The 121896-nt window shown below is 34.8% G+C and overlaps 4 protein-coding genes and 1 pseudogene across 6 annotated transcripts; 1 reads left to right on the plus strand and 4 right to left on the minus strand.

Annotated features, from left to right (window-relative positions):
- Positions 1-9970: 9970 nt before the first annotated feature.
- Positions 9971-28352, minus strand: LOC120331177 (nucleolar transcription factor 1-like). The gene is made up of 22 exons (XM_039398237.2): positions 27949-28352; positions 27113-27190; positions 26731-26789; positions 26422-26547; positions 25704-25760; positions 24399-24578; positions 23696-23866; positions 22788-22907; positions 22105-22235; positions 20105-20294; positions 19965-20026; positions 19422-19614; positions 18783-18860; positions 17307-17458; positions 16350-16461; positions 15564-15719; positions 15035-15085; positions 14601-14714; positions 13929-14039; positions 13205-13372; positions 12395-12466; positions 9971-11813 (listed from the first exon to the last, which is right to left on the minus strand). Exons 2-22 carry the CDS (start codon positions 27141-27143, stop codon positions 11649-11651), a joined length of 2499 nt encoding a protein of 832 aa, XP_039254171.2. The 5' UTR covers positions 27144-27190; positions 27949-28352; the 3' UTR covers positions 9971-11648.
- A 970-nt stretch (positions 28353-29322) lies between these two features.
- Positions 29323-41201, minus strand: LOC120331164 (uncharacterized; annotated as a pseudogene). The gene is made up of 14 exons (XR_013476654.1): positions 40790-41201; positions 40188-40385; positions 39549-39635; positions 39370-39472; positions 37918-38042; positions 36877-36971; positions 35812-36441; positions 35243-35319; positions 34296-34487; positions 33500-33629; positions 32962-33080; positions 31784-31971; positions 30969-31085; positions 29323-30877 (listed from the first exon to the last, which is right to left on the minus strand). The product of XR_013476654.1 is annotated as an uncharacterized LOC120331164 (transcript).
- An 8852-nt stretch (positions 41202-50053) lies between these two features.
- LOC120331275 (uncharacterized) lies at positions 50054-93811 on the plus strand. Its single transcript, XM_078114014.1, has 32 exons — positions 50054-50524; positions 51638-51775; positions 51950-52065; positions 53214-53345; positions 53705-53844; positions 54204-54313; positions 54550-54705; positions 64361-64454; positions 64814-65119; positions 65558-65718; positions 66338-66448; positions 67288-67429; positions 67944-68133; positions 68764-68938; positions 69179-69352; positions 69738-69878; positions 70002-70167; positions 70770-70946; positions 71395-71482; positions 73223-73565; positions 74240-74323; positions 74833-74885; positions 75735-75833; positions 76587-76729; positions 76909-77022; positions 77571-77918; positions 78499-78648; positions 79309-79415; positions 80723-80830; positions 91811-91969; positions 92245-92334; positions 93219-93811. The coding sequence occupies exons 1-32, from the start codon at positions 50075-50077 to the stop codon at positions 93333-93335; spliced, it is 5082 nt and encodes a 1693-aa protein (XP_077970140.1). The 5' UTR covers positions 50054-50074; the 3' UTR covers positions 93336-93811.
- Positions 93812-105606: 11795 nt separating this feature from the next.
- LOC120331218 (syndecan-like) lies at positions 105607-111069 on the minus strand. 2 transcript variants are annotated; one of them, XM_039398291.2, is made up of 7 exons: positions 110796-111069; positions 110609-110714; positions 109383-109571; positions 107725-107786; positions 107545-107589; positions 107265-107336; positions 105607-107173 (listed from the first exon to the last, which is right to left on the minus strand). In XM_039398291.2, exons 1-7 carry the CDS (start codon positions 110856-110858, stop codon positions 106889-106891), a joined length of 822 nt encoding a protein of 273 aa, XP_039254225.1. In that variant the 5' UTR covers positions 110859-111069; the 3' UTR covers positions 105607-106888. The 2 variants fall into 2 exon arrangements, with proteins under 2 accessions (XP_039254225.1, XP_039254226.1); XM_039398292.2 differs by lacking the exon at positions 109383-109571.
- A 2209-nt stretch (positions 111070-113278) lies between these two features.
- On the minus strand, positions 113279-119593 carry LOC120331203 (uncharacterized). Its single transcript, XM_039398271.2, has 6 exons — positions 119402-119593; positions 118988-119126; positions 118323-118441; positions 117913-118059; positions 114598-114928; positions 113279-114384 (listed from the first exon to the last, which is right to left on the minus strand). Exons 1-6 carry the CDS (start codon positions 119524-119526, stop codon positions 113905-113907), a joined length of 1341 nt encoding a protein of 446 aa, XP_039254205.2. The 5' UTR covers positions 119527-119593; the 3' UTR covers positions 113279-113904.
- Between the last annotated feature and the right edge of the window lie 2303 nt (positions 119594-121896).

Raw genomic sequence — 121896 nt, forward strand, 5'->3', positions numbered from 1 at the left:
GCCAAAAAATGATTTGACGCCCTCTTGTGGATTATTTTCGGAATTTCGAAAAATTATCGTTTTTGAAAAGGCGATTTCTCAAAAACCGCCAATAAAGGCATCACTACGACACATTCGGAGTAAAGCAGATACCTTATAGATTTTATTTTATTATGTCAGAACAGTAGCAGCACGTTTTGACTTGGCCATATATAATACCAAACATAGCGTGTATTTAAACTTTTATAAACAATGCAGACGTAACATATTTAAAAACGGTTTGGTATTTCAAATAAATTTCCTAGATAATTTATCAAACATATTTTTCTCTTGGACATACATATATACTATACGTTCATTAAACTTGGAATAAGTTGCGGAAAGTATAAAATACCAAAAAGCATTTTACGTCCTCTTGTGGATTTTTTTCAAAATTTCAAAAAATTATCGTAATTGAAATAGCGATTTCTCGGAAACCGCCAATAAAGGCAGCACTACGACACATTTGGAGAGAAGCAGATACCTTATAGATTCTATTTTAATATGTCAGAACAGTAGCAGCACGTTTTGACTTGGCCATATATAATTCCAAACATAGCGTATATTTTCAATTTTGTTAAAAAATGTAGATGTGACATATTTAAAAACTGTTTGGTATTTCAACTAAATTTACTGGAAAATTCATCAAATACTTTCTTCTCATGGGTATACAACAAAACTGTACGTTCATTAAACTTGGAATTAGTGTGCAAATCTTAAAATGTCAAAAAATGATTTGACGCTCCTTGTGGATCCTTTTCGGAATTTCGAAAAATTATCGTTTTTGAAAGGGCGATTTCTCAAAAACCGCCAATAAAGGCAGCACTACGACACATTCGGAGTAAAGCAGATACCTTATAGATTTGATTTCATTATGTCAGAACAGTAGCAGCACGTTTTGACTTGGCCATATATAATACCAAACATAGCGTATATTTTCAATTTTATTAAAAAAATGTAGATGTGACATATTTAAAAACGGTTTGGTATTTCAACTAAATTTACTGGAAAATTCATCAAATACTTTCTTCTCTTGGGTATACAACAAAACTGTACGTTCATTAAACTTGGAATTAGTGTGCAAATCTTAAAATGCCAAAAATGATTTGACGCCCTCTTGTGGATTCTTTTCGGAATTTCGAAAAATTATCGTTTTTGAAAGCGCGATTTCTCAAAAACCGCCAATAAAGGCAGCACTACGACACATTCGGAGTGAAGCAGATACCTTATAGATTTGATTTCATTATGTCAGAACAGTAGCAGCACGTTTTGACTTGGCCATATATAATTTTATCAACTATGTAGATGTAACATATTTAAAAACGGTTAGGTATTTCAACTTAATTTACTGGATAATTCACCAAACACTTTTCTCTCTTGGTCATACATCAAAACTGTATGTTCATTAAACTTGGAATAAGACGGCGAATCCTAAAATAACAAAAAATGATTTGACGCTCTCTTGTGGTGTTTTTTTGAAGTTTTGAAAAAATATCGTTTTTAAAAGGGCGATTTCTCAAAAACCGCCAATAAAGGCAGCACTACGACACATTCGGAGAAAAGAAAATACCATATAGATTTCATTTCATTATGTCAGAACAACAGCAGCACGTTTTTACTTGGCCATATATAATACCAAATATAACGTGTATTTACAATTTTATAAACAATGTACACGTAACATATTGTAAAAAGATTTTGTATTTTAACTAAATTTACTGGATAATTCATCAAACATCTTTTTTTTTTGGACGTACACCAATAATGAACGTTCATTAAACTTGGAATAAGTTGCAAATTGTATAAAACAACAAAAAAATGACTTACGCCCCATAGTAATTTTGTTTAATATCTCGAACATACCGTTTTTGGAGTGGCGATTTCCACAAAACCGCCAATAAAGGCAGCACTACGACACATTCGAAGAAAAGCAGATACTCCATAGATTTAGTTGAAATACCAAACCGATTTTAAATATGTCACATCTACATTTTTTAATAAAATTGAAAATATACGCTATGTTTGGAATTATATATGGCCTAGTCAAAACGTGCTGCTACTGTTCTGACATAATGAAATCAAATCTATAAGGTATCTGCTTTACTCCGAATGTGTCGTAGTGCTGCTTTTATTGGCGGTTTTTGAGAAATCGCTCTTTCAAAAACGATAATTTTTCGAAATTCTGAAAAGCATCCACAAGAGGGCGTCAAATCATTTTTGGCATTTTAAGATTTGCACACTAATTCCAAGTTTAATGAACGTACATTTTTGTTGTATACCCAAGTAAAGAAAGTATTTGATGAATTTTCCAGTAAAATTCAGTTGAAATACCAAACCCTTTTTAAATATGTCACATCTACATTTTTTAATAAAATTGAAAATATACGCTATGTTTGGAATTATATATGGCCTAGTCAAAACGTGCTGCTACTGTTCTGACTTATCAAAATCGAATCTATAAGGTATCTGCTTCTCTTCAAATGTGTCGTAATGCTGCCTTTATTGGCGGTTTCCGAGAAATCGCTATTTCAATAACGATAATTTTTTGAAATTTTGAAAATAATCCACAAAAGGACGTAAAATGCTTTTTGGTATTTTATACTTTCCGCAACTTATTCCAAGTTTAATGAACGAATAGTATATATGTATGTCAAAGAGAAAAAGATGTTTGATAAATTATCTAGAAAATTTAGTTGAAATACCAAACCGTTTTTAAATATCTTACGTCTGCATTCTTTATAAAAATTTAAATACACGCTACGTTTGGTATTATGTATGACCAAGTCAAAACGTGCTGCTACTGTTCTGACATAATGAAATCATATCTATAATGTATCTGCTTTACTCCGAATGTGTCGTAGTGATGCCTTTATTGGCGGTTTTTGAGAAATCACCCTTTCAAAAACGATAATTTTTCGAAATTCCGAAAATAATCCACAAGAGGGCGTCAAATCATTTTTTGGCATTTTAGGATTTGCACAATAATTCCAAGTTTAATGAACATACAGTTTTGATGTATGACCAAGAGAGAAAAGTGTTTGATGAATTATCCAGTAAATTAAGTTGAAACACCTAACCGTTTTTAAATATGTTACATCTAAATAGTTGATAAAATTGAAAATTATACGCTATGTTTGGTATTATATATGGCCAAGTCAAAACGTGCTGCTACTGTTCTGACATAATAAAATCGAATCTATAAGGTATCTGCTTTTCTCCGAATGTGTCGTAGTGCTGCCTTTATTGGCGGTTTTTGAGAAATCGCTATTTCAAAAACGATAATTTTTCGAAAATTTGAAAATAATCAACAAGAAGGCGAAACATGATTTTCCGTTATTTCATACTTTCCGCAACTCATTCCAAGTTCAATGGAGGTACAGTATATATGTATGTCCAAAAGAAAAAGATGTTTGATAAATTATCTAGGAAATTTAGTTGAAATACCAAACCGTTTTTAAATATGTTACGTCTGCATTGTTTATAAAAGTTTGAATACACGCTATGTTTGGTATTATATATGGCCAAGTCAAAACGTGCTGCTACTGTTCTGACACAATGAAATCAAATCTATAAGGTATCTGCTTTACTCCGACTGTGTCGTAGTGCTGCCTTTATTGGCGGTTTTTGAGAAATCGCTATTTCAATAACGATAATTTTTTGAAATTTTGAAAATAATTCACAAAAGGACGTTAAATGCTTTTTGGTATTTTATACTTTCCGCAACTTATTCCAAGTTTAATAAACGTATAGTATATATGTATGTTCAAGAGAAAAAGATGTTTGATAAATTATCTAGGAAATTTAGTTGAAATACCAATCGTTTTTTGAATATGTTACGTCTGCATTGTTTATAACTTTTTGAATACACACTATGTTTGGTATTATATATGGCCAAGTCAAAACGTGCTGCTACTGTTCTGACACAATGAAATCAAATCTATAAGGTATCTGCTTTACTCCGACTGTGTCGTAGTGCTGCCTTTATTGGCGGTTTTTGAGAAATCGCCCTTTCAAAAACGATAATTTTTCGAAAATTTGAAAATAATCAACAAGAAGGCGAAACATGATTTTCTGTTATTTCATACTTTCCGCAACTCATTCTAAGTTCAATGGAGGTACAGTATATATGTATGTCCAAAAGAAAAAGATGTTTGATAAATTATCTAGGAAATTTAGTTGAAATACCAAACCGTTTTTAAATATGTTACGTCTGCATTAATTATAAAAGTTTGAATACACGCTATGTTTGGTATTATATATGGCCAAGTCAAAACGTGCTGCTACTGTTCTGACACAATGAAATCAAATCTATAAGGTATCTGCTTTACTCCGACTGTGTCGTAGTGCTGCCTTTATTGGCGGTTTTTGAGAAATCGCTATTTCAATAACGATAATTTTTTGAAATTTTGAAAATAATTCACAAAAGGACGTTAAATGCTTTTTGGTATTTTATACTTTCCGCAACTTATTCCAAGTTTAATGAACGTATAGTATATATGTATGTTCAAGAGAAAAAGATGTTTGATGAATTATCTAGGAAATTTAGTTGAAATACCAATCGTTTTTTGAATATGTTACGTCTGCATTGTTTATAACTTTTTGAATACACACTATGTTTGGTATTATATATGGCCAAGTCAAACCGTGCTGCTACTGTTCTGACACAATGAAATCAAATCTATAAGGTATCTGCTTTACTCCGACTGTGTCGTAGTGCTGCCTTTATTGGCGGTTTTTGAGAAATCGCCCTTTCAAAAACGATAATTTTTCGAAATTCCGAAAAGGATCCACAAGAGCGCGTCAAATCATTTTTTGGCATTTTAAGATTTGCACACTAATTCCAAGTTTAATGAACGTACAGTTTTGTTGTATACCGAAGAGAAGAAAGTATTTGATGAATTTTCCAGTAAATTTAGTTGAAATACCAAACCGATTTTAAATATGTCACATCTACATTTTTTAATGAATTTGAAAATATACGCTATGTTTGGAATTATATATGGCCAAGTCAAAACGTGCTGCTACTGTTCTGACTTATTAAAATCGAATCTATAAGGTATCTGCTTCTCTCCAAATGTGTCGCAATGCTGCCTTTATTGGCGGTTTTCGAGAAATCGCTATTTCAATAACGATAATTTTTTGAAATTTTGAAAATAATTCACAAAAGGACGTAAAATGCTTTTTGGTATTTTATACTTTCCGCAACTTATTCCAAGTTCAATGAACGTATAGTATATATGTATGTCAAAGAGAAAAAGATGTTTGATAAATCATCTAGGAAATTTAGTTGAAATACCAAACGTTTTTTGAATATGTTACGTCTGCATTGTTTATAACATTTTGAATACACGCTATGTTTGGTATTATATATGGCCAAGTCAAAACTTGCTGCTACTGTTCTGACATAATGAAATCAAATATATAAGATATCTGCTTTTCTCCGAATGTGTCGTAGTGCTGCCTTTATTGGCAATTTTTGAGAAATCGCCCTTTCAAAAACGATATCATTTTGAAATTCCAAAAAAAAATCCACAAGAGGGCGTAAAATGATTTTTTCGGTATTTCCTTCTTTACGCAACTCCTTCCAAGTTTAATGGACGTACAGTATGTATGTATACCAAAAGAAAATGATGTTTGATAAATTATCTAGTAAATTTAGTTGAAATACCAAACGGTTTTTAAATATGTTACGTCTGCATTGTTTATAACATTTTGAATACACACTATGTTTGGTATCATATATGACCAAGTCAAAACGTGCTGCTACTGTTCTGACATAATAAAATCGAATCTATAAGGTATCTGCTTTACTCCGAATGTGTCGTAGTGCTGCCTTTATTGGCGGTTTTTGAGAAATCGCCCTTTCAAAAACGATAATTTTTCGAAATTCAGAAAAGGATCCACTAGAGGGCAAATCATTTTTTGGCATCTTAAGATTTGCACACTAATTTCAAGTTTAATGAACGTACAGTTTTGATGTATGACCAAGAGAGAAAAGTGTTTGATGAAATTTAGTTGAAATATTTAACCGTTTTTAAATATGTTACATATACATAGTTGATAAAATTGAAAATGATATGCTATGTTTAGTATTAAATATGGCCAGATCAAAACGTGCTGCCACTGTTCTGGTTTGGTGAAATCGAATCTTTAACGTATCTGCTATTCTCCAAAAGTGTCGTATTGCTGCCTTTATTGGCCATTGTCCGAGAAACCGTCACTCCAAAAACGGCATGCTTGGGAAATTGAAAAATTATATATAGGTTGTAAGACATTTTTCACTTTTTCATACAATTTGCATCTTATTCCAAGTTTAATTAACACACAGTATCGGTGTTTGAAAAAGTAAGAAAACGGAATATTACGATATTAGGTGAGTTTATTTGAAATACCAAACCTTTTCAAAATATGTGAACATATACGCTATTCAAATATTTGAGATATACGCTATGTTTGGTATTATAAATGGCCAAGTCAAAACGTGCTGCTACTGTTATGGTATAGTGAAGTCGAATCTAAAAGGTATTTGCTTTTTTCCGAATGTGTCGTAGTGCTGCCTTTATTGGCGGTTTTCGAGAAATCGCCCTTTCAAAAACGATTATTTTTCGGAATTCAGAAAAGAACCCATTATAGAGAGCGTAAAATGTTTTTTTTTTTATTTTAAACTTTCCCAATTAATTCTTAGTTTAATAAACGTACAGTATTCATTTGTGACAAAGAGAAAAATATATTTGATCAATTTTCCAGCAGCTTCAGTTGAAATACAAATCCCTATTAAATTTGTTACGTCGACAATGTTTATAAAACTGAGAATACACGCTATTTTGGTATTATATGTAGCCGAGTCAAAACATGCTGCCACTGTTTTGTTATAGTGAAATCAAATCTATAGGGTATATACTTTTTCCGAATGTGTCGTAGTGCTGCCTTTATTGGCGGTTTTCGAGAAATTCCCCTTCCAAAATCGATAATTTTTCAAAATTTTGAAAAGAATCCACGAGAGGGCGTAAAATATTTTTTTGGTATTTCATACTTTTCTTCTGCAACTCATTCTAAGTTTAATAGACGTACAGTATTAATGTGTGACAAAGAGAAAAATATATATTTTATCAATTGTTCAGCAAATTTAGTTGACATACAATTCCTTTTCAAATTTGTTTCGTCCACATTGTTCATAAAATTGAAGAGTATACGCTATGTTTGGTATTATATATGGCAAAGTCAAAACGTTCTGCTACCGTTCTGACATAATAAAATTGAATCTATAAGGTATGTGCTTTTCTCTGAATGTGTCGTGATGCTGCCTTTATTGGCGGTTTTTGAGAAATCACTAATCCAAAAACGACAATTTTCGAAATTCTCAAACTAATTCAAGGGGGTGCGCAAAATTTTTATTATTACTTTATACTTTCTGAAACTTATTCTAACTTTAATAGACGTACAGTATTGATGTGCGACAAAGAGAAAAAGATATTTGATCAATTATCCTGCAACTTTAGTTGAAATACAAACCCTTTTTTAATATGTTACGTACCTTTGTTTTAAAAATCGAGGAATATACGCTATTTCTGGTATTATATATGGCCAAGTCAAAACGTGCTGCTACTGTTCTGGCATAATAAAATCGAATCTATAATGTATGTGCTTTTATCCGAATATGTCGTAGTGCTGCCTTTATTGGCGGTTTTCGAGGAATCGAGGTTCCGAAAAGGATAATTTTCCGAAACTTTGTATTTGCGGAATACCTGAAAATTCATTTTTCGCTTAGTTAGTCTTTTTTTGAACACTATTTTCTTGTTAAATTTAATGTATTCATTCAGTTTAAAGATTTTTCATCTATTTTCGTGACAATATTATATTTTGATCAGCATTTTCAATTTTCATATTTACCTATAAGTGAACACTATATGCGCGTGGAACCTATATTCAATGTGTAAAAATATTCTGGCTGAAAGTGCTGCTAGCTTCACAGTGGTATGCTGGCCTCATCAAGTTTGACATCTTTATGATTCATTTTGGGTAATCCCCGTACTCTCTACCTCTCTCCTCCGTGAAAAATAGAGTGGCTTTCGGTAAAATCATATTCCGGTAAAGATTTGTTCGAAACGATTTTTTTAAAACAGTTGTTTATCGTTTTATATCAGGTTTTTTTGGCCTGTTTTGTTTGAAATGGCTGTTTTACTTTTATATTTTGTATTATATAATTGAATATTAAACAATAAAAAAGAACGTGAAACTTGCCCAAACGCCCAAAAAGACGCCTAAAATATATCTATCTATCAGCTATCTGAAATAAGAGAGGAATAAAATAAGAGAAATAAAAGTCTGATCGATTGTTGTAAAATTACATGGGAAGAAGCTCGGCGGTGTGGCGGTCGAATCCCATGCCGGATTGTAATGTGCGAGAGGGTCGCTGGACCAGCCCTATAACTTCTCACCGTCGTAGGGTGGTTCGCGTAACCGCTGGTCGGTTACGGCTGCCTCTACCATCAAATCCATGCTTCCGAAAAACAAATAACTCCTATACCTGACATGAACTGGTAACCGGGCGAGAGGCCGTGGTTCGCCATACGAGTAATCCTTAATGATGGTGGGTGCTGAGATGCCGAATGCAGTAATAATTGGACTGCTACAATTTATTTACGGTGACGTCGCTTCCCAACAAATCTTCCGAATTGAAGTATGCATGATATTTTTCGACCTATCAACCGTAATTACAGTCCTCTGAAGATTTATATATGAATTCATTGCATACCCAAAAACATTTATTATAAAGTTTAATGATTTATTTCGTTTTGAGTTATTCAAAATGTTTATTCACTCCTTTTGCTCGGAGCAAGACCCTGTACAGTCATCCACTAAAATTCGATGTTCATTACCTAAATCCACCACTAAATGTGAAGTATTTTATAGTAAACGATGAAATATTCGAGTATTGGGAAGTAAATATTTTTCACACCTTGAAGCATCCACAGAGAGCTACGATCTAGATAATTTGTGGAAAATTAGTTTATTTTTTCTATATTTTATTCCCGGTATTAATATCATTGCGAGGTGTTATAGCTCTCTAATAATCTGGTTTCAACAAATATTCGGTATCAGAGTTGGATCAATTACATTAATTCAGTTCAATTACAATTACTCCCTTAAATATTCCAATTACTCCGTGCAAAAAATACCAAATTACAACAGAGCAAAGCTCAAATATATGGACATGTTGCACAGAGCGAAGCAGTCCTTACCCTTGACGCTACCGCTACCCTCAAAAAAATTCCGAGTTTCGCGTAGCAAGAATTTACAGAATCAAACCAGACAGCCAGTGTTCCCATGGATTTATCCCACCCATTTGTAGACTAATTTTTGACTACTACTATTAATTAAACTACAACTCCTAGGAAGGCAATATGATGATTCACTTAATTGATTCGAACTTAAATTTCCGAAACACAACTAAAAACTAAGGAATAGTATTCAAAATCGCAAAATGAGGTATTGTTTACAACCACGACTGAAAATCTGTCTGAGTGTCTTAACGGATGTGAATATTGTTACGTCACTTTTCCCCATCTTGCTGATTGGCTAATGTTACAAAATGAAATATTAAGGCGTTTCTCGGAAAACGCCCTTGAAAAAATATGTCGCCCTTTTTCGTGTTATTGCGACGGGCCAGATGAAAGGACACCGCCGTAGTTTGGTGACCCCTGGTGTAATTGAGCCAAAAAATTACACAGACTGTAAATGCCTCAATTACATTACAATTACATGAAAAACTGTAATTAATTACATCAATTACAATTAATCCATTTATCTTCAGTGAATGGACTAGTTTAGATGAAGTTGATTGGAATAGCCAACCAAGCAGTCTTCGAAACATATTCGGCTTGAAACTTTTGATCCTTCAACCTGCCCACCATGTAACAAAGTTATACAAAATTTCAGACTTAAAAAAAAATTCCACTAAGAATAGGTAATAATATTATAAAATAGTAACCATGATAACCTTCATACACATATTAGACTAAAGTATATGCAGACAAAAATGATTGTAATATTTAACAAAGTAGGGCACACGCAACCTTAATTGATATTCACATACTCTTGCCCATAGTAATCATTCTTACCACACATACGATACAAATCTAAAATATTATTTATACAACATAAATTCCTAATGATACACATGCTGCAACATACATTGGATGCCAATATGGAAAATTTCAAGAATACAAGAATGCATTGGTCCCCAAACTGGGTAAGTAACTTCTGTAGGTACCCCCACAGCCCCCCCCCCCCCGTCTCAACAACTTCTTTCGTGAATACCCATTATTTTCGCTAGTCAACGAAAAAGCTCGACGTGCAGTGTGCGCATCAAGTCTGTCAGCATTGTTGCATCACAATGTAGTCAGTCGCATTGTCATTAGAGACATAATGGGCTAAAATTCGAGCTGGATTAGAAATAGTCGTCGTTGAAAATCAAGTTGTGGAGTTGGGCACTGGGAACTATAATTTTATGAAAAGGGTAACCGAGCTTCTGGTATAAGTACTGGGAACTATAATTTCGGAAAAGGGAAATCGAGATTCTGGTAACTCAATTATACTGGTGACCATGATAAAAAGTTTGGAAACCACTGAACTTATGGATGGTGATCAATATAAGTGAGAGAAAACTGAGATGTTGGCTTATGTTTTATCGTTCATGAAAAGACCATTGAGCCATTGTAGCACTACTGTTGTGTAATGTAGTATGTGGTAAACATAACCACATTATTTGGGCTAGTGCAGAGGTATTCAAACACATTAATATTCAAGATATTTATACTAATGTAAAAATTATTATCCTCAAATTATATATAAAAACGAATGTTCAGTTACTCATTTATATATAGTGAAAATATAAATCGATAAAAAGTTCCAGTTAATAATCAAATGAATAAAAAAACATGAAGTATAAAACCCAAAGGAAAGTTGGCAGTCAGGTGAAACACCATTAAATAGCGATTGTAACGAATAATCTTTATACAGTATTTTTTCAAAACAAGATTAAAGGATTCATAGCAAAGTGAATGATATACATTATAGTCTAAAAAAAGATTTAGAGTCGAGGATGAATTATAATACAAGTTCCATTGTTACATTGACATGATAATGTGAATAGCAAAGTAACAGATGTTTCAAGTTTCAGTTATCTGAAATTTTCCTGAAGAACCTATCTTCCTTGAGGCATGCATAATGGAAAATTTGTTAATTTATATGTTGTTTTTTGAATCCAATTTATTTTAATATTTTGTTTTGTATAACTTCACTACATAATGATCATGTATTGGAACAAAGTGACATAAAATATCTTCCCAACATAATGTAATGCTAAATATAACAACATTAAAAACTAAGTAACGTTTTCTCAAAAAAAATTCCATTTCTGCAATAAATCATCATTCGAACGTAAAAGGGCTCATTCAATAATCGCCATAAAAAATAAATTCTACATTTCTTCCCATAACTTCAGTCATTAGGCATATTCGGTATATCTTCAGAAAGTATATGGTCCCAGACCCTTTCACTTGTATCGATTTTTGTCTCGCAACCAGCTATTAAATAGCCTTCTCTAAAGTCTTGTTATAGCAAACATTTCAATCTGAATCGGATTCATCTTCTCCAGAAGAGGAAGATGAATCATCACTACTTCCACTCTGTGGTTGGCCAGTAATCTTGTACTTGGTTGCACCACCATTTGATGACGAGTCGCTATCCCCACTGGAATCATCACTGCTGGAAGAATCTGAATCACCATCACTCTGAAAACAAGAAAGCAATGCTTTGAATATACGTAACTCATGCCACCATTGCAGCAATTTATATTTTCACCAGGTTTGCCAAAAATATGGCTTATAGTAGTCTGATGGGAGTGTTATGTGGAGGTGTAATATGCATGAAAATAGCAAAATTATGGACGAAATAAGTCCCGGAATTTGGAAACGAAAATAAAAGTAGAAGAATGTTGGCGACTTTCTCCTTCAACGGCAAAAAAACTTTTTATGTCAAGAAATGGTATATCATATGATATCACATAACTTATGAAATAAAAGATAGCTATTAATTGGATTCTATATCATTCCGAAAACATTGTCTGCTAGGCATCTAACATGCTGGTAGATGGTATGATTATGAAATATAAGTTGATTGAAACTAAATTCTTAATAATCACTGGAACTTGTGTAGTGCAAATTGTCATATTTCTTTTTTTTTTTAACTAGATCCACACACATTGTTTCAAATTATTCCTCCCAGTATCTCCACTAGGATAAATTTGGTATTTTTTTATGAGCTCAACACACAGAGTATGCTTTTGTATAAAATAAAATTGTTTTATGCTTACATCCTCTGATGACGACGATGATGAATCACCATTTTCTTCATCACTGCTATCATCTGATGACTCATCGGATTCCTAAAAAGAATTCAAAATTTTGATTTAAATTGACATGTTTGAAAGAGGGTGAGGGTGACAATAAAATCAAAACCCATCAACCAAATATGACTGTTGGCCAGATCCGGCCTGCGGAGCAATATAATCCGGCCTGCGGAGCAATATAATCCGGCCCGCGATGCTTCACTGAAATATAGTAACAAATTATAGCTGTTTTGTCGATTATATTCTTTACGCCAAAGAATTTATTTGTAGACTAAATTATATTGTAACGTAACAAGTATATAATTCACAATTACTCGTTTAATGAGCTTATAATTTAATTATAATTTAGACAAATGGCAACAAATGCAGAAAAGTTGATGCTAAGTGCAAATGGTATATTGTCGCAAAAAATATTCAAATGGTCAGTCTTCGCGCGCTACTTAAAATTTAACTTCTGATCTGTGTGATGAAATGTGATTCATCGGTCATCCATTCGATTTTTAATATTCTAAAAATATGTGCGGCCCGCCAATGACTTGCGACCTTTAATTTTGACCCGCGAGCGACAAAAGGTTTATGTGCACAAAAACAAGCTCATGTATGGCATTGATTATATTTTCCTATATTGTGAAACTTCTTAAGTTCCCCTTCATATTTTATTGTTCGTCAATCGTCATAGTACTATCCATACTAGTACATCATGATTTGTATAGAAGAAGGTAATTGATTCACAACTTTTGGAACCTGGGATTTAGTACATTATATAAAAAATACCTCTGCTGGTGCTATTTTCGCTTTTTTAGAAGTTGGCCCAGTCTTTACGGCTGCTTTCTTTCTCTTCCCATTCGAGACTGCTGTTTTTTCATTCTTCTGTGTGACTGGTGCCTTTGTTTTCTTCGCTAGTTGAGCTTGGTAAGCATCATGAGCTTGTGGTGGTAGAGACTGAAATTAAAATAATATTGGATCATAAAAAGAATACAAGAGGGCAATGCTGGAACACAAGGTTCATGAAGGTAAAATGACTGACTGCAGTTGAGTAGTAATACTCTTACGCAGAAATCTTGTTTTCTGATTATTTAGCAGCTTCAAACCAAAAATACATTGGTACCGTGGCCTTAACTAAGAAAAAAGAGAGCGATGCTCAAATATATGGACATGTAGAGCAAAACGAAAATTTTTATCATCAATTCCCCAAACATCATATGCAGTACGGTAACTTGCCAATACCGTAGCTGTAGGCCTGAAATTAGATCACAGAACCGCTTGACACAAGTTAAAAACAGTGTTCCCATGAGTAAAAAATAATACAGCGAAATTTTGAATGAAATATCAGATCCCACAGGATTCATAGAAAATTGAAGAATAAATAAGTATTGGTCCAGTAATTAAAGAGAAAAGCCATTTTTATTTTATGTCAAAGAACAACAACGACATAATAACAAAACGATCCATAGGTCTACAACAATTTACGAAACGATCCCTAATGTGCCTATCGTACCTTAATCCATCGTTGTAATTTCTTGTTATATTCGACGAGTCCTGCTTTAGCTCTTTCTTTATACTTTCCTTTATCTTTAGTTGACATCTCGCTCCATATCCGAAGTAGTTCCTGAAATAGATTCAAGTTAAGAAATTGAGATGGCACGAAATGTACATATATGTCTAAAGAGTTAAATCCCGATAACAGCAACTTTATTTCACGAGTCTTGCTCACAATAAACAAACTGGCCCTTGGGACATACTTCATTATAATTGTTGCCATTAAATTAAATAATTTACACCAATAATCAATGCGAGTCCTACAAAGTGCTTACCCACTGCAGCCGTATTGGTTGCAGTTGAATCCAATTATTCTCAGCGGGTATATATTACTACACTCAGCACTGTCACATTTACAATTATTTAATGCGGTTTCATATTTTTTGTATCTCATTCAAAGTATATAATGCGAGTTCTAATTTAGCATATCAGTATTTAGGGATCACATGATCAAATGATGGTCAAAATTCTTAAATTTCAGTGTCCTGAGAAATGCCGGTTCGGTTTCAAATGAAATCGAAGACATTTCCAATTAAATGCAAAGATAGTAATACATTAACAATCTTGCTTAACTTCAATCCAGCAATGTGGTGGAGAATTTAACTGTTACACAAAATACACCATACGATACCTGATTTCTTGCATTAGGCATGAGATGATGCAACTTCGGTTTATGTTCTTGTCGAAATAGTAGTAGCCCATCTTTTGGAACCTTTTTCGGTTCCAATGCCAAATATGACTTAATCTAAATGAGGAATAAATAAATGTTTTAACACTAACTCGTATTTTAACCTGAATTCTTGTTAAATTCAACATGACTTTTAGTCAGTACTCAATAGCATGATTAGGTGACCAAAAAAAGTGCAACGACCGAAAGCAAAAATGGCCTTCAAGTTTAAAAAGGGGGCTGACAATGTTGCACGGAGGATGAAAACACATTAATATTATTTTAACAATCAATAGTTTAAATATTTTAAATAAAATAAATATATCTAAAATTTGGTATTTGCAGTTGTAAAAATGTTCATAATTTTTTCCAAAAGCAGGGGACCGACCGCTCTTTACCTCTTTTTGTGAAATGTTCTCTTCAACGGGGGCCGGCGAATCTTTAGATTTCTGAAAATATTTAAAAAAAAAAATTCAACGGAACGCAAAATATATATAATAAGAAAACAGTTTAATAAATAAAGGTACTATCTTCTGTTCTTTACAGTGTGTTGAGAATAAAACCAATATAATGAAGCAGTCTGGAAAAGCATCATCAGTCAAAATATTTGCAGCCTGTGGCAGGTTAGCGGGCATGTGTGACTTTAGTATGAGTGAACTTGTTTGATACGCAAAAAAAACTTGAACTTAAACTTAAAAAACTTGAATTAAACCCATGAATAATTTTATCTATAAAATTGAAGAAAATTTATTCAACACTTGAACTTATGTTTATGTATGATTGTACCCAAAAGTTTCAGTAATCTAGGACACTTTACACAAAGGATTTGTATTCTCCTCTAAAATATGTTCCAAATGACCCGGGTGCTGCTTTTTGGTCACCCTGTACCATATCACAAACAATCAACAAATAGAAAAAAAAACTCACATTTTTCCCTCCTTTTGTGGCAGCCACTGTCGCTTGATGTTCAGCTATATTTTTAGCATTTTGTTGATGGGCGATATTGATATATTTCTTTCTCCTTTCTTTGTTCATATGCGTCCAAGAACTTCTCATCAATTCTTGAGCTTTCTCTGCAGAACCCTAGAAATTGACCAGAACAGTTGGAATCAAGACAAAACCATATTCCAAATTTTCATATAACCATATTAATCCCTCCAACCCAATGCCGGCAATGATAAATAAATAATATTGCACTTTTTCGTATTAGGCGTTGTAACACTTTCGCTCTGCACAAGGCTCTGTAAAGAAACCACTGATATAAAAAAGTTAATTCTTGGAAGGTCCAAAATAGCCAACTCCAAATCATTGGCTAAATGGTGGGAATGCACTATTTGCTATAGTTAGGATAGGATATACATATTTATCCCGAAGTAAAGATAGCCTATAAGCGACTTATTCACATTGCGAACCACAACCTCCCATCCGGTTACCAGTCCATGTCGGGTATGGGATTAGTTAGTCAGTTATTTATTTTCAGATGCATGGACTTGATGGTGGAAGAAGCCGTAACCGACCAACAGTTACGTGAACCAGCAATCCTCTCGCACATAATTATCCCCCTATAGGATTCGAACCCCCGCAAGTTAATCTGAGGTGCAGTGTCGAGCGTATCACTAACGCTTAGCACGATGTGCCACACCGCCGATTTCTAACGAGAATATCGTTTTTTTTTTTCTGCCAAATTTTCCAAAGTCATACGAATATACTTACGCCAGCTTTCACCAGGAAATTTTCTTTAGTTTGTTCTTGATAAATTTGTTCACCGGTGACTGGCTTCAATTCAGGAGTAGATTCCTTGCTTGCCTTAGCTTGTTCGTTTAGTCTACAAAACAAAAAATGATTCTATGTCAGTAAATTGAAAGTTTAGCCTATTTCACAGAAGCGGTGACAATATTAGCAGGAACAGATCAAATTGTATGAATTCGCAATATACGAATCGAGACTAGATGTCACCAGGCTGTTAACCAAACATTTTTATGTTCGCAGATTGCTGTAATATTATAAAGTGGAAGTGCTTTTGTTTTGTCGAAATCAACGCAACGGCAAGTTACATTAAACATAATTATATTAACGTTTTATTGGCAAAACATTTCAAATGCTTGTATCGGTCATGGATTGAATATTTTTCAGAACAGAAAAATCATTATGAAGTGAGAAAAATCAGCTGTTTTAACGATTGACATAATCACAGATTCGCAGTGACTGTTTCAGTAACCTCATAGGCATTCTAGATTCTGATTTTAATAACCCCCTTTGAAAATGCATGCTGTGCCCCTGTATCCATGATTGTATGAAAGATGTAAAAAGACGTCCCGTCACAGTGACAAAGTCCTTCTTTCACCTATTTTGGAACTTTTTATTCATCCCCTAATATGCATGAAAACTGTTTCAGATATTCAATCAATCTTTAATTAATCCTTAGGTATTGTTACATGAAAGTTGCACTCGCACTTTGGCTTTTGAACAGATTGAATAGTGTATAATGTGTTAATGAATATGATGTATATTGCTAAATAAGAAAATAATATTAGTAAAGCTAGTAAAGCACAAAATACAAAGATATATCTCCTTGTAGGAATTCCTACACGATTGGAAGCTCAGTCCTATCATAAAATGAACAAGATGAAGCCTCAAGTCAAACCGAGTTAAAAAGGGAAAATGACTTACAAATGCTTTCTCATTTGTTCGTTATACAATGCTCTTTGCTCTTTTTCTTTCCTCATATATTTAGCCTTCTTTTGTTGAGGAAGGTTGTTGAATTGTCGTGCGAGCATGATCGTGATGTCACTTTTTGATGCTTTGGGATGTTTCTCAGTAAACTGAAACAATGAAAAATTAAAAAAAAAATTGTGGAAAAGCATCTACCGTATTTATTCGATTATAACGCGCAAAATTTTGAACTGAATTTTAGGCAAAAATCAATGCTGCGCGTTATACACGAGGTCTGAGAAATGCGGTATTGAAAATGTGGTTTTAAACATCTGAAACGTGCGTGCGCTCGCGCATGCACATTCCAATGCAGGACGATTTCGTGCAAGCACACGCACATGCGACAGCTCAGCGTGCGTTTGACGTTCGTGCAAGCGTTCGATTTCGTGCAAGCACACGCACATGCGACAGCTCAGCATGCGTTTGACATTCCCGCTGTGTTGAGAATATTTATTTGCCATTATCGTACTGTACTGTAGATACCCATTATATATTACCCATTATCTATTATGGCAAGACAAAAACGTTCTGCATATAGGGCTGCATTCAAACTGGAGGTTGTTGATTATGCGGAAACTCATGGAAATAGAAAAGCTTCTAGAGAATTCAATGTACCAGAGACAAATGTCAGAGATTGGAGAAAGCAGAAAGTTGTTCTAAAAGATATGAACAAAACAAAGAAAGCGCGGCGAGGGAGACAAGCTCGGTACCCAGAGTTGGAGAAGGAGCTTTATGATTGGATAGTTGATCAAAGATCTAGTGGGTACATCGTCACTTCGCTCCATATTAGACTCCGTGCACAAAAGATTTGCAAAGATTCAACCTTTAAAGCATCTAATGGTTGGGCACAAAAGTTTATGAGAAGGCATGGACTTGCACTACGCCAGAAAACAAAAATTGCACAAAAGTTGCCTCAAGATTTAGAAGAAACCCAAACAGAAATCGAACAGTTGTTTGGTGAATCAGAGACTGAATCCGATTTTGAAGAGTTTTGAATTACTGTGTGCTTTTAATAAATTTTTGTTCATGCTGTGAGTTGTTACTTTATGTGCTTACCAGTAGTTAGTAGAGAAAAAAAGAAAAAAAGAATTTTATACCAATTTTCATTCAAAATTTAAAGGTGCGCGTTATACACGAGTGCGCGTTATAATTGAATAAATACGGTAGGTTTCACCCAATTCTTAAGCACAGTTGTCTAAAAAAAATAAACCAAGCGACGATGACCTAGAGCAGTGGTCGTCAAACTTTGTTTACTACCAGGCCAAAAATACACCATTCCGGAAGCACGCGGGCCACACTCATTTTTTCTTATAAACAATCACCACATTAAACTTCAAATTATGATGCATTTGCAACTTCTATTTTCGTATTAATTACAATAGACGGAAGGCACGTTCGGCAAATACAATACAACGAAAATAAAAGCTTAGAAACCTTCTCTCGATGAGCTTTTTGATACAAAAACAAAGCTGAGATGGGTGTGGTTGGTCGAAGAGGAGCAGAACTTGTAACCTGAAGAAGTAAGAATAATAATTAATACCGCTACATGAAAGAGCAGGGATAACCTCACGTGGGTTTAAATGTACGGTCACCTTAGTTTAGTGATCCATAAATGGCCAATAACAGCTACAGGAACAATATGAAATTATGGTGGTGAATTGCTCACCAGTGAACACAGTTTGAGACGAAACCTGGGAATTTCCTCGGGTAGACCAGTGGTTCCCAAAACTCTGACAACAATATGATAAAACAGTGGTGGGATTCAGCTGGTTTAAACCAGTACTTGGAATATTGTCAGTCGTCACAACCAGCGTTTTAGACGTTAGACAACCTCAGCAAATGGGTAAAGTGCACTGCAGTCGACGACTAGCGATATATTTGGTGTTTCGAAAGTTATGTGAGGCGTGTCATAAAGATGTAGCTTGCATAGAGATATAAACGAATTTCAAAAAATGAGAAAACCTGCTGTAAATTGGTTTGATACAAAAGAGAATCTGTTCTTAAAATTTGCATCCTAGCACTGGATGAGAATCCAAATATGACAGCTGAAATAAGAAAAATAAAGAATGTTACCTTTGCATCGGATGAAGAAGCAGGTTGACTTGTATCTTCTTCTGCTTCTTCATCCGCTTCCTCCTCTTCATCTCCTTCGTCATCACTACTATCACTGCTCGTGGAATCCGATGTAGATTCCTCCTCTGAGGTGGAATCTTCTTCCGAAATTACTTCTTCTTTAATTTGAATGGGAACTTTCCTTTTTTGATTCCTGTGTGTCAACAAAAAAGAGTTCATTGCTATAAACTTGGGGAGAGTACAGTCAATGAGCCGGCCTAATCATATGACGAACTACAGCTTCTTGTCCTGTTACCTGTCCATGGCGGGTATTGGAAGTTGAATAGTTATTTAACAGTGATTCGACTGGAAGAATTCTATTTTTTTACAGTCAAAATATTAAAAGACCTTTTTGGTATTACAGACAGATTTGCCAAAATCAAGAATCTAAATCATTGAATATAATTATTTTCCATTGATTTGAATATTCTATTCAATTCATTTTCACATTCCTGGCATTCATGTATACTTGGATCATGACCATAAAACTATAGTTATATTTACTTTTTCGTTTCAGTCTCTTTTTTCCTTTCTAAATATTCTTCCCTTTGTCTTGGAGTCAGTGACTAAAACACAAAAATATTGAAAATAAGGTACAAAAGATGCTTAAACACTAATTTAAATTGAAAGTAGGCAAAAATTACTTTGAGAAAATTCTTCAAAGCGTATCTGTAATTTTCCCTCAGTGATAAAAACTCCGTTTGATATGTCTGTTTTTCAGCATCAGTTAGTAACTTCCATTTTTGTCCGCATTCCATGATTCTATCCCTACTTGACAAATGTTTCATTGCATCACTCACCATCATTCGAGTGCAAAAGAGATTATACCCATTCCTATAAATAGGAATGAATTATTATTAGACATGAAGTAGTCTTCATTCCTTAAATTGTGAATAATTTCCTTCCTTTACAACTCTGGCAGCATGATGGCCTAGTGGATAATAAAGTGTTAGACTTAACTGTGATGGTGTAGCAGAAGTGTTCGACTTAACTGTGATGGTGTAGCAGATTAATCACCTTATAAATCCTGTGCCCATGTATGAAAAAACGGTTATTTGTTTATGTGTATTTTTTTAACAGTGCTTCATTGAATATTTTGTAACAATATCAGTTTTAGTGATCTAGGACGCTCCGCAAAAAAGTTATGTTCTCTCTAGGATATGTTCTAAACCAGTGGTTCCCAACCGCCGGTCCGCGGACCGGTACCGGTCCGTGAAGCTTTTTTGCCGGTCCGGGGGAAATTTCGTTAAATTTCTTCGTTTTTATTTCGTCTCAATCCCTTTACCGAAGACGAGGTTGCGTTGGTTTATTACGCAATTTCTCTTCCATCGTCATATTGCGACGTATTTCGCGTCATCTTGGCGCCGAGTAATCACACTTTCCCTTTTTTGACCCCGATTCATCGCGAATGCGCTCCGATCGCTTTACCGAAGACGAGTTTGGGTTGGTTTATTAAGCATTTTCTCTCCCGCCGTCATATTGCGACATCTAGGCGCCGAGTAATCACACTTTTTACTTTTTCGGCTCCGATTCATCGCGAATGCACTCCATCAAATCTGGCAAATTTCAAAAATCTAAGAATCGGCACACGTGCTTTTTCTATTCTGCGTCATATTCCCTGATTATTATGACCATCTATATTCTATATAAAACGTTATGCATATTTCCTTTGTTGAAACCGGAAAACACTCAGGAGCAGTATAATATTCCAGTAAGATATGAACTTGTTGCGACCCTGCAGGTGGTCACGAGACGCGCAAAAAAACATGGGCAGCAGTGATCTTTTCCAATATTTTAAGCAGACAAAGTATGATTTTGATCCTAGTGCTAACTTGCCAAGTCACCGACGACTTTGTCATTGTAATGTAAATTCATTTCGTTTTGAGGCGTCGATCAACTGCAGAGGGACTAGTATGATGAACCCGATGAAAAAGAAAACCTTGATTAAAATTTGTGATTCTACTTTACAGTCCAGATTTAAGAAAGAATCACTGTCACAATTTTGGATATCTCTCGATGGCGAATACCCATCGCTAAGTAATCAAGCAATAAAACTGTTGTCCGCATTTTCAATCAGTTACTGCGTTATGCAAAAAACATTTCCATCACTAGCTTCAATTAAAACGAAGAAAAGAAATCTGATGCACGCCTCTGCAGAGCTATGTGTTGCAGAAACTTCTTTGAGGCCTCGTTTGCAACCCAATATTGGAAACGAAACAGCAGCAAAATTCTCACTAGAGTTAATTGTGTTTATACATTATTTGGCATGTACATGTTTTTTATGTGAGATGTTTTATGCGTGCTTTTCTTACGCAGAATCGGTGCCCAGTACTGCATTTTATTACGAAAATAGATGGTATTACATTATGTTTCGCCCATGTCAATTTTTGGCCGGCAAGTTATTTGATAGTTTTTCTTCGTGTGAAATGTTTTTAGGTGTGCCTCTTTTGTCTAAAAGCATATTGAGTGCCCGACATTGCATTATATTATCTGTTCCGGTCATTTAAATTTTTTGCCGGTCCGCGAGTACATTTTATTTAATTTTACCGGTCCGCCAGGATAGAAAGGTTGGGAACCACTGTTCTAAATGACCTGGGTTCTGGTTTTTTGAGAGTAACACTGTAACTTCACGAGCGATACTTACGCTGGTGGTCTGTCTGGTTTTCCCAGGCTTTTATCATGAATTCTCCAATCGCTGATCGTTAACACCGACTTGGTATGCATTGGCGTTGGTACAAAATTCGGATGAGATTTCTTGTACATTTCTAGTTCTTCCTGAGAAGTGAAATTTATCATCATTTCAAATGAAAGCAAATCATTGGTGAATATTCCATCATTATATATCGGCAGCTTTAAAATTAGAATCGTTGGATTTGATTGTAATATTTATGATCTTGAAGTGGAAGGATTGAAAATCAGTAACTTGACCAGAACTTCAATTGCTGTATAATTCAAATTTCTAAAATTTAGAAATTAAAGAAAGACTCCAAAGAAATTGAAAATTTTATAATGTTAATATTGTGATGACACCCGGGAAATTATTTGTTATTTAGATTGGTCCAATATTGATGCATTTTATTACTATGCCCCTTTCAAAATGCCCTTTCAGACCAGCAAAAAATTTAAATCATGGGATAATACATTAGGTAAGCAAAGCCGAAATGCAAAGATTTCGTTTTTTCCATAATAGTAGTAGCTATCAACATATCATAAGATATCAGTAGCTGCTTGTATACGGTCGGTCTTGTTCAAAGTGACAGAAATTTCAATATTCTACTAAAAGACAAACCTAAATACAAAATTGAAAAAAAAATTAAGTGGGACTACCTTGTATTTTTCCCATTCTTCAATAGATTTTAAAATATATGGTAATTTCTGATCATCTTCCAGATCGTGGTATTTGTTTTTCAAAGTCTCCTGAACGTGCTTCTTAGATTTCCATGCTTTCTAGATTTGTGAAAAAGGAAACATAAAATTGATCAAGATAGTATAATGGTTAACTCATTGTTCATCTTAGACAGCTGCATGAGGTATAAGGAATTTTCACAATTATCTCCGGGAGAAGAGGGGAGCACAAAATGCTTTGGCCGAGCGGTGTTTTCCCTCCTTGGCCTAGTCTGACAATGTCACTCCATGCTTCTGGAAATCATTAATTGTTCACAATTCCACATTTCCTAACCAGGGAGATATTTTGCCCTTTTTTGAGGAGCAATTTGGCTCTGTATTTGCTGTAGTACTACTATTATTCTTTACTCTTTTTTATTACTGTTACTATTATATTTATTCATAAACACATAATAGTCTACTTAAACTGTACAAAAACGGGAGTACGACCAGCGCATAACAATATCAAAGGATTAATCAGAGATTGCACAAAGAAAGTAGGGTACTCCTGAAGTATGCGCACCAAGATGTCGCACAACCTGAACCCTAACCTAGTACACAACCTGAGTTCAGGTTGTGCGCCATCTTGGTGCGCATACTTCAGGAGGTCCGAAAGTAGTTTATTGCATGGGGGTGGAGGAATGAGGAAAGAGTTCCAAAATAGGGGGAAATTTGACAGAAAGGGCTTGAAAATCATTTGTTTAGCTATTTCCATACCAGACTCTGCATGGTGACGTGGAAGAAGCAGAGGTTCTCTATATGAATGAGCAGTTGCCATAGCAACTTTCGTGTTTCGAGAATAAGGTGAATAACCATTATATTCTTTCCCCAATACTAAATTTTTAACTCACACTTTTTGTAGCTGGAACTGCAGTCATGTTTTCCTGATTGAAAATTTGCAAAGGTGTTCGTGATGTCCGTGGCGGACTTTTGTCATAATATTCAGGATGATTTTGTTTGAATTTTTCCAAATTCTTCCTATATTCAACCATTTCAGCTTTCCAATCATTCATAAATCTCTCCTGAAAAATGAAAAACATTTCCTGAAATATATTTTATTCCACCATTAGAGATTATTAGTTGGGTCTAAATATACTGGCATGGCATCACAGGCAAAGATCTTGGTATTAGGGACCAAGACCACCAACCTATTTTTTTATTTTCAAAATTTTTTCTTGAAGTGAGGTCACAATAATTCACTGGGAAATCAAAGAGAAATGTATCTGTGAATAGCTAAAGACACAGTTGACAATGAAATGTCAAGCTACAGACACCATAATAAAGTAGTGTCGAATTGCACTTTTGTTGTGATTACAGATTTATGTAAGACTTAAAGGAATTCGTATCAATATGAAGTAGCGATTTCGACATAACTTAGGATATTCGAAAAAATTTATTAATTCTTTGAACAGCCCTAAAAGCCATGAGGATCGAAATGACATGCAAATTCGATACATCTTTACGATTCTTTAGCTTGTAAGTTGTACAACTCATACACAGTTTTCCATTTCCATCAGCATTTGGATCAAACAATGAATCACTATATTTTCCTACCTTTTCTTCAATGGTTATTTCCCTATATTTCTTGCTCAATATACTGGTGATTTCAAGATTGGTTAAATCTTTGTGGTTTGCAGCATATTTTTCTCTTTCACCAAGGAAGAATCGAAAGTAAGGCGTCAAAGGTCGTTTGGGATGATCAGGATGTTTCTTCACATTTCCTTTGTAGGGATTCTGAAAACATTAGATGGCTTAGGGCAGGGGTCGGCAACCTACGGCCAGTAGAGCACTATAATCCGGCCTGCGACGCTTCACTAAATTATAGTAACAAAACATCCGTTTTGACGAATATATTCTTTAGACTAAATTATATTATAACCTAACAATTATATAATTCCCAATTACTCGTTTATTGAGCATGTAATTTAATTCTAATTAAGCAAATAGCAACAAAATGCAGAAAAGTTGATGCTAAGTGCAAACTAGGGTTCGATGGCGCTGAAAGTATTCAAATGGAATTTTATGAGATGCAATCAGGAAATAAATCTATATTCTATTCGAGATATGTATCACTGCTTGATTTTTGTTATAAAAAGTACCATCCGTTCGGTTTGTCAACTTTCTAAAAATATGTGCGGCCCGCCAATGACTTGCAACCTTCGGCCCGCGAGCGACAAAAGGTTGCCGACTCTTGGCTTAGGGGTTAGAGCAGGAGTGGGCAATTAATTTTACTGAGCGGGCCAGTTACACATAATAGACTTGGTTACTTGGCTGGTGGCTCAGAACTCAATATGAAAAATTATGAAAAAAAAACAGTTTAATTACAAAAGGAAGTCCAACACCCTACAGCTAGGCTATCGTGTATATAATAATAAGCACAATGTAACAATCGGGGTCATTATGACGTTATTTTCATCTATATATTTAATGGAAATTTATATCCATAAAAACTATAGTCGTAATTTGCCCACCCCTGGGTAAGACTCACCACGTTGACCTGTAGGTAAAAATCTGGTTTCAAGTCCCATACCCACCAGCTTAGAGAGGGCATAATAAATTGGGTTGACAATGCTGCACCAGATAAACACAGGTCCATATGAAACAGTAGCATCGTACATATCTGTAGATACTTGTTCAGAGCTTAAGTCAGAGTGAATACATATATAACTGTTGTGTAAACAACCTCAACATATAACGCTGAAGACTTCACGACACAATGTTTAAAAAACAGTAAGTTAACAGTAAATTTATCAATCATCTTATATAAATTAAAAAGCAAGCATTTTATTACTTTTCGTATTGGGTGTAGCATAACTACGACATGTATTCAGGTTTTATTGGCAACTTTATTTTACTTACCTCAATATAATCGAGAGAATCCACTATTAAGTCTGACAGAGTTTTGAACTTTCTCAGCTGAATGTGAAAATAATATAAAATATTAACAATAGCAAGTCAATCCCAGACAAACCAAGGTCCAAGGCAACTGAAAATTCTCAGATACTGTGTTCTGTGTATATAACATACTTTCAACAGTGGCGATAGGTAGTAATAGCATATTTAATATTTATCCCACACGAGAGGGAAAGGCGATAAAGTTACTTTGGTGGGCCATAAAACTAACTTCAGACATCTAGCTGAGCCACATAAACAAATAAGTTTTTCTATGCACACAATGAATTGGAAAATTAGCTGCAACCAGAAAGCAAAGAGAATACGGCCATTGCTTAGCCTTCCAGTAATAAAGTCACCGGGCAAAACGGCGAAAGATTTAGGGCAGCGACAAGAGCAAATATCAATACACATATTTTTACCCATGTGAACGTCTTTTTAAACATGCACTGTGGGATTGGGATTTTATGCTTGATGAGTGGGGGGCGAATACACGGGCCACACCAACTGCTTGATGAGCTGGGTTCGGGCCTGCGGGCCACATGTTGCACACCCCTGGTTTAACTGCTCCTAAACCCATGTGGGTGGTGGAATTCAGTGTCAACAAATACCTCCCACCATATCATGCTGACCAATTGTGCACTTGGTAAAAAGATACAAAAACAAGAATTATACTTGAACAAACCTTCTTATAAACTCTGAACCATTGTTTCTTACAATCTTCAGCTGAGAAACGACCCATCTTTACTTTGTCCCATTCAAATTTTTCTAACATCGTTTTATATTTAGAAACATCTGGATTCGGAATAGCCTAAAATAAGAAACTTAATTGAAGATTCATGATTACAGCAAATTGGCATTGATATATATTAGTTGATAACTGAAAATGTGATGGATCTGTTCATGGCATCCAATGAATTTTATTAAACATATAAATAATAATTTTTCATTTATCAATAAAAAAATTGATCTACTATAATATCTCCTAATATACCTGCTTCATTTTATTTAAAAGTTCTTTTGTTGTGGCATCTGTCCATCCATCCTCACTCCCTGCAAAATTGTAAATATTAATGTCATTTCCATGAATTTTAAATTTCTGTAAGTTTTTATTGAAATACTTCAACATTCCTTCAAACTATGATTTAACAGTAGTTTAAAGATCACCTATTCATTTGTAATATTTTACTTTACAGATTACTTTGAAGTTTCAACATCCATCCTCATTTAAAAAGAGACATAATATTTGGATGGCGAAGTCAGGTAGGGGTTAGGATTGACATGTGCAAAAATTGTTATGCCGCGTCTACTAGAAGTACATGCGGTACGAAACTACACAAGACATGATTTGAGTTGATAACAATATGTTGATTTACCAATACAATTGTTTTTAGTTGCCCCTTTCATATTCAAATCAGAATATCAATCTGAAGTTCCCAATGTTGACAAATGCTCTAAAAAATAAAAACATTATTAGACACTTGCACTCATAGTTCTGAATTATTTAAAACAGTCAAATGGATAATTTGCATGAAAAATGAGCAACCAATTGGATTTGGAACGAACATGGTTAGCGTTATTTATACCATTGAGGTTATAGCATGTTACAAGAATACATGTGAAGTTTACAACAATGATTAAGATTGAAAAAGGATTATTTTGTACTTGGAAATTGGGATGCTTTAATGTGAAAGTTGATAAATTATATATTATACAGGGTGTCCAAAATATTTCGCCGGATTTTATAGTAACTGAGTAAAAACAATTAAGAATTTCACCGGATTTTATAGTAATAACAATTGTGAGTTAGAATTAAAAATTTTATTTTATGAAGTCAAAAACAAAAAAAATTAATTGCTATTACTATAAATTCGCGGGAAATTTTTCGGACACCATGTATTTTTCTAATAGGGTGGTCTCGCGCTTACCATGATTGAAATTTCGCGCTCTGATGGTTGAAATGAACTATGATGAAAATGCCTTCTTTCTCTGCGAAACGCGAGAGAAATATGGCGGACCTCGATTGCAAAGTTTACCTCGCTATCTCGTTTAACGAGACCACGAATTGACCAGTTCAGTTAGCAAGATGTTGTTCAAAATTTATCTCACAAGGGTACATTCATTGTAAAACACATACCAGTACCTTACTTTTAAAGTCGCGATGTCTGAGTAAACTTTATTAGTACTAATGCATGATGAAAACGCATCTTACCTTCAGTTTTTCGCCGATATCGTGCGTGTTTTTGCAGTTTTACGAGTCGCTGCAGTCTTCTGGTCTGGGTTGTCTTTTATATTTGATGTCGACAGAAGTACCGTGGCCTAGTTTATTGCTGTATTTCCGAATTCCAGTGGTCGTTTTTAATCGTCTGCTAATTTGATTCTGTGAGCTCAAACTATCGTGCGATCTGAACTGGTTGCACACGCCCTCCTCGTAATTCTGTACTAACGCTTTGAAACTGCAATACGCCACGCCAGACAGACGGGCTCACGCAAATCGATAGCGACGCCCAATCAGAACGCTCGATTTCAGGCCGCTTGTCTGTATTTTTCCCGGTGTATCTATCTCGGCATTTCGAGAGACATCAGCCGAAAAAAGCACTGCGAGTCGCCGAAAACATCGACTTTCTTCGGCGGCAGCGACTCTTGGAATTCAAAACAAAAGGGAGAATGTTGGAATTTTGAAATAAAGCGCAAAAGCTGCCTTTATAATCATAGTTTGAAGCCGTATTCATTTGAGTATTTCAAGTTGCAGATGTTTCAAGTCATAAATATGTGTTTTCCTCAAAGCAATTGTTACAAACCTGCAGTTTCGGCTTTTTGGGTTAACTGAAGCCCTCGGACTGTCTTCATTTTGTTAGGGTCTTGGGGGTCTGAACAGGTCGCACACAATTTCTGAAAATGAGTCTTCTTCAGCCTAGTAGGATACGTACCAGACATGGTATAGCCAACGATTATAATTTTTATCTGCCCACGTATAAACCATAATTAACATAATACTGAAACTGGCTTTGAACGCACTCGGAAGACTAAAAGCACCTACTTTGGGCTTTATGAATCAAACTAACGGTATAATGAGTAAAAGTAATATGGAGTGGCAAAATATGTAAGTATGCATAAAGTCCATGCATAATTTGATCATAGCTTCTAAGGTTAGGATTTACATATTTATCCCGGGGGAGAGGAAAGCCGCTAAGACGGCTCATCCATATGGCGAACCACGGCCTCTCGTCCGGTTACCATTCCAAGTCTGGTATGGGATTAGTTATATTGTTTGCTTTCGGAAGCATGGACTTAGTGGTGGAGGAAGCCGTAACCGACCAGCGGTTACGTAACGAAAATCCCAGGGACGTTTCTGCCACATAAACCATAGCAAAATATACCAGATGGTTAAACTTCAATTGAAGTTCTAGCACTAGCTGCAATTTATAAAATTGGAGGTCTGTGAAAAGTCGATGTTAGACAATATCTGATAGTTATCACGGACTGCAACCTAATTAATAAAAAGTACCTACCAAGCCAATAAGTAAATAGTCTTTCACATCATGAGCCCAAGAACATCAGTCACAAATCAAAACAAAATAGCATATAAAAAGCGAAAAAATCCATATCTTTATTGACCATTGAGTTGAAATAAAGCGGAAAACAGACAAATAAGAACATCATGCCAGCACCATCAAGTTTGGCCAAGAAAAAGAAGTAACACTTAAATGAAACCAGAAGTCACCAGAAAGTGCTCTTCAATGTTCTGAATATTTACGATAAAATTGTCACGACTACCAAAATTCACCAAGCCACAAGAATACCAGTGGAAATCATCCACATTTTTTTTATCACGTTTTCAAGAAATTAAAATTGCAACAATTTTTCAAATATTGTGTTGTCCATTTTACCATGTGTACCATTTTTGTCAGAGATCAGTGATCGGATCGAAAAAACAAACCGCATTTATTTGAATTATGGTAAGAGAAATTCCAACAAATATATAAATTACTTTATTTGATAATATCGTTCAAAAGAAATCCAACCCTATGACTGATTTTCCAATAAGCTGTGAATCATACCAAACTCTGTGGGTTTTGATAGAGAAGGCCTGACTTGAAATCCAGGAGGTGGCTGTGAAGGCACAAAACCTGAATTAGAAAATAAGCCAGGCATCCCAGGCCACGAGGGCATACCACTGTTTGTTGGGCGCTGTGAAAAAAGTTGGTTCATATTAGAGTTATTCGAAGGTGGGATAGGGTGGATTGGACTGTCGGGCTCAGTTAAAGCTTGCAGCGATTTCATCCAATGTGGCTGATCCTCGTTATTATTGTGCGAAGATTTGTTTTGTGGATTTTCAAATAGTCTATTACGCCTCATTGTGGGTCCGTAACCTGGCACGCCTCCTTGAATTATGGCAGGATCGGGTGGGTAGGATGGCATTGTACCACCAGGCATAGGATTAGATTCAGAGCGGTTTCCACCAGCAAATAAGGACTGCAAACTAGCAGGGCTAACAAGTCTGTTCGAGGACATTCCAGGTGTGGACATGGAAGATTCAGGGCCACCCCATTGCTGTCTTGATGGCATAAAAGAAGATGACCTGCCAGGAAAACCCACCCCAGGTGGGGGCATGATATTAGATTTGTTGAAAGGGGGATGGGGATTCATACCAGAGCTTGAAATCCCTGGTGGGTGAGGAATATTAATATGTTTGTTATGTTCTGCTGGCATACCTAAGCTGGATAAACCTAAAGAGGAATTATCGACAGGCCTTGAGTTAGGTCTCTGAATTTGTCCTTGAGTTGCAAAATTGATATTTACGCTCGGCAGCAAAGCCCTTAGTCCATTTTGCCAATCTGTAATATTTGCAGGATTTTTATTCATTTGATCTTTGTTCGGAGTAGGTGGGCCCCCATGGTTTATAAAACCCTGCTTTTGATAGTTCGCAGATCCCAAAAATTGTTCTTATCTGATGGATCGATTTGTTGGAAGGGATTGGAAACTTTTTGTTGTTGATTGTATCGATTTTGCTCGAACTGACGTTGTTGTAAATTATCGTATTGGAAAGGCATTTTGTGCTGTTGAGAATGCTGGGATGTTCCATGCATCATAAGATTGGAAAATCCATTAATGAGATCATTCCCGCCAGGAAATCCAGCCTATAAAATGAATAAAACAAAAATGTATATCAAGCTTCAAATATGCTTCTAGATCGAAAAACGAGATTCGAAAAAAAAAAAAACATTTTACCTGATGTACACCCGAATGGTTGGGATTATGTAAAGATGTTGGTCTTCTTTGTGTTGCAGATATATCGGAAAACGTTGGGTTTGAATTAAATGGAAAGGTATTGGTTGAATATGGAATCTATAAACAAGAAAACAACTTTAGTTTATTAGATTTAAATTGACGAAAATGAACTTTTTTATGGTTAGTCCATGGGTGGCCAAAAACGAATGATCTTCTATTCTAAATACATTCTGAAATAGTATGTAATTAGTAAAATGTATCAAATATAAATTTAAAAAATTTATACTTACTTATTTATACTCATTTATACTGTGAAATATTCGTTGCTAAAAATGATCATTTTTCGAATTTTAACTAGGATATATTATTCAGAATATCAAAAATTTTAAATATTGAACATAATTTCAATTCTATTTTTCGATTCATTCCGATTTTTTCAATTCGATTTCATTCGTCTTTGGAGTTTGCACAAGGTTATAGACACACAACCACGTAGTAGGAAGTTAAAAGAATGTTCTTGATACTGATTCTTATTTTCAGTATGATGTTGTGTTATTCAGTAATTTGTCGAGTGCCTATAATTTTTCAATTAGTTTAATGCCTCATTTGCTACTGGGCTAAAATAGGCAAAAATTAGTAATTCTGAAAAATTGCTGCTCTAAGAATCCGATCAGCAGTTCTTTCCAATTTGCCAAATATGAGCATAAATCATAATTTTTTTTGAAAAGTGGATCATTAATTGAAAAATTTAAAATCTAAATTATAAATCTAAATCATAAAAATACAAATCCAAGTTCTTGCACATTTCTTCTTACATTGTTAATATGAACAGCTCCAGTCTCTTGCGTCTTTTCTTTTTCCATCAAATCAGCCAACCCTTTGCTACATTCAACCCATGGATCGAATCCTAGATCGTCATCTGCTGATGGAAGAACTTCTTTTGCAGATGATTTGAATCCAAATATTGCTTCCCAATCATTTGTACTTTTAATAGGCATGCTGTCTGTAATATACAAATGAGAAGTTCTAAAAATGTGTAAGTATTTGGAATGGGACATGATCAGGGTCACCCAAATAAAACAGTAAGTACAAGGTCATTTGGAACATATTCTAGAGCAGGAGTGGGCAATTTCTTTTTTGAGTGGGCCAGGTACCGATGATAGACTTGGTTACTGGGCTAGAAGCTCTAAACTCAATACAAAAAACTATGAATAAAAAAAGAGCTTATTTACAACAACCAGTCCATCAGCTAAGCTGACGTAATGACGCTCATATAACAATAAGAAGCACAATGTAACAATCGGGATCATCATGACTTTATTTTTATCAATATTTTCAACGGAAATTTATATCCATAAAAACTATTGTCATAATTTCAGCAGACCGGATGAAACACTTCGATGGACCGTAATCAACCAACCCCTGTTTTAGAGAGAACATAACTTTTGTGCGAAACATCATCAACTGCTGAAACTTTTGGGCACAATCATACATCATCAGAAAAGTATTAAAAATTTCTTCATTTTCATAAATTGATGGGTTTTTTTTTTTGGGTCACCCTGTAGTGGATACAAGAGATTTTGTTGCAAAAAAGGTCAGCTGCTATTTTTAGGTTGAAAAAAATCTTGAATCCAATTCTGCAAGCCTCAATCAAACAGACAGCTGACCTGAAAGTTGTTCAGTGAGAGCCCATCAAGGGCAATAGGCAACTGCCGAATAACATCACGATTGGTTATTTGGTCTACCTCTTATTATCCAATTTTCTTTCTAATTAACAGGGCGACCTTCCGCACAAGTATTTCTCATATTGCCAAATAGGGAAGTTTTTCAAACTCATTATCATTACTCACTCTTTATTTCAAACTCATTTTTGTCTTGCTTATCAAAGTCATCATTTCCTCCCACTTTCAATAATTTCAAAGCATTGTGATGAAACAGTCACAAGTATATAGACAATAGACAAAAACGAAGATCTGATAAAACTAGCACTTACCTGATAGGTTGTGGGGGTTACTTGATGGCCAACCCCTCAAATTATTAGCAGGCTGAATTCCAGCTAACCCTGGTGGTGGAGGTGGTATATTGCGTGATGTTGGTTGTGCCGCTGGTAACCTGAATTGAGATAAAGAAGCATTTGTGCTAAACGAACAATGCATTGTTTTCAAAAGAATCTATAAATATTGGAAGTTCTGAAAGTTGGCATGTAATATGTATATGTATGAAATAAGACTGGAGGCAAAATAGCTGAGCAAAAGTGATACAGATTTGTATCCAACTTTGCGACCTCGCCTTGATAAAATGAACAACTTACATCTGTTGTGCTGTAAATGCATTTGATTGGTACACATAGCATACTGGTTAATAACATGACAAAGTGAGGAAGTTAACATATGATGCGATGTGCTTTCCAGTGCGCAGGGCAATTGCAATTGTTAATTTACAGTCTTACTGAGTTGTATTACATATATGGCACATGCTTGATCGCTGATATGGTGATGTTGAAAAATTAAAGCATGTCAAATCTATCTTACCCTTTATCTGGAGTAGGTAAATCCTGAAGTAACGTTGATGGTCCAGTATTGTTTGAAGCCATACCGAAAGGTGAGTAGCCGAGATTATTGGAAATTAATCTTGAGAATGGATCATGATTACTACCAGGATCTGGAAAAATTAATATTTCTTTTTAAAAACAGTTTTAATTATTTTTTAAATTTTATACTACATATTTATACACCTTTTGCTACAAAAAGACTGGCCCCTAAGTGTTAACAAATATGCAACCGGTACCAAATTTACAATTTTATCTCACTTTCAGGATTTTGAATTATCATAGATATTGAAACTTCAACATGATAGCAAGAGTTCTCTCACAAATTACATGATGCTGCAACTCAAACCTAACTATGTAATTCCACGAATGATAGTAATTTTTACTACAGAACCTTTAAATTCTGAGAAGCTAAAAATGTTGCAATTTCAGCTCGGCGTAACTTGATTAGCAGTCAATTAAATATTGCTTGCACAAGTTGACTTAAAAAAAGAACTGAACGTCTGAAACATGTTCTAGAGAAAACTAACTTTTATGCAAAGCGCCTAGATTACTGACGCTTTTAGGTACAATCATACAAAACATAAGTTCAAGTTTCAAATACATTTACATCACTTTAATTAGAAGCGATTAAGAAATTTATAGATTCTGTTTTTTTCATCACCCTGTATTCGCAAAAATTTTTTTTTCGAGTTCAGCAAGTTTTTCTTCAATATGGAGATGCAGCCAACGTCAAAATATTTCATTTTTCTTTTGGATATCACAAAAAAAATATTTACCCTTATGCATCATCATGAATCTTGAATGTTGTAAAACGTTTCGATTTCCCAAATTTGCATCTCCTGAATTCAACTGATTATTAACAGAAGATTGACTGTCTTGTGATAAATTTTCTCGAACGAAAGGAGATTTTCTATCAATAGAACTTGTATCGCTGAGTGGTGTGTCACGATTTTTATCCATATGTGCATCTGGATAATAGGAATATGAATATAAGCAAAAAATAGCAAGCCTCAAATATGTATATATAGATATATTTCAATACTGCTTGATTTACAGTATACAACAAAGATTTATATGTGATTCCAAGTATTAAAAAGGCACCAGATTTAAAAATCACTTAATTTGTACAGGTTGCACTAGTTGAATAACTGGTATTTGGTATTGGTGCAAATAACCAACTGCTTGTACCAGCTGAGCCATAAAAGTAACAAAATTTTTTATGTTGTGTAATCCACATTGTGGGGATTTGTATAAAGCTCTTAGATGAACAATGCAATAACTCCATGAAGCTCAAGAAGAACTTGGTCAATCACCACTATTGATCAATTATACTCGATTTAGTTTTTTATTCTCATTTGCAATGAATTTTCATAATATCGGTTAAGTCGAATTAATAACTCATAAAGTTACCAAGTAACCGAAAATTTAAAATATCGTTGTTTTCACATCCTCGTGCTGAGCAATATTCAACAGTACACAGGGACAGGGAGTCACTAATAAAGAACCTGACAAGCTTTCACATAAAGCAGAATATTTCTGTATGCAAAACCCATCCATTTAATAACACCATTAGGAGATAAGAATTGGATTTGGACCCATGCTCTTGCCTTAGAACCATTGATATAAATAAATTACTCTGGTATGAGATTTGCATAATAGGGTTGAATTTAAGGGCAAAATTTTATGAGAGGCGAACCCAGCAAATCAATGTCATTACACCTACCAGACCCTGGTGGGATGTCAATTGGTAATGTTGTTGTAATAGATGTCGGAGACTGTGTTTCACCCATTGAAAGAGAGCTGCAAAAAAAGGATATTTTCAATTGGAGCTCAATATAAAGAAACTCAGTAAAACAAACGAAAAAGCAATGCTAAGATCGCAGTCAGTATGGTAACGTTTTACTCTTAACCGATCACAGAGCTTGCTCAAGCAACCGGCATCTTCCCATTTGTCATAAAAAGTGTTCCCATAAACTAAAATGGAACAGCAAAATTTGGGGTGCAATATAGAATCCCAAGAACCAGAGAAAATATTTCAAAAAAGGAAGTTTTGTTAACCTTCAAATGCTGAAAAATTTGAAATCGTCTGGTCAATCAGTTTTAAAGAATATTTTTATTTTTTGATTTTTTTTTTTTTATTTATTCATTTTTTTTTTCTATTTATTTCTATTTTATAAGCAATAACAAGAATGTAGCTAAACGTTTATAGATCCACTTTAAGCCCAATAAGATAGTGGTAGTCTTCAACAACATCTACAAGTATATTTCTATCATATCTATAGTCAAGCTTACTTTTCTTCAGAAAATCTCAGTGCAATCTTATTCGTCATCTCATTAGTAGTAGTCTGTTGAGTACTATTTACTCCAATCTGATTAGATTCCATGGCAACTTCTCTCAATGGCGTAACCACCGGTGACGATTCTACCGATTCGGGTGTGGATATGGGCATTGATGATGGCGGGGAATGCTCTACAGATGGTGCAGATTGTGAGTTTTGTGTGGAAGGACTGGCACTATGTGCCCTCGATGGCACTTTTTTACTTCCACTAGAAGTCCCTTGTTGTTGTTGCTGTTGCTTCTTGTGCCTCGGAGCTTGATTTCCATTTTGCACATTTATATTTTTCTTCCCGACATTGCGTCGCGAAGAAGGTTTATTCCCAATTTTGGAGTCTCGATCTCCGACAGAAGTACTGAGCCGTGGGGCCTTCCCAGTGTTCTTGATTTGTAGGTCCGAGTCTGCCCCCGTTTCAGTGGAAGGGGGTGTTGGGGTACTACTGCTGTGTCTCCGTGGACGCTCTGTTGCCATCTTAGTATTCTTTTTCACAGCTTGAGCAACTGATAAACCCTGGGTGATGGTGTTTGTCGCAGTAGGAGGGCTACTTCCAGCTGAAGTACCACCGTTCTCAGAATTTGCATCTTGCCTGGAATGAGAATTCATCACTCAATAATTCATGATTTTTAAGTACTTTGCATGCGAAAATTTCGCTTTACAGATAAATTTCATTTAAAGCATCTTAATTACTTAAAATTTTGAAAAAAATAACACACTGAATTCTGAAGGATACATATTAAAATATTTCGAAACAAGATAGATTTGGGTATACTAACTACTGTATCAACAATATAATGAAAAAACCATTAGCCTAATTGATCAAAGAATAATTCTGTATTTTCCGATGCAGAATGAGCCATAAATGAAGTGATTTGCCAAATTATAATTGATCCGACACTTTCGACTACAAGTATATTTTATGTATGACCTGTGATAAAAAAATAGACCAAGAAAATGACATCATGTTAACTGTTACACAGATCTTTTCCATCATTATAATGTTAAAACCATTATTTATACAAACCTCGATGCCTTAGTTTTCATTTCTTGAGCTTGTGATATCTCTTTCTGAATCATTTGTTGAATTAATTTTTGCTCATACTCTTGATGCTTTGACATCTGAACATATACGGTAAATAAAGATTATAGATTTGAAAAAAATGTCTAATTTATATGCTTTCGAAGTTACCTCATACTATAACTGCACAACTAAACTCCGTTTTCACATAACAGTTTGGAAAAATATGGTGTTAACTCCTAACTTTTAAAAGCACAGCTCACTAATACACTTTATAAGGAGTAAAACATAAGGCTGTGACTACGCCAGTCACTAATTACTATTACCCTTACTTCCTGCCTAATTCCATCAGCTCAATACAAGCGCAACAACAAAATAATATTCCAATATGCTAAATAAAAAAAGGAGAACTGCACAGTTCGGTGAAAAACATTAATATAATTTCATACCATTAGTTTGTGACAATGACTACAAACTAACATGAAGCCACAGTGGCATAAAAAAATTACCGTATGTGATTTTCAGTAAGATGCTGAAAGTTCATTGTGCAATAAATTGGGAATGCAATGCCAAACCAGGATGATTCTGGCTTTATGTCTCCCTTTTCATTAAATCCTCACTGCTTCTAACAACAAACGGTACTCCCGAGACCCGAAGTATGTGATACAAGATGGCGGACACCAGAATGCAATATATGTACCAGGTTAGGCCATAAATTTATTCCAATTTTCCATATTTTAATTCTATTACGAGTTCGGGGCTTAGCCAAGTGACTCCCGTAGTATTTGTACCTGAAATTATGGCCTAACCCTAACCTGGTACACGCACTATGTTTCGGTGTCTGCCATCTCGGTTCTCAGGAGCCAAGCTCAGAGAACAAAGAGTCACATGCTGATCCAAAGTCGCAGGTTTCCGATCGCTGGTATAGATCTTGTTCAGAGTGAAAAACATGTAAATGGTGTATTAAATCCTATTCGAACCATAGCCGTTTTTCAACCTTTATAAAAAGAGCCATTAAACTAAAACTGTCACCAAATAATCCTTTACCTGCATATCTTCTTTAGTAAAACTTGCATCTTCGTCTCCTATCTCATGCAAATACATACAATCATGTTTTTGACAAACTTGATTTTTTAAATAGTTGCTGCAATACTTCGTCGTACCAAGAGAAGCTAAAATAAAAGTTAGGAATGATTATGATTATGCGGGACCAGTAACAATCGTGAAATCAATTTCTAACAAGTTGCAATCCCAGGTTCAAAACCCATTAGAGCGCAAGTGGGGGCGAGGGGACATGCCAAAACTTTCAGAGCGTAGCTTCTTATATATCAGTCGCTGATTATACAGGGTTTTGTTCAGAGATAAGTCATGACAAACGGTGTTACATCTTTCATCCAATTATCTTTTTATATCATTTACAATCATGAAATTTTTGCCATATTTGTCATTCATATTTGTCCAATCCTTATATTGCAAACAGTGGTAGTCGATATAGAATTCAACAAACCTAATAAATAACCAATTGAAAGGCCCCAAATTTGGATATCACACACCCATTTTGTAAATAGAATTTGTTCATATTTTAATTTATCAACATAATTTTTTCTAGCATAAATGGTCATAGATAATTTTCATAAATTGGATAGCCAAAATCAAATAAGACACTATGTTGAATACTCGTATATAGTGGAATATTTTTTCTTATAATGGATATTCTATATTTATCAAAACTAGATTGTCGAATCCTTATCGTTTAACTTGAATTGAGAACTGATTTCTCCTACTGAATTTTTGATGTACAAAATTTGTAACAAGGTTGAATGGGAATTTCCTGATAGCTGATCAATTATATTTCAAAGGAAATTACGCATGACAGTACTTTCAGTAACATGTCTCATAGAAGCAATTGTCTTGTAATACTTGGATGCCAATAATAACAATGATACTATTTTCAACAAAATAAGGATTATTGCAGATATATATTTTCTAAGGTACAATTGCTCAGCTACCAGATGCGAACAAATAAAAAAAATCAAGTAGTTCACAGACAAAATCTGTGATATTAAAACCATTACTGGGTTCGTAACTGTTATTTATATTGTATCATGACTAAATCATTTGATAAATATAGATAACTTTTTTTAATTTGATGCACAATAGAACAATACATAAAATTCGTTTAAATCATTTCATTAATAAAGCATGGTGGGTATTCAACAATAACCATATGTTGATTGACCAAAAACAAGAAATATACTATTCATACGATACTTATTCACGTATTTTACTCCAAACAAGATCGATTACAAGCGGCCACACTAATATCTAACGACACGTAGGAGCTAAAGCTAATAATAGTATTTGGAAGGACTGGAATTTTTACGGTTCAGCATTGCCTACGTAATTTATTAATAAACTTTGGGTGGGGTGGGGGGTCATGCAATTTGATCCTGAGATATGTAATCTGCGACGCTAATACAGTTTAAGTCTAAATCCTACCTTTCAATGTCCTCCCGTCAATATGAACATTATTAACCGACTGAATAGCTCTGAGGGACTCTTCAACTTTAGAATAAGTAACGTAGGCACTGCAGCTTGGTGCCTATGAAAAAAGTGAATTTGACGGTTTAGCGTCAAGGTTAAACAAGAGAATACAAAAAGTTGATCATCCATCAAACCTGCGTTCCCGCATACGATGTATTTGAGTTCAAAACTACTTTAAGAATTTTTCCATATTTCCCAAAATATTCCTGACGTTTCAAAACCTGTAAAATAAAAAAAGGGATATAAGCAAACAAGACTAAAAATTTTAAAGATAATTCAATATTATCAATCACCAAATGAAAAATTCTATAACACATTCAATAAAAAAATCAAACAGGAATACACAAGCCCGAAAGCACAGCGGTAAATGAAACAGGATGTCCAAAACTATTTAGGAAATAGGCACCATCTGCCATATTTGCATACAAGTTTAACACAGAATAGTGACAGACCATGAATACAATCTGTATATATCCAGGGATCTAACAAAGGGAACAGATGAATCAACAATTATCACAAGTCATTGTAAGACGTCCATGATTACCAAAATATAGAATTTTTTTGAGCAAAATACCCTTTCTCCCTATGCTTGACATGATCTACATTTTATAAGATATGTTGGCGATTGAGAAGTATGTGTACCAATATGGAGGTCCCCGAACTCGTAATAGTACTAAAATAAGGAAAATCGGAATATTATGCTCTAACCCTAACCTGGTACACAAAATACAGAAGTACCGCTATGTCCATAAATTTCAACATAGAACACTTACTTCAACTTCAGCAAGTCGCTGTGAGAGACCTACAACGAAGACAAGGTTTTTCTGCAGAACCCGAACATTTGCCAAATGTTTGCGACTGTCAGTAATTTTTTGTCTCCGTGCAGCTTCCTTCTGTTTCTTATCCAATCTGATTTTTTGAAGTTCCGCATCACTAAGAGGCTTAAATTCTGCAGGATTTTCAGGATATGACTAAAAGAACAAGGGCAATATAATAAAATCTATTAAAACAGTTGCGTTGAATAGTAAAACACCTTATTTCAACACTTTTTATAAATCCAATCCAATAAATAATGACAAATTAATAAAAAGATGAGAAAATCATTTAGGATAGGCCTTTCACATTTGCCAATCGAGAGGAAAGCCAATAAGGTGGCAAACACCGCAACCTCTCGACCAAAAACTAGTTCAAGTCGGATATTGAATAGTTACCATGTTATTTGTTTCAGACGTGTCGGCTTGATGGTACAATAAGCTGTAACAGATTAGCAATTAAGTGAACCACAATGCGTCAACTGCCAAGGCCTTCTGCGGTTATTATTTAATCTCATGATGTAAATAAGTCATGAATTTATACTTTAAGTCGCATGGTATACCTTTCTGCACGCAGGACACAGTCCATTCTCATCTGTTCTTATACGATGCCAACAGAATCTGCATATCTGATAACCGCACTGACATGGAAAAAAATTGATGTCATCAACTTCTAATGTTTCCATACATAGCGGACAATCCACAGAATCGTCTTGGTCATGAATATCTTGAAGTTGTATGGGCATCTTGAATTTTGTTTTTTTTTATTTCCAGTGGAGAAGAAATAACAGGATAATGTGAAATCAAATATAATATTACGGTATAAGTTACTGTAAATGCACAATATGCTAGAATACAGAGGAATTGCTTGCTTGAAAAAATAAAAAAACATGTATCAATATCGAAGCACAACATAAACTAGTTTTAACTAGTGGTACAATCAGCGAGCAACCGAATTGTATCATTGCTAATTGCTGAATTGACATAAATTGAAGAAGCTATGCCCTGTGATAGTCTCGACATTACTCTAAGTGAATTTGCAGATTCGAATCCCGAGCGATTTCGAGTCAACGCGTCATTTCAGCGAGTCCTTAATCATCCCTTTTTTTATCAATTGATGCTTTCGTTGTGTATTTTTTATCTCTATAAATCTTTGTACAAACCATATATACCAGTAGTTGAAAATCCAAGATTCGATGCTTGAAAAAACATCCATAGGTACCGCTCATGTATAGCCCACTATAACATCTCATAATAAAAACAACGACAGATATCCAGATCAAATGATGCAAGTTGAAAACTATTATTTATTTATAACAATGTCGCTGTCATCCAAACTCGAATACTTACAAAAATCTAGAGACTGTACGACAAAGCCCCAGTGGGATTTTCGTTCAAATATTTTTTTACTTGTTTATTCGAGTTTTTCCGTCAGTTGCACGCTAAGAATCTAGGTTTTCATGCGGGGTCGGTAGGTTTGCATGCAGACGTTTGGCGTGCCATGGTCACTGATTGCACGACAGAATTTCTGGATTAGCCTGCCGGGATCGAGGTAAAGTAGCTTACCCACTTTGCGGCCACGGCCTATTTGCGGCCATCAACTTCATCGATTTAATCAATGCCGAAAAAATTAACGAACCGCGACGATATTTTTTCACGCGGTATCGTCCACTAGTCCCTCATAGCTCTGCGAAATTACACTAAAATGCGCCACAAACGGAAAAGTTACGGCCGAAAACCCGACCGAAGAAAAAAAACGGACCATTTTCTCAAGTCGCCAACTACCTATTGTCCCATTAAAAAAACTTGAAAATCCATACAAATATAAGAGATAAAAAGATGAAACTTGGCAAGAAATAGGGTTGTGTTTCTTTTAAACATCTTTAAATTTTCGCCTTTCTACATTTAAAGGAGGGGGAATAGGGGGGTGCGCATTTCCAATATGTCGATAATATCTTTGTCGACCAATTTGCGACCACCGTGTTTTTGTCTGTTTGATTGCTGTGATGCGGTGCCTTGTATATAATTTGACGAGTTTTGTTCGAAATGACAGTGTTCTTAAAATATATGACGGTCAAAAACGCAATTAGAAGCCCAGTTTTTTCACGCATGGCTTGAAATCCGTGATTACACACTGGTCGTTCGGTCGCAAATACATCTTCCGAGTGTCGTACTTTAGTGGTTTGTATAGCTTTAACCCCTGGTCGTAGAAAGTTAATTCGAGGTTTAGCGTGTAGAATAAATGCCAATACACCTACGGTGAAAAAATTAACGGGTTAGAAATATTGGTTTTTATTTTATAGTGGTTTGAATGGAATCGTCCACAGACTGGCTCATCACCCTATCTGTAAATGTACGCCCGATAACTGATCGTGAAATCCAGACTGGCATTCTCATTATTATTGTGACAAAAAATTTAAGAAAAAATATATTCCTGTAATAGTTCAGCAGCTACGCACGGCGCCATTTCTGCATTTGGCAATGAGATAAGAAATCGAATTATGTTAATGATGGCAAATTGTTGTCAGTCCAATTTTTTTATTTATATTGATAACGACATCTATCGAATGTCAGTATTTTGACAAAGTAATCTTCGGTAGAAATCACGAATTAAGTTGATTTTTTGCAAAAATGTAATTTTTTCAGCCGAAAAATAAAGTAGACTTCGCCACTTTTCAAAATTACTTCACACTCAGACAGTACGGTACTGTTCAATTTATGAAATTCCAAATTTCCTAGTTTCACAGTACAGTCTGACAGTCCTAACGCATGAACGTTGCAACACATTACTGCATTTGCGCCATAACGTTGCCATGTCCTGTCACCGTACGCCTTACGGTACCGGTATCAACGTCCGCCGTCCAACGGTACCGGTATTGTACTGATACCGGTAGGCTACCGTACCGTACCTGTAGCCTACATTGAATTTGAAACGGTGAGATATAAATACAGAACAGGAAAAGAAAAGCAGAACTAATGATACTAAATTTATTCCCCAGTCATAAGTCCGCGGGAATACCTCAAACTGTACCGGTATCGGCATAAATCATGAAGTCCCCGCAACTAAAACAGAAACAATCAGTCGAGCCAGTTCCCATTTCTAACAAGAGTTACGAAATCCGTTTATTGCGCATGCGTCATAACTTTAACCCCTCACGCCCAAAAACGCAGGTCATTTTGTTTACCTTTTCCTCGGCGCCATAATGGTTAAATAAAATTACATTATCGAAGGGCACATATTTAAAATGAATTAAAAATTTTAGATTGGATCTGACTTAAGAACTTTATCGAAGTTAACTTCATGTTGTATGAATATCGATGAATCGCATCAAACGCTTTGGCTCGGTTTTCACATTGGACAGAGATATGAGATCGAGGAAACGTCGGTATTTAACATGAATGTGTCAATCTCTCTGAAAAGAAAAAAAGTTTTGTCGACTCATGATCCCAGAATAATTTTTTATATGCTGCTTTACCATTACGAATGTTCATACGGATTTGACGGATTGGCGGTTACAAACTGGTCTACATAATCATAACTAGGGTTGGAATTTCTGAGCCAGTTTTTGAAATCCTGGTATCTGGATATCCCTGGATTGAGCCGTATAATCCCGAGATTTTTCGGGATTAAATAAAAGATTGAAACAACTTGCATGAGAACAAAATCACGTATTTATTTCATGTTATATTGACGCCAAAATATTAGAGCATCTAGGGCAGTGGTTCCCAACCTTTTTTTATTATTTAGCGGCACACCATTTAGCTCTTTAAATATTCACGGCACACCTATCACAAAACACGAACAAAACTACTCGTAAAAAATGCAATAGTCGAACGCGAACGAATTGTTCATAATAACCAATATTACAACTGTTTTCTTACATCAATGTGAACGAGTGCGTCTTCGGAGCACTTCACATTATTGTAAAAGTTGCTCGGCCGCACGGGTAATACGTTGTCTTCAAACGCACCGCCGATCACGCGCTTCGATTTTGCTCGCCCTTCCCCTTTCCACGCCATGCCCTTAGTATTATCACTTTTTCACAACCTAATTCATTTTTGTTACAATTCAATATGTTCCTCCCATTACCAAAATCATTCAATAGTGTTATAGTCGGCGGTTGGCGAGAGAAATAAAAAAGGCAAACAAACTGTATTTCATTACAACAATTAATTATTATCGCTAAAAACACTGAATAGGTTTAAAATTGTTATAAACAATTTTCACCGCTATCTTTTCACGTTATGAATTTTGTGCAAGGGCCGAGCATAATTTGATGGCAAAGATCATAGCATTTATTATGTCGAAACACCGCAGTTTCAGACCGCAGAAACTATCAGATTCAGATATTTTATTTCCATCATTCAAGGATCACCACAAAAATTAAAGCAAGAAAAACTGTCAAAAGTATATAATGGCAATCATAAAAAATGTTATTATACACATAGGAAATTAATATATACAAGTAAGATCTCATAGTTATCGATAAGGGGTCGCGAAGACTGTGACAGTCATCGGGTCAGCGACACCTGTTGGCTGAAGTTTTCGAGCGAATGACGAAAAAAATTATAGAATCACCCGAAAAAGATAACCGTTTTTGTGTTCGAGATATGAAATAATCGTCAATTCCACCACGCTTTCGTGAAGTAGTACAATTTACTAAATTTATGAAGGTTTTATTAAATTTTATTACATCAGTGTTTGAACTACCACGTGTTTCGCCAGATTACTGGCGTGATGGGCAAAATAGTATATTTTCATCGAATCGAAAAATTTTACCGAATTGTCGAATATCGGGTTGAATTCGGGATTTTATTCCGATTTTTATCTTTTGGGTCGGCTTCGATCTTTCTTGTCAACGTTTGTAAATTAACTGTCCCAATTTCAAGCTAAAAATATTATAATTTCTGACGCCGGAATGCGGATATTTATGAAGACGATAGTTGACCTTCTCGATTTTCCTTTTCTATTGTTGCTGTTTTATTTTCGTATTGAATGGTGAATAAAAACCCTGCAAAGTCATTACGTGAATCCTGAATGCTATTTTGAGTTCAAATTATGATTAAATAAAACGACAATAAAGGCAATTCTACTAGTCAAATAATAATTCCTTGGTAAAATTTGAGAAAAATTTCGCATAACAATTCCACTTTGTCTGACTGACTCAAACTGTAAGGGTGGATAGCTTTTATTTCAAAACAAGTATTAAATAAAATAGTATAACCAGTGGTGGGATTCAGCCGGTTCGCACCGGTCCTATAGAACCGTCTCACGGAATTTTATGAGATCAGCGAACCGGTTAGCATTACTGGTTACTGTCTATGTTCTGTTTGTAACATAACAGGCTGAAAAATATAACTTTTGTGAAGGAACCGCCGCTGACAAAAAATTTGAATCCCAGGGTAAGACCTCCCATTTGTGAGAATATCCATATGTGGATAACAAAGCCTTAAAATCCCGCGATGTTCAAGAAATAACTGCGGGATCGGGATTGAAAAAAAAAACAGTCTGAATCCCAGGATTTCGGGATCATGATTTCCCGGGGTCCCACCCTAATCATAACAATCATGTTGATTAGAAACAAGAGAGCTACGCACAAATATATTGACACGTTAGACCAGAGCGAATCAGTCTTTACCGGTACCTTTGACGCTACCGGTACCCTCAAAAAAGTTCTGAATTTCCAGTAGCAAGAATTTTGCAGAATCAAAACGTCATGACACTGACTAAAATCCGTGTTCCCATGGATAAAAAATAATACAGCAAAATTTTAGACGAAATATCAAATTTCATAGAATTCAAGCAAAATTTTGAAATAAATAAAAGTAATAGCCTTCTAGCGAAGAAATTAATCTGTAACCACTGAAAATTTCAAAGCAATTGGTCCAGTATTCGAAGAGAAAAGCGATTTTTTAAAAACGTGTCAAAGAACAAGAACAACAACAACAACAACATAATATTGAAACGATCGTTATGGCCACTAAAAGTGTCCAATAAATAGCCACCTGTTACTTAAAAGTAGGCTATTTTTAGCTTTCTCAATCGCAGTTTTTTCGCGATTAATTTATACTACTATTATTTATACTGCAATCAAACTATGTTATTGCGTTTATACAAATTATACCTAAATTTCGAAGAAAAACGAGAAAACTACGATATATATATATATTCTTTTGTTACGTCACTCTTGACACCTCGCTGATTCAAAAAGATTACTTATGTAATTGTAAGCAAAAAGAGCAATGCTTGAATGTATAGAAAAGAAAGCCAAAACGAAGTTATATGGGTACTCAATTTTTTAGAGTAGGCTGTCGATACCACAGTCTCCACGACTTGAGTGAGTGCCTGAGCACTCACGCGAACGCGAAATCGACACAAGGTGGTAGTGGAATAGTTACTTACCAGCAAGCTACCTGTATAGGATGTAATTTACATATTTATCCCGGGGGAGGGGAAAGTTGATGAGACAACTTAATCGTATGGCAAACCACGGCCTTTCGTCCGGTTATCAGTCTATTTCAGGTATGGGATAAGTTAGCCAGTTATTCGTTTTCAGATGCATGGACTTGATGGTGGAGGAAACGTAACCGACCAATGTCAACTGTATTGACGACTATATTTTTTACGTAACAGAATTTGTTTTGGGACACCAAATTATATTATAACCTAACAAGTATATAATTCACAATCACTCGTTCAATGAGCCTATAAATTGATTATAATTAGACAAATGGCAACAGAACGTGAAAAAGTTGATGCTGAGTACAAATGGTTGCATGGCGCAGAAAATATTTTAAATGATCAATCTTCGCGCGTTGCTTGAAATTTAACTGAAATCTGTGTGAAAAAATGTGATTCATTGGTCATTCCCTCGGTTTTTAACTCTCTAAAAATATGTGCGGACCGCTAATGACTTGCAACCTTTTATTTTGGCCCGCGAACGACAAAAGTTTGTCGACCCCTGGTGTAGACTGCAGACCAGGGGTGGGCACGGTTTTTGTATCAAGAGCCAAAAATTTTGCCCACCTAGACGGGCGGGCCATGTAGGTATGACGTAAAGAGTTATATTTTATGAACAATGTTCACAGTGTTACAAAAGCAACAGTGGAAAACAATAAAAATCGTGCCAAAACTAAATTTAACCGTACTCTCAACAAATATCTTGAGCTATTTTTACCTAATACAATTACCTACCGGGCCGGATTTGGCCCGCGAGTCGTACTTTGCCCATGTCTGGTGTAGACTGTAGAACAGGCATGTCCAACCTTTTCAGTGCCGCGAGCCCCTTTCACATGAGGAAACTCATTGCGGGCCGCAAAATATACCAGTTCTGATTTACGGTAGAATTTTCGCTCGCTGAATCAAACGCATGGATTGCACAAAGCTATTGCGAATATCTGAACACAATATGCATGCATTTTTACGCACTGACTAAATTCCAGAAGTTTTATTTACCGCAAAAATAACATACATATGATAGCAAAATACTAATCAATCAATCAATCAATTTTATTTGGTCACTCTGATATCAAACAAGTACGTGCCCGTCCACCAAAAACAGTCAAAACACAATAAAACAAAAACACGATATAAAATCGGGCAATACTTTTAAAATTAAATTTAAAATGTGAGACGTGTATGTGTATAACAACAGTGTTTTTCCTACAAAACTATAGAGTAAAAAACACTCGCTGACGTAAAATGGTGATGCTGTAGGCCTAGTTCAATTTCTTTTCAAAAATAGCACAGTGACAAAAAAATTATTACTAAAAAACAAGCTCGGTAAATAGATTGAATGTTCCATAGCAGTCTATGCACAAATCATGGATTGTGGTATCGGGTTCTTTCGATTAGTTCAATTTAAAATCATTGTATCCGTTCCAATGCTTCCAACAGTAATACCGAATTTCCACGAACGACCACCATTCCAACAGGTGCAGTGGACCCATCTTTTCTGCGCTCTGTTCCATCATCCACAACTAGATTCATAAAAGGATCGAAACCTCGCAATATATCCGTAACAGATCGTCCACCATTTAACTTTAAATCTAATCTTTTATCCATAAACTTCTTTAATTTCGGTGGATGGGCTTTGCTCATGTTGATATTACGCGATACAAATACCGAAACATACAGCGCGTATAGCATACTCCAGTCTTTTCAAGCAGACACGTCCGCACCCGACGACGGCCGGAATTGTGATCGACAGAGAAAGACAGTAGCGAAGATATTATACACTTTTTATTTTGCAGTGGCGACAAGGAAGATCAACGCCTACACGAAGAAGAAGAATCATAATGAACTAAATTCGGATATTTTGGTTGCAAATTATACCTAGAATTTTCCTCGACCAATGATCGCACAATGGCTTTCGATTTTGTTGAGCAAAACGGGCGGTCCTTCGAGTAATAATAAAAAAAAAACATCGATGTCGACCAGAGCGCAAGATTTGGTACATGTGTGAAAAGGAGAACCGATATTGGGATGTAGATGTCCGGAACAAACAAACCAAAATCACGAAACACACCTTGCCCTATATAAAATTAGTCCGAACTGTGTAAACTTTACCTTTACCCCTGCTTATTATTGCTTGCGACTTATTTGTTACATGGAATTTAAGGACCGTCACAGTAAAAGTAGTTCTCGATTCGGTCTACGGTTTCATGTGGAGAAAATGTAGTTGTTGAACGCTGGCCAAATAGCAAATGACGTCATAGAACAAACTTTAGTCAGCTCGTCGTAGATAACTAAAAGTAATTTTATCGTGAATTTTAGTCTCTTCCTAGCTCGTGTTAATAAGGTAGTCGAAGTTTTTTATATTTGAATGTCTGTGTTTGATCTGAGCAATCTAGCTATACAGGCAAATAAACTAATTATTCTTTAGGTTTCTGTAGGACTATTGAAGTAATGATATTAATTGAAGCCAGATGGCGTAGGTAATTTAAAATAATATGTATTTCAATAATTTAGATTACGAATATTTCCGTCAGCAAGATCCAACTCGACATCGCGTTTTTCGGTAATTCGCATACTTGAAGTTAAGTGATCTATTAGGCAAGGGTACTTGAGTGGAATATTACATAATTTAACAGCGGGTAGACAACAGTTTATGACAGCTGATACCTAAATATTAAACTTTCCGTTGGTCTAACATTTCATACCACCATCCATCACAAGTGAAACGTAGATCCTTATTAAGTTCAAGCCCAAATAGGAAAGTAGCGCCGCAGTGTTGTTTATAACAGAATTTTGTGTGCAGATGATAGTGCTGTCATATAATAGTAATATATAGGCATAGGCTACAGATTAAATCGCAATTGTCATTGAAGTCGTGTGAATATAACTTGTGCAGAACAAAAGTTAACGTCTTAGGATAGATAATTCATGTTCAGACTAATTGCAGTTTCCTAAACAATTGTACAGATTTGTTTCGTTAAAATTGCTAATTAATTTCATAATTTATCAGAGGACAAGGATTAAGCGCGCATGAAAAAAGGGAGGGCGGATCCCACAAGAAAATGACACGAATGTTGCCCTCTGTTTTTTTTTTCGGGGTTTAGCCTAAGTAAAATAAATTTGGTAGATACTGTTATAAGTATATATATAACTGTATATATCAATTTTTATTGTTTTAATATATTCATTAATTCTTATAAAACTGCATATCCCATTTTCACTTCTATGATAATACGTCTTTCCAGTACAATACTATATGCATGCAACAGGAATATCATCAGTGGATGTAGTTATAATATATATCACATTCATATGCTATTGTTAATATTTCTTTTTATTTATTCTATTCATTTTTAAAAATAATAGGGTTAATTTAAGGACATCTAAAATTATGTCCGAGGAAACCGGAAAATGGTTAGACTTAGAAGGAATACCAGGACCATCAAGTAAAAAACAAAAGCCCAACACTCCTGAAAGTAATATTGGCCCTGAACACGAAATCGAGACCGCGCAGCACGAGGATGGATCAAAAACAAAAGCACTGTTGCCAGATTTGGTTGTTAGGGAAGCATCGATTATTAAAAATGACGTCAGGCCGTCTCAAAAAATAACAGACCAAAAAGCAAACAAAGATTCGCGTTTCATGAAAGAAAATCGAACTGCCGTTAAAAATTTCGGGCAGACGCCAAGTGAAAGATATCAAGAAGTTATGCAAGATATTTTGCGTCAGAAAATGCGGGATTCGTGGCTGAATACTTCCTATCAACGAGCTATTTGGAACGCTAGAAGACGTCTTCTTCAAGGCGATTTATTGGAAGATTTACCTACAGAGGAGAAACATGTATGCTAACAATTTATTTCGGTAAAGTGGGACGCGATGTAATACAACTTCAGTGATATATGTAATGTTTAGCACGCAGTTGGTAAATATTGACTGTAGTCGATCGGTGTTGACTGGAAAGAAAATCGTGGGCCAATGTAAATCTGAACTCAATAAACCTCTGTTTTTGTAAAGCCATGCTCATTCGGATATTTGATTTATTCAAGACAAGTATTACTAACCCAACAGAGACCGAAGGAAATCTCTGAATAGAAATCGCTTTAGTCATTTTAAGGCAAACTATGAAATGAATGAATTTATGGTTAAGCCAATAACCAACCTACACTAAACTAACAATAAAGAATGAAAGCTTTTAAATCATTGATTTATCCCGAACAAACTTGCAACTATAATGAAATTTATTAAGGTGTTCAGATTTCAACTCCATATTATACTGTTAACTGGGTTATAAACATTACATGGTATTGAATTGGATTATTGTTTCTTTTTTCTAAATGTGAAATTTTAATTTTGACAATGAATGAATGTATGTACCCTATACGAAATCAACTATTAACATTCTATTAAAAATGTGCAATATACATAGACTTTCTTTTATGTATTTGCAGGTTTATTAATTGATCCAGATTCTTTGTATAGTTTTCAGACTAATAAACTGATTTTATGATGTCAGGAATATTTTAATGAATATGCTCCCCCCACACAGCTGTACAGCTGATAAATTACGTTTTTGTTTTATTAAAAAGATATAAAAATCTTTAAAATTATTATTGTGCCAGACTATTTGTGTTCAATAACATCCTTGGCATTACTAGTGAGGTATTTACCCCACGTATAAGCCTGCCTAAAGCAATTCGATGGCCATCAATAAGTTTCAATAATAGATAAATTGCAATGATTTTGCACTTACATTCATTTTATTCAATATGAACAAAAAAAAAACATAACGCTCCAATTTTGAGTTCGATTTTTGTTTAGTGATGCATGCCCAATACCACACTCACGGTACAAACGTGGTGGGTTGTACTCGACTGACACAATCCCCATTTTTGTGTCTGTAATTCTATTCAAAATCTAAATTCTAAGTGATTTTAAAAGGATTTATTTCAATAGATTGTATCATCACTGATCTCGCCGCAAATGAAACCTGACTATTCGAAATGGAAATATCCGAAGACCAAACATCCATACGGACTTCGGCTTCCACAGCTCCAAAATTCTGCAGCGAATTCAGCTGATCTAACACCATTAGTGAGTTTGTTTATTTCTAACTCACTCGTGCACAACTTGGTTCTACTTCATTCTCTTGCTGTCCAACTCTTCCGAACTCTTAATTTTATCTTAATCTTATTCTCTATTTCTTCTATTTTGCTTTCAATTTCTCGGATCCTAATTTAGTCTAAGTTACTTTATTTTAACTTGCAGAGTGCGACTAACGATTTATCTCAAGGATTTCTACCTGAGCATTTTGTGCAAGCGTTTCATGCCGAAGAGGAATTGAAAAAAATAGAAAGTTCGGGACTACAGGTGTACCCGATAGAGTGAGTTGGTAATATAATGCGGGCTACTAATCAATGTAGAGCACCGTTTTTGTTTCGGTAACACAGAATTTGAAACTTCTGTTTTTAAAATAATTTTTGGTGCCAATTAACCAGAAACATGATTAGTGTTTGGCACGTTGATTTAAGAATGTATACATAACAAGAGAGCTGTGCTCAAATATATGGACACGTTAACCAGAGCGAAGCAGTATTTACCTTTGACGCCACCGGCACCCACAAAAAATTCCGAGTTTCGCGTAGAAACAATTTACAGAATCAAACCGGACAGCCAGTGTTCTCATGGGTAAAATAATACAACGAAATTTTAGACGAAATATCAGATTCCATGCGAAATTTAGAAACAAATAAAAGTAATAGCCTTCTGGCAAACAAATCAATCTTTACTCACTGAAAATTTCAAAGCAATTGGTCCAGTAGTCAAAGAGAAAAGCGATTTTTTTTTTAAATGATGGAGACAAATAATAACAATAACAACAAAATTTTGAAACGATCGTTATGTCCACTACGTGTCCAAAAATTGCATGGAAGTATATGAAATGACACTTACAAGACATCTGAAGGTCCGTTCCGGTAGGTTTTCCACTCCGTTCCGGCAATTTAGGGTCCGTTCCGGTAATTAAAGGAACCCTTAACTGTTGTATTGTTATGTCATAAGTATTATAAGTTGCGATAATTTAACACCCAATGTTAACTGCACTGTCGATAAGTTATCAACATGCCAAATCGAGGCGTAAAAAGACGAAGGGTAATAATGTTTTATTCAAAAAAAGCAAATAGCAACAAAAAAAAGTATTAGCCTTCTGGAGAAAATTTTTATCTTTAACCACTGAAAATTTCAAAGCAATTGGTCCTTCTTCAAAACGTGTTGATGGAGACAAATAATAATTACAATAACAACAAAATTTTGAAACCATCGTTATGTCCACTACGTGTCCAACAAGTTCAATTGACTGGTCGAAGCTTCCCGCGTTGTGAACACTAGGCAAGAAGCTTCAAAGTAGGCTATGCAGAAAATTCATCGGCATTCATTTGTATTCCACATATACAGTATATGAATAGTTCAAACTTATTTACTAAAATAATCAGACTACACCAAATATTGGTTATTCGAAAACACATCATTTCAGATTTGTATCCTTATCTGATCGATTAACATTACATGAGCCCCCATGGTTGGCAGCGCTTCGATTTGGAAGGGAAAGTGGCAGCTACGACAACTTTGGACTTTGTTATGGCTGTTTTCACAAGAAGGGACCACAGTAAGTTAAACTAAAACTAAGTAACAAAAACTTAAGATAGATAGCGTTTGGCCAGGTTTACCGACGCTTAGAGCATAGGTTCTCAAAATGAGAAAAACCTGGGGCTGCGCGAGCTGTCCAGTTTATTATTTATATGAACACAAGCCAGCAAACGAGTCGAGTCATTGAATAAAGTAATTTCAATTTAACTAAGTAACTATATGTTTTTTTTAATTTATTGAGGGGCTCCGTAAATAATATCTCTTCATAGGCTCCATAACATAACACCAAATGCTTGAGAACCCCTGGCTTGGAGCATTCGTAAAAATGCAGGTTCAATAAAATTGAATCATATACAACATTTCTGTGTTGTCAAACAGTTATCATTACAACGCACCGATCCGAATAGGAGGCGGATACTCGATATATCGTCGTCATCCGTTGCAACCGTTAGACATTGTACCTGCTAACATTAAAGTTGATACTGGGAGATGGATCGTGCATGGTGACGAACAATCAGGTATAAAACTGTACATAACAATATTAGAATGACTAGATACATAAATCGACTTGAGTCACATTTTTCAAGTAATCATCAATCAGGTTAATGAAATGGGCGCTCCGGAAGTATTTGTGCCAAGATGACGTACAACCTGAACAACCCTAACCTGGTACCCATACTATGTTCAGGTTGTGCGCCATCTTGGTACGAATACTCCGGGAGCACCGTGAAATGATTCGCCTCAACTTTAGTCATGAAAATCTGCTCATTTTAAATCACCAGCTGACATTTATAGTTCCTATCGCATTTACTTTTATATATAATAATATAAAATATATAGCTATAATATATATAAATATTTCACCCTATATTGGTAGGTTCGACCATGTTCGATCAAGAAATTCGTGACGCAACAATGGGAGATGATTTCTCGACTCGCTTATTTCACGGATTTCTTGATAATGGAGGTGATCCGGATGCATTAAAGGTATATTTAAAATTAAAATATTTTTCAGTTATCCTAATTCGGATTTATATTCAAATCAAGTTAATGAACCTCACAACACTATATAACAAGGCAAACCTTTACTCTCATTACTTGAGGATATCAATGGATTGCAGCACCACCATACGTTTACCATCTTGCCGCCAGTGGAAAATCATCATTAAATTCCACTCCTAATATAGTCATATGGCGTACATAATATTTATATATTTTGAAAGGAATATTTGGAATCAAATTTCGATCCCGAAGTTTTGAAAGATCTACAGATGTTAGGTATAAACGTCCAATTAATTAAAGAATATGCGGAACTTCTACGAGGTCACATCAAAGAAAAAATGACGTTGAAACTCGAAAAACAATCGGGAATCGTAAAGGTAAGACAATTCATATTTTTTTTAAAATTCAATTGCCTTTGCTTTACCTAATAATAAGTAAACAAACTACACCTCTCCTCTATATCCGTCACATGTCATTACACTGAAATGGCCTGTTACCATTAGCATAACTAGAATATTTCTGACACAGATAAATGTTGATAGTCGTAGCAGAACTGCTGATAAAATTTTCAGAAATATTCTAAACGAGTGCATAATGTGCAGAGCAAAGAAAGTGCTCATTACTAAGATAAAACTGAAAGTATAAATTTTACCAAATTGATTAAAAACTATTTCTTTGACTTTATTATCCTCATCGTATTGATCTATTAATCTATTAATTTTCATCATTTATTTCACCTGAATCACCTTTTCCCAATCAGGGAGAAATTTTGTCGTTTTTGAAAAAAAAAATTGCTCTGGCTTTGTTCTTCATTATTACTATATATATATATATATATATATATACTTATTTATTCTTACATTATAAACTACGTAAACTGTATAGAAGTGGAGGAGTGACTTGCGCATAACACTAGGTCGGAATAAAAGTTGGGAAATACTGACCTAACTCGAACATTTAACGTTTGGCTCGTATAAACCATGCAGTTTTAACCCTTTTGAATGTATGACGACATAGGCAATGACATTAACTGGTATGCGCCGGTTTAACTTCTCGGACCAAAAAGCCTAACTGAGATTAACAGTTGCTCAGTCAAAGTTTAAAATGTTAAAGAGGCTATCGTTTTGATAATGACTTTAAGGCCAATAAAGACTCAACCTCGTCTGAGCTTCCTGTGACATTTCATTTTTTATTTGTTAGATAAAGAAGAAATTCTTGAGTCAGAAATTAACCCATATGGTTAGGTGGAAGGAACCAATGTACAACTGTGGGTCACGCTGTTATCAGCTTATTGCTATATCGCATTTAGTTGCTTAGAATAGAGAGGATCGATTTTTTTCAAAAATATCCACCATTTTATTGTTTTATATACATGTTACCTATATTCAATTTGTCACAAAATGGATTTTGAGTTGAATTATTATTAATTATTTAAGTATGTTAGAAAAATGAATACTAATAGGATCACAGATAAGTTCTAAAAATTAAATAAAGTTTGGTCAATCCGTAGATGGAAGTCCTAACGGAATTGGATGTTCTCTTTGCGAGTGAGATGGTTGATACTAAATGCCGTTTTTCAGGAAATCCATAAATCAATTCTGTCATGTAAATCAACTTACGTAACTCTAAAATGAATCAGCAGTCCATTCAGCTCAACGGTACACAATTTCATAAACTCGAGATAAATAATGAGACAATGTGCACTGCAATATAGCGTCGTTCTTACAGCTTTTTGTATACACATCTATTTATTAGCATCTGAGAAATGAACTATTTAGGGAATTTTACTTATACATTCGTTTATTTATTGTCTATATGTGATACAATACAAATAAACTGGTAAAAACTTTATTGAAACACACAAATCGATGAATCCTGAATACTACTGATTACTTGCAAATAACAATAAAATGACGGTAGATTTTATAGTATTTTTAATTAAATTATTGGAATTATCCCAGATTAAAATAAACCATATTGCAACTTGAATTCGTGCAATTATAAATCTAGTGTGTTCGATATCTAAAGCCCTAAGAATCCGACTTTTTTCACGGTTTTCACTGTTTTTGCAAGGCTGTTTGAGTTTTCATGGGTTTTGTAGTGTATTCTGCCTTTAGATCTTTATAAACAAGCACCAAGTTTCCATTACAACACTACTTTATTATAAGAGTCGAGCACTTCAACATAAAGACACCATAGCAGTAACAGACTAACAGCCAGTCAGCACTTAACACGTGCACAGATAGAACAAGGTCAAATCAGTCTGGGTCAATAGCGTCACCTAGCGGTATTACATCATATAATATACAACACTTTTTCCCCCCTTCAAAAAAATGAGAATGTCATTAAATTTCATTTACATTGTTTCAATCAACCGCTCAGGCTTAACCCTAAGACGTTTTGGATAACGTGAAATTTCAACAGATGTTTCATCAGGGCACTGGGTTTCACTTTCAGTACTAACATTAGGATTATCAGGTAAATTTTCATTAGCACTAGGGATATCAACATTAGGTTCAATTACATCAGTATTTGGAAACACAGAAGGCAATGAAACGTCATCATCCAAACTACTATCATATGATTTCTCTAATTTCACTTTAGACATGTCCAATATTTGATCAATATGTCTTTTCCAGATCATTGAACCAACTTTTACACGATAGGTTACAGGACTCAACTTCTTTACGATTATTCCATGAATCCATTTTCGGTTTGGATCTCTATAATCACGAACTTGAACACGATTTCCAACTTCCAGATTTCTAATAGGCTTTTGCACTGGAGTTGTTCTTTTCTGCATCGAATTACTCAAATTAGGTTTCATTAAATCTAATCTTGTTCTCAGTCTTCTTTTCATGAATAATTCAGCTGGAGTACATTTCGTTGTAGAATGTGGCGTTGTTCGATAAGTTAACAAGAACGATGCCAACTTCTGATTCAGTGTTCCAGGTAATTTCTTTAAAGTTTTCAGTGCAGTTTTGAAGGTACGCACATTTCTTTCAGCCTCACCATTAGAGGACGGATGATACGGACTTGAGAAGATTTGCTTAATTCCATTTCGTATCATAAAATCTCGAAACTCTTTCGATGACAGGTTAGGAGCATTGTCGCTTACCAATATTTCAGGTAGTCCATATTTTGAAAATAAATATCTCAATGCATCAACAGTCTTTTCAGAAGTAGTTGAAGGCATTCTCAACACTTCAGGCCATTTAGAATGAGCATCGACCACCACCAGAAAGTTTTCATTCATTATTGGACCAGCATAGTCAATATGAATTCTTTGCCATGGCTTCGTAGGCCATATCCATGGATTTCCAGGCGTTTTATTCGCAGGACTTCTTACTTCCTGACAATTTGAACAATCTCTCACTTTCTGTTCAATTCTTTCATCAATATTCGGAAACCAAACATGCAATCTGGCTAATGATTTCATCCGAACCATACCAGGATGATTTTCATGCAGTTCATCTAGTACTTCTGCAATATACTTTTCAGGAATAATAACTCTTATTCCCCACAGCAATATTCCTTCTTCCACAGTAATTTCATCTTTCCTCCTGTGGAATGGCAACAATTCATTTGTAATTTCCTCCTTTGCAGGCCAACCATTTATAGTATACAGCAACACTCGTGAGAGCTTTGGATCATTTTCAGTTGCATGGCGGAGCTTTGCAGGAGTTATGGGAAGCGTATGAACTTGGTTTATGTTCATAATCGTTGCCTCTTCTTCCCAACAATCACGAATTTCAGACTGATCTGTTTTCATGGGCAATCGGGATAATGCATCTGCATTCCCATTATTTTTCGTGTTTCGATAACATATTTCATATTTATATGCAGACAGTTTTATAGCCCACCTTTGCAATCTGGTTGCAGTTAAAACAGGTATACCACGTTTTGGACTCAATAGCATAGTTAAAGGTTGGTGATCAGTCAACAATTTAAAATTTCGACCATATAAATACACATGAAATTTTCTTACACCATATACAATTGCTAGTGCCTCCTTCTCAATTTGGGAATAATTTTTTTCAGCACTTGTTAAAGTACGAGAAGCATATGCAATAGGTTTTTCAGCCCCATTTGGCAGTATATGAGAAATTACAGCACCAATACCTACAGATGAAGCATCAGTGGCAAGTACTAATGGTTTTTCAGGGTCATAGTGTACTAGCACTTCAGATGACACCAATATATCTTTCAGTTTCACAAAAGCTTTTTTACAGTCACTATTCCAATTCCATTTCATACCCTTTTTCAGTAACTTATTAAAAGGATCAACGAGGGTAGACATTGCAGGAATAAATTTACGATAATAATTTACAATACCAAGAAAAGATTGTAATTCTTTTACATTTTCATTTACATTTTTTCTCCATAGTTTCTTGGAAAATACTAGGGCTAGAAGCTGCCCCATATGGTAACCTTAAATATCTAAATAACCCCATATGAGTATTAATAGTGACATATTTTTGAGATTCATCATCAAGTAAAACTTGTTGATAAGCTTCTGATAAATCAAGCTTTGAAAATTTCTGCCCCCCATTCAATTTACTAAATAGGTCCTCAGGTCTAGGCAAGGGATATTCAGGGACATCTAATTCAGGGTTTATAGTTACTTTAAAATCCCCACAAATTCTTACTGAACCATCAGCTTTCAATACTGGAACAATGGGTGAAGCCCAATCAGAACTTTCAACTTTTTTCAGGACCCCCATATTTACTAGTCTTTTCAGCTCATCCGAAATTTTATCACGAAGAGCAAAAGGAACAGGACGTGGCTTGTAGAATTTCGGAATGGCACTTTCTTTCACCCTTAGTTTAGCAGTTATACCTTTTATAGTACCAAGGGAATTATCAAAAACAGGGTACTTTTTCAAAATGTTCTCAAGCGTGAGCTTGGAACCAATATGACAAATACGATGCCAATTCAATTGCAATTGGGATAACCAATTTCTACCCAATAGTAATGGACCATTGCCACGAACAATTTGCAAAGGTAAATTTACACACTGTGACTCATATTCAACAGTAACATTCACTTTACCTAAGACCGTAATATTTTCACCAGTATAAGTTGTCAATACAACATTAGATTTCAGCAAAGGCAAATGTTTAAAATTCTTTTCATACATGCTTTCAGAAATGAGTGACACCCCACTACCGGTATCTAATTCAAATTTACAATCACAATTTTCAATTCTCAGGGGAACTACTATTGGACCATAAGAACTAGACTTAGTAGTAAATACAGGACACATTTCATTTTGAGAACAGTCCGAAGACAGGTTATCATCATGCGTAGGTTGCATGTAGTCACAATTCGAAGACTTTTTACTTTTCAGAGGATTGGAACCTCGATAGAAGTTACGTTGCATTGAGCATTTTCGACTTATATGCCCAATTCGTTTACATTTATGGCACTTTGTATTTCTGTAGAAACAGCTTTCAGCAGGATGATTACTTTTCCCACATCGAAAACATTCTTTGAATTTTCGAATTTCGGAACGCGTTGCAAATCTTTGATTATTTTGAACTTTATGAACTTTTGGTTTACTTTCATCTACTGGCAATTTTTCAAATTTGCAACTTAATTCATTGGCTTGTTTTTCTGCCAATTCCATACCAGTAGCAATTTTCACAGCATTCTGCAGAGTTAGGTCAACTTCAGTTAATAATTTACGTTTCATTCGAGTTGACATTAGTCCACTCACAAATCTATCTCTTAGTGAATCATTTAAGAACTCACCGAATTGACAATGTTCAGATAGCTTCCTGAGCTGTGCCAGGAACTCATTCACAGTTTCTCCATCATGTTGGATTCTTTCATGAAATTTGACTCTTTCTGCTATCACCAATGGTTTGGGGGTGAGATGCTTGTTCACAAGTTCTTTCAGCTGGACATAAGTTTTTTCACCAGGCTTTTCAGGAGCACATAAGTTTCTGATCAAACTGTATGTTTGAGCCCCGCAAACGCTTAATAATATGGCTTTCATTTTATCAGCACTTTCAATCTCGTTTGCTTCAAAATAATGTCCTAAGCGTTCAACATATTCAGACCAATCTTGGTCATTACTATACTCTTCTATTTTTCCAAATGTAGTCATTTCAGGTATAGTAATGTTTCAGCTATGGAATTTCAGGCTCATAAATTTCAGTCTATAAAGACAATTTCAGCTGCTTATATTTCAGACTCTTCTTTTCAGGTACTTGTAATAACGTTGATTTGAAACACTTACTGTGACACCGGCATGCAGCAGACCGATCCCATTGTAACAGTTAACGTTATATGGCAGCAGACTAATCCCATCCTCGTCGCCAAATTGTAGTGTATTCTGCCTTTAGATCTTTATAAACAAGCACCAAGTTTCCATTACAACACTACTTTATTATAAGAGTCGAGCACTTCAACATAAAGACACCATAGCAGTAACAGACTAACAGCCAGTCAGCACTTAACACGTGCACAGATAGAACAAGGTCAAATCAGTCTGGGTCAATAGCGTCACCTAGCGGTATTACATCATATAATATACAACAGGTTTTGTACGTTTTTGAAAGGTTTTTGGTATTGTTTGACGGGTTTTCACTGTTTTTTTTTTCATTTTGGAACAATTCACATTTCACACAAAACTCCAGATTCCTTGAAAGTATAAGTTCCATCCAGCATCCCTTGATTTATGCTACTCGGATCCGACTTAACGTTGATGAAAATGTAAGCTCTTATAGGATTGAATGGTCCATCTGGATGCCAGTGTGCGTATGGAGCACTTCTTCCGTCAGATAACAAAATTCTTTTTGTCTGAAAAATGAGAAGCTGTTTCGAATTTGTCGAACTTCAATATTCAATGGTGGTCGAACTTTATACTCGGAGGCGCATTTTTATGGCCCAACCGACTATTGCAGAGGTACCCAAAAGTTGCGCCGTTGCGAGTTGTTGAGTGCGCGGCGGGAAAGCCTTACACTGGTGTTCAAAGTCATTCCAGTCCATACGTTATGCTCATTGTATCCTATAATTATGCGCGATCGGATTAAGGCTACCGGCTTATAAAAGTGATCTTTGCTGTAAATATTTGCTGCATTTCCTCCAATATTATGACAAGCTGCCTTCGCTTGGTTTAGATTGAATTAGCTTTCATTTGTGATCAACACGTAACATTTTCCGTCGTAAACCCTGTCACAGTTTTCTGGTTATATTTGAAAGATTATAAGTTCTGGTTATAACTCGTTGGACATTTTTTTTGTAGTGCAATCTGTCCTAAAGAAATAGACAAATTTTGCATCTTTAGATGGGAGGTAAACTTTTATCAGCATATTAAAACTGCACGGAAGATAATTTTATTAAATTGCATAAAATTTGGGGATGTAATGTCTTTGAGTATATACTTTAATAAATAAATCTCAGTTTTCGTGACTAGACCAAAGTTTAACTTAATGAAAAGGTGAGTTTTTACATACCCAGCTTTTTTTTTGTCATACATTTACCTTCTGAATCTTTTAGCTTTCTGCTAGAACTCTTTGCTAGAATATCAACATCGGCGATTTCTGAATGAAAACCATATATTGAATAAGGAAAAAAATGGAATTTTTACAAAATTGTATTTTTGATATTGTTAATATAGGGTAATTGTCGATAGTCAAATTTTTGGTCAATTTTAGATTACAGTATAAGGAATTAAATGAATCATGATATAAATTTTACCACTTTGTATTTTTCTGAGTTCATCTTTGTCAGCTACACCAGGAGCGCCTATAGAACCTTTTATTCCTAATGGTCCTGGTAGTCCCTTTTGACCTTTACTGCCAACATCTCATTTCTCCCCCTCTATTCCATATGGTCCTCTCTTACCCGGAGGTCTGATAATTTGAGATCTAACAACAGTTCTCTGTTGATTCACATTTCCAAACACATCATCTAATTCTTCACAAACCATTCTTCTTTTATTGTCGTGACTTTGTGCCCGATGTAGGTTCAATGAGAGAAAAAAAAATGTCACAAAAGCAAAACAATGAAATCGCATCTTCTTTGGTGGACTATTTAATGGGCTCGGAATTTGGAATTAGAAACAGATTATATCATTAGTATTTGGCTAAGCTTTGCTGTTGAGAACTATGCGTCAAACTTTACTGATAGACAGATACCTATTGTGACGCCACATTTATAGAGTGATTTTTTCTTCTTCTTATCTATCGCTCAGGTGCGCATGAGTCATGAACATGCAAGTCGAAAAATCTTTTTTCTATTACATTTAAACCCATGAACATTAGAACCCGTTATTTGAACCCACGACAATTGCACCTATGGACATTTTGTTACGGATATTTGAACCCATACTAACCCTAACTCGTGGAGTTTAGCACCCTCATATAGACTGAACCCGCGGATATACGGATGCAAATGTATGGGTTCAAGTGCACGTGGGTTCAAATGTACGGTCACCAACAAATGTTATGTGTAATTTTTCTATCTGTCTGGATATGCGTAATGGTTAAGTTCACAAATAATGTTGTAGATACCACACTGGAATGGTGTGTAGTTTCTACATTTGTGTTTCATTGTTGTTCATGCATTTATAAACTGAGATGATCCATTGGCCTAATTTTGGTCCAAATGCACTTTTGACACAACCTCAGTAAAAACTTGTTATCCAACAGTTGAGGTAAAGTATGCATAGTTGACCCCTTGATATGACATCACCTACTATGGCTTTTCAACTCTCAAACAATGAAATACTGAATACTCGCTTGACCCTACTGTTTTGAAGTCTAGGATGTGAAAGAATAAAATGGTAGATTGAGGCTAATTAGTTTCTGTTGTGTCGATGAGTTTCTGTATGGTCTTATTTTCGTCTGTATTTTTCCGCCCTTTTACCTTCACTGTGCCTCCTGTAAGGTTTTACTTCTCTCACCTTGGTGGTCATATTGAATTTAATTGCGTAAAATGAAATGTTCAAACAATTGACCATCAGTATCGCTTTAATTCGGTTATGTCTTTCTTAGAACTCTAGTGCTAGAGCACCAACGTCGGCAATGTTTGAACATAAAAGTTGAAGGCATAAATTTTTAATTGCGCAATATTATATACCGTTTCAAAGTTGTAAATTTTGTATTCAGTAAAATAAAAAATGATGACGAGAAAGTAAAATGCACCGGTTGAAAATCACTGGAATATGTGATAGGCTACAGAAAACTATATATTGGACTAGGCTTTTATATATCCAGTTGTCTCGCTTTAGCTCTCGCGTCTAGCGAAATTTATTATTGGAAAAGGGAGAACTGTTCAAATATATGAACACAAATGTCAAATGTTATTTGAATTGTACTAGATGTCACCTATCTATGGTGTGTGTGTGTACACAATGTTATATAAAGGTGTGTGTACCCGTGAACTACGTGTCGAAATAAAAGCAATAAATTTTAGTTTCCGAGTACTTGAACTGAAATTGATTGGTCCATGAGTTGCGGAGTAAAACAAATTTCTCGCAATTACTCCAAACACCAAGCATTCGAGTAATAACAACAACAAGAACAGCAACGTTGAACAGGTCCACTCCATGTCAAACATAAGTGCGACCCTCAATGAGTGACCATCCCAAGTCAGTGCCACACAATACGCCAAAGATTGTGGGATTTTCATAAAGAAAAGTGTATAGGCCGGGTTGTAGTGTGTCAGTGAGGAGATCGAAATGTCGTTTGCTCGAATCGATTGGAAATACTATACTTTTATGTTGTCGAAATGAAATTGTCCGTAGGACAGCTTTGGATCCGAAAAATTACATTGATCAAGCATTCTCAACACGCTATTAACGTAGGCTTGTATGCGCCCATGTTTTTGTAGTCAACATGTTCATTTTTCTCGATTATAGGGCCCTACATATATAGCCTACCCACGATAGCACACCGTATGTAAATCACGTATGGTACTCACTTGCACACGCCCATTTTTGTGAAAGATACCCACGATATAGATTTCGGTATAGCCTACATCTCCCAATTTTTCATAATCATTTTATGTTCTATCTCCAGGCAAATGACCGTGAAATTGAATTGGTCAAACGATTCATAGAAATCATCAGTGCTGGAGGAGATCTGGACATGCTGCTTTGTCTTCTTCGATTTGGTAAGAAAATTTTTTCTTAGTTCAACTTCAGACTTACAATTCTGCTTGGGTAGTATTAAGGTATTGTCCACTTGCCTGGTCTGTTTCCTTTTTGTTTGTCAATGGTATAGGTTCGGCTAGGTTAAGTTTGCAAAAGCATTGGCAGCATAAGATAAACAGAGAAAGGTGGAAAGAGATGGCGATAACGTGACCTAACTTAACATTTCCTAACCTGCGTGAACAAAGTCATAGAAAATTAGTGTTTTGTGTGGAAATAATGTGACCCTAATGTGAAATTTATATTCTAACCATATATATATAATTACAATATTGTCAACTAAAATTACTAACAATAATGAAACAATCTTTGCATTGCACAGGACGCAACAGTGATGATATATTGAAGTTTGAAAAGCAGGGTGGAAATGTTGAGCTTCTCGAGCACTATGCATCCAGACTTTTGAGAGATTTTGCTGGCATCCAAGATGCCAAATTTGACGCCGAAAGCGATGATGATCTTACTACGGAACAGAAACAGATGAAAACGGAAATAATAGAAAGTCTTCGCCTATACATCGAAAATGAAATAGATCACAAACATGCAAATATATTGCTGGAATATATTTCACGCGGTGGAAAACTTGACGTTCTTCTGGAATATATAGATAAAGGAGCGTCATCTGCTGGTGAGGTTTTTGTGGGTGTTTTCCAAACTTTTGTTCCAAATAAAGTTAGTATTTGCATATCTTTATGTCAGGGGAGAGGAAAGTGGATAATACGACTTACTCATATGGCGAACCACGGCCCCCATCCGGTTACCATATTATTTAGCCTTTTTTGTTTCACATACATGAACTTTATGGTGAAGGAAGCCGTAACCGACCAGCAGCACGTGAATCACCCTAAGGCAAGGTCCAGCGATCCTGTTACACATAATCATCCCCTACAGGATTCGAACCTGCGAACCCACTCAGGGCAATCAGAGATGCGATCGCGAGCGTATTCCTAACCTCATGTGAGGAACCAACGATGGTTTTTATAATTTGCTTTACTCTGATTTTTGATATTTTTCTTCCTATTTCCAATCCAACTTCTTTTATTCTATCGTAAACCTGTATTTTTAGGTGTGCTTCAATATGAAGCCGAAAATGGCGACATTTCTTTGGTACAAGAATATGCTGAGAAGTTTCCCAACAAGACAATGTTAATACGTGATATTGAAAAATTTGTGAAAAATCATTTCCGTAGCTACGCAACCGCTAATCTACTACAAAAATATATAGAGGTATATTTAAGAATAAATGTTCATCTTATACATAATGCCGACGACAATCTCAAATTCGTTTTATTTTTAATTCTGTTGTATGTTTGTTAAACTTGTTATTGTTGTTAAATGCTGTTTTAAAATTTATGAAGTACATACATGTCTACAATTAATAATAACTAATCTATATCAAATCCATTGCAATTTGAGAATGAGTATTGAAACTTTACCCTTCACCAATGATCTCTGCCAAGCATTCATATGAAGTATTTCATGGCAGGGGTTCACTTGATTTGTTTGATAGGTTTGTGTATGTTTCGCTATCGTTTCCTCAATTAAAGATTATTGGTCGATCCTCTGCGTTATGGCCCATCTTTCCACTTTAGTGATACCTGCGTTCAAATTTCTTCGATAAAAGCTCACGATTTCAAATTTCAAGTCATTGTCGTTGAGCTTCCAACTGCTTCCCTGTCAACTGGGACTCTTAATCTACCAGTAATATATTTGTTTCGACTTTTCTCAGAGAAAATTTAGGTAAACATAGAACTAACGAAACAACATCTGGACTTGCTTGATCTTAAATATATATTTTTTTGAATGACATTTTCCAAATTCATTTACTCTCATATTTTCCTCTTAGAACGGAGGAAAAGTGAAAATATTGAAACAATATGTAAATGATGGATGTTCATTCTCTTCCGAACGAGTCCAAAAGTATGTAAAAGAAGGAGGAAACGTTCGATTATTACAGGTAGGTCAGGTCATAACAAGCAGGGTCCGTTTGGCGTTTGATTTCAGTAAATGAAGAACCTGTTTTTAATGATGCAAACCTGTAGAAATAAAACAAAATCTACAACTAGCATTGCCTTGATTCATTAACCTACTATTAATTCGTAGAAGTATTCTACTTGGATCAATGAATACTTGAGAGCAGGGCCATGAAATCGGGGAAAATTTAGAATCGACTCGAGTTCAACTCATAACTCAAATTTTGATAGCGAAAACTTTGGCGTATGCTCGCCCTACATTTTAGGATTCTTTTATCACCATTGAATTTTCGACTCCTGATTCCGGGTAGTTTGAAAATACGTTTACAGATCCACAACACTGCGTGGGTGTTGATTTTAATGGCATTTGCACTTTTTTATGATATTATAAACAAATTTCCCCATACGAAATTTTTTCTAAAAGGATGTGAAATGCACCACCAAATTGCATGTGAGTTGTTCATTCTCCCATCTATCGCAAACACAAGAACGGCGTTTTACCCAATCTGGAATTAACAGAATAAATTGAACATTCAAAGAACAGTTATTCCATTGTCATCATGACGGTGATGAAATACAGACATCGGCATAATTATTTTCGGGGTGAGCTTCGGACTTGTAGGCTTAGGAATGTGAAATGTCGGGAAACATTTTGTTTTTAAAACATTTTTTTTTTAGTTTTTCAATTTTCCTCTACTAATCTTGTATTGTGGATTGCAATGAGTTGACAGCGGGAAAACTCCGGTATCGATGATTTTCTAAAATTCCTTCTTGTAGTATTTCATTCAATGCAGAATTACTTTCTTTCTGTTGGTCTACGTAGGACATTGGTGAAAAATTTGCAAATGATCGCACAATCAGAGAAGATTTGGAACAATTCCCGGATGATCCGAAAATTGTTGAAGCTTACATAAGAAGAGGAGGAAATTTTCCAAAACTTGTCAGGGCAATTGCTGATGCCACGGGTTCGCATTTATTAATATATATTATCATCTTCACTTCGTCATCATTTTATCGATTGTTTGTGCCAGTTTTTCGCCTAGGAAAACTTAAAACAATCAGACACTGGTGTGTGGAAAGCTATTATGTTTTAGAGATTATTCGAATACTTCTAGTCGCCATTGCTTATACGATATCCTATTTCAAGACTTAGTGGACTTGCAGTTATAACACTCTCCTGGGATTCTAAGATAGTTAAATTCTACCACCATAGCATATGAATATATATTACTATTCTACTAAATATAAACGGTAGATTCATACGATATATCTACTTAGATATCCAAAAAATACCCTTTACGCGGTTCAACATTTTAGAAAAATTGTATAAATCGTTGTGATTTCGGTTCTATACAGAAATCAGAGATAGTAAAGACATCAGCAAGGGAACTGGCATTGTAATAGAAAATTTTGTATGGCATTGATTGTTAAATTTCTATCTTCTTTTCTGATAAACCTCATTTTACGCAAACGATATAGATGATCCACTCATTGAGGATTACGTGAAAAGAAAGGCGGATGCTGCAATAAACGTTCTTAAAATTACTTCACATAAATCGAAAAAGGCAAGAATCAAGAGGAATATGGCAACAAGATATTCCAAATCAGCGAACGGGTTGTTGCAGACAAATTTCTACCCGCGCCCTAAATCAGCTGATGATAAAGATAGGTACCAATTTATATGCTCGCTAAAATAGATATTTATAACATGAATGTAATACGCAAATCTATGGACACAAAGTCTATTATCAATAGACTACCGTCACCTTTACATACATATAGATATATGATTGATGTCCATACACGTTAAAAATGTATAGTATACGAGAAGAAAAAGCATCTGTCCATCAGGAAATGAATACTCTGTACATTTATGTTAAAAGACTCTATACTTGCCTCAATCTGGAGTATAACAAGAGAGCAATGCTAAAATATACGGACACGAAGGTCAAAACTGAGCGTAACGGTAGTCTGACCACCAGATCAAATAAATAAAGGAATACCTGTCCAGCGACAACAACAATGTTCAAACAGTGAAAATTTCAAAGCAATTGGTCTAGTACTTTTTTCAATTTAGCGATTTTTTTCACAACAACAAGAAAAAGGAAAAATACTAATAACAACAAAACGATCCAAAGGGTCCAATAATCATGTTTTGCTATTATCTGAAATCATGCATGTTGGTCACAGCTAAGTTGTTCTTGGTGTTCTAGTTCGGTTATTTAATGAATTTTCCTAATATTTATTATTTGGCTGAAAAGCCGATACGGCCATAATACCTTGAGTTAATTTGTTTTAGATCCACTCGTTCTGTGTCACCAGGGGATTTGCACGCACTGATGGAATCGCCTAATACTTTGGCTCACAGTCTATTGCCTCGCTTATTGGAAACAGCGAGAGCAGAATTGAAGTACGACAAACTTATGGCCACAGATGAAATACTCAAACAGAATGAGGGAGCATTTCTAGCAAAGGTTATGATATGTTTACTCATTGCATCGCTTTCATTATTTTCTTTCTGTATATCGGTATTTAAAACGGTAAAACGGTATTTATTTTCGTGACTCTCTTTGGAGTTGTGTTTCGATGTCCGATATGGATACTCAAGAGTACTTTGTGGTTTAGGGCAAGAAAAACAATTTTTAGGAATACACCTAGCTACTAATGTCAAAACCTGTATTTGCTAACGATACCAACATGGTATTGCATTACAGACTGTTGAAATCAACCAAGAAATGTTGCCGGTTACTTCGGTATACATGGGTAATATAGGAAGACAAATTCCGTTCAGCATTTATCACAGTAGCGACTCAAAAGTGTCATCAACAGTTTCATTGCTGACAGGAAAACAAAGACCACGGCTCTGGAAAGCTCCGGCACCATTTACAGTAAGCAAAAGTTGATTGTTGTCATGACTTCGTTGTTTTGAATACTCATATACTGTATCCATTTCTGTAAAATGCTATGGGCTTGCATATATATAAGAAAAAAAATACTATTCGTTAAGCATAAAATTTTGAGAGGTTGCTCTCTAATCTTTTTCATAGCTGTTTTCGTTACGCCATTTTTAGGAATGAAATATTTACAGTTTGACACTACTTTCAAACAAAACAAAAAATTGGAAAAAATTCTGCAATGATGCTCAGAACATTCTTTGGCCATTACACACAACAGGGTCTCATCCATTGGTTTACTTATCTCTCACCCAAGGCCGATATTTAAATTGGTGATCACGATTGAACAGTTGGAAAATTTGTTCGATTTTATTTTTAGATCAGAAAAAGTGATGTTTCTCCAACTCAACCACAATTACCGTTTTCGGAGAATCGACAATATGACATTTCCTCGCTATCGGAAGATCGCATACTTGAAATTGAAAGGAAACAGCGACATGAACTTGATGTTTTAAGACGAGTGAGCGTTTTTAAAAATAATGCCTCCTACTTCATCACATTTACTAAATTATTTAAATAGCGTGAAAAGTGGGAACGAGAATAATTTTTTTTTATAAATTTTATTTTTTAAATATCCAAACAGAATTATAACTCGAAAGATTTTCATGACAACTGGAGGGTCGCTGTAAGAAGTCCTGCTGGGTCAGTGATAAGCGAACACGATTCTACAACGATGGGAGAATTTGAAGAAACAAAACCAGTCAGCCTGCAGACCGGACAAGATTTTGAGCCAGCCATAAAAAAGAAAGGTAATATTTTGTGCAGAAGAAATAACTCCTTGAAAATATCATCACGCTTACCATTATACAAATTCACTGCTATGATGATTTTAAAAGTAAGTCTTATTTATGAGAATGTTGGAAAATCACATTTTTAAACATATTTGATAAATTGGAACATAACACAACATAGGTCCAAGTATTTTGTATGCTAATTGGGGAAGTATTCAAAATGTGAACACTTTCTATTAGGTGGTATCTTTTGTTCATTAAAATAAAAGTGTATTTTGCGCCATTATTTATTATTATTCTTTGGAATAATATTGTGTTTATAATATGACTGACGTCTATATATATATACCTTCCTCATATTTTTCATATTTGAGAACACTAAGTACATTGAAGCCAAACCAATTCAAAACTATTGCGGAATTTCATATTCCTTGGCATGGAGAATAAATAGCAAGAAATAATGTGGGGATAAACATGACCCCTGGTGTACACCTCTCGTTTATAAAGTGCATACATACTCTGTTAAAAAAGCTCACCGAAGGAGGTGGCGCAAATGAAGTCAGCCATACTATTTAGTTACTTTTTTCATATTTTTATGTAGTAAATTAAACATTTTACAGACAAAGCTTCCCGTCGTGAACAGCAACGGAGAAAGATGAAAAAGTTAAAACAAGGGAAAAATCGTGCAGGGTCCAGAAAAGAGAGAAGTTTGTCTCCGGCACCAAGACGGTCGTCATCTTCATCTTCTCTCACTCTTCCAGATTCACCTAAGTTGGATGCTAATGTCGCCATGCCAAGTAAGCCTACATAAATGTATTTACGTCTTGATGAAATACTCGTTTTTTTTTTCGAGGGATCCACTTATTCCATTGAAAATCCCAAGATACAGATTATATGTGAATTGTTCCCGTGTGCATAAAAATGTTGCTCACGAAAGCCGACCCTACCAAACGCGTGTTGTTCATCTCGTCTTGGTACGAAGGTCGTGCACATTGTAAACTGCTTATAAAATTGGCAAAAATTTCATGAGAAAACAAAAGTCGATAACTAGCTAAATCATATATATGGCATTACGGCTCATCTCTCCAGATTCGGTTGTGCTTTTGAATAACTAAACGCTTCAACAGTTTGCCACTGCAATATACAATTTCCACTTCTCTATATAGTAGAATTATAGGTATTGGTGTGTAGGTTTTTTTTTCGAAAATACCAAGTTAATTTGAATCGAGATTTCATATTTTTCAGGCAAGGAATTGATGAGGGCGAATGACGACATATTTTCGCCCACTGTTGGCTTGTCGAGAGAAGGAACAAAAGCGAGCTCACGCAGCAGGTATTTAGCAGCACTATTGGCTGAAGACATCTCAATATTTGTATCAATTATACTTAGTTTGCAGTTAATTGGCAACACATAATATGTCGTATAGTTGCCTTAAAATCAAAGCTACTATTTGTACGGAAACAACGGTAATAACGATTCATAGAAAAAGACAATTAAATGAATACGAGACCATAAATCCACAGTTTTACATCTCACACATCTTCGCTACTAACAAATCCTCTACCATGCGGTTCTTAGCATAATAACGTTGTTATTTTATGATACGTTGTGGCAGTATTGCTTTAATAAATTCTTTGACTAAAATTTTATTACAAAATTTAGATGTTTTATATTGATGGTCTGATGGATCTATATGTAAGACATACAATATCTAGCAGAAATACTTCACAACGCACGTAAACCACACATAATATACAATAATACAGGCTCTTGAATTAACAATAAGTTAGGACTATATCTGAATTACAACTTAAACGACAAATACCATGTTTTCTGTTGTTTATGTATTAAACATTAACTATATGGGACCAAACTATATAACATTATCTTGAGATATTAAATTTTACCAGACAAGGCCCGTTAATATCGCGTTATATGCCAGCGCTGTCCAGGAATTATATTAATCAACAGATTGTTTGTTGTGTTGAGAGGTGATAGTGTTGTGTATGTATGTTTACTTGAGTTGTAGATTTAAAAGAACTCTGTTTGGTCTGCTGCTGAAAGTGTAATTAGTGCTAGACGCAGGAGTCTGTAAGGTCGGTTTTTCTCTTTAAGTACAAGGTAATATTGTCGGTTTGAGAAGTTAGGTAGGCTGGACTGCCATTGACAGATTTGAAGAAAAAAATTATTAAAAGTTTCCACAATTTCCACAATAAAAACCAATTACGCCAATAGTTACATAGATTTACTTTGAGACAGCACTGCCAGTAAATAGCTGTTCACATTATTTACGTCGACAATATCACTTAAACAGCTAGGGGGTGGATGGAATGCTGCAATGTTGATGTTTTTGGAAAAAAACTTTTAGCACAGAAATTTAGTTCATCAGAGCGAATCTTTACAGTTTATGGATTAGCATTAGTGGCTCATCCAGTTGAACGAGCAAAAACCATTTTTGAGGTTACGAAAGAAAGAATCTCAGATGTTTAAATTCAATCTTAATTTATATCAAATATCAAGTGTGTTCGGCATTTAATCAGTAAGAAGGGATTTGCAATTATCTATTTTACCGAGCATGTCGGCACTAGTAAAAGCTCACAAACACTGATTTTGCGTTCTCAAGTTAACCACCTCATCCTACGTACATGTCGTTAAAATTAGAATTTCCGTGGGCTAAGCCCATTTGATGCGGCTAATTCTACAGAACCTAATAAACAAAATTCTGGGAAAAATACCAAGAAAGACGTTTCCATATTGAAGACTCTTTGAAAGCTGCCACATTCAAGCTATCATAGTTAACCGAAACGTGAAATTAACCACGAACTCACAGCCTAATCCGATAAGTAGAAAAAAGGGAGGACTGGCTGTGTAAACAAAGTAATTGTTCTTAGTATATATGAACTATAGAATTTTGCTACAGCACCTAAGACACTGCTGTTACAGATCCTTTTTAAAGAGATGTAAAAAAAAACTTACATAAAAATGCAACTAATTAAAACTATTGTTTTATGATTTTATGTTCTTAGTACAATATACATTTACCAAGCTTCAACTTTTCAAAATTCTGCTCAGATCAAGTTCTGAGGAATCTGGAAAGAGGGGAAAGAGGGATAAACCAGAAACAAAATCAATCTTAACAAAAGAACGGAAGTCTACTGCAGACTTGACAATTGGAATCAGTTCGATCAGTCTTCCTGATTCCCAATCCACCTCATCCGATAAATCGATTCTGTCCGAAATGGAAAGAAAATCGCCAGAATCTAACGATGAAAACACCATGCGGAGTCATATTGTTGGAAAACCACCGAAGCATGTGCTTCCGCCCCTTCCGAAATTGCCGGATATAAATGATGACGACGAGCCTCCATCACCTATTTATCAATCTGCGTTTGGAAAACCAACACCACGTTCATCGGTACTAATTCATTTTATATCATATTTATATTGTTTTTGAAAACCCATGTATCGTTTTAGTCATCATTTCAGAGTGTTCCAGCCCCAATATTTCATCCTAAATTTTCAAATTTTTATTTTCATTTTCGTGCACAATCGGTACATTACGTTAAATCAACAGTTGGATGGAATTTTACTGACATTATGGGGTCCCCGTTGGTCATTTAATTTATCCATACCGTTAGGCAGTTATATGTGTAACAGTATGTATTTTTTTATTGTTGTCATGTTTATGATAATGTGTGCGAGAATAACTGAAAAGCCAAGAGAATGCAGATATAATTGTGTAATTACCAGTGAAGGCATTATCCGAAGATGCATAATTTTACCTGATATATATATAAATTTGAAAAAAAAAATCTTCTAGAGCAACGTCATTCATAATCGAACTAGGCTATAATCAAGCTAGAGAAGTTATTTCAATACAACATACATCGAAGTGATAATTCGTATTTTTGATATCAAAATATTTTTGGTATCGGATCGTTTTGCTAAGAGGACTCGACTGTTGTAAAGCGATCGATGACTTGAATTCAGCCAAGTCGATGACAATCGAGTTTCCCCAACGGTAGTAGTGACAATCAATTTCACTTAGATTTATATCATCGAATAATTGATTTTTATTTTTATTTTCAGCGTTCAAAAATCCCAATTCTCCCCGAGATGATTGATAATCCAGAGACACAGATGTCTGAAGAACAAAATAAACTCAAAAAAGAAGTGAGAAGTTATGTTGTAATCAAAATTGTGTTGACAACCGAAATTAATCCTTTTTTTACAAAAACATAGTAGTCATTAACAAGCGACTTCTTATTCAGAGCCATGTTCAGAGGAAAAACGTGCATAGTAATTTGATAACCTTGTAATCAATTTTCACCGTATTTTAAAAATCACGTTTAAGATATAAGCAATATCCAAGAAACTTTGGTACTTTTGATCGTTTTGGTATGTTCTTAAAACTTCGTACATACACTTAGATATACTAATAATGTTACTAATTGTGTAAGTTGCTGTTTGTTAAGACCAGTCCGAGGCAAATACATGAAAAAATATTTCAGGCAATTTATTATACATTCAAGTGTTATCAACTTCAGTCATTTCTTTAGCAAAACTAGAAAAAATGAGCTTCGTTATATTTTTGAATACGTTTTTTTTCATTCATCCATTTTTATTCATTATTTTTTCATTTATAAAAAAGAAAATACCTACTGTTACTGTTATTTTCTCAGGATGCAGAAAGAATGTTGGAAAATATGAAAAACAAAGGAAAGATGAAAACCAGGTTTTAAATATAATCAAAATGTTTTTGTTTTTTATTTAAATTTGATAAAACAACATACAAAGAATTTTTTGATTTTCTAATTGAAAATCAATCAAATATGGATGATAAATATATGAGTAGTTGTAATAAAGAAAACAACACTAGAAATGTGGCAAAGTATTTTTTATGTACACACCGGAGATTTTGATAAAATAGATTGATTTTTTTGATGTATTCAACATATAGAATCTAATTGGAGGAGATCCCATTATGATATTTATATATATATACCTCAAAGTAATTTTTGTGCATTGTTCAAAGTACGCATTTTGGTTACGACGTTTTAAATGAAAATGATAAGAAACCTAATAATATCTATTATCAGATGATTGGAGCTCCGTGTATAAAGTATTTTTGGACCTCCTTGAGTATGCGCACCAAGATGGCGCAAAACCTGAACTCAGGTTGTGTACCAGGTTAGGGTTCAGGTTGTGAGATATCTTGGTGCGCATACTTCAGGAGTACCGTATTTTTTGTGTGGAATAAAGACGAATTATCAAGATATATATTTTTTTCTTAATGATAAAACTTTCATTGATAAACCGTTGAGAAGTAGCAATCACACAAAAAATGTTCAAAAATGTTAGTTGTGTCAGGTTCGGTATCATGAACTTTAAAACTTCGCTCAAATAAAATACCGAACGTCTGCGTCAGTGCAATTAAATAAAAAAACACAAAAAAAAACGAAAATTGGTTGTGTAGCCCTAAATGACCTATACGGAGGAAGCCATTCAAATGATAAGCGGACACTGTAACCATGTCCGCTCCTATAATTATATATTTATATTTTATTATCTTTATTATTCGAAGACCTTTGACAAGAGGCAAGTCTAACGCTGAAATGCTACTTGATGCTGAAACGCCTGGAAGTGCTGTTGATGACGTTTTGAAAAAATTTTGCATTATAAGGTAATTGTTTTTCACTTACTTGTAATACTTTGACAATGAGTGTAAAACTGTAAATTATCAAATTTGTAAAATGTTGTTTAGAGAAATCAGATAGCTACAGGAGAAAAATCAGTGTAAATATATCCTAATTTTGCTTCACATTAAATCCTTATAAAAATATAGTATATTTCAAATGTTTTTGTTTGGAATTTTACACATAGTACTACTTTTATATAAGTTAAATGTATAGGTCCAATGTATTTGTAAATATATGTCTGAACTTTTTCGATTAAACATAATTTGCCTAATTTCTCACGCCGTGGGTGAGATTGTGGGCTTGGATGGAATAATGAAATGAAAAGGGCTTCAGCCTGTGATTTCTACATTGTAATACCAACATACAGAACAGCGCTATAATCATGGGATTATTCATTGTAAAGCTACAATGAATAGACTTTAATCAAAGTGAATTTCAGTAAAGAATTTTAGAATAAATAGTTATGCTCTTGGACACGAAGTGTACATATTGATCGTTTTGTTAAAATGTTGTTGTTGTGTTGTTATTGTTGTGAAATAATCACATTTCATGCTACCAATAGACCGATTTTAAGGGCTTGTGAAGCTGTTAGAAAGCTATTTCTCCTATTTTTCAAGCTGTTATGGGACCCCAATATTTCATCCTAACTGTTTCATTTTAATTCACGGGAACACTTTTATATTACATATTGGAACATTTTTATATGACATTTGAACTTGTTGCTCACTTATTTCCAGAGAGGAAAGCCTTCCCAGATATCGTCATATATTCGACAAACATCTGATGTTAAAAGAGATGAGATTGAGGGAAAGAGCGATGAAAGCAAAACGAGCGAACAATGAGTTGTTCAACGAAGATTCTTTCGAAGATGTTACATTAGGTAAAAGAGAACGTCGCCAATTTTATAACTGTGAATACCTTGGGCCAACAGATAGATTAAAGTGTTTTCTTACGTAAACAGATGAAAGTTATAGTGGTCCGTGTCCTATACTTCATCGCGGGTCACCAATTCGTTAGATTTTTTTTTTAAGTTTTTTGAATACGTCTTTTTATTTTCAGAGGAAAGTTACAGGGAAGGACCTGCACATGTTGAATTGAAAAAACTCATGTTTCTGGCTGAATTACTGGCTGATAAAATCGATACAACTGAACATGAAATCGTGGTGGCCAAAGGTAAGTTATTAGCTATGTTCTTCATTGCAGAACATGGCTTCGACTTATGAATCGTTTTGCTAAACTTCTGTTGCTGTTGTTGTTATTGTTGTGGTGGTTAGTATGATTGTTGTTGTTGTGAAATGTTCGATTTCTGTTGGAACAATCGATTTCAAGTTTTTCGTATTTGATGATGGCAGAAAGGATGCTACTGTTATTTTATTTTCAAATATTCTTCGAGCTCATTATTCAATCTGAATTTTTCTATTTTTGCGTATATTGTTCAACTAAAGTTAGTCCGTCAACTTCTCGGCAAATCCACTGTAAGGTCTTACCGATATAGATATAAATTGGCCAAGGTTTTGAGATTTGATTTCAAACTTTTGAATGATTAGAATTAGATAATATATTTCTGCATAATTGGCATTGGCTACTGCGATTGGTCACTTGGTATCCGTGTCCATATATCTGGGTATTGCTCTCTTGTTCAAAATCTATCACTTTTTTGCAGGCATTACAATCTGAATAACGTAATTAATAATCCATTTTCTCTTTCACAATTTACCCAGGATGCTTGGATAGAGCTAAAGCGTTAACAGCTCGAGAGATTCTCTTCAAAACCCAGCCGTCTCTCGCGACACCTCGTAGACGGAAAACGCCCAAAACACGCCCAACTTCAACATCAGTTTTCGGCAGAAACGCAGTCTTAGACGAAGATTTTCAAAACGAGAAAGAAATCATGGAGAACGCCGAAACTGCAATGAGCATTACGCAACAAAAGTATGATTATGACCAGTCAGCAAGAATTGGGTATGAAAGCAGAAGTGGAACGCCAAGACAAAAAATGCAACAACCAACATTACACCTTCCGGAGATAAGAGCACCGCAAAGTGGAACACTGGAAATTCCTTTGGAAGGTAAGTTTAACTGCTGTATATATCATTTGGACCTCCTGAAGTATGCGCACCAAGATTGTGCACAACCTGAACTAAGGTTGTGTACCAGGTTAGGGTTCAGGTTATGCGACATTTTGATGCGCATAGTTCAGGAGTACCTATCATTTTTCCCATCAAAGAATTATTTGTGTCTGGTATACTTGGATAGGGCAGGGTATGGAGTTGGAGTCAGAAAATGACTATTTTGCTAGCCATTATCCAAAGTAACATTTGGTCCGCACTAAAAATTCACGGAGTAGGGAATTGGTGTATTAATCAGACTTCAATTAAAAAGCTACACTAGTTACTGCTATGTAAGAGGCAATTGTCCGAACTCGTAGACCAGCGGTAAGTCAGAATATTTGCTGAACTGGAGTAGGAGTCAAAGTTTCGAATGAACGATTGTCGGATCTGTCTTTCTCCAGCTCCCTATCCTTGGCAGCTCCTTAATATACCATACGTCGGAATATTCTCTCAACGAAATACGATAATGTCTATGGCTTCTTTCATATATTGTAAATGCCTGTGTCAAGTTAAACTTTTTACCTTCTGCTTTTTTCAGAACTCAATGATGCACAAGTCTTAAATAAACTTAGTACAAAACATCGTAAAGAAATCGGAATTGATCCAGTGGTAAAACACAACACAGCTGCTTTTCTAGCGTTGCAAGATAAATTAAAGCGAATGAAAGAAAGACAAAAAAAACTTTTAGGTGAGTACAAATCAAATAACAAAAATATTTTTTATTAATTAGGTTAAAATGGCAATTGATATAATAGAATTTCCTAGCTCATCAAAATTGCTTCTTAGAGTATTAGGAAGAGAAATAAAGAGTGAGATAGAGATATTCATTGTGTAGTCAACCACAAAATAGTAATCGCGACATACAAACATACAGTAACATACACAATGTTGTTTGGTATAAACTGGTAAAAGCGATGCGACCATACGATTATAAAAGTCAACTTGGCCTGTCCACTTCTGTGTATAAGATTCTCAGGTTATAGTTGACTATATAAGGACACTATATATTATTGTTTTATGTTCATAAAGTACTTATTCAATGGTTATTGCGTTATGCAAAGCGTTGATAACACGACATTGCAAATTTACCACATATTTTTTTTTACAAATGCTACATAGGTATGGGTACAGTTTGTCGGCTTTATTTGTTCCAAATACATAGACTAGGTGGTAGGAGGAATGCACAACCGGCCGGCATACCCTACAACAACAAATTCTCCAACAATCCCCTCGCATTGAATTGAAATCATCGAATACTGTCGAAGTCAAAGATAGATTAGTGACCTCTTGGCTTCTTTTTCTCAATATATTTTATATTAGATTTCCTCTACCTAGAAAATCTTTTTAGAACGTTTGGAAAAGCAGAAACTCGAAGCTGAGAGAGAAAGAGGGAATGAAAAACACGAAAAAAGTAAAAAAGAGACTTTCATCAGGCAACAAAGCGTGGTTTATCAAGTATGTACATTATGAATCCATTATTTGTCTCTTTTTAAAACAATATCCTCTAGGTGGCAAACTTGAGCTCGATTCGATACAAATTGACAATGTAAATTTTGTTGGCAACGTCTATCCAGTTAAAAAATGCGAAATATCATAATTTATTTCAATAATTTAATCTTGTACCAAAAAATTTTTTGTATCTCTTGTTGATTAGGTATAGTACCGATTGACGCTGTAGAATCAAAGATGTGATCCACACTATTGAATAACTCGTTTTGGAATTGATGACAATTTTGACTTTGAATCTGGGTTTAAAAAAGCTAACTTCGACTAAGATAACTTCCCACAACCGACATCACGATAACAAAAATTTAACTACAAATTTTTATTCTGTTCCGGTCAAAAATTTTATCGTGGCTGAAGACTTCCTAAATCTAGAAATTCAAAATTTGATTTTAACCATCATATGAGAAAATAGTCTAATTTTGACTTTGGATCAAACATATATAATTTTCCACTATACCTTCTAACCAAATATCGTGCATATACTATGTTTAGTCTGTAAATTGTTTTGGCTCCTAATAAAAATACCTGATAAGACCAATGTTTAAAAATTTAAATTTCAGAGGCACCCTGTTTGAACGGTTTGTTTTTGGTGTATATATCGGTTTTATGAAGTCTAGTTTGGTGCTTTTATAGATTTGTAACAAGAAAATTGGTGCATAGTGTTAAGCATTGACATTAGCATTTAGCAACACGATTGTCTATGGCGGTGTAAGAGTGCGAGTTTGGAGCTCGTGGGATTTCATTTATGTATTATGGTATTGGGACAATTTGTCTATCGTTTTTATTTAAATTCACTACTCCTCGTCATCGTATGAAATAAGTATAACCACTGGTCAGTTACAGCTCTCATAAACGATACAACGAGTTGGCTATTCCAGTACCTGGGCTGATAGTCGAGCATGAATCCGTGATCTAAATATGGTTGAACAGTCTCATCGGTTTTCATTCCCACCTCATAATTTTGAAAAGCCCATTTTTAGTACAAAAGCTGACGTCGGTTGCTATAATGGTTTTTTCCAACTGTTTTCCTTATTTTCACGGTACTTTTAGTTTTATAATTTTAAAATTGAACTTTCATTCTATTGCAATTTTAAGAACATTTTTGTCATAGATTAATAATTAATCGAATAAAACGTAAATTTGTTTTACTTCAACAAAATTCACCTTTCGCAGTGAAAGAAAGAAAAAGGGGATTGTATTATGTATCCTTTGTTGGTACCCTTAGACAATCATTTATATTGTTTACTTCATAATAGGCACTTCATCCAGCAGACGATCCAGTTTTATCTATCGATGACGTACCAGAAGCATTACGTGACGTCAATGGAGAAATTTCCAGAGCAGATAGTGCTGTTATTTTCGAGGTATTATGTTATCTGTATGTGATTATAAGGTATCGATTAAAAGATAACTGTTTGTTTAGATGGCTTCGTACAATATTAAACTTGCTTCGTTTGAGCATGATTCAATGATGTTCTGTTAATAGATGTTAGATAATACAAACATAATTTGCAAAATCAATACCATTGCTATGAAAACACATTTAATGTGTAAATTCAACACATTTAAAAATATGTGCAAAATTTATCAATATTTCGTATTAGCTCGTTTTTTTGCTGTAATACAACAATACCACCAAATTTAATTCTGAAAGTCGACGCAAAGAACGTGAATCACACAAACGCTAAAAGCTTAGTTTCCGATACTATTTGACGATGCAACATGGTTGTAATTATTAGATTAAGTTCACTATTCTATCCACTATTATTAAGAGCCATTGAGATTTGAATGATCCACAATATAATTCTATGGAATTACTATTGAAAATGAATTATCAAAACTAATCTAATATATTAACAAAAATGTAATCCGTTGATAAAGTGTAATAGATCGAAGACTCATTAAAGTTTTTTTGGCCGACTACCTTATAATGAGAAGCCAATATCATCAATGGCTATCAAAGCAACTAATATCCTGAAAATGTATTTTTAGTAACTTTCCAAAAATATTTAGGATTTTTTTTTTCATCAAATTGCTTTATTGAGGCTTCTAATTAACTAAATTCAAGAATCGTGTCATCCGGTATAAAATGATACAGACTTAGATTCAATAATTCCACATGCAGCTACCACTTTGTCCTATTTGAAGCAATTCTGATCATACATTCGGATCCGAATAGAATTGATGATAGGGCTAGGCCGAAGTTGGACTAGACCCTAGAAACGCAGACTTTTTCCAAGTCCTGTAATGTAACTCGCTGGAAGTTTGGTATCGTCAGAAAAGTTGTGGAATTTTTGTATGTTTATTTATTTCGTGACAACTTTATAACCACAAGTTGCTAAGGTATTTATGTAAAAGTGTCATCCAGGGAGAACCGATAGTATTGATTCACTGAATAAATATACAACGATGACTAAACTCATTGTTCACATAATATAATCCAAAATATTGAGAAAATAGGAGGTTTTCAGAAAAGGGTGTTGAAAGCTGTGATTCAATTGGAAGAAGTATAGAACAATGGATGCCTCATCGCGTACGGCGTCGCGGGTTAGAATTCTCGTATCTAGATAGCATGACCACACCATCTACCATATTTTTTTAGGTTTTAATCTTTCGTCGGATTTTTTCCACCACGGTACGTCACTAAGTCCTTGAAATCGTGGAAATGGAATTACTTGTGAAATGAAAGTACATATTGATCGTTTTGCTGAATATGTTGTTGTTGCTGGTCTTGGGGTTGTTGTTGTTATGATAAATGGCTTTTCTCCTCAATTACTGGATCTTTGATTTCAAATTTTCAGTACTTGATGATGTAAGAAGTTATTGGATGAGCCGTTACTTCTTATTTTTAATTATTTCTGATGCCCACGAGGCCAGATATGTCACCCTAATTTTGCTCATTTATACTAACTCCCCTTTTTGACATTTGACCTCCGTTATCATATATTTGAGCATTGCTCACTTTTTTCGCTAGCAAATATTGTAATTCGTGTATATTGAATTATACGTTTGTTATACGCCAAGCATTGTGAAATCTGGAGAATTGAATAGCTTTTCTTGTTGCCACGTGTTGTTGTTGGAACACATCCATCTCAATGGTCTGACTACCGGTACTGTAAAAGATTTGATGCACCTTCGTTTTGATCTTCGTTCATATATTTGAGCATTGTTCTCTTGTTTGTCGACAGTGTGGTAATTGTCACTATATATAATTTTGTGAACGTGATGAACATTGATTTTGCGTTTTTTTAATCTGATTATATTTATGTTAATTTGTCTGATAGAAGAAGAAAATCACTTCAAAATTATGGTTAGATCGCCAGAGGGCAAGAATATACATGCGTATTACATGATTTATCATATAAATATATAGCTCTAATGATCTCATTAGTCCGCACAAGGTGAACGCGTGGTTTATGTGAAATCGGTGTTACCAACTGTAACGTTACAAACATTTTTCAATGGCTAGTCTTTACTGAGACAATATAGATTGTGTGGGAAATGATATAAATATGTAAAGTTTCTTCAAAGGTTCGAGTCACAAGATTTTCTCCGAGCTTTTCTGGAATGGGTCGATAATATCTCTCATATCATTGTCCTATACAATTTAAAAGAATTCTAATTTTATTCCATAAATAGTAATTCTACAAGCTAACTTTACTATTTTAAAACAAATGTATTATGTCTATATGAAATCCCAATAGACCGCTATACAGATGCTTGAATGGTCATTGGTCACAATGCTCTAACAACGTTGCGTGGGTGGGTTTCCACAGCAGTATTCTCATGATGGATATATTTACTTCGATGATTCATTATTATTCACTCAGATTCCGAAACCGAAAACCGGAAATATTCCCGCAAACAACAAATTTCTTCCTTGTGTAACTTTTTTCATTCCGAATAAGGACATGCATAAGAATCCAATGAAACGTAAAGAGGTATTATACCTGAAAAGGCCGGAATCTCTTTGCTTAGGCATTGCTAACCGAATTTATTACATCCTAGATTTTCCTAAAATTTTTGGTACTCCCGTAGTGTGTGTCGTTATTACGATTTTTCTTATTTTAGTTCTATTACGAGTTCAGGGACTGTCTGTGTTAGCCAAGTGAATATACCCCCTGCCCGTAGGCTTCAGTCCTCTTACACAACTTGACGTAAAGTGGGCGAACAAAATTAGTTATCTCCATATAGGTTCTCACACTTCTGGAGCGCCAAATTTTTAACCTGTGATGAAAATATAGTCATGTCTAGCACGCTGATCACAAGGGTCCCTGGCCATTGTTTGTCCTGTTTCGTCATACAGGTAGTTTTAAAACACGCAAGTAATCTGAACGTCTAGAGCAGGGGTTCTCAAACTTTTGGTGTTGCGGAGCCCTGAAAAGGTTGACTATTATTCGCGGAGCCCCAAAAGAAATGTTAAAATTGTAGCTTTCCGATAAATATTCCTGAGTAAGTTAAATGTACTTAACTTAATTTAAATGCTAAACTTTTTTTTAATGGGGTTAATGCAAGTCGTAAATAAATCAAAATTTCAAAGATAAATTATATATACTCTTACTAAAGCTGTAAATTTGACACTTGACAAACATATTAATAAACTAGGGGTCGAATCTTTTCCCTTTTGACATTTTCGGAAGACTTAAAAGGCTGCTAATAACGAGCGCGATTGCATTTTGTTACAATCACCGATAGTTTTCGTCAGCATGGCATGTTTTTAAACATCTTTACGCCGGTGTTTATTCTCCCTAAATCAAAAATTTTCTTCGGCATATACATGTATTGTTCCACATTGACGACGATAAATGCTTTTTTGTTCTCGTGGGGAATTATGAGTTCAATGTGAAAAACATGTTCCATATAGTCATCCGCGACGAAATGCTAAAAATAATAATTAATAATAAAGAGGTTAATCCGCAACTCAAATTTCTTGATTGAAAAACGGCATTCTAAAATATTAAAACTTAAAATAAAAGATCACACTATAAGTTTGGTTTTAGCAGACTCACGTCAGATTAAAAACGCTTTTATAGGCATTGTAAATCACAAAATTTGGTGTAATGTTAGGTTTTCTTTGGTTATTCATCATATAGTAACTGCGAAATCGAAACACAGTCAATTGGGTGCGCGATTTACCTTTTTTTTTATTCTGAAACTACCGACGAAGCCACATGCATTGAAATAAATTTCAATCGTATTTTGCCCAGATCTTGTGATTTTTTAAACGGCGATATCTTGCTTAATAATAATCTCGAGTGCAAAAGAACAAATCAAGTTTGACAAATTCCAAGATCGCAAAAATATGACTCCAATTTATTTATATTTGGCAGTTTATCACGTATTTTATGTTATTTTAGAATAGTATTCTTTCATTTTAGTAATCCTAATAGTAATCTCGAATGAAACTTGAGTAACTACAATTACAATTGTAGTAGTTGTAGTACAATTGAATTATTACGACAAGACACTTTAAATGCTCGTATCGGCCATACATTGAATATGTTACGCAACAGAAATCTCGTTATCCGTTTTTTATAATCGCAAAGAATGTTGCGCGGAGATTTCCGATTCAAATCCCCACCTCTTGAGTATCCAGGCTGCGCCCAGCTTATAAATAATGTCATTTTTCAATTCCACCTTTTTGCCATATTTCGAGGCTATATTAATGTCAAATTTTATCAAAGCTGTTGTTGTTTCTTTGAACAGCTACAAAACTAGTCATTATTTTGAAAAGTAATCGGATAGCTCGCGGAGCCCCTGGGTATCTTTCGCGGAGCCCTGGGGCTCCGTACGGAGCACTTTGAGAACCTATGGTCTAGAGCAGTGGTTCTCAACCGGGGGTCGGGGACCCCCAAGGGGGCCACGAAGCAGTCCCAGGAGTGCCACGACACAAGGCTAGTAATTGATCATAAGGCATAATTTCCTTCTAAAATCAAATTTTCTGTTTTGGCGTTCAACGCCTTTTCAATACCTAACTAGGTTATTTGCGATCACTGGGTGTATTCACTTTCTTGTGCGTTCATTGTTTGATCATAATGGAATTTGGAATCCACCATAAAAATTAGTTTGCCGGTAGGCTAACCTACAGACGGGAAGTTTCACTAGACTGCGAGATAACTTTCGCTATCGCATTATAGAGGCAATATCCCATATGTAATATCATAATGCCTAAAACACGAAAATGGAACGACAATTACGTTGGTCACCTACCAAAGTAACTCGAGATGACAGAGAATGTGTTCAATGCCTGCATTACTGGTATGTAATGAGCAGTCAATCATTACGTCCACCTATACTCCAAAAGCGAAGTGACAAAAATTATACGCAGGTAGAAGACTTTGTCACAACCTATTTGTGCGGATCTGTTTTTTTCTGATCTTGTTAGCGCCAAACCCGTCTCAATGACGGTCCCTAGAATTAGGAACCTCGTCAGACAATCCAAAGCGCAATATACCCATTGGTTGTATACTAAAAAGCTTGGTCTTTTTTGTCTGTGGTTTGTTTTTGCATTCCATAAAAGGTTGTAAAAACATACAATCCAACACGTTTAGTTTTTAGAATGACGTACAGGGGGGCCACAAGAGCAAAAAGGCGCCGGAAGGGGGCCACGAACCATAAACGGTTGAGAACCACTGGTCTAGAGAAATATATATATTTAATAATATATATATTTTGCCCACTAAGCGAAAGTTGTAAATGTAAATATGAAAATGTCAATGCATATCTAATATTTAACTAAGTTCGTACTTTGATGGCATTTAAACAAATATAATATACCGTACATACAGAAACTATTATTTATAGTACTGTGAATATGATTTTAAAATAATTGTGCTTACGATAGCACTGAGTAAGCGCATGAATTCAAATTCCAAATGGGGTCAGATATTTGTGACCAATATCATGTAACACCCCAATTACGTCACGTAATGTTGTTAAAAGTTCAGGAAACGAGAATTTCCAGTTGGCTGATATTTTCACCTGAAAATACGTCATGTTTACCCATGCAGAATGATTCTCGCTCCTTGTGGGGTAAATAGACTTGCTGATGACACATACCACTCTCTACCATAGTCCATAATCGGCTACTTTTGTGAAGGTAGCGAAAGTAAATCAAACCATTTTAAAGACTCGAAAATTTCAATGAATCAATGAATAATGTTCGCCCTATTACAGATTTGAATGTTTATAAATATACACGTGAACTAGAAATATTATAAAAATACCAACCAGAAAATATGCGATCCAGAAGTGTGTGTAGCAATATGAAGATTACTAAATTTGTTCGACTGCTTTACATCAAGCTGTGTACGTACAGTGACTGATTACCATGGGCAGGGGTGTATTCACTTGGCTAACACAGACAGTCCCAGAACTCGTATTAGAACTAAAATAAGCAAAATCGGAACAAAATTGTGGCCTAACCCTAACCTGGTACACATGCTACGGGAGTAACGAAAATGTTCTACTTGTGTTTAAAACTATGAATTGAATTTATATTTATCATATATTGACAACTGTTCCACGTTTATCATGGGTGATTAGAGTGGGAAATAGAATTTATGCGCAACTGGAGATATTTTGGTTTATCAGTTTTGAAATCCAAAATTGAAGATGCAACTTCGGTCTGAGTTTAGATAAGCCACAGAATCAGTTCATTACATGTACAATATGTGAATATAAATACAATAAAACATGCCAATTCCTTTTAGTTTACTAATATTATCATACTTTTATCAAATTTATCCGAATGATGTTTTTACTTGTATACAAGTGACAACTTAATCATTCCTCTTACGTTCAACGTAAAACTGTATAATATTGAAAATATATTTTAATGTCGTTTAGTTATCTTTAAATGGAGTTTCAATGGATGTTCATTCACAAATGTTTTACTTTCATTTATACTCTATTTAATAACTGTAGACAAACAACAATATTGATTTTAATTTTGGCAATTTGAGTTATGAAAATGCGATTACTTGAAAATGTCTCTCAAATGTCTTTAAACCGTCACTTGTTCAAAAGCTATCACATACAACGGGTGGTTTTTGAATGACTGTCGTCAGAAATTTCGTAGGATTATGTGACTGAAAATAGAACATTACATTTTACTTAATACAGGAAGTAAATACGATTATACCAGATGTTGCGCAATAGACTAACTAACTCATATCATATATTTACCGACAGACTGGAATTAATACGTTTTACATAATACGTCATCGATACACAATGCTGCTTAAGGGTCACTTCAATAGACTTCGGAAATTTTTTTGCTATTTTAATTTTTTCTGTTTCAATATTTCGAAATTACTTGCCATATTGAAAGAATGTTAAGGTTGAAACTGTATTTTGTGGGAATAAACCTTACGCGGGAAACTTTCGCGTAGTCAAGAAATATTTTCAGAAAAAAAGTAAAAATGATGCATTCATTGGAAATATTGAATATTTTCCCTCAATCGTGCCAATCAAGAATTCATCAATGTGCCGTCCATTTTAGATACTGTCAGTTTAAATTGGTTTTAATAAATGCCATAATTAATACCGAGATCAAAATAATATGAAAATTGTTTAAAACTACCAAAGCTGGACATAACACAATAAATGTGTTCCGCGGTTCATATGTGGGAACTACCAAATTTTAAAAGATGTCGCGTAGTCAATATTATAAATTGTGAATATGAGTATGCATATTGTTTCTACATCTTCATTCATACTAATGCCAATTCCAAGAAAAAATATTCAATATACTATACAGTTTTTGCGAGCGCCTGTAAAACACTGACATGAATATTCTTCGTGTGAATCTCAGCTCTGGTGATTCATTACAAACTATAAAATTCATTAAAAAGAAAATACAAATTTCAAACATTGTATTACATATATATATCATATGTGATAATTAAATGTGTGTGGTGAATTCACAGCGGCCACCTGCTGAGGTTGTTTATGGATTTCCTTGAAAAGAAAATTGCTTCGCAAAGTATTTTAATTGCACGAGTTGTTGAAAATGCAAGTCGGGCAAATAAGATAATTTATCATTCGTAGTATTAAAAATAATGTGAAATTTACTAATATGAGACATAAATTTAGAACTTTATTCTTGGCCAATCACAATGTGTGTAGACAAAAAGAAGATATGAGAGTTCATGTTCATTATGGGAATAGGGAAACCATCAAGACGACCTAATCCTATGGTAAAGCATCGTATCTCGAACATAGACAAGATCAGGTAGAGAAATAGTCAACCCGTTAACAATACTAGTTTATTATGCAGAGACATGGACACGTGATATGGGCTAATAGAAATCATATCATTTGCTATTACAGTGCCTCATGGGAAGTCACATATCTAGTTAAGGCGCTATCATGCTATTGCGCCACAGCCAATTTTTGTTATCTGATTTACCCCAGGTTAGGTAAGGAGGATATGCTAAGTGGGTCAATAACCTAGTATAACCCATTTACTCGAACCTAAATAAACACAATACGAGAAATCAGATTAGAAAATTAGTTGTGGGCCAATACCAATATATTACCCTATTAATTGTTACAATCTTACCAATTATTACATCATAATATGTCGCGGCTAAACTCAATTATATCACTAACTTGAAGTGGTTTATTCAAGCGACTGTTAGGCACTATATTCGCAGCGTTTATGGTCATTTACACAAGTGGTTATACAATATTGGTTTCCTTACGCCCTATGTTAATAGCAGAACGCAGGTATCTTCAAAATCAAGTTTCTATTTGCGACAACTACTTTTTGATAAACATATATTGTGTAATAGCTGTATCAATGCCTAAATATAATACAGTATGTTATTATTCTATTCTTAGTTATTTTTTAATTTTCGTTGAAATTCACTATTTTGGGGTTATTTCCATTCTGAGAATTCATTTGTCAGCCATTTTCGTGATGTCGCATATTTCAGTAAATCCTTTTTTTATTTACTCAGTTATTGACCAAACCGAATGACTCATACGCGAACGATCGAACTATTTACCTTCTCGCGGACGAACACGTTATTTGATACGAAAGACGTCATAATGGTCACGGCTCGTGAGTTCACTTGCGCTTATCACCTTTTTCGGAATTTTTTCAATGTAGTAAAAAAGGGACATAAAAGTAACTCGCAAATAAAAGTAATTGTTTCGAATTGAGATAGGTGGAGAAATAGTAAATAGTAATCATCCTTATAGCTACGTTTGATTTTGTTTTGTCCGTGGCAAATTAGCGTGCCCTGGGTAAACCATTATAATATAAAGTTTTAAATGAAGGTCACCATGAGGATCAAGTTATTTTTTTTTTTTGTAATTTCTTGTCTTAGCGAAAGTGACGTTACCACGGGGTTATCGAGGTATTTTACTTTTCATATCCATCGAATAAAATGTAAAGCAAAGTTCGGGTTTTCTTTTGGGAACTTTATACGGTATGTCACCATCCCGCGTCAGGGAATGTACCGGGAAAATGACGACTGTGTCGATACATCTATATCGCTTTAGGGCTATAGTTAGATACTATGTTTATTATTCTCGTTCATTTTCCGTATAGAAATACCCAAGTATTTAATTTCGAGAATAAAATAAGAATTGCCATTTCATTTGTTTTCCACTCAATTCGACTCTAAGTCGCGGTGACCCATGAAATGTCACTGATAAAAGGTTTACAATAACCCTAAGATATATTGGAAAATTAAGTCTATCTCAGGGCAAGACTTCAAATCTAGTGTTTGTATATATGACGTTTTCACTTCAAGTAATGTTCTGTACAATGCGAAGCTAACATAATTATGTATGTTAATTCGTTTCGGAGTGGTAATACACATATATATATATATATACGAGATGGCGATCGGAGATCGCCGACCTATCGATCTTACGAAAAAAATAGTAATTAATTAATTAATAACTCGCTAATTATACGACATAATTCATCCAATCGATAGGCTTCTAGTCCGAGATATGATGAATATTTGGAGCAGATTCAACCTCGCTTTCGTGAGATATCGTGTAACATACGAAAATGTCTAACAAACAGACAGACAGACAAATACCTATCAACATGCTTACCGATCAAGATCGATAAGTGATGAGCTGACAATAATGCTGGGGACGGGATGCATGCACAAGATCATACTCTAGTCTAATTACGCTTTAATTATCCGGGCATTAGGTCATAGCGCCATATTTTTAGTGCTCGAGTGGATAGCGTTTTTGAAAATTTGGGCTCTTACTGTGCTGCAGTACATTACTAAATACTGGGCACACAATTTCACCACGCCATCGTCATGTATTGACATTTTCCTTCAATATGTATTTATCCCGTCACCCACGTATTAATCACGAACGAACCAGAGTACAGAGTTCAAAACTAGAACTTTGTTCTCAGCAATTGTTCAATCCGCCAAGGAATAACAATATAGTTAATCTCTGAAAAATATCGGTGTCGGTAACCAAAATTTTAACGCTAATCAATTTTTTAAACCTATGCTCTTTTTCATGCTTAAGCAAAATCATTATTAGAACCATCCTTAGATTGGAATCAAATTCAGTAATTGAGAAAGTTGGTTAAATTTACTTATGTTTTCAACAGTATGCTTAAATAAATTGACATTGGCCACGAAGGAAGACTAACACAGCATAGACAAACATTACCAATTGTTTGTTGAATAGTTTAAAATGAGAATTGTAAAGTATTGTAATCTTTTTCACCACGGTGCACACAATATTAATAACTCTGCTCAAACTTGAGACGAAAATGGGTTTATTTTATCATTGATTCTGTCACACACGCAAACATTTCATGTTAATATTCAGCGGTTCCTGACTGAAAAGAGATCATAGAGGCATAAATTTAACCATTCCCAAACGCTCCAGACATTGAAGGTTTTTTTACATTACAAAATTTCAAAATATTTGCGTCTTCCATTGTTCAACATAGCAAAAATAGGAAATTTTGATCCGATTAAAGAGCATCAATATCAGAAATCTGAAGCCCTGTACCCTGTGTACAATATCAGTCTGTGATGATATCAGAATAGCCAAGATGTGTAGATGTGGTCGGAGAAATAATATATGAACAAATAAGTGGTTACGTGAATTACAAAATATAGCTATTTTTTTCAATGCGAAATTTCTAGCTCAACATACAAATTTTCGATTTTTATTACTTTTGGGGGGGTTATCGAGGCCGAGGGTATCTTGACGAGTGTGTGTCTAATTATTAAAACAACCTTTTATTTATTCTATTACCCCCTAGTCATTCAATTGACCGTTGTGTTGTAATTAAATTCTGTGAAAGAGTCAATCTCTAAACATTTTCGATTCTTTTCCAGGCTTTGGACTTCCCGCGCCATAGTGAAGAGGTTAATTTCCGAGTGTTTTGTATCCTGGCGGCTCTCAGTGAAAGCGCAGTGTCAATCCAGCCTTTGGTAAAGAGATTGGTGAAGACCAGAGACGCCAGGGCTCTTAATGTTAAGATGGATAAATGCAAGGCAAGTATCTTTGTTTGTATTATAGTTATTATCAATATTGTCTGAAGAATAACAAAGGTAATTTAGACCCAATTAGAAAACGTTTTGTGAACAGTCAAACATGAACATAGATGGATCGCGCCGACGAGGCGCGGTTCATCTTTGTTCCATGTTTGACAAAGAGCACTTTCTCATATAATACATATAACCCATGCTTGATTGAACATATTACTATATACACAAGCTTTGACTTTAGGCTTGCTTATGTCATCATCACCCTTTCTTGTTTCCGTCAGGAAATTTACGGCTTTCTACTTGGCACAAGTCTGGATAATTTACAATCAGAATTGCGTTCCAGCAGCTTCTCGTCTGCTCAATATCACCAGGTAACTGAGGATTAATATAACGTTGAATAATATTTAAGTTTTTCTTCGTTCGACGCCTTTTTGACGTCTGAACCAAATGGGTTGATTATGAAAACAAGAGAGCAATGCTCAAAACATATGGACACGAAAGCCAGAACAAAGGAGTATCCACAGATAATTTTGAAATAAATAAAAGTAATAGCTTTCTAGCCACAACAACAAGCTTTCACCACTGAAAATTCCAATGCCAAATGCATTCAGTAGTTGGAGAGTGAAGTTGAAATATTTTCATACCTACAACATAATAACAAGACGACCCAAAGTCCCACTTTGTGTTCCATAACAGTTAATTTATAATCACTATCATATGGTGTAGTCTATCGGGCAAGTCGTTGCACCTATGTTGGCGTCTCAAGCCAATTATGTTAGGCTGAACCCTAATGCCAAACACTTTCCACCGACTGTGGGAAGTTGAGTAGGCAATGCAAACCGCAAAAATCCTCAGCCTTCAATGCTTTTGCAAAGCCTTGTACAGGGCGGAGGAATGGAAACGCCCCATAGAAAGTAAAAAAAATGCCAAGTTAGTTTACTCGCATACGAGATTTCGAAAATCCATTGTGAAAATCTGTGTTGCCAATCTTTAGAGTGATGCCCACAAACGACACAAAATACCAGAAACGTACTCTTTATATTATGTTCTTTAGAGTTCACGTTCGTCTATTATTTTTGCAGACACTTCATGGCCACTTAGTCGTAAACACTTGGTCTTTGGTTCAATAAGTTCAACTTCAAACGACTATAATCATTCCAACTCGACATTGTCTGCTTTATATATAACTATCATGTAAAAGCTTTCAATAACCTTATTACATTTTATTTTTTAAATTTGCTGGTCTCAATTTCAGGTTCTGAAGAAGCTTACGAGAGACGAAGGAAAACTATCTTTTCTTGACTTCGTAACTTATGTTCCTTTATTTTTGGACATTCACCAGAAAATAGTAGCAAGTCCTCTGCGTGGTTGAGATAAATAAAAAAAAATTTAGTAGCACATATGGAAGGTTTTGAGCACTAGCAAAAAAAATTTAACACACGTCACAGCAATCATGTGAATTCGCTGATTGAATGATGCTCGGATCTTATGAGTTTTTGTAACGCTATGATTGCTTTCGAGCATATACCGACCCCAACCCAAAAGAAGAGCCAACCTCCGACTTCTCTATCAGTTCATGACCATCGAAATCTCTCTTTATCTTTGTTTATCGTTGGTAATCGCTTGTTATTTGACGCTGTATTGCACTAGTGAAAAATCTTTAAATAATTGTTAAAAATATTGTCTTGTATTTTTACCATGCACTTTTGTTTGTCATTTAAATCTTGAAAGCCATAAAATATGCACTGCTTAATTGTGAAGCACATCATCATAGATTTTTTTTTATTGTTGCAGATAATTGTATATATGTATATCATTATTTTTAATAAAATTGCACTTAGTATTGAGGTTTGTTGTCATGCAGTAACGACTTTATTATTATTATTATATTATGGGAGGGCATTGATGCCAATGGTATCAAATAAGTCATTATCTATTTTATGAATAATAATAACATTGATAATATTTTTCGTTAAAATTTCCCACTTATGTTAGGTCATTTTGTAATTTCAGTTTATTGTAAATTTACATTTGGACGTATGTTATGAAAATATGTCACGCTATCACTTTTCCCAGACTTTTCATGCACAATCAAAAATCACTCCATTAGTGCCGTGTGGGTTCTCTCTCAACACTTGGTGACATAAATTGTTAGAGATAACTGTGTAAGAGAGAGAGAGAGAGAAAGCAAACGAGTGCAAATAGACGTTACTTATTGTGCAGGCCCATTCTTTTGCTTTGAAAAAAAAAAGCATTGTAATTAAAACTCTGCGACCTGGTACAGGTGGCCTATAAGGCACAAAATATTCGACTTTTAATGTCGAATGAACATTTATCTCAGTTCAAAGTTAATTGGTTGATCGAAAGCAAACGTTGCACATCTTTGGTCCTCAAGATCTATAGATCTTACAAATTTGGTTCGATTGTTCTTACATCCGCTTGTCGGTCAGGATTTTATGCCTCTGAAACGATTAATTCCCAATTTATTGCCATAACCAACATGGACTGGTAGCCAAACCAAAGGACGTGGTTCGCCCTATAATGAAATCGTCTTATCGGCTTTCTTATACCCTGAGATAAATATTACCTTTTCTTTTCTGCATGTATAAAATGTAAATGTTCATAAATTAGCTGAAAGCACAAATTATTCTTAACATATGCTGTACATACAGGACACATTCATGAGCAAATCTGAATTGCCCAGTGAAGTTACGCCCTAGATATACCAATACAAACCCCGACTTTATAAAGTATATATATATATATATATATAATATATGAAAACACATAAAACGCTATATATCACGCGTATCAAAATTTCTGACACGCCAAGTTGCAACTTAAAACTACAAAACAGCTATTTTCGCAATAACATTTTGCAGAAAAATAAGCCCTTGGCGTTCGTTCGTATAATGATATCCAAAGTACACATTCGACATGGAAGATTTAACCAGAAAGTTATTTACGATGCCTTGCGCGCTGCAAAAGTGTTTGCTTAGCAAATAAGTGCTGGTTTGCGTAAAGGAAACGGGGTTGACGAAAGGGTAAACAATAAGTGCCGAGTTCAAACCTTTTCAAATCAATATTTATCGGGCGCGAATATGATGCAGTAGCACAGAACCTGAACTTGTTTTTGTTTTGAATGATAAATAACCTTTTATTATCAATATTTTAATTTTTTGTCGATGTAGCTTGGGATGCTGTGGTTAGCTATATTGTAATATCAAATTATTTGGCCGCCACTCGGATTATATATGAGAGATTGAAATGAATTCTGAATTTAAATATTTTCATCTTTTTCAAAATATTGATATGAAGAGTCCAATCAAAAAAAAATTGAAAGTCGCTGTAGTTTTCTGGGCATGGTATAAATTTCCATTCACGCCACGGTTCTAAATATAGTGGTATGAAAAAATGACAAACGTACTTTTTATGGAGTCATGAGTGTGTGTATTGGGTTAAAAATACGACGCTTCTTCCATTGAAGTGATTTCATCGTGGATAAGTGGAATAGTTAGAATTTTGAAATTTGATCGTTTGAATATTTTCGAAAACGAAACTTTTCTGAGAATTCGAGTCAGCAAAAACTTCGATTCGGTAAATAGGTTATTGCGTGATTGAATACTCTTTAGCAAAAACAGCCTTAGGACCACGAAAAAAATTTCTGTGGCCAAAGTCACTTTTGATAACTGTAATTAACACATGATTCAGTCGAAAATTCTCAGTGGCGACTTTTTCTGAATATGATGATGACACGATCTGTGGGAATCTGGCTCTTTTGCGAAGTATCGCCACTTTAATAATTCGTGGAATAGTAAGTGGTCATCGATATAAGACCGTAACACAATATATGAGTAAGACACGATAAACAAACAAAAATATATTGTTGCTTGGATGACCAAACGATCAAACACCCACCAGGCGATGACGCTCAGCAAGATGTTGTTTTGCACCCACGCGTCTCCATGTGTGCCAATCGTGATCATCAACATGCATTTGGTATGTTGCCCTTTTGGGTACCGCCCATAATTACACCGCCAATAATTTATTGCTCTGTTTTTCTCTAATCTTATATGAGATTACTTATCCTAACAGAGTAAAAGAAAACCAACCAGAATTGGGTCAAAACAGGATAGTGCTGAATTTTGTTGTAGTGTCTCATGCTGATATGTGTATTATTCCATGGTTTTATACACCATGCGGTCAAGCAAACTTCTTCGACTGCTTGATAGCGTTAAGCAATTCGCCTTCTCACTCATGTAAGGCTTTGGGAAAGCGTTCGGCAATACCGCTTTGTCGATATTTGTTTTTGGTGGATGAGGAATTCGACTTCGTCGGTCAACCATAGCAGCGCAAGAGCAAAGTTACGAATTTCGTCATATTTATTTTAGTCTTCGAAAATATTTTGATTTGGGTGTACCCGTGATACGTATTCCGGTATATAAAAACCAATGGTATATTAGGCCAACTTGCCAAGCTTCAATTGGTATAAAAGCTGAGCCGTAAATATTGACTGGAAAAATTCGAAACTTTGTGATTTATCTAAATTTGTCATTTATTAGAAATTAGTTGTATATATAAATATATGGTTTAACCACGGCACATATTTTTAGGTTCGTTGTCAACTCATTTCATTGGCCTATATATCTCCGCGTGTAATTTATGCGATTGCGTAATCGAGGAACAAATATTTACATCCATGTTAATGATATTATATATGACCGATATTTCGATGAATTCCAGTTCAGATCTCGATAACAGTCAAATACAAAATATCTATCCAAATTTTATCTTGGAGAACTCGTGAGTGGGAAAACATTAATCTCATTACATAGGAGTGATACGCTGGGTCACATCTCTCGTCAATTTAATCGATTCGTTCTCGCTTAGAACTTCGCCAGATGTCGACAATTTAATTAGACTGGCTAAGGCTTCCACAGATATGGGAATAGTGTAGAATTGATCAAATTACAACAACCCAAACAGCGTCCGAAGCGAGAAAAAAAACTATGTTTGCTCCAAGCAAAGGAAATGTACGATCGAGTAAATCAGCGAAATATAAATTGTGGATGTACGAAGCAAATGACAAATGCGATACAACCGCGTAAATTTTAATACTTTTTTAAAGATAGGGCGAAAGCCAAATACACTTTTAATGCCTCCCAAATGTGTCATGAACTCCCAATAATCATTAATATATTGGGGAAGTGATTTGTGAACGTCTTCAACCTCCGCATCTTACTAGGTCAATGCATTCCAGAGGAAAATAGTCTTACATATCTATGACTTGAAAACGATACTAAAACATCACGCGGTGTAGAATCGAATTACTCCCCTCGGGAACAACGCACGTCTGTTACGGTTAAGCTATCAGAGCCTAGCTTATTGGGGATAATGAACGAGATCAATTCTCGCTACCACGGTTCAATGGTTGCTTCTATCTGGGGGTCGAAATAGATCCACTTCGGCAATTTGAAAACTCCGGGATAATCTTGAGATGACTGTGGTCGAAATGGGTGATTGGAGTAGTAAACTGATTAATCGCAGTCTCGAAAAAAAAAAACAGTTTTTGTTCGTTATACTAACGAAAATTGTGCTCCGCTAGATACATAAAATCATTGCGATAACGTAGTTTTATTGCCATATTTGCTCTGCTCGTCGGTTGTCCGTGGTAAAGCTTAAGCGCCAAGTAGCACTCAAAAACTCAAACCCGAAACAATACAAGATTACCTGTCAATTCTTGCTGATGTCTAACCTATCGTCCTCAATTAGCGTGTCACACTGGCCATGAAGGAGATATATACGTTAGTTTTGGAGCGTATTTGAGAGCATATATTCTGAGATCGCCATGTTTTTACAGCATTCAGGCTGTGCATAAAACACCGGGTGGTTAGTCGACTGGAAAATCTCGAGAATTCGCCAAGTCAAGCACGCGCACCGCGTTGACTCCTTATCAATAGGAATATTATTTCGTGAACTCAGCTCGCAAATTTATTACAAAACCGAATTAAATGTGCGGTTGATATTTACTCTGATATAGACCAAGGTGGTGTTGCTATAAGCTGCATTATTGTGTTCTGTGGTTTCCAGTAATCACCAGAGTTATGTAAAATTGTAAAGCCTTTAGCTAGCGCTCACACAAAATTATGCTAAAATTACAGGCTTTATTCACCAACATGCGTAGGTACACCACAGACTCGAAAAAGATAATTCCAGCACTTGGAACGGTAGACAAAATTAATCATTTTTATTAAAATCAAGAATTATCTATTTTAGGGTTACGTGAACATAACGTTGGTGTCGCCAGCGAAAAGCCGAAACCCTGAAATTTAGCATGCCTATCAATCAAACATCAACGGCTTAAGATAAATTAACATTCCGAAGATGACAACTTTATTGACAAACTTGGACAGGATAACGCAGTAATTCTTATAACCTCGCAGCGTACACCTGATATCGCGTTCGCTACCCGCAGGCGAAATCAAAATATTGGTTTCCAGTAAAGCTGTCGACTACGTCAGACAAAATATCCTCAAAAAATGTTTTCGTTATCATGATGCAGACCATATCACATAAATTGTACCGCTCAGGAAAAGCTGAGTTACTGCCAACTTAGTCGCAGTCTATACAAATAAAAGGCAAATGCCACTTCTGCCCAGGGTGCCAGACGATGAAAATAGAAAATATTGGGAATTGTATTTTGAACTAAGCATACATGGCCCAATACTGAAATATGCAGCACAGCATATAATCGGGTAAGATTTTCCGGCAATTTCGTTTCGGGAATGTTTTCCGGAACGGTTACGCCTTCGGTTGACCTAATAAAACAGTCATAATAATAAGTACCAACTCCGTATAACCAAAAAGACCAATAGTAACAAGAAACTGGCAAAAATTTCAGCCGACTGATGAAAACTGTGGGTGCGCAGCATAAAGAAATCTACTCCATTTCCTTAAAAAATGACATTATTTTCGTAGCTCAAACCAAATCATAACAAGCTACGCCTCGTTATAACTTACTTGAAGGACCAAGTACCGGTTGATGTAACCATATACATTATGTTGATATACCATATAACCTTGAACGCAATTTATCGAATTCACGGTGACCGTACATTTGAACCCATGTACATTTGAACCCATGCGTATATCCACGGGTTCAATCTATATGCGGGTGCTAAAACCAATGGGTTAGGGTTAGTATGGGTTTAACTATCCGTGAAACAAAAAAAATTCCATAGGTGCAATAGCATACAGGTGCAATTGTCATGGGTTCAAATGTACGTGGGTTCAAATGTAATGGAACCCGAATTCACCGCCTTAAACAAGAAATGATCAAAAAGGAGATGGGTGGGAAGTACGGTAGAAAAGAAAACTTTGGTTGAGCAAACTGGAAATGTAATTATACTGTAATTTACAAATACGTCGAAATGTTGCAGACGGATCTAGCACCACTCTTCACAACATCGTGCTAACCACATATCATCATTGTTACAGGATGTAACAAGTACATGACAACATTTTAATTGCCACCTATAAATGGGATAAGTAGCAATTATTCCAGCCATGAGGTGATTTCGAAACAAACAGGAAAATATCGGGTACTTGACGAAATTACAGTCGTTCAATTTACAATCAAAATTCCCACAATAGGCCGCCACCGATGCTCACTAAAATCACCGAGATAAGTTTCAATTTAACTCAAACGAAACTAACAAAAATGACCGAAAGGAAAATATATCATGTTACGCTAGACTAGAGAAATGATATCACAAAACCAGAATCTTTGGCGCCGTGATCCATTCAAACTGATATTGCGAAGGCGTGTATGGGAAGTTGTTATCCCCATCAGAAAATGTACCTATGTTATGCACTGTGTTTGGAAAACGATAGAAGAACGACCGCCCGACTCAAATTCGTCTTCGCAAAGTATAAAATTTAGTCCAACGCGGATGAAAAAGGTGTGGGTTGTTTGCACCATATACAACGCTTGACTTATTTTTTTTGGCACGATCGGGATTCAAGATGGTGCGAAATTTGAAGTGAACACTGAAGCTGTGAACAAAGGAACTGTAAATTCGTAAAAGACATCGATCTAACAAAACAGCAGAAAAATCGCTCATTCAAGCGAACAAATCTTCAAATAAAGCGTGAACCCCTAAGTTCACACTAGAAGCGAGAAGACAAACAAGGCGTAAGAGGGGTGCGAAATCCCACTTTTGTGTTTAACGATTTCAAGTAACGAAATGATGCAACGTCTAATGCTAAGCGAAATGATCCATGCCGTGGACAAGCAAACATGAATACCGGTAATGTCATAGAATTTAAATGGCTAGCAACATTACAAAAAAATATTGGCCGGAGGTAAATTTTTCACTCAATTGAATACAACAATCTTTTCGGTGCTGTACGCACGAACCTCCAAAAATCGCATTTGAAATTCAACACCTCGGTACAAACAATCATAGTTTACGACACACAATACGACAGGTACATTTCAACAATCTAACACATTGTCAAAAAAAACGGTTCAATTCTAATAAATCATTTGAGTTGTCGAAACGATATCGATGAACTTTAACGAGCAAGGTCTTATTAGCAAAGGTTTGACGTCGTTTTATGTGACCATTATACGATTTATTAGTATACCAATAAGGTTTCGTGTAACCACAGAAACCAACCAAACCTATTAACTCAAATCACAAGCAAATATAGGTTCACAGAAATGAGTGCAAATAACATGCGAATAACAATATTTTGAATACGATTGTTACGCAACAAACGATAGGGATATCCAACAAAATTTGTACCAGAAATGTAACCAAAATATTTACAGAGATATTTTCATAAAATTGCAAATAATCGAAAGTTATACGAGAAATCGATTCAAAATGTGGCGAATCTCGATAAATTCAAAGTTTTTACAGGGAAAATATGACATATAATGATCTCAATGCACTACGAATGCGAAAAAATTATAGAACACCAATCTATTTTTATTATACAGTATACGTGTCGATTCGTTTGCGTAAAATATGGCGAAAACAGAAATCCAATTTTTAGCTCACTGTGGGTTATTACAACTTAACCTAAAAATGCTGTTCTGCGTACAGTGAGGTTTATACGAAAAAGGAATTCCGACAAGAGTACGAACGCTGAGGCCACGGTTCAATCACGCATGCCAAACGCGGTACGAGGCTTTCAAATTATAATAAACCCATTGAAGCATAACAAGAATAAATTAGCTTATATATGGTTTATGGTAGGTACAACGCACATACAAATTGGCATGACCAAAACGTTGAAGATCGATCGATTCCAAATAAGATAGGCAGAGCGCAAACTAAAATCGACCGAGCAAATTCATCAATTGGTGTTGGCTGGTAAAGCATCATTCGATATGTACCCACTAGGATTAAAGCATTTCATATTTAACAACAACGTTCATGGCGCAAATAATTAATGAAAACGGCTTGCTGTCGACAAGGCCGTCGTCGCTCGCTCGATAAAATCGATAGAAGGGAATCAAATAACTCGAAGTTTTACTGTTTGGTACCAAATACAAGAATTACAAGTTATGTGCAGATTAAGAACATTGAACAAAAAAATACCATGCGTTTTCATGTTTCTCGCTATAGCAATAATCCTTATTCTAAACATTCAGGCCTTACATTTATCCTTGAAAATATAAATATGGCACAAAATAATGAAGATGACCCAACAAAAGATATATTCTGAGGCCGTCGTGAACGTAATTTCGATTTAGTGTGTACTAAATCGATCCACTCATCCGAATTTTACTTTGTGATATAGACATAATTAGTAATTACACTGAGAATATGAAAAAGACTATGAATGAAAAACTGTATACATGTGTCGTCATTCTGAATTTCGTTATCTGAATACCAAATGCAGCCAATTTTTGCGCCTCGCGAAAGGCATTGATAACTATTATAGGGAAAATAGGAGGACCATTCAGACTGGTCGTGGTATTCATAAGAACACTTGACAACATAGCACCCTTTTGTTATCAGAGTAGTCCGTACGAACAGCGACGGAGAAAGAAGACAATCGGTCCGGGTGGTTGAATAAACACTGATACCTATTTCTGTCAGTTATTACAGACCAGAAATATGCTGCTTGTTTGTACCAGGCAGTCGCAGAAACAATTTCAAAATATTCCACCGTGTTTTATTACAAAGAATCGCGCACCAAGGTAGTTGAGCCATGCTCCACCTCATTACTATTTATAACCGGATAAACAGTATGCTATTCGATGAAAGAGAAATTCAATTAGGATATTTGCAGAACCACGTTTAAAGTCACCCTTGGCTGATTCCGAGAACAGGAATACCATTCATAAAGTCATCAATACAGTGAGGCTTATATGCTGAACAAAAGAATGTCTACAAGTTCGAAAAAATCACGTCAAAATTTAAAAACAACAGCAGCTGCGTTTTGTTCCATTTAAATATAATATATAAAAATAACAAAATCAAGATTACTATCAAATAACCACAATCACGAAATTAACGACTATAGCTTTACAATGCTCCAAATATGGCAAATAAAACCCATTCCGTAATATTTCAACTCATTTGCATAAAATTGGAAAATGTATGCAATATGCCAAAAACTATGCCAATATCTTTGAAACGCACAATATTGCGATAATATCATGAAATTAGGAGATCTAAAAGTAAGAATTCTACCGCGGTAAACAAGCGGTTCAAGTTCACGTACGTTCAAATTTTATGACATACCAAGATGTAACATTATATTTCTCGGATGTTCATGTCGCCGGAGGCTACATTACGCTACAGTAACGTAGAAAACAAAATAAAGTAAATTCAATAGATTCGTCTTATCAAAAGCCTTTGTCTGGTTCGCTCGACCGGTCATTTCGGCTTTCGGAAATTACGCAAGGAGTGCTGGACAGTCGGAAAATTTTTAAATAGCTTCGTGAGCTATTTATTTTAATATGGTACATATGCATAATTACCATAACAATCGGCGCGAATATAAAGTAGTCTGAACTCCAAACACATTTCTATTGAATATTGCGATTTCAGAATTCATGTTTTTACCCCGAAAAATTGCATCGCACTAAAAGCGCACTCCGCCATTTTGACGTGTCTGGTGGGTTTTTATGTGAGTATAAAAGACCGCGACATTCGTCTATGGAAAAACAAAGAAGTGTTTTTAAATATCCTACGCCGCATAACAGCGGGAGTCTGTGAGTAAAAGCAATTTTCATTTTGGCTTGATGCTGAACGTAACGAAGTAAATATGCTTGCTGTTGAGAGATACAATAAACAATATAAATCCTCTTTCAGCACGTAATAAAAATGTATTAAACGGTTTTAGGATCAATATCCGCGTAGGAAATTACATAGATAATAGGACGAGCGCGGAAACACAAGAGGAGGTTGTAATATGTTTTCCATCGAATAATCTGCTCCTTTTAAGATTTAAGAGTCATTCAATTTCACATAAATCGAAGTCTCAAAGCTTTATCAAAGTGAGTCACAAATAGAAATGATAAATAGCTAAAAATGAAATGAAACTACCATTAGAGCCTAAAGTAGAAAACAATTGGTCAGTCGGTCGTCAGATGAAATGAATACACACCAATACGAAAAGTCAATCGAAGCGCACGTAGCCTTGGAAGTACTTATAGATTGCTTTATATAGTGTATATAGCTCTCACAAAAAACGCTTGATAAAACACCGTGAGAATCATACAAATTATGTACAAATTAAACAAGGAGTTACATAAAATTGCTGACAACTGATAACAACGTAGCGCTTCGCAGAAACTGGTAATTAAGTATACAAGGTAGTTCTTGTTTTTGAAATAAGGCAGTGAATATTTTTATCAAGCCCAAAGGTACTTTGCGAATCACTAAGGCAGAAAGATTAAAAATATTTCGAAAAGCTAGACAGTTATAAATTCAACCTTTACTAACGCTACCTTGAAAGATTTGTGAATGCCAAACAATTTTTTGAAAATTTACGCGGATTGATTTGGAATGAAACAATCTTAGTAATAAGTACTTCTAATTGCCACATTTTGATGAAATATAGATTTTAGGTGTTTCACTCATATCGAAATAACGGGAAACAGAATAAAAGAAATAATAAAACGTTTCTTTCAAAAGAATAAATCCTTTCATGTATCATTAAAACAAAAGGCGATGTTACAAAAAGCTATTTATCATCAAAAGTGCCATTCCCACTAAAGTAAAATAATGCCAAGCTGTGTAACAAATGATAATATAAAGATAGAACAAAGGTGTTCTTGGAGCGAGACAAATGAACAGAAAGAAAAAAAACCAATACAAATGAACGACAACCAAACGAGGGTAAACAACGCGATTTTACAACAGCGTAATGGAAATTTGAGTCGCCATTGGAGAAATTATATCAGTGGTGGAAGGCGACGGATCCTAAAATAGATATCATAAGGGAGGTTACACCAAACTACACGAAAGACCATGACAAAATTTATACTATATAAATGTAGCATATCACAAATAACAATTACTGGATATCAAATTAAGTGCACATAAAGGAATATAACAAACTCCATCCATTTTCAACCGCAAATTGGTCAGTGACACAAGCGTAAGCCAATTGCTCGATACGCCGTTCCAAAGGTCTAGTTACACATTAACCCAAAGTACACAAAAATATGGTACAGTAAACATATGGACATATAGATAACAGTGTTCTGAAACACATACCACGGAGTCGTGGTCAAAAATACTTTTGAAATTAGAAGTCACAAATGCGAATTGTGATGATGAATTCTAAACTAGTTCGCGAAAGCGATGTATCGGCGATACCGAGTTCTCTACAAAATATCATTTAGGTGTTACACAATTTATGAACACAATGTCGCAAAATAGTTGCATGATTGATTAACAGCTGTATATAGGTAACTATAATATTAACAAGACCACATTATCCTTTCATTCAATACAATTCGAATAAATTAATACAGAAAAATTTTATAGCAAGTAGAATAGATTTATGTCCGGTTTTTTGAAAATGCTTCAACTGGGATATGTGAAAAAGAATCAATCCTCATTTGAAATCCTTTTGTATCACTAAATATAATATTAATTATTGTGACACTGACCAGTCATGCAAGATGACTGTGACAGAAGTAGTGTATTATTCTTGTGGCAAATGAAAATATCAATAGCACATCTACATTTTATTCAACAACTTGTACACAAAAATTTTCTGGGTACATAGCAACCACAAAGATATACAAAAATCCTTAAACTAATCTACTATGGTTAAGATGTAGTGCTTCATAAGCATTTAATCACATGTTCTGAGAAAATCAAGTTATTCATCATGATTCAAACCATACAATATAATTGAGGCATAATATCTATCAGGTAAAGATAAAACTTTTCGCAACAAAAGGACCAGAAAGGCAGGGTCTGATGATTTCAATAGAAAAAAATTTAAGTGAATCAGGTCTCGCACGCCAACTCAGAATGGCAGCGAAGCGTTGACACAACAAGCCCTCCAGGCATTGATTAAAGGTTAAACATTCGTAAGATAAATAGCAAGTCACGTAGCCCAATAATTTAACTGGCAACCTCCATTACAAAAACCAAACAACCTACACTTAAGATCTTTATTTATTTTTTTATTAAAAACAATACAGAATAGTGTTCGCTTTTAAACAGTAAAAGAGAAAGTGCTGAATACTTCTAAATTGTATTGAATAGATCAATTATTACTGTAAATATTCCCCTATCCAGATATGAGTAGATCTATTTGATGCTAAAAGAACGTACCGAACAATTAATGATATGCTTAAATGATAATGACTATGGAACTCATTAGTAAAAAAAGCTCCAAACGTAAATACAGTAAAAATTCCCTAAAAGCACTTCCTCATATGGAAAGAGTCCTAAACTGAATATTAAATAAATACCAAACACTGTGTACAGCATAAGGTACATAAATAATTTCACATTGAGGGTAAATAAAATTGCGAACTGCACGACTTCAACTACCTCATAAGATTTTATCAATATAAGAATGGGTATTCCTACTGGTAAAATTTATTTTTTCAACATTGAAATTCAACTTAGCACTAATTTGTTGATTGTAACATTGCGTATAAAACCACTGAAGGTAAGTTGAAAGACCAGTCAAAAATATTCACCCTTATTGTACACAGCTGGGTATGCTATCAGAAATGATCCATGTAGAACCTATTCTAAGCAAGAAATATTTTTTAACTGGGATCACCTTATTAAAAACGGTAAGCACAATACTTTATGGACGGCCATTGACCAAGCAATGCGAATCGCTATGTCTTGAAGAGAGATTTTATACAAGATGTGCGAAAATAATTTTAAACACACAAATGCCACACACATACGTGTGGTCGAGTGTATATAAAATTATCAATCTAATCTAATGAAAGCTTAAAAAATATGTACAAGCTCGATACAAGTAAAAATATAGACAACATACAGGGAGAGGTTTCGAATGTTTAACATTTGTACCATAAATAAGTTGAAGTTGAGACTTGACATCTAACTGCACCCTTTCTACTATTGATCAAGCATGTCTAACTTGTTTAAAGTTAGAACGTATACCAGTAGGTTAAGAAACCTAGATGTTATATAATAGTTACTATGATCAACTAATATTTTCAGTCCTTGGGTGAACATAGTAATCAGGCATAAAATAGTATTTAAACCTCTTTTTTTCAATTGTAGAGAAGAAACAAAAGCTAAAGATCGAAAATAAAAAAAAACTTGAGGGCAGAATCGTTGAGTCAAAATCAAATACAGCAAGTCTCTTGAATGTTTTTCAGTATACCACTGTTATTTGACACTTTCAGACCATTTATCGCTTTTAACATCCGTAAGACTTTCAGGTTCCACATTATGCAAAATATTCTTTACCACCAGCCACACCTTTAGTGTATTCATAATTTCCCTGTGGCTTCTTTCCGTCCACACCATATTCCAAAGCATAACTGCCCTCATCTTTTTTTCGCATGCGATACACAAGAAGCATAATGACGCATATTGCGAATAGAAGGCCTATACAGGCCCCAGCAATAATTGCACCCAAAAATGATGGATCTTTGGTTGGTGAGGCACCAACTGGTTCCATTTCTTCATCCTCTAACTCAGTTGTTTTTACATTCTTCTGCTCTGGTTCATCCTGTTGGGGAAAGAGTTTTATGTCAAAAATTCATTTAGGATTCCAGCCAGGGAAATATTTTTTTATTTAACAAAACAACAGAAAATTATACCTCCTCGGCTAAGACTCCTTTCGTTCCGACTCCTTTTGTTCCTTTGTTCAGGTCTTTTGGCAGTTCATGAACCTGAGGAAAACAAAGAGCATTAATAAGTAAAAAATATTGCTCATTACCCAGAAATTGTTACATTAGATGAGATGCATCGCTTCATAATAGTTATTCATAAACTCACAGCACAAGTGAGATCAGAATATTCAATAATATAGTATTTAAGTGATACTGATACATACAAAAATAAAGTCATATTGAAGTATTGAAGGATATGACAATTTACCTTGATAGGTGTTTTAGCTTTCTCTCCATTTACTTCAGGTTCTTCCTGTAATAAGAAAAAACTAAAATGAAAACCATTGGAATTCGCAATAAAAAAAGGTTCGACATGTCGCCAAGTTGAAGACAAATTAAGATCAATTAAGTGTTTTAAACAACCAGTTACTGGTGAAAAAAAACTTACACCAACATCTATTTCTTCAATGTCAGCATCATCGTCATTTTCACTTGTTGGAATGGGTGCACCTGTTGTAAAAGATTTTCATTAATTGAGATTTCAAAATATATGCTTCAAGTATGTCAATGACAAGCACATATCACATATAAAATGTTAGGACTAAAAGCACCTAACAAATGCCTTCATTCCCACCATTCTAAATATTGAAACAAAATGATAAATGTTATCATAATATAGATTGATAAAAATATATGTTGCTGAAAATTGACAAGTTAATACAATGAATAACAAACGTGTGAAATGTAAAAACAATAATCTACATCACCACATCAAATTACTACAGTTCAAAAATCAAAAAACAACGTCATACAAAAATTGATTAGTGGCGTAAAAGATTAGGTGGCTTGCATTTTTAAATGCCCGTTGAAGCTTAAAACAGTACAATTTCTCATTTATATATCAGTGCCCAAAATAAGACATCAAATTTAAAAATTTATGTACCGGTAATTGGAACATTTTGTGCTAAAAAATGTCATAAAATACAATATTTATGAAAGATATGAATATTCTTTAAAAAAGCTAGTTTTATATATATATATATGTGTGTGTAAAATGAAGATGATTCAATTCACACCAAACAAACACATGCTATGAAAAAAATATGAACAAAATAATATAATGTGAAACTAATTAAACATAACATCATCATTAATAATTAAAACAGCTATTGCTGATGTCTCAATAAGTGCAAAGATGAAAACTTGTTACTTAGCAGTCATGTAACACTGTTGAGAATCTTAGAGACACTGCCGAGAATTTTCCTTGGTTAAATTTTAGGAAGTATAATTTGTGGTATATCACAATTTTACTTTCACAGTAAAACTGAATGGTAAAAGATAAGAGGGCAGGTTGATGCAATTTATTCCATCTAACTTTACCTAAAAGATTGATGAAAGCAATTCATGAATCTAATCGAGTGTATTATATATTACTTCTTAGGGCACATGAAATATTGTGGCAGACAGTGGCAACAAAAGTAAATATGTGTGATGAAATATGATAAATATTCTTAGTCAAAAATGAAAATTTTCACAAAGAGACAATACCACACAATGTTTCATACTTCAAGCATGCATAGAAACAAAAACAAAAATCCATTCCGATTGAAAACAATAATTTCAAAATGTATTAGATAGACAAAACTATAAAATGAAACTGTTAATGTAATATCTCACATCAACGTAGAAAAAGTTAAATAAGTTTCATATTCAAGATTTCTTAACAAAAAGCTTGATTGTGTTAATTCCATTACTGGTACTTTAATTTAAAGAAATCCAACAAAGCACACTCGATGAGCTTTCGTACCTTTAAATTTATTTTATTTCAAAATATACTCTTTCTTGAACATGGACTATTCAAGTACATTTGATAGGCCCGTTTTTTTAATATTTTTAAAACATTTCCAGAAAATACTTATGCAACTTTTTGTTCATGGCTATAAATGAAATAAAATCCAGTTTTTTTTTAGCATTCTGTACCCAGTTGAAATTATTTTCAAGTCTAAATATGACCCATGAATCGAATGTATCATGCATTGTACAACAAGCAACATCGGTTTGTTGTATTGTCTACTAAGACATCACTACCAGTCACTGCTTTAGCACCTGAATCTGTCAAAATGCTGGATACTTCATGCAACTTCGGAATTTCCGTGCTTGTCATAGAATGTATTTCTCCTTCTTCAGCAAATACAGGTGCGATCGTCTCGGTTATAACAGTAGAAGACATAGTGGTTGGATGTGTTTCAATAAATGTAGTGGTTGTCGCTTGATCGTCATCAATTGGTATAAAGCCTTGGAATTAATTATATACTGCAAGATGACTTCCCAATAGTTTGAGATAAATTAATATCTCCAATACAGTAAAACAACACTTTATATTATTTAACATAATTCACAATTTCAATTGTCACATTAAATTGGAGTAGCCAGTAAAAGACTATTCAACTATAGAAATAGACATATTATTCTGGAAGATATTAAACTATACTACTGGTACAAACCCACATACCAAAGATATCAATGATAGTAAAACGAGGAGTGGATCAGAATTTATATTGAAAATGCACTGATTGTATACTAGGCAAAGTCTCAATATTATGACAGGCTTTAATGGTGAAATATAATATGGTAATAGAGGAAATGAACTACTTCCTAATCTGGAATTGAAACCATGTCAATCATGGATACAAATTACAACGCTAGTATAAGGATCCATCATCTAGGCTTGACAGAATTTTCAAAACAATGGCACATGAACGTTATTTCTTGTACAGTAAGCTAAACTGCAGTTATGTACTTGTGTAAACAATGAATAAAAGAACTTGAAGTAAATAACAAAAAAGGTATATTATAGATATATAACAATTAAAAATTGGTGCACTAAAGTTTAAAAATATTGAACAACATTGATATTCTAAGCTAAATGAAATGAATAAAACACCATATGCATGATGCCAAATAAAGTAAGCAAATCAATTTAAAACCTTTTTAAAAATGTGCAGAGAGCAACAGAGGCAAGCAACATGAATTATTCAGGGGAAAAGAAATATTCAATACACAGGCGGACACAGGGTGCAGGATAATAGCTAATACATATGTATGCTTGTCAATTCAAAATGCATCTCAGTACTTACAATCAGAGATAGCACTATATTTCAACAACACCACCAATTTTTCAAGTAATATTAATAACGCAGTCAAATAATGTGGTTGCTCATGCATATTTCCTGTTTAAAACCACATTGAATACATTCCAAAATACAGCCTTAAAATTCTGCATACATTGAAAATTGAAAAGAGGCTAACATTACTTCCACTGAAATTCATACCTGAGCCTTCATCATCATCTGTGTCTTCATCGTCAATAGGCAAGTCTGGATTTACGGTATGTGTCGCTCCATCTCCAGATGATTCTTCAGGTTCGAAATATAAATCCTGGCAATTGAAATAATAGCCATAAGCTGGGTAAAAGGTAATCAGAGAAACTACTTAAAGTATATAGAATATAGAACTTACCATTTGGGCATGACTAATGCCTATTAGACAGATACAGAAAATTAATAATTCCACAAACTTCATACTTCCAATTTTTGTGATACCGAATACTTCCACAGATGAAATCCGAGAGTAAATGTACGTCCTGAAACCACCTGTTATTATTTATTTGATGGTACCACAAGTATAATCCAAAAAATATAAGTGAACTCTCCAAATCTGGTAGCAAAACCAATCAAGTGTTAAATATATGCGTTTCAAAGTAGTGCAATGTAGATTCCTTAAATTAAGTGAACTAAAGAAGGGTTGAAAGTGCAAAATAAGTTATATTACAATATTTTGAGATTTTAGGATAGGGCTGTGCTTGCTACATTTGGTTACCATATTCTAATACTGTACTATAAAGATCAAATTAATAACAATTTCTGCTGATTTTTTTTTCAATATTATTATTAAGTGTGATTGTTTATAAAAACCGGAACTGAGTACTACTTTTTTTATTCAAAATAGTAAATTGGTAGAACACTATGTAGACTTAAATATCAGAATATAGTAGTATTCATAATTAGTTATAGCACGCTGGCATTAGTATATGGTATGATATAGCAGGAATAACACACAATAAACGATAATTCCACATGTATATATGGTTATATATCATAACTCTTCCCGATAGTAATCCATCACAGCCCTAATGCTGTAATATTTTGTCATCTTTGCCAATGTTTATAATACAGCAGCCTACAATAAGCAATACCTGACAAACACTGTAGTATACTTATGACAGCTGGTTTTAAAAAATTTTATTTCTTTTGAACCAGGCTTCTCACACAGGTGCTAAAACGTTAATAGAATTAAAGATAATGTGAACTAAAAAACTTAATGTCTGAATGTTACTCTACAAAAGCATCACTGCAGTATAACCGATGCATAATGCTATAATGTTCTCAAATTTATTAAATTTTGAAGCGAGCCGCGGGCTAGCCTACCGATACGGCGATCGCCAGCGTCTTTTCGCCAACAGCCAGACAACCAAAGAACAGTGTCAGCGATAGCCGATTACTCAAATTTATCAATTTACAACACTTATAGTCTGATAGTATACTACAGTAAGGTACTTTTGAGTAACGTTATCACATTAAGATTAAGATAAAACTATACGCTGATATCTGACGTTATATATCTACTGTATAAGTTAGATATATACAGTACAGCAGTACCCCTATACTGCTATAAACTATCGATTTAGATAGATACAGTTACTCAAAAAGCAGATAAGAGCGTACCTAGAGCGTACAGCAATACAGAAACATAACAGACTCTAACAGAAAACAATATGAATTCCAATTATTAACCAAGCAACTTAGATATCGAAAAAGAAATACCCCGCCGTAAAAACTCCGAAACTACGGAAGCCGTTTCGGCGGCGACGAGCGAAAACAATGATCACGCGACGGCTGGCAATTGTATTCATCCGCCAGTTGCGTCACTTTCGACGCTTTTCTCCTTTCTCGTTGACGAGAACGTCGCAGATAAGGGGAATATACGCCTGGACATTGGACTGCATACACGATGATTAAATTTTGAGAACAAATCTCGCCCAAAGAAATGTGCTTTCTATATCTTTAGTAGTCAAAATGCAATTGTTTGTTTACAACCGCAGCACTTTGCATGGGCATCAGTTCAATTACCATAAAAGGCATCGTCGCGCTATTGTCTTGTGTTGTAGCCTATTTTATTTAACATTTTACAATGCTTGGCCCGTTAATTGGCACATGTAAAGTGATATGTGTATATCTTTCACTCGCACCCCGCGCGTCGATATTAGCTCGAAAAGTGGGGGCACATGGGGCTGCGAAAGAAGAACTGAGATAACAGTCATGCATAACTGATAAGAAGCAAACGATATACTGAAATTGGTAGGCTACTTTATATTTCGAGATTTGAAAAAAATATATATATTTGAAATTGATGTATCTTAGAGGTGAACTTCCCGTCACATATGTCGCCATTTCGTTTTCAGTGCTTTTGATGAGTTGGGGGGCTACTAACTTCAAAAACGATTGAACAGTTTTAATTTGGCTTTTCAACACATTAAAATTTGACGACGCCATCAAATGTGTTACTGCAATAACGCCACATCTATGAAAGCACCGTCCCATCTGGGTAGTGGATGTGACCAACCTGCTTACGACCGCGATCGACTGAAATCTCGGCTCTGTGGGCGCATTTTAAACAAAATCGTCACAAAAATTTGTATTCATTATGTTCCATTTAATTTGTTAATTCAATCATGTAATTGTACCCGGAGTAAATTTTCATAATTTATTTAATATTTATTCGAATCATACAATTCAGATCTAAGGTCTGCGTAATTTTTAGTCGTAAAAGTTGGAAATTCTCAAAAATCTTTGCCCAGTCGGCTATAGGCTAGGGCATAGGCCTACATATTATCTAGACAGCGAAGAGTAAATATTCTCAAATCATGAATGTTACATGACTGCTCAAACTTCAGTATCTAATTTATCGTGGCGATCGACGTGTTGGCCATCCCTGTTATATAGGATTTAAACGGCATATTTACAGTCATACTGCATTGCGACTTTAAATTCTGAATTTAAGGCTATGCACCCCTGACCACGAGAATTTTGAGAAGGAAAAGTACATGTTGGTTCCCATTTTTCCATCGTTCTACCATATATTAAAGTTATAAAGCACTATGTGGGCTACCTCATACCTCAGATTTCTACGATCAAAAAATGGATTCTTGAATCTCACATTTTTGATTATTTAATTCTACCTTCTTTCCCACCGTATACACCCCAAAAAAACAGTCAGAATATTCTGGAAACGAATTTTACAACGAGAAGGAAGTTGCGGCAAATAAATAGAAACATGGATGATAACTATAATAAAAGATTAAAAAAAAGCAAATACAGTAGTAAAAGAATATTGAAGATAAAGAATAGAAAAGGAGCATCAGCGAATGGCAACGGAAGAAACATTACAAGACAATTTACAGATAAATAAAAATGCAACGGATGATGTAAATAAAAACAACGCATATTTGTTTTTGTGTAAATGTCACATGACTCGAAAACGAGAAAAATGGAATGAAACATGTTTATTTTCAACAAAAACAAGAATGCCAGCACGATTTTTTGCCCGACTCACTGCCATCTGGAGTAGATTGTCTGCTGCTGCGTAGAATGCTCAGCACCGAGTCCAACCGTTTTCTGGGTGTTTGCGGCAAAGATTTATTTTTTCCTTTCGATGTTCTTCTGTGTATCACACGAGTAGTCAAATGTTGGAAAACACGATGTAATCTGGCAACACTATTATTCGAAACCTCAGCAAAGCCTACACACTCTTGCCAAGAACCAACGATTCCTCGAACATATTCAGAAGAGACTTGCGTCCCTCGCGATTTATGAGTTTGATTTAGAACTTCGGCCGCTAAAGACATTTGCTTTTGGAATACGTTCCTCCTACGTGACCCATTACTTCGAGGACTAAACGAAAACGCAGAACTCAGCAAATGATCATTGCTCGCTTTTCTTTCCATAACTGGACTTTCAGACCAAGGGGATGCAGTAGGAGCAGTCACATCCTAAAAAAAAAAAAAATATTGTAAATTTGATGGACGTTTTTCCCGCCTTCATCACTGAGAAAATATTTTTAGATGTCATTTATCATATTGGCCAGGTCATTTATTGCACTGAAATAATCGGCCTAATTGAAGTTCAAAACTACGTATTGTCTGTCTCCAGGTGTAATTTTATATTCATTTTCAAATCAGTTTTCAGGAACTACATCAACTTACAATGTGGGTTCCAACTACTGCAATTGGAGGTAAAGAATCCTCTCCAACTAATCCTGTCATTCGTTTGTTGCTGTTTGTCGCAAGATGATAAGATGGGTCAACTCTTTTCTTCCTGCCGTTGTCCGGAGAGGGTGATTGTGACCTCTCCATACTAGCACAAGGGTGCCCTCTGACGGACAAAATTTTATCTCTAATTTGTTGCACGGTGTCAAAAGAACGTCCGTCTTGAACTGAGTAAACTAGAATGAATGCGTCGGCAGCTCTAATGGCTTCATCGTGTATTGTAGATTTCCCGTCTTGCTTCCGATAAATGAACGAAGGTACAACATTCCTGTAAAATGTGGAAAATGTTATTGTCTGAATTTTCCATGCCCCTTTCATGCCATATTACCAAGAGAGCAATGCTCAAGTATATGGGCACGAAAGTCAAACATATTAGTACGGGTATACAATTCACACAGAAGACTACGGGTATTGCATTCTTCGCCTGACTATCAGATAGCAGCAGACATGAGGGCGGAACCACCACAGGGTGCGCAATTTTTAGGTTTGATGCCTTTTTCACACCAATTTTATTTCGCCAATAGTAAAACGAGAATATCGGTCGGAGATCGAATACTTATCGATCTTAGATCGGTAATTAGTTAATAACTCGCTAATTATACGACATAATTAACCCAAAATCTATAGGCTTCTGGTCCGAGGTAAGATGCATGCACATGCAAAATTTGGAGCAGATTCAAGCACGCGTTCGCGAGATATCGCGTTCATCTAACAGACACACACACAGACACACAGACAGACATACATACATACAGACAAATACCTATCAATATACTTACCGATCTTAAGATCGATAAGTAACAAAAGAGCGCGGTAAAAAGGCGACAATGCTGTGGCAACGAAAAAGCGGTGTTTCGACGATGCGTTTCGGACACGTTTATGTGATTTATCTCTTTATTGAATTTATGGATATCATATATATATATATAATGCATATTTGATGCCATAAAAAATATACACAATCTCATTCTTTTCGGAGAGAAAGGTTTGTTAATTTTATGCGTAATAGTAAAATACGTACAGGGCCGTCACGTATGTACGAGTGACGCAAAACATTAAATAAAATTTTCAGGTCACGGAAAGTTGCGCCGATTTATGTACCGCGTGTTAATTTAGCAGTTTCAATCGATATGAGACGCATGACGATATGGTATAGAAAATGAAATCCTAATTTTTATGCTAAAATATTTTAGAATCATTTTACATTTCATCCTTCTTATATTTCCCTTTTCATTTCATAACTACAGTTTTAGTAGAAAGCCAATCAAGTAAAATGTTTCGTGAACCATTTTTTGAATGTTTCATTGTTACTGACAAGGATACACTGACCACTTCGGCTTGACCACCGCCGAGTACTAAGGCAACGTAAAACTAAACTGATAGATAATCCTATCTGAATCCGCTGTAATAAAACGGTAACGTAACATGCCATTCAGCCGAATTGATATCAATAAATCTATTTTGCTGCACGCCTCAATACCGAATATCCAGAAATAGATATTTTTCGCAAAACAATGCAACCGGAAGTAGACGTGTTTTCTGTTTATTTGACCTTCCGCCGACAAAAATGAGGAAATTTTCAAGCGTAATTCAGCGTTGGTAATATTAGGTCATTGTTATAAAATCGGAATAGGTAATAGGTGATGAACACGCTATTTAAATATTAACAGCAGTATCAAATAATTTTCACTATGGACTTTCTTAATTTGTTTATAAACTAATAGAGTGTTGCATCCATGTTAGACATCTTACTTATTCATTTTACATTTATAAAACCTAAATACTTCGGCAATTTATCTCTTGCTGAAACAGCATTAAAAGCTCTGAAGAATTGTTGTTGTTTTGTATCGTAACTCAGATGCATTTTCACAATGGAGAAGAAACTCCGATGTCACCTATTCTGCATAATGCAGCTAATGCAAACGTGTCAAATTTGCAAGCATTATACCTAGTGAATAGAATTGGATGAAATTATATATTTCCACAAAACGTTGGATTTGTACAACTACAGGTTGATCTCGTTCGTGACTGAAAGCTGTTATTTTTGCTATCAGGTCAGACCTTCCTGATTGCTGGAATATCACAAATAAGTTTATGTGTGGATTTTCCATTTAAATTTGTTTTATTTAGAAATAGGAATTCTGCTCGTCGAGACTGATTTATTTTGGTAAATTAATGCATTTACATTTGTTACTTATTGAACATCGTACTCATGAAATAAGGTGTAACAAAAAAGTCTAAACCTGGGTTTCTCAAACTGGGAACTCGAAAGAAGGGCACGAGCAAATGACCCCGTTAAGTACGTAAATTGACTGCAGTTTGTTCAATTATTTAATTATATTGCGCGCTGTAACAGTAAATGCCAAGCAGGGCCTTTGTCAACACTCGGATTTTCCCCGATCAAATCCTAATCTGACAGTTTATGTTTAAAAAGGTGCTCACATAATTAAAAATAGACATATTGTTTGTCTGTCAGGTAAGGGTTGCCACAACTTCTGTAAAAGCTGATTTCAACAAACTATGCAAAAACTCGAAATTTTAATAATCCCACTAAAATGTTAAATCAATAAAATTTTGCGTTGTGAGAACTTTTTAATTCGTTGTGTACACTGAAAAACTAAATTTTATGTGCGGCCCAGCTAAATGTCTGTTATAAGTTGGTTATATGACCCACCGACAAAGTATGTTGCACACCCCTGGTCTGAACAATCAACAATCTCCGTTGTATATGATTCTAGTATTGCATTTCGGGAAAAGAAGATAATTATCTTGATAACACCGCTAAATTAACATAAGGGTTATTATCAATTTATAACAAAATTACTCAAGATCGTATGGGCGCACTAAGGTCATGAAATCACCATAAATGTATAATGATACTGAGGTATGAGTGTATGCTGAGCATAAACCACGTTAAAAATAAATTGTTGTTACCGTGTAATCTAAGGTGAAAGTCCACGAAAAACACAGTTTCCTGGTAATCTAGCTCAAAAACAACTCCAATGCGTTTCATACGTGTTTATGTAATCTATATATAATCTGTGACGGAAGTCAGATTTAGGTTTCAAGTTTATCTAATTTTACAATAAACCGCTACAAAATAAAACCTCAAATGTTGACAAAATACTAAGCATTTAAACTCCATTTTGAACAGAATAATGAATATTAAAATGATCGTCTCATTCACCCATTCTAGTTCATTGCATTTTATTTATTACTTGGATCTTTGAAAATATTTTAGACGTAGCTTACATGGACTTGTTCGACTCTACAAAATTTTTCTTGTATCTTCTAGTTATGGGACTTTTCAACGTCGATACTGGGGGCCTTCGTCGTGGTGTCAGTCGTTGGGCAAGCCGTTGCCTCAAAGATTTACGTGGTGCGTACGTTCGTTTAAAACTGAAATTAAGAAATGTAGTAAGTATGGAAGGCTTTGAGCGCTCTTCAAGTTAAAATAAAATTAGGTATCAAAATTGTTGTATTTCGAAAATACAGTGAGGGGGTTTCCGCATATTGCAAACGACCAAACTTAACTATTATCAATGGCCATTGAAAATGTGAAATGAATGATTTGGCAAGTTTCGTATGAATACAGAAAATTCAGCTTAAAAGCATTTTTACATTGAATAGTATGTATGATAGATATATATAGGTGTACATACCTTGCAGTATCAGTGACTTTGATCATAGTCTTGAATTCATTGGTGTCTAATTCATTGTTATTTGAATTTTTTCGTTTATGATGTTTACCTTGTGCATTACGGAGTAACGTAGAGTTTTGCTGAAAAATTATATTTGAAATATAAGTAATAATAAAATCCCGTTAAACTAATGTAAATAGTGAAAATTTTGTATACAATTTTTGTTTGCAATATTTGAAACAAGCAGCATTTGGATTACATCAACTGAAAACATATTTTTAACTTTAACTACTGAAAATTTAAAATCAAATGTTCAATGAAAAAAACAGATTTTTTCATAATAACCACAACACAACCAACAACTATAGCAACAAGAACTATTCAGCAAATTGATTGACTTGAATTACTTCTAATCTATCGTCAGTCAGCATTTACGAATAATCTCAATGCTGATATTTTAATTTCTAAATTCATTTAATTATGTAAATCTAATATACACAATTTTCTTTTAGTTTGGTAGTAGTTGTATTCAATTACACGCCTTTTATGACAAAAACAATCTAATTAGAGACGAGACAGCAAACCTGAATGGCTTTAGTAATTTAGCACATTTTTAATCTTATTTTGTTCATAATTTCTTGTGAACAAATAATTTATCGATCCCGTAGAAATTGAAATAAACTTACTTGATCAGAAGAGTTGATGTCCATTTTCCAAAGGCATTCCACGCCTTCTTCTTTTGCTTCCGAATCCCATTTTTCTGATAGTTCTGTCAGATTCAACTCCTTGTAAAAGGAAGCTTCAATTGTGGGTGGACAACTCCCTCTGTAAGAATTAAAAAAATTGGGTGATTATTGTGACATAACATTACGAGAAAAAAACAGAGCAATGCGCAAATAAAGAAAGACAAAATACCGACACCGCACCTGTAGTATATATAAGTTATAGCTTTCATGGAGACCCTTTCATTTTTATTTACTGGAAATTCGGATGGGAGAATACGAAGAGAAAATATCTTTTGTTTTAAAAAAATAAACAGAAACAAATTAGCAGTAGACCGACCCTCTTGTAGTCAAATATAATACAATAATCATACTTACGCTTCGACTTTCTTCTCGTTTATAAACTGCAGGGTGACTGCGGTCTTCCCCACAGAAGAGCCGCCCAATATGACAATATTTACTGGCAACTTTGCTGCTTCAATAGATTCCCTGAAGGGCGCCATTAGTGAAACACGTATTTTGCAAATATTCTTCTCTTTTGTAAAGAGTATGAGAATTTATCCAGTATGAATATCTGTATAAAAATATTAAAATTTTATAATTCAGATTAAAAATTTTTTTGAACACATCCTTTTCGATATTTTCACATATATATATGTTCAATTTTATATAACCACTATTTATTGGCGTCTCAATCGAAATATATATAATAATGTAGCGCATCAGTGAACCTGCTTGCAAATATTGTACTATTTGATTCTCAACATTTAGGAAGGATTCGTGTCCTTGGTCTGATCCTTTCCTAACTTAAAAATACTTCATTTCTCCCAAAACTTTTTGTCTATATCACGTTATTGTTTTCCTCTCACTAGGGTATGTAAATAGTGTAGTTTATGCAATAGATAACCCCATGTGCTATTAATAATCATGATAATCATGTGCTATTTGTACAGTAACGTCAATTAAAAATAGATACAAATTGCAAGTTCATGTTGACCATGTAATGACAATACTTCTATTCTGATAGTTTCCGGTTCAGTCAGTAGGGTTCCATACCTAATAAAGTGATCAGGATATTTCATAACATGCAGCCGTACGCGAGTATCAATTAGGAATTGAACAACATATACACTCCTTTCGTTTGACATAGAAGGATAGACAAGGCCAAGTAAAATCGCAAATCTAACGTGACCTAAGCATGCCATAGCTTTCCCTCGTGTCATGCACATATTGTTACATCTCAAAAAGTGCTTATTATGCCTTTAAGTCTTTTACGTCTTAAAAGTTCTGTAAATAAAGCGGAAGAATGCATCATGACATTGTTTTAGTCGTTTTTATGCGATTCTGGTGTATTTGTCTTGACAAGTCAGGAATTTGCGTCATTGAGTCTTTGTTGCCTATTTCTCATTTCTACAACAATGTATGGAAATATATTTGATGATCGAAGCCCGGAAAGTCGACGTGAGTCATTTCTACAACAATGTATGGAAATATATTTGATGATCGAAGCCTGGAAAGTCGACGTGTTTCGAAGATTATAACTTGGATATTGTGCAAATCATATTCATTTTTCAAAACACAGACTGAATAACATGTCTTTAGGTACGTTACGCATATTCGTAATGGCGATTGAACGTAAGTCACGCAACGAAAATCCCATCATGGACAACAATTGCAGATATAACCTTCCAGTCCGCTACACTAACTTAATCAAATCGACTACAATCACAGCTAAACGTATGAAGCACACCACATATATATATATAAGTTTTCACATATAAGTTTTTTCTCGACTGGGCCACAACATACTGATCGGAAACACTGCGGACAACATAACAATTTGCCTCCATACAAGAGAGATCCGTTCCGTCCATCATTGCTATATATATAAATGAAGACAAGAACGTGCTATTACCCACAGTGGTGTGATCTGCAGCTATTATTAAGTCATTAATATGTAAATTTATGAATAAGAACTGTATGAAATTTGAACCTGTTTTATAACAATCTTAATTACAGTCAACACTCAGATGTGCTTGAAACTGAGCCTGAAATTTACGACTATGCTTATTGATTGAAATTTCGTCTGAATATGCTTCTTCAGTCACCTGCATAACTGTCAAGACGCTTAATTTCTTAGTAAAACATAAATAAGGAAATCTTTTAATTATAGTTACTCATATCACGAGTAATAATGTTGTGAAATGCGCACGAGGTGGTGTAATACGATTTGGAGTCGTTACATGAGTATTTTATCTAAGTTGCGAACTTCTATGAATTATATAACCCTAGCTATACCTGTTGGTGTTGACTAAATACATCACTGAGTGGATTTTTCATATTTGATTCACAATTTTTGCATTTAATTTAAACCACATGATTGGTCAACTGACTTTATTTAATCATTTCCTGAAAGCCAATATCTAACCAAAATGGCCGTGCTTCAATGACGTCACCAACGAATGAAAACGTCTAGAAATATCTGCATAATAATAACATCCCTGACTGAGTAGTCACAGCAGACTGCAAAAAATAGAAACTGGTTTTCAAAGTCCAAAAGAAACTAACACAACAAGAACGGCCTACTTTCATTTTTTTTTTCAATTCTATAGAAAAAATATGATATATTTAAACGTTATTCAATATATGGATGGGTATCATAACTAAATGACAAAAATAATGAAACACCGCGATATCGCATCCCCCGTCTTCAAATTTATAGATAAAACGCGCATCTGGTACAATTTATCTTTGGATAATGCTTGGCAATGTCCAGATTCTGTTGAATAATATTCTTGAAACTAATTCACGTTGATCGATTAAGAATACCTTGCATCAGGAAATGTGACGTCAGTTGTTTACCACAAGATGTC

Source organism: Styela clava, chromosome 6 (assembly GCF_964204865.1).
Source record: "Styela clava chromosome 6, kaStyClav1.hap1.2, whole genome shotgun sequence".
In the NCBI taxonomy this organism is placed as follows: domain Eukaryota; kingdom Metazoa; phylum Chordata; class Ascidiacea; order Stolidobranchia; family Styelidae; genus Styela; species Styela clava.

Bases quoted from the DNA above. Each gene is read 5' to 3' on its own strand.
- LOC120331177 (XM_039398237.2), bottom strand. From the start codon at position 27,143: ATGAAAGGGGCAACTAAAAACAATTGTATTG. The intron at 23,867-24,398 runs GTAGGAAAATAT...TTCATTTTTCAG, and splicing joins AAATAACCATTGAAGAAAAG to GAGAGATTTATGAATGATTG. The intron at 20,027-20,104 runs GTAATTTTTGCC...TTTGTGTTTTAG, and splicing joins CTTTGAAGAATTTTCTCAAA to TCACTGACTCCAAGACAAAG.
- LOC120331275 (XM_078114014.1), top strand. From the start codon at position 50,075: ATGTCCGAGGAAACCGGAAAATGGTTAGACTTAGAAGGAATACCAGGA. The intron at 64,455-64,813 runs GTAAGAAAATTT...TGCATTGCACAG, and splicing joins GCTTTGTCTTCTTCGATTTG to GACGCAACAGTGATGATATA. The intron at 77,023-77,570 runs GTAAGTTATTAG...CAATTTACCCAG, and splicing joins TGAAATCGTGGTGGCCAAAG to GATGCTTGGATAGAGCTAAA.
- LOC120331218 (XM_039398291.2), bottom strand. From the start codon at position 110,858: ATGAAGTTTGTGGAATTATTAATTTTCTGTATCTGTCTAATAGGCATT. The intron at 107,787-109,382 runs GTGCTAAAGCAG...CTTTTACAACAG, and splicing joins CAGCATTTTGACAGATTCAG to GTGCACCCATTCCAACAAGT. The intron at 107,590-107,724 runs GTAAGTTTTTTT...TTCTTATTACAG, and splicing joins TTGAAGAAATAGATGTTGGT to GAAGAACCTGAAGTAAATGG.
- LOC120331203 (XM_039398271.2), bottom strand. From the start codon at position 119,526: ATGGCGCCCTTCAGGGAATCTATTGAAGCAGCAAAGTTGCCAGTAAAT. The intron at 114,929-117,912 runs GTAAGCTACGTC...CACATTTTACAG, and splicing joins GTAGAGTCGAACAAGTCCAT to GAATGTTGTACCTTCGTTCA. The intron at 114,385-114,597 runs GTAAGTTGATGT...TTTTTTTTTTAG, and splicing joins CAGTAGTTGGAACCCACATT to GATGTGACTGCTCCTACTGC.